Source organism: Bufo gargarizans, chromosome 11, assembly GCF_014858855.1.
Source record: "Bufo gargarizans isolate SCDJY-AF-19 chromosome 11, ASM1485885v1, whole genome shotgun sequence".
NCBI classification, from domain to species: domain Eukaryota; kingdom Metazoa; phylum Chordata; class Amphibia; order Anura; family Bufonidae; genus Bufo; species Bufo gargarizans.
In genome coordinates this window covers 87191527-87335705 of record NC_058090.1, presented here as the reverse complement: position 1 = coordinate 87335705, position 144179 = coordinate 87191527, and the positions used below count along the sequence as shown (strand labels likewise).

The window sequence follows — 144179 nt, the reverse complement described above, 5'->3', positions numbered from 1 at the left end:
GGTCCGGTAAGTTTGGCCGCTTCCCTCCGTCTTCTCCTTGTGTTTTTTGTAAACAGTTTTTTTATTTGGGTATTTTCTCTTCTAGGATCCGACTACAAAATAACATCAGGAACCTCTGGTGAGAATATTCTGTCCCTGGAAATCTGCCAGAGGTGCGACCCCCCGACCTCCTCTCTACAAGTTAGCGGACCTGAATCCAGCCAATTCTGAAGACGGAGCCAAAGCTGCAGAAAATTCATTTAAAACCTTTTATAAATAAACAGTGTTTTTGGTTTTTAAAATTTGTTTTATATCTCCTAATTATCAAATTGCACAAATCGTACTCAGCCCCTATTTTCTATGGGTATATTAAGTAAGCTCAGAGCTGGATCCTGAAGGGGCGAGTTACCAATATTTTAAAGTGTAATATTTAAAGTTACAAATTCTTCCATAAAATTAGCATGTGCTAAAGTTTGTGACTGTTATTATAACCGGAAAACTAGTACAAGTCTCAAAATAAACGATCCCCCCCCAGGTAATACTCCATCCACTAGTGATATCTCCATTAAGGGTAGGTTAATAAAGTACATTCAAGATGGCCGCTCTCATACTAAGCCACCCTTTGTGATGTCATCATTAGAATCCTGGCACGATAAAACTTCTTGTTTCCTTAGAAACACTATCTGTGATGTCATCGGTGGCATGACTCTGGGGCATAGATAGGGGGTCAGCACCCGTCACCTGAGTGGCCCCCAATCCAGATAATGCCGCACTATGACTACTAGTAATACAGCTAAATAGTGACTGAATATTACCACCGTACTGTTACTAACAGACCACTGTAGGAAAATCAGTATTACCCCCATACATTAATAAGGCTGAAAAAAAACACATCCGTCCATCCAGTTCAGCCAGTTATCCTCTAAGTTAATCCAAAGGAAGGCAAAAAAATTCCATGAAGTAGAAACTAATTTTCCTGCTTTTAGGGGTAAAAATGCCTTCCCGACTCCTGGCAATCGCAATAACTCCTTGGATCCCAGACCCTTCTGCCTTCTCCTGTCAATCTGCCGTGCAGAGGGCGCGGCAGTTGCAGAGAGAGCTGAGGCTCTAGGTGTAACAGAAACACCCCCGTTGCTCCTAGAGGCTCATTTGCATATATGAAAACATACAGTTTACTTGTTTCAGGCCAATGCCAGCAACAGGAATGTAATGTATTCCTGATTGACAGACTTCTCCCTGTTACAGGGGGAACCTACATATCATGAATCCTTCCTGTCTGGAATGAATACACTGCAAGTTCTCCATATCTACAGTGCAATCACACTAAAGGCACAGACTGCTTATTTATACTGATATATCGTATAAGATCATCAGATAACCTTCGCTTTAAAGAATGACAATTTATAATTTTTTGCCAAAAAATACAATCTTTTAATGAAAAAATAGATTAGTATAAAAGCTTTACACAATAAGGAGAGGAAACATGAACACAGCACAATGGTTTGAACTTTGAGTCCTATACTATTTAAAGGGGCTGTGTCACAAAACATATTCTACATTATTCAAACCAGCATCTGGTTCTGAATACTTTTGTAGTTGCATGTAATTAAAAATGTAATATATAATTGAAATTTATAATAAAAATATTAAAAAAATATATATATTTAATATAGCCAGTGAGTTATTCAATAAAATGTATCTATATAGCGCCACCTGCTGTTTGTTCTTTTCCTTATTTTTTGTCCGTCTCACTGAGCTGCTGGTCGCACACGCCCAGTTTAAATCTCCAACTGCAACCTGCCATATGTTCTATTAGAAGCTATGGCAGTTACAGGGAGAGAGCTGCAGCGGAAAGGGCACACCCCATTGAGCTGCCAGGCTGAAAAGAATTAGGAACAATTAGAGCAGAGAATGGGGAGATCTCTGGATCCATGTGAGGTACAGGGCTGGTTCTAGCTTTGTTAGAACGAGATTGTCGTGTACTATATGATGTCTAATTTTTTATATATTTTTTTCCTCTTTTTTTTTTGAACATCGTTTTGACTGATCAGGCAAAAGATAAAACCGTAGCATGCTACGGCTTTATCGCCGGCGAAAAAAACTGAAGACATGCCTGCAGGGGCGTAGCTAAAGGCTCATGGGCCCCGATGCAAGAGTTCAGATTGGGCCCCCCTTCCCTCAGTGCTTTGTGGCCAGGGGCATGGAAGCACATAGCCTTCATGCTGCCTGAGGCAAACATTGAAACGGCACCTCCCTCCCCACCATGCCAAATTCCTGACCTAACCCCTTCCCTCCAGCCGGCAACTTGACCAGTATGCATTTGCTATACTGCTATACTGCAGCACAAGGGTCCTTGCGCCCCCCTCAGGCTCCTGGGCCCGGTAGCGACTGCTACCTCTGCACCCCCTATGGCTACGGCCCTGCCTCTGAGTATCTTGCAAGAACATTGTGCCTGCCATTTGTGAAAGCCTGCCTGTAACAACCTGTTTGCATGTGGAACTGAACCCAGACTGTAAATAGTTGACTGTTTCCAGTAAAAGGAAGTTTTGGTTCAACACAACATCGTGTTCCTCAATTATTCCTATCATAAATCGGTGTGCCACCGTTACCGGCACTGGCGTCACGAATCTTAAAGGGATCTTGCCACCGGCACATTAAACAAACCTGCAACATCCAGGGCACCTCACCTACCATCAGGCCTGGTTCCTATACACAGAGAGTGCCCCAGAGGACCCCTATGCCAGCCTCTCCATCACTGCTTTACGCCTGCCCAGGGTCTTTCAAGAAAACTGTGAGTAACCCAGAGCAACCCTCGTTTGCCTAAGTAACCATGACCTCACCATTGCAATACCCTACAGGTTAGCGTACTGCACCCATACAAGTCACAAATCCGCCCCATGGATCCACGTTCCCAATCACTTCAGGTTCTGGTCTTGTACATTTTTGCAGCTAAGGGGTTATTAAGACTCCTATAGTTTGAGGACCAAACACCAGACACTACTGTGTGAATGAGGCCTAAATAACTGGGTCTTTTTCTGATGATACATTCCCTTTAAGTGAGGGATTGAAGAAAAGCAGAGAAGAAAAAAAATTACCACTAAATTGGAACCTAATGAATGTTGGATCACTTACAAATGCACCGGCAGCAAGTACTTCTGGAACACAGATCAAGATACGATAGGACTGCTAATGCAGGACATCAGACAGCAGAACATCAGATAAATCCAGATGACCTAAGCAACTGTAGCAAATCCATAGGTGAATCATCTGCCTGACTGAATAAAGAGCTATATACAAAAGGCAAGGTTTGTGCCACACATATGTTAACCCTTTGGCTATATACAGTGGCGTGCCTAGGGTGTTTGGCACCCGGGGCGGGTCCTTTCTCTGCATCTTCCCCCCCCCCCCCCAATACTTCAAAAAATTGTACCCCCTCACAGTAGTATTGACCACATTGTACAACCTTCACAGTAGTTTTGTACAGATGTGTGACCCCTCACAGTAGTTATGCCCACATTGTGCCCTCTCACAGTAGTTATGCCCCCTGTGCCCCTTTCACAGTTGTAATGCCCTCTTTGTGCCCCTTTCACAGTAATAATCCCCATTGTACCCCCTTTACAGTAATAATCCCCATTGTGCCCCCTTTTTAGTAATGCCCTCTGTGCCCCCTCCACATTAGTAATGCCCTCTGTGCCCCCAGCTGTTTGAAGAGAGGGCAGCGCTCATATGAGAGCTGCTTTCTCTGTTCTGTTCACTTGCTCGCCGTAGCATTTGCACTGATGAGCAGGTAAACAGAGCAGAGAAGGCAGCGCTCATACAAGAAAAAAGAAAAAGCGGACAACCCCTTTAAAGACATACTTGGAAAACATTACATACAGCGCTACAGAACATACAGAGTCATACAGCGCCACATACCTCTTACATTCAGTGACTTCTCTTCTCTGATGTAGATACTCTCTTTCCTCTTCTTCTCCTGTTAGACCAGGCCACCATGGTGACTTCTTTCAGCCACGCCTCGTCTCTGCAGAGTTTAACAAACAGACATCTTACTTTCCTACTTTTCCATCATCCTCCCACCTTCTCAACACCCCATCCTGCCACCCCTAATACTGTGTCCGCTGTGCTGCCCAATACTTTCCTGCAGAAACAGTCCCCCTGAAAATACTGGTACCACACAGATAGTGCGTCAGTACAAAAACACCCCTTTATATTGTGTACTAGTAATAAAAAAAAACACCTTCCTTTCAGATTAGACCCCCATATAAAACCCTAAATAACATCCCCCAATCTCAGACCAAACCCCCTTTAGACCTGTATGTCAGACCCTAGTTTTAAACCTCAAATCAAACCCCCATTAGACCTCCATGTAAGACCCCTACCCAATATCAGACCTCAGATAAGACCTCCCATATAAGACCTCCATTAGACCTCCAGACCCACATATCAGACTTTAGACCAGACCCCCATATCAGACCTCCAGACCCCCCCAGTCAGACCTCCAGACCCCCCCAAGTCAGACCCCCGTTAGACTTCCAGATCCCCCATCAGACCCCGACTAGACCTCCAGATCCCCCCAGTCAGACCTCCTGACCTCCCCAGTCAAACCTCCTGACCCCCCCAGTCAAACCTCCTGACCCCCCGACCCCCCATAGACCCCCATTAGACCTCTCCAGACCCCCATATCAGACTGTAAAATAATAAAGTCACTTACCTCTCCTGTCGCCACTCTCCCTGTTCTGGCTGTCTTCTCAAAATGTTGGGTGCAAATATTCAAATATTAATCGCGAATATCGGCACTTCGAGAATTCACAAATATTTAGAATATAGTGATATACACTCACCTAAAGAATTATTAGGAACACCTGTTCTATTTCTCATTAATGCGATTATCTAGTCAACCAATCACATGGCAGTTTCTTCAATGCATGTAGGGTTGTGGTCCTGGTCAAGATAATCTCCTGAACTCCAAACTGAATGTCAGAATGGGAAAGAAAGGTGGGCTACAGCAGCAGAAGACCCCACCGGGTACCACTCATCTCCACTACAAATAGGAAAAAGAGGCTACAATTTGCACGAGCTCACCAAAATTGGACTGTTGAAGACTGGAAAAATGTTGCCTGGTCTGATGAGTCTCGATTTCTGTTGAGACATTCAAATGGTAAAGTCCGAATTTGGCGTAAACAGAATGAGAACATATATCCATCATGCCTTGTTACCACTGTGCAGGCTGGTGGTGGTGGTGTAATGGTGTGGGGGTGTGTTTTCACTATGGGGCATCTGGTGTCACTATAGGGCATTATTTGGGGGCACTATGGGGAAGTGGGGGCTCTAAAGGGGCCTTTTTTATTGGCACATTATGGGGGCACTATGGCATTTGGTGGCACTAAGGGGGCATTTTTTACTGGCACATTATGGGAGGCACAATAGGGGAGAGCGGCAATATGGGGCACTATGGGGGAGTGAAGCACTATTGGAGCATATGGTGGCACTAAGGGGCATTTTTTACTGGCACATTGTGGGGGAGAGGAGCAGTATAGGTGCAAATGCTGGGGGCACTAAGAAGGGGCATTTTTTTACTGGCATATTATGGGGGACCCTATGGGGAAGGGGGAGAGGAGCACTATGAGAGCATTTACTGGGGCACTATATAGGGGTATTTTATACTGGCATACATTATGGGGACATTAGCTCAACTGCGGGCACTAAGCGGGGGTATTTCATGTACTGTCATATTATAGGGAGAATTATTACTACTAGGGGGTATTATGGGGAGCTTTACTACTACTGGGGGGGCTATGAGGAACATGATTACTAGGGCACTATAGGGGTATTATTACTACTGAGTGTGCTCTGGCAGAGAATTATTTCTATTGGTGGGATTTTGGGGAGCACTGTTACTTTGGGGGCACCCTGGCACAGTATCAGCTTAGCACAATTATTTTTGGGGGACATTATCTTTATACTATTAGTGTGTGGGTGCAGTTATTTTTTAGAGCACTGTGTGCCAATAATTGTTGAAGGGGGCACTATCTGTGTGGTAGTAGTATTTCCAGGGTGACTGTTTCTGCGGTATACTATTGCGGGTGGTAGGAAAGGGTGTTCAGAAGATGTGAAGATGATGGAAATGTAGGAAACTAATGTCTGTTTCTCAATCTTTGCAGAGACGAGAGATGGCAGAAAAATCATCATGGCAGTCTGGTCTGAATAGAGAAGATGAGGAAAGAGAACGTCTACAACAAAGGTGACATCACTGGATGTATGAGGTATGGGGCGCTATGTAGGAGAGGAGAGGCTCCGGCTCCTCCCCCTGCCATTTGCAGAAGGAGGATTCAGAGCTGGGTGAGGACGGCCAAGGCGGACAGCAGGCCACGGGCAGGTGGCAAATGGTGTGGGGAACCACAAGCCTTGAGCAGGGTCTGGGGAGGGAGGAGAGCGAAGGAGCTTCCTGGCTGTAGCCGGCTGTCTATTGTATGATGTGAAGCAGGCAGTGCAGCCAGGGCAGGCCTCCCCTCTCCGTATGATGTGTAGAGACAGGCCTCAACTATAGAATGTCAGCTGTACAGTGTTTGTTGGAGTGGCCTATTATATGTAGGAGGGGCTTTTAATAATGGGCGGGGCTAAAATGGGCCACTTGACTGGATTTGCCCCCAGGACCAAGGCTGCCAGCCCTGCCCTGGTGCACAACCACCTGAATATCTCGGGCCCCCTTATATAGAATCATCAACATATTTTTATTTACTAACCCTCACATTTCAATTTCTAACTTCATATCTGAACTTAAATGATATGGCACATTGTCCAATTTCAAGGCTAATTTTCAGAAATTGGAAGCCCTTTCCATTGACCTTATTTTATCCAATAACATCCACGTTCCAATTTTCGTTTCAAAGGGAACCTGTCATCAACTTTATTCTGACCTCACTGAGGGCAGCACAAATTAGCGACAGAAATGCCAAGAACCAGCATCATAATCATTCCAGCCCAGGCCTTGGAAAGAGTCAAATCTACCTGAGAAGAGTCATGGTTATTCCTAATCTCCTTCTGCTGATGATCGGCAGTTCTCTCCTAGAGAGAAAGGGAGAAAACTAGGTAGAAGACTGTCAGTCATCAGCAGGTGGACATGGAGAGCAGGAATTCATGAATAACCAGGACTCTTCTCAGGTGGAGAAGATCCGGCAAGTCTTCAGTTTTTTTCGCCGGAGATAAAACCGTAGCATACTCTCCATTCAGAATGCATGGGGATATGCCTGATCAGTTCTTTTCTGGTATTGAGCCCCTAGGACGGAACTCTATGCCGGAAAAGAAAAACGCTAGTGTGAAAGTACCCTAAGATAATTGTCTCTTAACACATTGTATCACCTCTTCTCCTCACTACACACACTCCTAAAGCTCTCACTTCCTCTCAGTACAACTTGGTTTCTGACCAGATGCTCTTTGTCTGTGATTTACAGTTGACTCTCCACACCCTAGAAAATTGGTTTCCCCTAAAAACACCACCTATTCTGCTGAGGAAAAGTATTGGCTTCTTTTCCTAGCTCATAAATCATCTCTTGACCTGGTGGTACGAGTTCCAACAATTCTAGGGAAAATATTACCCTTACTCTCTACCCTCTGCTGGAGGTAGAAGGAGGTGCACATTTTATGGTCCTGTTGCATTCTTGTTCCTTTTTGACAAAAGGTATGCTCAATAGCCTCTCAAATTACCGGCCTCCACACTGGATAAGACCTGGTTTTATTGGATGCAGAGCATCCTCTCTTCTATTCTCCTAGTTGCCCAGACCTCACATTTCAGGCTTCAGAACTTTTCTTTTTCCCACTTTGTTCTCTTTTCCTTCACCTTTTCTCCTCTCTTTATCTTTTCTGCTGTTTCAGTTATGATTATAAGAGTCACTCTTTTATTATAGCTTGTATTTTACTATTGTACATCCAAACTACCGTATTTTTGGCTTTATAAGGCGCACCTGATGATAAGACGCACCTAGGTTTTCGAGGAGGAAAATAAGAAAAAAATAAACGGTCTGCGCCGTCTTAATGCTATACTTACGGTACTACAGTAAGTACCGAACAGTGCGTATACATTTAGATATAGATCAGATTGAATGTATTTAACAGTTGCGGGGCCCGCCATGAGTGTCCCCGCCTCCTCCCTCCACACTGATACTTTGCTGGCCGCTCTGTGCAGCATAGCGGCCAGCGAAGTATCCGCTTTATAAGACGCACTGCTTTCCCCCCCCCCACACTTTTGGGGGGGAAAAAGTGCGTCTTATAAAGCGAAAAATACAGTATATTTCTTAGATGGACGTTCTTTAATGTCTACAAACCATCCTAAGACTTTTGTGTGTAACTACTACATCTGTATTGTTTTCTGGGCTCTACCCTGTCTAATGTTGTTTGCAAATGTTTTTGCAACTGCTATGGTTTATTAACTGTTTAACAGAAAAAGAAAAAAAAATCCCAATAAAAATATGAATGCAAAATAAAGCTAATTGATAAGCACGGGATACTGGATACTTCTACACTATAGAAGGAATTTCTCCTTAGGAGCTTTGCTTTTTTCCTCCAACACAATATATTTGAGTTTCAGTTGTGCAATGGGCTTGAGGATTGCACTTGCCACTTTGTGAGTCTGTATATGGGCCTATTTGAAACTGCTCAGAGCTGCGTTATATGTTATATATAGTTATATGCTTATCTCACCCAAATGAGCAGTTTGATATTACCATGCACTATGGATTGCATATTTTTAATCTTCCATAGTATTATACATGGCACATGGTAGAGTAGCCCTGCTGCAGATTTTGCACTGGAGCCCGGGAGCTCTAGAAAAACTAGAAAAAAAAGTTTTGGGTTAATATATAGTTATAATGCACAAAAAATGTAGCAGCCAGTGACAATCACACAGCAGTAGCTGCAACATGAGAGTGCTGCAGTACGACACTTTTGTCACTAGGTGGTGCCCATAGGTCCCATCTGCCCAAGAGGACAAAGAAAGCTGAGGAAGACAGGAGAGAGCTGCCAGCCGTCAGATTATGTGTGGAGAATTACAATAACCATGAGGGACTTTATCTCTATACCTTTGTCTCTATACATTCTGTAGATAGAAAGAACGTGCATTATCCCTTTTATTCCTTTTTAATTGGCAATGGGGGAACCATTTTTGCAGTGATTTTGAATGTATATATCTCCTAACCTGTTTCTCAACCTGCAGTATGTGTACCCCAAGTGCCCTAGCAAACAGCACGATGATATCATCAGTCCAACTCTATCACTGTCCTCAGTTGAAAACTGCGGCAGGACATGGGAGCGGATGGTTCCCTGCTCCGCCGCACACCCTCATAGCGCTCAGCTCTACCAGGCCTATTAGGCATAAGAAGCAGTAAAACGGTGCAGGTGGTCACAAAGCCAAAGATGTGCACTTGGTCACAGACATCGCAATGTCGTGATTGCAACAACCTGCACCGGGACACAATGCAATGATGTCATCGCGACTGGTCGCCTGCACTGGGATGTAGGGGACTCAGGCCATAGATGGGAAGAGGCCTGCATTGCAGATGGCGGCAGTGAATTCTTTTTCTCTGGTCATCTGTGGACATTCCTGGGGGACTGTGAGGGTCATTACTTGGGGGCACTGCAGGGACATTATTGTTACTGGAGAAGCAATAGAAACATAGAATGTGCCGGCAGATAAGAACCATTTGGCCCATCTAGTCTGCCCAATATACTGAATACTATGGATAGCCTCTGGCCCTATCTTATATGAAGGATGACCTTATGCCTATCCCGTGCATGCTTAAACTCCTCCACTGTATTTGCAGCTACCACTTCTGCAGGAAGGCTATTCCATGCATCCACTACTCTCTCAGTAAAGTAATACTTCCTGATATTACTTTTAAACCTTTGCCCCTCTAATAGGGAGCAGTATTATTACTGGGGGCACTATGGGGGCATTATTATTACTGGAGGAACAATAGGAGCATTATTATTGTTGGAGGAACTATAGGGGGCATTATTATTAGTGGGGGCACTGTGGGGGAAATATTGCTGGAGGCACTACTATAGGGGCATTATTATTACTGGGGGCAATATTATTACTAGAGTCATTATAGTAGCCTTATTATTACTGGGGGCATTTCTATTGCTGGAGGCACTATAGGGGAGATTATTTATACTGGGAGCAAAATAGGGTGCATTATTATTACTGGGGGAATTATAGGGGGCACTATAGGGGCATTATTATTACTGGAGGACCTATAAGGAATATTATTACTACTGGGGCACTATTTTGAAGACTAGTCCTAATGGAGAAGATGGGGAAAGAGATGGCCTACAGTGAGGAGACGTCACTGAAAGAAGTTGGTATGGCAGTTTCGTCTGAATGCAGAATATGAGGACAGACAATGTCTCCATCGGAGGAGAAGTCACTGAATGTAATAAGTATGTGATGCTGTATTCTCCTGTGTGTTTGGTAGTGCTGAAAGCCCTTGCAGGATGTTGAACGTAGGGCTGGCTCTGTTCTGTGGCCTGTGTCTCCTTCCTCACCCCCTTCCTCCATTCCTTCATACAACATATATTTTTTTTTTCTTACGTTTTAATACAAAAAAAAAAAAACTTTTGAAAACATTAATTTTTTCTTTGCATCTCCATATTCTGACCCCCATAACTTTTTTTTATAGTTAGTTCTACAGAGATGTGTGAGGGCTCATTTTTTGCTGGATGATCTGTAGTTTTTGTTAATTTTGGGATGTGTAGGATATGTGGTCATAAACTGCTGTATGGGCACACCACAGGGCTCAGAAGGGAAGAAATGCCATATTGGTTTGGGAGGGAATGGATTTTGTGGAATGGTTTTCGGGCACCTTGTTGCATTTGAAGAGACTGTGAGGTACCTCTACATTGGAAACCCCCAAAAAGTGAACAGGTTTTTGCAAACTACAAGGAATTGAGGGATGTAGTGAGTCATTTGACCCCACAGGTATTTCATAGAATTTAGAAACACTTGGCTGTTAAAATGAAAAATTTTATTTCTTCCAATAAAATATTGAATAAACCTCAGATTTTTCTTTTTCACAAGGAGTAACAGGAGAAAAGGGACCCCACAACTTCTTACCCATTTCTTCCTGAATCCAGCAACACCCTATATCTGGTTGTAAACTGCTGTATAGGCACACAGCAGGGTTCAGAAGAGAAAGAGCACCAAGTGCATTTGAGGCCTAGTGTCACGGTCCATCAGGTGACTGATCTGAGGAAATCAAGGAGATTGGCTGAGCGTGGAGGAATCTAACAGCCTCCTTGATTTCTCTTGATTCAGTGTTGATAGGGTTAATGGCCACTTCCTTTTTCTCAGCTGTAGCTTAGTGGTCATCACTTCTACCCTTTATAGTCTGACCCCACCCTTAGTTAGCTTCATTTGGGTTTGGCTGAGCTAGTGTGAGTTTGTCCTAACCTTTTGATGATTTATGCAGTACTGGTCGACAACTGCAGAGGCTCTGAGGTGAAATAAAAAAGAAATTCCCAATAAGTGACCCCATTTTAGAAACCATACCCCTTACAGAATCTACTTAGGGATGTAGTGAGCAACTGCACTGGGTGGAGTGAATATTCATATGATATTTTGACCCCACAGGTGTTGCAACTGCACTGGGTGGAGTGAATATTCATATAATATTTTTATAGAGTTGGTTATTATGGACGCTGCGATTTCGAATATGTCTATTTTTCAAAAATAATTTTTGAAAATAATAAAAAAAATGGTGTCGCCATTTCCTGACAGCCATATTTGCTTTTTAAATTTTCTGGAGATGATCGTGTGAGGACTCATTCTTTTGTGAGATGAGGGAATGTTTTCTTTGGTACCATTTGGGGTACATAGTACTTTTTGATTGCTTGATAGTATGAGGTGAGGTGACAAAAAATGGCTATTTTGGAACCGTTTTAATTTATTTATTTTTTATGGCATTCACTTAATGGGTTAGATTGTGCAATATTTTCATACAGCCAGTCGTTACTGACACAATCTATCTTCTATTTACCATATTTTTTGGACTATAAAACTCACCAGACTATAAAACGCACCTAGGATTTAGAGGAGGAAAGTAAGAAAAAAAATATTTTTTATCAGACCTCAGGTCAGACCCCTAATCTTACTCAGACTCCCATTATTCATCAGACCTCAGATCAGACCCCAAAATCAGACCCCCAAGCTCCATCAGATCTCAAATCAGATCCTCAGACCACCAAGCTCCATCAGCCTCAGCTAAGACCCCCTCAACCTCCATGACCTTCAGATCAGACACCCATCAGACCCCCCCATCCTCTATCAGCCTCAGATCTGACCCCCATTAGCCTCACATCAGACCTCAGATCAGACCCCTATCAGCCTCAGATCAGACTCCCATCAGACCTCAGATCAGACCCCCATCTGCCTCGGATAAATCCCCCATCAGACCTCTGATCAGACAATAAAAATACATAAATAAACTTACCTTGCTTGCTCCAGATAATGCATTTGGACTATAAGATGCATTGCCAATTTTTCCCTCACTTTTAGGGGGGAAAGTGTGTCTTATAGTCTGAAAAACACTATTTATTTTCATTTTTTATTTATTTGCAAATGGTTTTTGTTTTTTACTTGAAACTTTTATTTTTATTTTTATAAAACACTTTTTATTTTATTTTTTTGTCTCACTAGGGGACTTCAACTTTTAAGGGTCTGACCCCTTCTACAATGCATTACATTACATAGTGTATTGTAATGAATTATACTTACAGTTGTCTATGAGACCCAGCCTGGAGACTGGGCTTTATAAGCCTCTGTAGCTGGCAGATCCCGTAGCCTTTGTAAAGCCTCAGGCTACTTTAGCAGCCATCGGCACCCCGCGATCACATCACAGGGAGCCAATGGGTTGAGAGAGGGAGCTCCCTCCCTCTTTAAACCCTATAGATGTGGCGGTCGGCATTGACAGTGGCATCTAGGGGGTTAATCCACCAGCATCTTTGTTTTCACCAAGGCTCCTGTGCCTGCCCAGTCAGTGCACCGTACATGTCATCAGGAAATCATTTTTCAAAGAATCCTGTTCACTTCTACAGGTCTCACTTCTATGGAACCAGAGGAACTGCACAGGCTCACAGAACAGCAGTTTGTAGCACCTATCCCCACAACAGCCAACCAACAATACCCACACAAAAGATACTGTGTCTGTACCAAAAGATGCTTGATTTTATTGCTCATCTCTGCCAGCCCTAAGTCTTGCTAAACTCTTTACAACCAGAATCAAACCCCCAATCTTCATTAGACCTTAGTTCAGACCCCCCCAATCTTAATCAGCCCCCCAATCAGACCCCAATTTTTTATCAGACCCTCAATCTTTATTAAACTTCAGTCCAGACCGCCAATCTTTATCACAATGCAGATCAGATCCGCCCAATCAGACCGCAGATCAGACCCCCCCATCAGACCCCGAATCTTTATCAAACCTGAGATCAGACCCCCTAATTAGACCCCCAATCTTTATCAGACCTTATATTAGACCCCCAATAATACCTCCAGTTTTTATCAGACCTCCAATCTTCATCAAACCTCGGGGAGATCCAGAGCCCTTTTTTTGACCCCTCTTGACTGGTTCCACATTTCATCACACGGTTAGTAGCTTCAGACTTCAGCTCCACAAATCAGCATTATGCCCATGGCTTAGGTGATAGACTCTCTTATATAGCCATATGGGTGTCTGCCTCTAGTATAATGTTCCTAGTGCACCCCAGATATATATCTTCACTGAGTCCACCATTGTGCAGTGTTTAGACCTTGATGATCCCTTTCAATGAGAATAGTCATACCTTATAAACAGGCTCTTTAGCTATTAGTTAGCTTCACTTTAATGGCTTGGTACTACTTTTACAATATATTGTGATTAGAGATGAGCGAACTTCTGTTTTAAGTTCGGCGTCTAAAGTTCGGGGGCGGGTTAGCGGAGAATCCCGATCTGGAACCGGATATGGATTCCGACTTCCGTTGTGGTCCGTGGTAGCGGAATCAATAATGGCCGATTATTGATTCCGCTACCACGGACCACAACGGAAGTCGGAATCCATATCCGGTTCCAGATCGGGATTCTCCGCTAACCCGCCCCCGAACTTTAGACGCCGAACTTAAAACAGAAGTTCGCTCATCTCTAATTGTGATAAGTGATGTAATCATGTTCATACTTTGATTTTCTAATAAAGACTATATAAATTTTAAAACCATATGGGATCCATTGTACTAATTAATTTAAGGTGTTCAAACCTCAGATCAAGCATTAAAATTAATAAAACAACTTACCTCTCCTGCTCTGGACAGGGCTATCATCCTGCTCCCAGGTCTTCTGCCAGCCCCGCACTGCACCGTGACCTGACATCACATAGCGTCAAGTCATAGTGCAGTCATCATACGCAGTCAGGACAAAGCACAGTGGAAGAAGACCAGGGAGCGGTGAGTACAGCCAAGGCTAGCAGTGCTACACTCACCTCCTGTATACTAATTAATGCCTCCATAACTAAACTGCTCATTAGTATATGCTTTATAGGACACACTGCCATTGCCCCCCATCCTTTTGGGGGAAAAACTGTATCTTATAAAGCGAAAAATACAGTAGATGGTATTTTACACCAGATAAACTGGTTAAAATATCCAGACAATATTCAGACTTGTGATGGAGATGCCAAACCCCCAAAGCAGGATTCATGCATATTTGGTAGGACTGTAAAATAATCCATGATATGACTAACTAGAGCTTAAGCCTTATTATCTCTGAATATAAAACATTTCCACTATACACACAAAACGGTTATTATACACGAGATAATAGCGACAAGAATGAAAATTGCAAAATCCTGGAACAACCCAAACCCCTTCTTCTCTCTGAAATAATTACTGCTGTCAACAAAAATTGCTTATACGAAATAATCAGATCTTCAAATTTACATAAACTTCCTTTATTTTATAAAAAATTGAACATATGGTTACAGTCATCTTACTTCTCTTTAACCCCTTAGGGACCCATGACGTACCGGTACGGCATGTTTCCCGAGTCCTTAAGGACCCATGACGTACCGGTACGTCATGAGTTTAAATTGAGATTGTGGCGCCCCAGGGGTTAATCCGCACAGGATGCCGGCTGAAATCATTCAGCCGGCATCCTGTCACAACGCCTGGGGGGGTCATGTGACCCCCCCGTATCGGCGATCGCAGCAAACCGCAGGTCAATTCAGACCTGCGGTTTGTTGCTATTTCTGCTGTTTCTGATCGCCGCGGTCCCTGACCGCGGCGATCATAAACTTTAGTGTGGCACAAATCTATAGTGATCACCCCCCCTGCACCCCTGCATGATTTTAGCCTGGTGGGAGGTGCAGGGGGGGTGTTGCGAGCGGTGCGGGCGGTGCGGGAGGCGGGCGGTGCGGCAGGCGGGATCGCGATCCCCCGACCGCCTCCCGCCGAATAATCGTTGGCTTCTAGTGGGTATACCAGGGTGCCAGCACATTGCTGGCACCCTGGTATAAACGGCTGACATCTGTGAATGGATGTCAGCCGTTTAACCCTTTCCATACAGCGGTCCGTACGGACCGCTGTATGGAAAGAGTTAACAGTAAGATGCGGCTCCCTCCCTCTCCCATCGGGGGGCTGCTGTGCCTTTGCAGCCCCCCGATGGGAGAGGGAGAGAGCCCCCAGACAGCCCCCCGAAGCCCCAGTCCTTACCCTTCCCCGTCTGCGAAGTTGTGGCAGACGGGGAAGGTTCCCATGGCAACAGGACGCCTGCTCAATCGTCCTGCTGTCCATGGTGCTGAACAGATCTGTGCTGAAAGCATAGATCTGTTCAGTGTAAGTAAAATACAGTACAGAAACATATATAGGTTCTGTACTGTATTATGCAGACACCAGACCCACTGGATCTTCAAGAACCAAGTGGGTCTGGGTCAAAAAAAAGTAAGAAAAAGTGAAAAAAAGTGAAAATCAAAAAACACATTTATCACTAATTAAAAATGAAAAAAATAAAATTCCCTACACATGTTTGGTATCGCCGCGTCCGTAACGACCTGATCTATAAAATGGTCATGTTACTTTCCCCGCACGGTGAACGCCATAAAAATTAAAAAATAAAAACTATGAGAAAATTTAAATTTTGCCCACCTTACTTCACAAAAAAGGTAATAAAAGTGATCAAAAAAGTCGCATGTACGCCAAAATAGTGCCAATCAAACCGGCATCTCATCCCGCAAAAAATGAGACCCTACCCAAGATTATCGCCCAAAAACTGAAAAAACTATGGCTCTTAGACTATGGAAACACTAAAACATCATTTTTTTTGTTTAAAAAATTAAATCATTGTGTAAAACTTACATAAATAAAAAAAAGTATACATATTAGGTATCTCCTCGTCCGTATCGACCGTCTCTATAAAAATATCACATGAGTTAACCCCTCAGGTGACCACCGTAAAAAAATAAAAATAAAAACGGTTTAAAAAAAGCAATTTTTTGTCATCTTATGTCACAAAAAGTGCAATAGCAAGCGATCAAAAAGTCATATGCACCCCAAAATAGTGCCAATAAGACAGCCATCTCATCCCGCAAAAAATGAGACCCTACATAAGATAATCGCCCAAAAACTGAAAAAACTATGGCTCTTAGACTATGGAGAAACTAAAACTTTTTTTGTTTTAACAATGAAATCATTGTGTAAAACTTACATAAATAAAAAAAAGTATACATATTAGGTATCGCCGCGTCCGTGAGAACCTGCTCTATAAAATTACCACATTATCTAACCTTTCAGATGAATGTTGTAAATAACAAAAAAAAAAAACGGTGCCAAAAAAGCTATTTCTTGTTACCTTGCCGCACAAAAAGTGTAATATAGAGCAACCAAAAATCATATGTACCCTAAACTAGTACCAAGAAAACTGCCACCTTATCCCGTAGTTTCTAAAATGGGGTCACTTTTTTGGAGTTTCTACTCTAGGGGTGCATCAGGGGGGCTTCAAATGGGACTTTGAAAAACCAGTCCAGCAAAATCTGCCTTCCAAAAACCGTATGGCATTCCTTTCCTTCTGCGCCCTGCCGTGTGCCCGTACAGCAGTTTACGACCACATATGGGGTGTTTCTGTAAACTACAGAATTAGGGCCATAAATAATGAGTTTTGTTTGGCTGTTAACCCTTGCTTTGTTACTTGAAAAAATATATTAAAATGGAAAATCTGCCAAAAAAGTGAAATTTTGAAATTGTATCTCTATTTTCCATTATATCTTGTGCAACACCTAAAGGGTTAACAAAGTTTTTAAAATCAGTTTTGAATACCTTGAGGGGTGTAGTTTCTTAGATGGGGTCACTTTTATGGAGTTTCTACTCTAGGGGTGCATCAGGGGGCTTCAAATGGGACATGGTGTCAAAAAACCAGTCCAGCAAAATTTGGCTTCCAAAAACCAAACGGCGCACCTTTCACTCTACGCCCCGCTGTGTGGCCGTACAGTAGTTTACGGCCACATATGGGGTGTTTCTGTAAACGGCAGAGTCAGGGCAATAAAGATACAGTCTTGTTTGGCTGTTAACCCTTGCTTTGTTAGTGGAAAAAATGGGTTAAAATGGAAAATTAGGCAAAAAAATGAAATTCTCAAATTTCATCCCCATTTGCCAATAACTCTTGTGCAACACCTAAAGGGTTAACAAAGTTTGTAAAATCAGTTTTGAATACCTTGAGGGGTGTAGTTTATAGAATGGGGTCATTTTTGGGTGGTTTCTATTATGTAAGCCTCGCAAAGTGACTTCAGAGCTGTAGTGGTCCCTAAAAATTGGGTTTTTGTAAATTTCTGAAAAATTTCAATATTTGCTTCTAAACTTCTAAGCCTTGTAACATCCCCAAAAAATAAAATATCATTCCCAAAATAATTCCAACCTGAAGTAGACATATGGGGAATGTAAAGTCATCACAATTTTTGGGGGTATTACTATGTATTACAGAAGTAGAGAAACTGAAACTTTGAAATTTGCAAATTTTTCCAAATTTTTTGTAAATTAGGTATTTTTTTATGCAAAAAAAATAATTTTTTTGACTTCATTTTACCAGTGTCATGAAGTACAATATGTGACGAAAAAACAATCTCAGAATGGCCTGGATAAGTCAAAGTGTTTTAAAGTTATGAGCACTTAAAGGGACACTGGTCAGATTTGCAAAAAATGGCCAAGTGCTTAAGGTGAAATAGGGCTGAGTCCTTAAGGGGTTAATACATTGGACATTACTTAATATAATGGAATCTATATTGACATCATTTACAACATAATAAATTGGATCCAGATCTAGAGAAATTCCTTCCCGATCAGACGAGGACGGAGTATAGGCGATACACTGGTACGTAGTCATTTTGAGACTCCGGAAAAAAAAAACACCTGGTTAAGCAATAGAAAGATTGGCACCTTCAAATGTGGCAAATGTAAAGCGTGCCACTTTATTGCGGTGGGAGATACGTTCTCCAACAGTTTGGGAAATAGAACATATAAGGCTCGCAGCTTTGCAAATTGCAACTACTGGAGGGATATATCTTGTGCAATGTGTATGTGGACAAAAATATGTAGGGAAGATTTGTAGGATGTTCAAGAGAAAAATCCTTGAACACATTGGTGACATCCGTAACAAACGGGACAAACCACTTGCTAGACATGCGGGTGACATTAAATCAGTACACTTTTCTATGATTGAAACAATCAGATGTTCTATTAGAGGTGGTGACACGGACAGAATTTTAAAACAAAAAGAATTCAGATGAATCTACACTCTTAATTCCGTAATACCCTTGGGACTCAATGAATGCAATGATTTTGCATGTTTTCTATTACTTACCAGCCATTTATCTACCCAGTGAGGGCCCTATAGTATACAGTCGTGGCTAAATGTTTTGAGAATTACATAAATATCGGAAATTGGAAAAGTTGCTGCTTAAGTTTTTATAATAACAATTTGCATATACTCCAGAATGTTATGAAGAGTGATCAGATGAATTGCATAGTCCTTCTTTGCCATTAAAATTAACTTAATCCCAAAAAAAACATTGCTGTCATTAAAGGACCTGCTGATATCATTTCAGTAATCGTCTTGTTAACTCAGGTGAGAATGTTGACGAGCACAAGGCTGGAGATCATTATGTCAGGCTGATTGGGTTAAAATGGCAGACATGACCTGTTAAAAGGAGGGTGATGCTTGAAATCATTGTTCTTCCATTGTTAACCATGGTGACCTGCAAAGAAACACGTGCAGCCATCATTGCGTTGCATAAAAATGGCTTCACAGGCAAGGATATTGTGGCTACTAAGATTGCACCTCAATCAACAATTTATAGGATCATCAAGAACTTCAAGGAAAGAGCTTCAATTCTTGTTAAGAAGGCTTCAGGGCATCCAAGAAAGTCCAGCAAGCGCCAGGATCGTCTCCTAAAGGCGATTCAGCTGCGGGATCGGTGTGCCACCAGTGCAGAGCTTGCTCAGGAATGGCAGCAGTCAGGTGTGAGCGCATCCGCATGCACAGTGAGGCGAAGACTTTTGGAAGATGGCCTGGTGTCAAGAAGGGCAGCAAAGAAGCCACTTCTCTCCAAAAAAAACATCAGGGACAGATTGATCTTCTGCAGAAAATATGGTGAATGGACTGCTGAGGACTGGGGCAAAGTCATATTCTCCGATGAAGCCTCTTTCCGATTGTTTGGGGCATCAGGAAAAAGGCTTGTCCGGAGAAGAAAAGGTGAGCGCTACCATCAGTCCTGTGTCATGCCAACAGTAAAGCATCTTGAGACCATTCATGTGTGGGGTTGCTTCTCATCCAAGGGAGTGGGCTCACTCACAATTTTGCCCAAAAACACAGCCATGAATAAAGAATGGTACCAAAACACCCTCCAACAGCAACTTCTTCCAACAATCCAACAACAGTTTGGTGAAGAACAATGCATTTTCCAGCATGATGTAGCACCGTTCCATAAGGCAAAAGTGATAACTAAGTGGCTTGGGGACCAAAATGTTGACATTTTGGGTCCATGGCCTGGAAACTCCCCAGATCTTAATCCAATTGAGAACTTGTGGTCAATCCTCAAGAGGCGGGTGGACAAACAAAAACCCACTAACTCTGAAAAACTCCAAGAAGTGATTATGAAAGAATGGGTTGCTATCAGTCAGGAATTGGCCCAGAAGTTGATTGAGAGCATGCCCAGTCGAATTGCAGAGGTCCTGAAAAAGAAGGGCCAACACTGCAAATACTGACTCTTTGCATAAATGTCATGTCATTGTCGATAAAAGCCTTTGAAACGTATGAAGTGCGTGTAATTCTATTTCACTACATCACAGAAACAACTGAAACAAAGATCTAAAAGCAGTTTAGCAGCAAACTTTGTGAAAACTAATATTTGTGTCATTCTCAAAACTTTGGGCCACGACTGTACACTGTCCAATCTGATTGGGTCTTCTGATGTGTGTCAACTAAAACGTTCATGATCCTGTATTATTTATCTCCCTCAGCAAAAAGGGTGGGCGGAGAGGACAGCCCCCTACATTCTGGCTCAGCTCTCAAGGTGGTGCTTCATTACTCATGCCCACCCCACCATGCTCCTCATCCAAATGGCAGATATAGAATATGAACAAAACATGATTTTAAGCCTGCACCGAAGGGGGTGCAGGCACGGGCACACTTCCATAATCCATGTTTCATCATACTGATTGGATAGACACTAAATATGAGTCATGTAGGTCAGATCGATATTAACAACTTCCCGACCGCCCATTGGCTATAAACGTCCTGGTTTTAGAACGTCCATTCAGAGATCGCAGCTGTACGCTAATCATGGGGCCCACTGTCAGTGACATAAAGAAGGCAGGGACTGTTCCCAGCATTGAGGCTGTACAGCATAGTATACTGCTGTACAGCGCCTCTGGGGGGTGCATTTCCACTGTAACTGGGGCTACTATATCAGTCCCAGTTACAGGAGAAATAAATAGTAAAAAAAAAAAAAAGTGAAGTTAAATGTCCCCCAGAGGTCTTGTATGACCTTATGGGGGGCACAAAGTATAAAATAAAAAACAAAAAAATTAAAATAATAAATAGAGATGAGCAAATTTTTTAAAAATTGTATTCGGCTGGTTCGCCAAATTTTTTGAAAAAATGTGATTTGCTCCGAATTCATTTGAGGCGAAATGTGTTAAAAAAAACTGCTATTTCCTGGTTGCAGAGAGCCTTTATAGGGGTGTAGAACACTGTGCCTTGCAGTATCACGCATAGGGAGTGTGCTGGGGTAGTGAAATAATACTGTGAGTCCGTATGACATGCAGATGACAGGCATCGCTCTTAGACTCAATGCACACTTTACTTATTTGGGCAGTCAGGCGGCTAAAACTGACCAAATAACTCAAGTATGAACTCAGCCTTACAGGTCGATGTTAGCGCCAAGAAGAAGCGCCCTCTTTTTACACCATCGTCAGCTGATTCCACATAGATGTCTACAGAACCTGTTCTATTAAACACTTATACAAGTAGAGCCGCCCGAGAGAGTGGAGAGGGTGTCAGCAGTAAGTTTGTGTTGATGTCACTGATTATTTTGCCCTTCCTCTGATCCGTCAGAACAATAACCCCCCCAAAAAACGGATCCAGTCAGTTGAGCATCCGCCTTCACTCAGTCAGCATTTGGTCAGTAATCCATCAGTATTGCTAATGCCAAAAAAAAAACAGGAGTGGATCCAAAACAGAGATGACACGTGAAAGGAATATTTGCAAGTCTTCTGTGTTTTGTACCCACTCCTGCTTTTGGCTACCAAATCACAAGCCAGTTATGATGGGACCATACAGGCCTTACAGCGGTAAAAATAATGATGATGTCAGCCAGGCCGAAAGGCAAAATAGTGACCCAGTCATGATGTGGGGAGGGTGGAAACAGTATGAGAAGTCCACAGAGTGGCCCTATGACATAGTGGTGAGGTGGAAGCAACATGAGGAGACCACAGAGAGGCCCAATGACAGAGTCTGGAGGTGGCGGCAGCATCAGGGGGAGGCCACTGAGTGGCACAATGACAGTGTGGAGATGGCAGCAGCATCAGGAGGCCACAGAGCGGCACAATGACAGAGTGTGGAGGTGGCAGCAGCATCGGGAGGCCACACAAAGGCAAGGTGACATAGTGTGTGGTGCAGCAGCATGAGGAGACTACAGAGTGGCAAGGTGACATAGTGTAGAGGTGGCAGCAGCAGCATCAGGAGGCCACAGAGTGGCACAATGACATAGTGTGGAGGTGGCAGCAGCATCAGAAGACCACAGAGTGGCAAGGTGACATAGTGTGGAGGTGGCAGTAGCATGAGGAGACCACAGAGTGACCAGGTGACACAGTGGGGAGGTGGCAGCAGCATGAGGAGACCACAGAGTGGCAAGGTGACATAGTGTGGAGGTGGCAGCAGCATCATAAGTCCACAGAGTGGCAAGGTGACATAGTGTGGAGGTGGCAGCAGCATGAGGAGACCACAGAGTGACCAGGTGACACAGTGGGGAGGTGGGTGGCAATACAAGTAACAGCTGAAGATGGTGGGTGAAAGAAGTGCAGTGTCCTGAAACACACTGCTTAATGTTGTGATTGTGTTTCATGTAAACTGTGCTTGTAAATCTGTTCTCATAAAGTTGCATAGGGAGGGGGAGGTTCTAACATGCCTCCCAGGGCTAACTCAGCCCTACACTCAGTGTGTGCTCAGTGCAGGAAGAAGAAGGTCTGTGTGTGATGTCTGAGGACAAGCTGAACCTCAGCAGCCATTTTGCAGAGATATAAAAGCTCCATAGTTAGTTCCATGCACCAGCCCATAAAAGGGAAAAGATTACAGTATCTCCAGGCAACCCAGAGAGGGAATGAGGATATTGACAAAGGAAGTTAACTGTCATTCATCAGACTCCAGACTCATTTGCATCAGGTGGAGAGATTCAAAGCTACAAGCTATCCACCATAATTAAAGATAAAAGGGCCATTTGTCTGAGTATAGTATTTCTAGAAGAGGATACAGAAGTACAGCATTATACAGTACAACAGAGACAGGGTCGGTTCTAGGTGAAATGGGTCCCTGGGGCGGAAAACAATAAGGGCCCCCCCCCCCCCACACACACACGACACTTGCTGACTTAACAGAACCAGGGTGGGCTAGTACACTGCTGGCACTGGGATGGATGAGATGGTGCCTGGGATGGATCCGGTCCAGTTTAATCAACCAACCTACCAGTAACTGGCCCCCTCCCCCCCCCATGCACATTTCTCCAGTCCAACTGACTCCAAACAGAACCAAACAGAACCAGGGCGGGCTAGCATACTGGCACGGGTGAGATGGTGGTTGTGATGGATCAGATCCAGTTTAATCAAGCAGTTACTGGTAGGTTGGTTGATTAAACTGGATCGGATCCATCCCAGGCACCATCTCATCCGTCCCAGTGCCAGTATACTATCCAGCTCTGGTTCTGTTTGGACAGTTGGACTGGAGAAATGTGCATTTGGGGGGGGGGGGGGCCAGTTACTGCCTTACTGGTAGTACCAGTAACTGCCCCCCCCCCACCCCCCAAAATGCACATTTCTCCAGTCCAACTGACTCCAAACACAAACAGAACCAGGGCCGCAGGCCGGGCTAGTAGTACACTGGGATGGCCCAGACGGGTGAGATGGTGCCTGGGACTAAGTAAGTGAGTGGGAAACTGGGAATGTATGGATCATGGATCCGATCCAGTTTAATTAACAACAATATAACCCACCTACCAGACAGAACTGGTCTGTGATGACTGACTTCTGTAGACTGGACTTGGATTCTTGGAAGTTGGAACTTCAGTGGAAGTTTGGAACTTGGCTGGGGGCTGGCTGCCTTCTGACTGTGGGCGGCGGGCCGCGGGCCTTCCCTGGCGCTGGCAGTCAGACTGGGCTGTGGCTGGCTGGCTGCCAATGGCGCTTGCTTTGCTTGCTCCTTCTTCAATCAAAGTTCTCTGCTCTGGGCGGGCGGGTGGAGCCTGTGGCAACGTCAGCCAGATGCTAGACGTGCCTGCCTGTGCCGTGCATGCCGCTGCTCCAGTCTCTAATCTCTTAAAGAGACAAGCAGCGCAGGCACAGCGGCCGCCGGCGCCCGGCGGGGGGCCCCTCCACTCCAGACTCCAGTCCAGTTTTAATTACATTACGGCGGCGCCGTCTCCAGACCGGACCGCCAGGGCCACCCGGCGCCACAGGCACACAATAGAATTATAGATATAGTAGTAGTTGCGCCCGGGCCGGTGCTGGGGGCCCCTAAGTAGTCGGGAACCCGGGGGAAATTGCCCCCCTTGCCTCTATGGTAGCGCCGGCCCTGAACAGAAATAGTTCATCCCTCCAACCTGGAGAAATAAGAGAGAAAAAGACTGATTGTCATAGAGGACTATTCCTTATGCAACTTCTGGGCACTAATGTGAATCACTGTGAAAGCTGCCTTTATGTAAATGACTGTTGCATACCTTGATGATCTGTGGAACAGCTTCAGTAAAGTACTGGGAGTTTGTTAAAAGCTCTAGTCTATCTTTATTCTATATCATAATTTTAACTACTACCACCAACATTTGCACCTAATGGTGTTGGCGTCACGAACCAGGGGCCCAGCCGCAAAAACACCTTACAGCAATTACCATCAAGGGCACCTCAACCAACATCTGGCTGGTGTTCCCTGCAACAGAGAGTGCCCCGGAGGATTTTGTGCTGTCTTCCTATCCACTGCACTGCCGGCCCCAAGGGACAACTAAACCGTGAGTACTACTATCCTTGGCACCTTATGACTAGTACGCTCACGCCCGCATCCTCCATAGTGAGCCCCAGCATGCTGCATGAATTGGCGTCACATGAATTGGCGTCGCCTGAGAGACTTTCAATGTGCTTTAATACAGTGCAAACTTTAAACGTTTTTATTGAGCTGCAGAACTGTCCAAATATATTAGTAGTTGCCTGGACGTGCAGTACTAGTCACCTGTTATTCAACTGCAGTGTTAAAACTGGAAAAATCGTATATTTCTGTGTCACTATCACTGCTTGCTCTCAGTAAATGGACTTTTGCATTGAATCTAAAATGGCCGCCTGAAGTCTCTTTATTACTTGTGCTGCGCTATTGCTGTGAGGCCACGCCCCTATAAAGCGGGAAAAGAGAAGCCAATCCTCTTATGCAAAATAACTCATTACAATTGTGCCAATACTAACGCTGCTGCTAATACTTGCAAATCAGCGCCGCCCCTCCTGCCTTGCAAACAGACCTAGGGGGAGGGCCGCGCATGAGAAGGGAGCGTGACGTGTGCACGCACGCTTAAGAGACGCGAGACTACGTGAGGGTGAACGGAAAAAAAATAGGGAGATCAACAGCCCTTCTCCACAGAACAAATATAATAGTGTTCCAATTCCCCTGCAACCTGAGAACCTTCCAGGAATGTCAGAGTGAGTGCCTGGGAAAAATTAACCTTAAGCGTGACTGTTTGGGAGCCTAATCTGCCTTACAGAGCGCCATACTGCTCTATATTAAGTTGTCACAATGACTCTTAAAGGGCTAGACACCTACAAAGTAGCGGTTGCCCATAGCAACGCAACACAAAAATTGTGTAAAACTATATTTAACCTGCATTATATTGAAGGTCTGTCACTGCCATGTCTGAACAAGTAGATAGTGAGCAGCCTGACCTTAACAGGTCCGCTGCAGTAGCCACTGCTGGTCCTAGTGCATCACCAGTCGCTGCAGCACCAAGCATGATGCCTTTAACAATGCCTTATTTCTTTGAAGCACCCTGGTTCCCACGATATGCTGGGGAAGCTCATACTTTAAGGGAATTTAAAGAAAAAATGCTGGCTATATTCAGATTGTACCCTGTGTCAGCAGAACAGCAAATGGAAATCCTCATTGCACAATTGGAAGGAGCTGCCCTCAGAGAAGTGAAATCCTGGCCAAGCTCAGAGAGAAATACATTGAAGCAGATATTTGAACGACTCTACACCACCTTCGAACCCAGGACTGTCAGAGGTCAAGATGAGATTCTTCAGCAAGAGACAGCAGCCGGATGAGTCACTTAGAGACTTTGCATTATCCTTACAGGAAGCCCTGTGAGCTGTTATACTGGTAGACCCTCATGAAGCAGAGGATCAAGATAAAACACTGAAAGAACAATTCATTGAAGGTGTTAGAATTGAAACCTTAAAGAGCCAGTTAAAAATGTTAGCTGCACAGCACCCAAGTTCTACCTTCCTAGACTTCAAAGAGCTAGCAATCAGTATTTTGGAGAACGACCCATAACCAGAACCTTCTAGGCCTGCTGAAATGTCTGTGTATAAGCCAACTACATCTGCAAAATGTCACTCTATAGTCAGTCAGGAAGTCCAAGCTCCGATTCCTGATGCAGTCGCTGCCTTGACAGAGCAAGTTAACTTCCTAACCAAAAGTCTGGAGAAAGTATGCCAAAAACTAGAACAGTGGGAGAAACCCTTATTGCTGGAGGATGAGACACCGTTGCCAAGGAAACATTTCCCTTTTAACTCTGGTAGACGCCCCACTGACCGCTTTAACGAACAGGAGCGACCCATTTGTAGATACTGTCACAAGCCAGGTCATACAGAAATAATGTGCTGGCAGTCAAAAGGTCGACCCCCGAGGCCAAGGATCGCCCTCTCGGGAGGTAGAGCAGTAGGTCCAGAAGATCCTAGCTGGATGCCCAGTTATGTAGGATCCCGTCCAGAAGTGGTTCTACGAATCAATGGGATTCTCTTTGTTGCCTTATTGGACACCGTATCTCAAGTCACAACTATCCAGCAGACTGCATTTCAGAAATACTGGGATCACAACCAGCTTACACAGCCACCATAATCCTGACTGAGCATTAAAGCCAGCAACGGCAAACCTGTGCCAGTGCACGGATACTGGGAGCCAACTCTTCAAGTGGGAGGAACCAAACTACCCCAACAAGGTATCATTGTTGTACAAGTCAGGGAAGATAACAACCCTCCAGTAGTCCTAGGAATGAATGTCCTTAGGAACTGTTATACAGAAATTCTTGAAGCTTTGCCCAAATCTATGCCTACCGCTTCACCTGGCTCCAAAAAGGTGATACAAAAGACCATCCGTGTATTAAGTGCACAACAGAAATTTGCTAATGAGAAAGGAGAGATTTGCTGTGCTCACATCAAAGATGACTAACCACTGATACTGAAACCCAATACTGAAACACTCCTATGGTGCCGAGGCGCTCTTGGAATCCAAGGTCAAGACTACCAAGCCTTAGTAGAACCTATCAACCTACAGGACCATCCTCAAGTCCAAGCTGCAAGAAGCCTAGTGACTTTCTCAAGGTAAAGTGCTAATTCGTCTCCTGAACTTAAGTAGTAGCAGTATAACTTTGACCAAGCACTGCCCTGTTGCTCAGTTGTTACAAGTCACTTTTCAAGATGTTATCAGTGTACCTGCAGCTTCGACTGAACAGTCTACTCAGAAGCTGAATATTCAAGATCATACTTCAAATACATCATGGTGGACAGAACTCAATGTGGGAGATACTTCTACACCTGAGGAACAAATTGAAGGAGTCTTAAAAGTCGCAAAGGAACATCATCAAGCCAATGAGCATTTGTGTCCATGTCGAGGGAGAAGATGACCACACGGAGAGGGTGAGGTGGGGAGGGATTGGGGGGGGGGGGGGGACTGGGAGATTTAATAAAGGTTTATTTGATGCAGTGTTATTGACGTGCTGATTTGGACAAAGTATGATTGATTTTACTGTATTGATATCCTATTGTCATATAATGTATGGTTTATCTGAATAATTGGCTGTATGTAAAACCGTTAATAAAAATGATCTGATTAAAAAAAACAAAAAAAAACATCCTTCAGATTATGTAGAGGTCAGTGTAATCAAGCACACCATCCCTACCGGTTTACACCCTCCAATTAAAGAAAGGTACCGTCCTATACCACCAACTATGACCAATCTGTGAAAAAGATGATCCAGGAGATGAAAGATTCAAAAATCATCAAAGACAGCCAGCCATAGTCCATGGGCTGCACCTCTAGTCCCTGTCAGAAAGAAAGATGGTAACTTTCGGTTCTGTGTGGACTACAGGAAGAATAACCAAATTACCCAAAAGGATGCCTATCCTTTACCAAGAATCGAGGAGTCCTTGACAGCATTAGGATCCTCAGCTTACTTTTATATTCTGGATTTAACCAGCGGATAATGGCAGGAACCCATGGCTCCTGAAGATCGTGAAAAAACATCATTTACTACCCCTATGGGCCTATTTGACTTTAACTATATGCCGTTTTACTTTGCAATGCACCTGGAACTTTCCAAAGATTAAAGGAATGCTGTTTAGGCCACAAGAACTTTGAAACTGTCTTGCTATACCTAGATGATGTCATCATCTACTCTAAATCCTATGAACCTGGCCAATTGCATCGCAGAGAAAAAACCTCCCAGGCTGTGAGCTCTGCGCTGCGATTGGCCAGCGCTACAGCCTAGGAGAAGGAGACGCCCAGCAGAACAAGGGCAGACTCCGCCTACTATAACCAAGTCCCCGAACATACCGGAGGACATAGCCGGAGAACGGAGCAGTGCCCAGGGATAATAGTAAGTGCAGTGAGATCCCTGGGCGCTGCTGTATATGTCATGATACTTAGTTCACAATGTTTGGACCGATGAAAGGTCCTCTTTAACCAGTTAAGTCAAAATTTGCCAGGGGTATGAATAATTATAGGCAGCACTGTAGATATGGTCGTGTGCATGAGCCCTTAAAATAAAGTACAATTTGTCACGAGAAAACAATCTCAGAATGGCCTGGATAAGTAAAAGTGTTCCAACGTTATTACCACATAAAGTGACACATGTCAGATTTGCTAAATTTGGCCTGGTCAAGAAGGGGGCAAATGGCCTGGTCTGGAAGTGGTTAAGTGGGAACACATGTATTAAGGTATGGGGTGTTTGGGCTTCATGCAAAGCCCATGATATAGCAAACACGATAATGAAAATTACTAACATATAGGTCTTAACAAGAATGATTTACAGCATATAAAATATTTACTCATATTCCTATATCGAGCCATGAATGCTTTTAGGACTCCTGCTGAGTGGAGCCTCAGTTTCTGGGCCCTTCACAAGTTCCTATGGGATCAAGTGATTTACACATGTGAGGACCTGTGCATACTTAATTAGCGCCTTGAGCCCCCAGTGATTATACATTTTTGTTTTTCACTACCTGCCTTCCCGGAGCCATAACTTTTTTACTTTTCTGTTCACATAGTTGTATGAAGGCTTGTTTTTTGCAGGACAAGTTGTACTTTTTAATGGCACCATTTACTATTGCATACAACGTAGTGGGTAGCTGGTCAGTAGGATTACACCGATACCATATTTATCTAGTTTTTCTTGTGTTTTAAGGGCTCATGCACACGAACATGTGCTGCCCGTTGCCGTATTGCGGACCGCATTTGTGGATCCGCAATACACGTTCACCATTCCGTGTGCATTCCGCATCAAGGATGCGGACCCATTCACTTGAATGGGTCCACAAATCCAGAGATTTGGAACGGTGCGGAACAGAATCACGGAACGTAACACTACGGAAGCACTATGGAGTGATTTCCATGGGGTTCTGTTCCGTACTTCCGTTCCGCAAAAAGATAGAACTTGCTCTATCTTTTGCGGAACGGACGAATGCAGACCCATTCAGGTTGAATGGGTCTGGATTCATCCCGGCGGCCGTACGAAGGTTGTCCGTGCATTGGGGACCTCAAATTGCGGTCCCCAATGCACGGAATGGCCCACCTACAGCCGTGTGAATGAACCCTAATACTGAAAAAAACTAAAAAAACTTTGGAAGCAAAATTATTTTTTTCTTTTCATATTTCATATTCTGACCCTAATCATTTTTTTATAGTTATGTTTACGGAGCTGTGTGAAGGCTCATTTTTTGTGCGACAATACGTAATTTTTTATTGATTCTGGGATACGTACAACTTTCTGATCGCTTTTTATGACGTTTTTGGGGAGGTCAAGCGACGAAAAAAAGGCAAATCGGCCATTTAGATTTTTTTTTCTGTTACGCCGTTCACTATATGGGATAAATATTTTAATATTTTAATAGTACGGGTGTTTTTGGACTCAGCGATGCCCATTATGTTTATTTTTTTTAAATTTATGTATTTATTTTTTATTCTAAGGTAAAGTAGCTGATTCATTTTTTTATTTTTAAAACTTTTTTTATTTTTTTTTAGGTGACTATAACATGCAATCATTAGATTGCATCTTGTATTCTATAATTCATATATTTTCATTATAGAATACAGGATTCTGTATACTCCAGTGCTGTGCTGCCATTTGTCAGCACTGGAATATACTAGTAATTGACCTGTAAGTCTAGTACAGGCTTAGGCCTAATACAGGCTGCCTTCCCTGATCTCAGCCTGGGGAAGGCTTCCCGAGCTGGGAAGCACGTGGCTCCCAGTTTTAGTGCTCCCAGATACCGTGGTCATATTTGACCACGGCATCTGAGGGGTGAAATGTCCCTGACTGGCATTTCCGCCGATCGCACACATTACCCCTGGGCCTCTGCTTTGTACAACAGCAGAAACCTGGCAGTTATGGTGCCCGCTGCACTCACCAGGGAGCCTCATCTTTAAAGACTAGACACCGTACAAGTATGGCAGGGGTCCGGAAGTTGTTAAACAGTTCAAACAGTGTTGGCATGTGATAGGCAGATATTGATTGGGTTACAAAAGAGAATGCAAGGTAACACAGACTTTGTGGGGCTGAAGGGGCCTACATTACCATTTACATAAGATCAGCTCAATAGGGAATCCCTCCCCAGTAGGATACAGTATTACCATTATATATGCAATGGTACATATGATATAACTCAATAAATAAAATGATACAAGGTGGTCTGCTTGAAAGAGAGAATCCAGCTTCTTGTGGAGTAAAAAATAGTTCTTTATTGGCTCATCATAGAAAATCCACCAAAATCACAGGAAAAAGGTGTTGCAACATGTTTTGGGCTACAGAATCCAGCCCTTCATCAAGACATGGTGGTCTGCTTATCACGCTGAAGGAACATTGGGCCAGATTTATCATTAGCTCAAGTCAGAATAATGGAGTGAAAAAGTCGCAAATTTTTGCGCAATCGCTTAAACTGCGCAAAAATTTGCGACTTTTTTCTGCTCTGCACTATGCTTGCCAGTTTTCTGAAAGTGGGCGTGTTTTCTTATGTAAATAAATCTCTAGACAGATTTACTATTGAGACTATTTAACCACTTAGGGACCACAGGTTTATACCCCCCTAGTGACCAGGCCCTTTTTTTACAAATCGGCACTCCACAACTTTAGCGGTTTATTGCTCGGTCATGCAACTTACCACCCAAATGAATTTTACCTCCTTTTCTTCTCACTAATAGAGCTTTCATTTGGGGGTATTTCATTGCTGCTGACATTTTTACTTTTTTTGTTATGAATCGAAATTTTACGATTTTTTTGCAAAAAAATGACATTTTTCACTTTCAGTTGTAAAATTTTGCAAAAAAAACGACATCCATATATAAATTTTTCGCTAAATTTATTGTTCAACATGTCTTTGATAAAAAAAAAAATGTTTGGGTAAAAAAAAAAATGGTTTGGGTAAAAGTTATAGCGTTTACAAACTATGGTACAAAAATGTGAATTTCCGCTTTTTGAAACAGCTCTGACTTTCTGAGCACCTGTCATGTTTCCTGAGGTTCTACAATGCCCAGTAGAAAAAACTGACAGTAGAAAAAACCCACAAATGACCCCATTTCGGAAAGTAGACACCCTAAGGTATTCGCTGATGGGCATAGTGAGTTCATAGAACTTTTTATTTTTTGTCACAAGCTAGCGGAAAATTATGATTTATTTTATTTTATTTTTTCTTACAAAGTCTCATATTCCACTAACTTGTGACAAAAAACAAAAACTTCCATGAACTCGCTATGCCCATCACAAAATACCTTGGGGTGTCTTCTTTCCAAAATGGGGTCACTTGTGGGGTAGTTATACTGCCCTGGCATTCTAGGGGCCCAGATGCGTGAGAAGTAGTTTGAAATCAAAATCTGTGAAAAATGACCGGTGAAATCCGAAAGGTGCTCTTTGGAATGTGGGCCCCTTTGCCCACCTTGGCTGCAAAAAAGTGTCACACATGTGGTATCACCGTACTCAGGAGAAGTTGGGGAATGTGTTTTGGGGTGTCATTTTACATATACCCATGCTGGGTGAGAGAAATATCTTGGTCAAATGCCAACTTTGTATAAAAAAAATGGGAAAAGTTGTCTTTTGACGAGATATTTATCTCACCCAGCATGGGTATATGTAAAATGACACCCCAAAACACATTGCCCAACTTCTCCTGAGTACGGCGATACCAGATGTGTGACACTTTTTTGCAGCCTAGATGCGCAAATGGGCCCACATTCCAAAGAGCACCTTTAGGATTTACCGGCCATTTTTTACAGATTTTGATTTCAAACTACTTACCACACATTTGGGCCCCTAGAATGCCAGGGCAGTATAACTACCCCACAAGTGACCCCATTTTGGAAAGAAGACACCCCTAAGGTATTCGTGAGAGGTATGGTGAGTTTATGGAATTTTTTATTTTTTGTCACAAGTTAGTGGAATATGAGACTTTGTAAGAAAAATAAATAAATAATCATCAGTTTCCGCTAACTTGGGACAAAAAATAAAAAATTCTAGGAACTCAACATACCCCTCACGGAATACCTTGGGGTGTCTTCTTTCCAAAATGGGGTCACTTGTGGGGTAGTTATACTGCCCTGGCATTCTAGGGGCCCAAATGTGTGGTAAGTAGTTTGAACTCAAAATCTGTAAAAAAATGACCTGTGAAATCCTAAAAGTGCTCTTTGGAATGTGGGCCCCTTTGCCCACCTAGGCTGCAAAAAAGTGTCACACATCTGGTATCGCCGTACTCAGGAGAAGTTGGGGAATGTGTTTTGTGGTGTCATTTTACATATACCAATGCTGGGTGAGAGAAATATTTCTGCAAAAGACAACTTTTCCCATTTTCTTTATACAAAGTTGGCATTTGACCAAGATATTTATCTCACCCAGCATGGGTATATGTAAAATGACACCCCAAAACACATTGCCCAACTTCTCCTGAGTGCGGCGATACCAGATGTGTGACACTTTTTTGCAGCCTAGATGCGCAAAGCGGCCCAAATTCCTTTTAGGAGGGCATTTTTTGACATTTGGATCCCAGACTTCTTCTCACGCTTTCTGGCCCCTAAAAAGCCAGGGCAGTGTAAATACCCCACATGTGACCCCATTTTGGAAAGAAGACACCCCAAGGTATTCAATGAGGGGCATGGCGAGTTCATAGAAAAAAAATTTGGGGCACAAGTTAGCGGAAATTTTTTATTTTTTTGTTTTTTCTCACAAAGTCTCCCTTTCCGCTAACTTGGGACAAAAATGTCAATCTTTCATGGACTTAATATGCCCCTCACAGAATACCTTGGGGTGTCTTCTTTCCGAAATGGGATCACATGTGGGGTATTTATACTGCCCTGGCATTTTAGGGGCCCTAAAGCGTGAGAAGAAGTCTGGAATATAAATGTCTAAAAAATTTTACGCATTTGGATTCCGTGAGGGGTATGGTGAGTTCATGTGAGATTTTATTTTTTGACACAAGTTAGTGGAATATGAGACTTTGTAAGAAAAAATAAAAAAATTAAATATTTCCGCTAACTTGGGCCAAAAAAATGTCTGAATGGAGCCTTACAGGGGGGTGATCAATGACAGGGGGGTGATCAGGGAGTGTATATGGGGTGATCACCCCCCTGTCACTGATCACCCCTCTGTCATTGATCACCCCTCTGAAAGGCTCCATTCAGACGTCCATATGTTTTTTACGGATCCACGGATACATGGATCGGATCCACAAAACACATACGGACGTCTGAATGGAGCCTTACAGGGGGGTGATCAATGACAGGGGGGTGATCAGGAAGTCTATATGGGTGATCACCCCCTTGTCATTGATCACCCACCTGTAAGGCTCCATTCAGACGTCCGTATGCGTTTTGCGGATACGATCCATGGATGCATGGATCCGTAAAACACATACAGGCGTCTGAATGGAGCCTTACAGGGGGGGTGATCAATGACAGGGGGGTGATCAATGACAGGGAAGTGATCAATGACAGGGAAGTGATCAGGGAGTCTATATGGGCTGATAACCCCCCTGTCACTGATCACCCCCCCCTGTAAGGCTCCATTCAGACGTCCGTATGTGTTTTGCAGATCCAATCCATAGATGCGTGGATCCGTAAAACACATACAGACGTCTGAATGGAGCCTTACAGGGGGTGATCATCCCATATAGACTCCCTGATCACCCCCCTGTAAGGCTCCATTCAGACGTCCGTATGCGTTTTGCGGATCCGATCCATGGATGCATGGATCCGCAAAACACATACGGGCGTCTGAATGGAGCCTTACAGGGGGGTGATCAATGACAGGGGGTGATCAGGGAGTGTATATGAGGTGATCACCCCCCTGTCATTGATCACCCCCCTGTAAGGCTCCATTCAGACGTCCGTATGCGTTTTGCGGATCCGATCCATGTATCCATATATCCGTAAAACACATACGGACATCTGAATGGAGCCTTACAGGGGGGTGATCAATGACAGGGGGTGATCAATGACAGGGGGGTGATCAGGGAGTCTATATGGAGTGATCAAGGGTTCATAAGGGGTTAATAAGTGACAGGGGGGGGTGTAGTGTAGTGTAGTGTTGTTTTGTGCTACTTTACTGAGCTGCCTGTGTCCTCTGGTGGTCGATCCAAACAAAAGGGACCACCAGAGGACCAGGTAGCAGGTATATTAGACGCTGTTATCAAAACAGCGTCTAATATACCTGTTAGGGGTTAAAAAAATCACATCTCCAGCCTGCCAGCGAACGATCGCCGCTGGCAGGCTGGAGATCCACTCGCTTACCTTCCGTTCCTGTGAACGCGCGCGCCTGTGTGCGCGCGTTCACAGGAAATCTCGGCTCACGCGAGACGACGCCAATCGGCGTTAGTGTAGCCTGGGAGAGCCGCCGCAATGACGCCTTTCGGCGTTAGCGTGGCGGCAAGCGGTTAAAAAGTCGCAAAAAAGTCGCAATTTCACTCCAGTGAGGACCATGCTTATCTTATGAGACTTTTTAATAGAACATGCGACTTTTTCATAAAAACTTGCAACTTTTTCATAAAAACGTGCGACTTTTGTATAGCTGCTTACTGACGGATAAACTGCTACCGTCAAACCACATTTATTACAGTCTTAAGGCTAGGTCTACACGACGACATTTGTCGCGCGACAAAAAGTTGCGCGACAGATAGGGCGCAACAGTTGTCGCGCGACATTTTGTTGCACCAATGTCGCGCGACAATTTTTATAATGGCAGTCTATGGTGTCGCACTGCAACATGCGACATGTTGCGACTGCGACGCGACAGTCGCAGAAAAATCCATCTTGAATGGATTTCTGCGACTGTCGCGTCGCAGTCGCAGCATGTTGCATGTTGCAGTGCGACACCATAGACTGCCATTATAAAAATTGCCGCGCGACATTGGTGCAACAAAATGTCGCGCGACAAATGTCGTCGTGTAGACCTAGCCTAAAGGGCCGATCATAAATCTGACTTGGCTAAAACTGACTTTAGCCATATGTTAAAGTGGAGTGAGCTGTCAGAGTCGTGATAAATCTGGCCCATAGTCTTTGTGTCACCAAACTTTGCAATACAGTCCAGTCTATGGAAGATGCTAATAAGTTACAAGCTGACTTGGACAAACTTAATGTTTGGGCCTCCACTTGGCAAAAAGCAAAAATCTATTATGCATTGAGACACTATACAGTAAAGCATAATGGAAAATTCTAGGGATCCTCCTTCTTTGGGATAGAAACAGTTAAAATGGACATACGAGGAGGCGACTTCATTAAACATATGTTGAAAAAAGAAACCCAATGGATTTTTAATATGAACACACTGGTCCCGAATGGTTTAAACGCAGAAGTCGTGTTATTTGGTTTCGATTAAAATTACCAAATATATTTTAAATCGTCGAATTTCTGAAGCCGGAGCCAATTAAGACCATGAGCGTGTAGAATAGAATAAAACGAAGCCACTGGAGGCACTGGATTGATTCCCTGACGAAGAGTATCGTAGTACTCGAAACGCGTAGGAAGGTTTCTTGGTGCTTACAGCAGCCCGTAGCTCAATAGATGACGTCACCAGCTCCCCTTGTGAGCGTGAGCGTAGGTACAAGCGGAGTCTCGCTACCGGCCGGGGCGAACTCCACACAGCCTATTCTACCTGCTATTTGCCTCTGTGCAGAAGAAAACGTGCATATTGGAACACCCGAGAAGGTGGCCCCCTGATCCCACACATCAGAACCAAGGTAATCTTGTTATTTCAAACTGAGGTGGACAGGTTTTACACGATCAGAACCAGAGGTTAATAAGGGTCAGGTTTACTAGGCTGAGTGCGGTGTCTCTTTTCTCTTTTACAAATGATTTGTATTAAAAGAGGTATGGACTAGGGGGACAGGGATGTAATATGGCCACTATACAAAGCTTTGGTGCGACCTCAACTGGAATATGCAATTCAGTTCTGGGCATCAGTTCACAAAAATGATGCCCTGGAGTTAGAGAAAGTGCAAAGGGGAGCAACTAAACTCATAAAGGGCCTGGAAGATCTTAGTTATGAGCCAAGATTAAATGAGCTGAAATTGTTTAGCCTTGAAAAAAGACATCTAAGGGGGACATGATAAACCTGTACAAATATATAGACAAACCATATAAAAAAATATCAAGGGAGGCTATTCTGTGTTAAACCCCCTCAAAAAACATGGGGCTACTCCCTACGCCTGGAGAAACAACGATTCAGTCATAAGAGGCGACAAGCATTCTTTACAGTAAGGGCTGAGAATCTCTGGAATAGCCGTAGGAGCCGGTCACAGAAAATATAGGAGATGGCTTCAAAAAAGGTTTAGATGACTTTTTAATTCAAAATAACATTGAGGCTTATGACAATGTATAGAAATCTTGTTCTACACACCCTTTGCCTTTGACTAAACACCTTTTTAAAAGGAAGATGGACATTGATCCAGGGATTTGTTCCATGGAACGACATAGCTGGATTACAGGTTGGACTTGATGGACTTTTATCTTTTTTTTTATGCTCTATATTATTGTTAACTGGAAAATTGTTATATATTAAAAAAATATGTACCAGTTTCATCACTTTTTGATTTAGTTATCTTTTTCTTGACTTGGGTTACCATACAAATGTAGCCACGTAAAGCGACCATCAGGTTTAATGAAAAAAATCCCAATTAACTGGGGAACAAAAAAAATACTTATGAGGTGGCTTCCATTTCAGCTGCCGATCCGCCAATTCCCAGGCTTCATTTGTGTGCATCCAAAATGGCTGCACCACTTCTCAGACTACTTGATGCACACTGTACTTTTGGTAGCCCAAGACACTTTCTGCTGCCGTCAGGGTTCTTGAACCAGAGGATAAAATAACTTTTTTCCTGTAAAACAGCAATATGGAAAATAATAAAAAGCCGTGAAATTTTACACTGAATGTTTTACCCTGGGTTCACACCTGAGCGTTTCTGAGACGCGCGTTTTACGCGCGTATTTGTTGCGCGTTTTTATGCGCGTTTTTTTCAATAGTAAACGCGCGTTTGACGCGCGTTTGTGTGATTGACTGCAGTGTTGTCCAATGAGTCTATGGGCCAAAACGCGCAACAAACGCCCCAAAAAAAGCTCAAGAACTTGTTTATGCGTCGGGCGTTTTACAGCACGTTCAAACGCGCTGTAAAACGCTCAAGTGTGAACCAGGGCCATAGGGAAGCATTGGTTTTCACGTGTTGAGCGTTTTACAGCGTGTTTGAACGCGCTGTAAAACGCTCAGGTGTGAACTTAGGGTTAAGGTGTTCTTTTAGTGATGATTCCTAAGTTTTTGATGCATTTGATCTATGTCTAAAGAGAAAGAGCTTCAAAAATAGAACTTAAAGGGGTTATCCAGGAAAATATATTTATGTGGCTAAAATATAAATATATTTTCCTGGATAACCCCTTTAAGTTCTATTTTTGAAGCTCTTTCTCTTTAGACATAGATCAAATGCATCAAAAACTTAGGAAGAGACTTCCACCCGGCAGTGTGTTATTGTAAACCATAAATCGTGCCCTGCGCAATCTAGTGCAGGGCAAGGGAGTGCATCGGAGCATGAGATGCTCTTTTGCTAACATCAGATGGGCTGCATGAGTGAAAATATGGGCATGTCCGGGTTCAGCCCTTTGATGCGCATTCACGGCGCAGAAAATCATCTTTCCCTCTTCCCTCCCCGCCCTACCTCAATTCCCGTTGCGATGTTCCTTATGGGGTAAGTCGCTGAAATGTTTCTTGAGTGGATATGATGTTATTTATTATACAGTAATTTATATTTGAATGGAAAGTGGATTCATTTAGTGAATAACGAACATTGCCGCCTATGCTATTCCATAGATAAATAAATAAATTCAGATATTAGTGTGTGGTGTCCATTATTCAAGGGACTTTCTGGAACCTGTGGCCACTGTGTCTCACCCAGGAGGTAGTAATGGAAAAAGTGATGTGAGGGCCTTTTTGGTATGAAATCTGCCCCAAATTCTGCTAGGAGAAGAGCCATGTGAACAGCCCCTAATAGTATTTAGAGGGAAATATAGAAACATTTATCAATGAAAATTCTCCTGCATGTGGACAATATAGTTTTTTTCCCCTGTGAGGAAACATATGATATAGCATTTATTATGGCGTTTTTCATCACTTTTTTTTATTTTATTTTTTTGCTGTAATAACGCCAGCTCAAGATGTTAGCTGAAGACCTATGGAAAATATGAAATGCAGGACACAATTTTTTTTCTCCTGGTGTTTTCATCATTAGGTGGTGTTTTTGTCTTTTTTACTGCTTTTGAGGTCTTGGTGCATTTTCAGGTGTCTTCACGTCACCTTCTCTATAGGGGAAAAAACACTATGAAGAAAACGTAAGTGGTAAGATAAACTATGACTATTACAGACCGGCACTGGCCTTTGATATTCTGTACGCTGCTGAAGGAAGGGCTTAAAGGGGTTATCCCGGTATAAATTTACCTGCCAGGCCCTGCAACTTACTAATGCACTCGCGCCACTTTTTCTGTCTTACTCTGGAGACTGGGAGAGTTGTCAATGAGTGCACCCATTGTGAAGACTGGATTTCCTCTGATGTCACGACCAGGCCTCCCATGATCACTTCTGACAGAATCCCCGTCCAAATGGTCGTGATGTCAGACCCATGTGATCTTGGAATAGGCTGGTTGATGCTCTTCATCCACAACCGGGCCGGAGACCACTGCTTCTCATATCGAGGCTGGGTGGAGGAGACATTAGGAGGAAGCAGCAAGGGGATGATGGAGGGTGTAGAGGGCAGAGAAGGGTGAAGTAGGCATTTACATTTCTGGCTGATCTTGCAGTAGACCTATGGGAAGTGTTGTGTCTGCACATCATCTACACCCACAACCTGTAGGTTCAGGCTGTAAACAATGGAGTGCAGTGTGAGCATGGAGAAGTGAAGACTCAGGAAGAGTGAAAACGTCTCAAATGGATGCAAATGTGTATAACTGATGCACAGGATCCTGTTTTTTTCTGTTCTGACGGATCAGAAGAACAGAAAGATCGATCTTGACTGGCCACAGGAGTAGGGGCTGCACGGGAGGAGGGGGTTGCGAAGAAATTGCTGGGACAGGAAGGGGGGGGGGGGCGTAAAATTTTTTTGCTGTGGGGCCCAGTCCTTTCTAGTTATGAAAAAATGCCACCACAAAAAATCCTGCGTTTCATATTAACCATAGACTTCAATGCAACATCTGGAACTGGTGCTGCCTAAGGCTACTTTCACACTTGCGGCAGGACGGATCCGACAGGCTGTTCACCATGTCGGATCAGTCTTTCTGCTGTTTCGCCGTGCCGCCGGACCGCCGCTCCGTCCCCATTGACTATAATGGGGACGGGGGCGGAGCTCCGGCGCAGCACGGCAGTCCTCGGCGAGAGCCGCCGGACTAAAAAGTCGGACATGCAGGACTTTTAGTCCGGCGGCCTTTCGCCATGCACTGCCGTGCTGCGCTGGAGCTCCGCCCCATCCACATTATAGTCAATGGGGACGGAGCGGCGGTCCGGCGGCACGGCAAAATAGCAGAAGGACGGATCCGACATGGTGAACAGCCTGTCGGATCCGTCCTGCCGCAAGTGTGAAAGTAACCTAAGACACATGGCAAAAAATGCCAGAAAAAACAAAACCTGAAACTGGAGATCATTAAAAAATATTTAAAAGAAACCTACTCCAGCCTAAGAGCAGGTTTACACATACGGTTTTAGTGGCTGTTTTTGCACCAGAGGTGGTCTTTGGTGCAATTTTTTAAGTAAAAATGCCAACTCCAGATAATAGCTGATGGTCTATGGAAAATATGAAAAGCAGGACACACAGGTGTTTTTCTTACTACTGGTGTTTTTGTAACTTTTTTGTTAAAAAATAAAACACTGCATGTTGAAGCTTTTGCCTTTTTTTTCCTGCCATTTTGACTTCTTTTCTTTATGAAATAAAATGCCAGAACAAAAAGAAAATAAAACCTTTTTTTTTGTGGTTACAAAATACTACACAAAATGTATATGTTCTTTTATTCCTTTGCATCTTTTTTTTTTTTCAGTGCAAAAGAATAAGACATTTAATAATTTTATTCACATTTGAATACCCAGCTTCTAGGTCTTTTCCCACCAGTAACCAGTATAGCAGTGTACTGGTTTTGTGCCAAATTTAGAAAAAATTTGGTTTAAACCTCTGAGGGAGCTTAAGGCCTCTTTTACACGACCGTATGGCTTTTTCAGGTTTTCGCAGTCCGTTTTTCACTGATCCGTTGTTCCGTTTTTTTTCTCTGTTTCTGTTCTGTTTTTCCGTTCCGTTTTTCCGTATGGCATATACAGTATACACTAATTACATAGAAAAAATTGGGCTGGGCATAACATTTTCAATAGATGGTTTGGCAAAAACGGAACGGATACGGAAGACATACGGATGCATTTTCTCATGCTTTCTGTTTTTTTTTGCGGATCCATTGACTTGAATGGAGCCCCGGAACGTGATTTGCGGGCAATAATAGGACATGTTCTATCTTTCAACGGAACGGAAAAACAGAAATACGGAAACGGAATGCATATGGAGTACATTCCGTTTTTTTTGCGGAACCATTGAAATGAATGGTTCCGTATACGGACAGTATACGGAAAGCAAAAAACGGGCCGTAAACAAACAAAAAAACGGTTGTGTGAAAGAGGCCTTCACAGGTCCGTGTGTGTTTTGCGGATCCGCAAAACACGGACAGCAGCAATGTGCGTTCTGCATTTTGCGGACCGCACATTGCTGGCACTAATAGAATATGCCTATTCTTGTCCGCAATTGCGGACAAGAATAGGACATGTTCTATTTTTTTCGGGAAAGGAATTGCGGACCCGGAAGTACGGGTCCGCAATTCCGTATCAGGGCAGCACATCGTGCTGCCCCATAGAAATAAATGGGTCCGTGTAAATGGACGTGTAAATGGACCCTAAATGGTAGCTATTAGGACGACTTCACACGCGGCAGATTTTGTTGGAGCTGTTTTTGCGGGAAGCACATGGATTTCTGCGCCTCCTTCAGGTGAATGGAAATGATTTGCAGTCAGACATTTTTGGCCAAAAAAATCTGCTGCCCCCTTACTGCTCCTCACTTTCATGTTCCTGCCCTAGCTCGGTGTCTAAATATCCTCACCAAGGTAGAGTGATTTTTGACATCACCCCATGGCACCTAGCACTCATGCCCCTAGCTTTAGTCCTGATCACCCACTTGTGCACACGACCGTATGTATTTTGCGGTCTGCAAAACACAAATCCGTTTTTTGTGAATCCATTGTAACAATATCTGTCCTTGTTTGCAAAACGGACAAGAATTAGACATGTTCTATTTTTTTGCAGAACGGACTTGCAGACATACGTAAACGGAACTCGCACAGAGTAATTTCCGTTTTTTGCGGCCCGAATGAAATGAAACCCAGAACGGACAAAAAATACATTTGAGTATTTGTGTATTCGTAGGTTCAATACCAGAAGTGAATCCAGAAGGAAGGAGACGTTGAGTCTAGTGATGGACGAACATCGGCCGGGACGATTCGTGAACGAGTGTTCGCGATCAAATGTTCGCACACCGTGCGTTCGCGGTGGGCCTCATTCACTTTAATGGCAGGCGAACCTAAAAAAAACCTTCAGGTCATATTTACAGCCAGCAAACACTTACTAGAAGTACACAACATGGACAGTGATACCAGAGGGAGTTTGTGGCGAAAATAACCTCGCTACTGGGTTTTAGATGGGCCTGTTTGCCAGCCTCTTGCCTCAGGATTATGGCCCATACACTAACTTTGAAGGAGAAGGTAGACCGGCCACACAGCCTAAATCTGTGGAACTGTTTTGGGCAGGAAAGCCATGCTTGCAGTTAGTCAAATGTGACTTCCATGGAATTCGGGAACCCCTGCTCGGATCTGGGTGATTTTTGGGATATGTTGTTCAACCAGATCAGAGCTTTCCATGGATGTATACTTTATAGGGATATGTGGGGTTTTGAGGTGTGTTCTGTGTTTTGGGAAAAATTTGTGTTTTCTGCCTGTGAGTGATTAAGTTAATTGTATTTGGTAACTGTATCACAGGCAGAGCCCATTGTATTTTGTTCATTGCGTCAGAGACAATGCCCATTGTATTTTAATTGTGTCACAGGCGATGTCCATTGTATTTGTTGATTGCGTCACAGAAAATGCACATTGTATTTTGTAGATTGCATCACAGACAATGCCCATTGTATTTTCATAATTGTAACATAGGCAGAGGGATGGTCCATTTACCAACCTCAGGTCACCGTCGACCAAAATGCCACCTATTGGTGATTGCACCCCCATTGACACCTTTGTATCTGTAGTTTCCAGTAAGCTAAGTCAGATTGATTCTCATGTACTCAGCAGTGACAATTTGAATGAACAAGAGAGAGGGGCTCTATGGTTGCTCCAACAGGATAAGGATCTGGTTATCAAATCATCAGATAAGTGGGGGAATATAGTGATTCTTGGGCACGAGCAATACCGTAATATGTGTATGAGAGTGCTCAAGGATAAACTCACATATGAACAACTCCCGTCTGATCCCACCCCGGCCTATAGGATGGAATTGTACTGTATCCTGAACCGAGCTCTGGAGAAGAAACTCATTGATAGAACTGAGCTAGCCTTTCTTCTACCTGCACACCTGGTCACTGCGGCCTTTTATTGCCTCCCCAAAGTTCACAAGGGGTATGAACCTCTAAAGGGGAGGCCGATAGTGTCTGGGAACAACTGCCTGACGGCCAATATCAGTACCTATGTGGACACCATCTTGCGTCCCTTTGTTAATAGCTTGCCCTCACATGTTAGGGATACTATGGATGTGCTGGGACGGTTAGATGGTGTCCAATGTGACAAGGGGACTTTTTTGGCCAGTCTGGACGTGGAGGCGCTCTACAGCTCAATTCCTCATGAGCTGGGCTGTAGAGCGATCCTTACGTTCCTCCTACAGAGAGGCGAACAGTGCAGGAACCATAACACCTTTGTTATGGAACTTCTGAGTTTCATCCTCAAACACAATGTGTTTTTGTTTGATGGTCGCATTTTCCACCAGCTCAGGGGGGTCGCAATGGGCAGTCCTTGTGCCCCAACCTTTGCGAACATCTACCTGGGCTGGTGGGAAAGGGAGGTGGTCTTCTGTGAGGATATGGAGCGGTTCACGTGTGTGGTCCCCCTCTGGATCAGATACATCGACGATGTGCTGATCCTGTGGGGGGGGAGACTGTGAGCTGTTCCTAGAGTTTGTTGCAGTCCTGAATAAGAACAGTTTGGGACTTTTTTTCACCTCGGAAATTGATTCTACCACCATCTCCTTCCTGGATCTCGCCATTTCACTTGCTGCTGATGGGCGCATTAGTACTAATGTCTTTAGGAAGCCCACAGCTACCAATAATTTGTTGAAATGGGAGAGTGGACACCCATTGGCCCTTAAAAGAGGAAATCCGAAGGGCCAATATTTAAGGGTGAGGAGGAATTGTTCCCAACTAAATGACTTTAGGGTGGCTGCGAAAGAACTTCAGCAGAGGTTTCAGCGTCGTGGGTATCCGCAGCAATGTTTAAAACAGGCTTACTAGCATTCACTGAGCACCAACAGGGACCTTCTGTTGTCCCCCAAAAAGAGGGATACCAGTGATAACATTGTGAGGATTATTTGGACGTATGACAGTGCCCATGAGACGATACGTCAGGTTCTTGCTGAACATTGGGACATACTTAAATCTGATCCCGATATTGGCAGCATGATTCCATCTAGACCCTCAGTCACATATCGGCGCAGCAACAACTTACGGGATATGTTGACACATAGCTTATATGCTAGTCCCCAATCACAATCATGGTTACGGAACCCACTCACAGGGACATTTCCCTGTGGATCTTGCAAATTCTGTGGTTTCATCAATAAGTCAAAAAGTTTTGCCAACAGCACCTCAGACAAAACCTTTTTTAGTAGGTCTTTTTACAATTGCAAGTCGGTGGGTGTTGTCTATTTAATGACATGCATGTGCAACATCAAATATGTAGGCAAAACCATTAGAGAGCTAAGAAGACGGATTGGGGAACATATTCTGGACATCACGAATCTCAAAGACACCCCGATTGCACGCCATGTACTTGATCATCACAGAGGGAATACGTCATCGGTCAAATTTCAAGTGATCGACTCTGTGAAATTGTCATCTAGGGGTGGCGACTGTGATCGCATGTTGTTGCAAAAAGAGGCAAGATGGATTTTTTCATTAAATACCATCAAACTAGCAGGCCTCAATGATGCGATCTCATTTGTCCCCTTTATAGGATGAATACATTGGCTCATTTTGGACTATGTCTATTTCTATAAGTTAGCAATGAGAGGGTTAATATGAGATTCATGTTCATTTCTTAATGCATGTGATGTTATGTGGTCGCTCGTTCTCATATTCCCTTATTGTTATCTCACCCCACTGTATATGGACGAATAGGTTTTGATGCTGCGGTGACATTATGTTCAAGCCGCCTTTGAATTTTCTTGTTTAATGCGGCGCTTTGCGCTTTCCCTGAGACCTATGTAGTTCCTCCTCTGTTCAGCCATTGGTTTTCCTTGGACCGAGCCTCCTGGCCGGATTGGCTGTGAGACGAGGGCGTGTCTAGCAGGGCGGGGTTTCACCCTGTAAATCTCGGCGTTCTGTGGGCCGCTTCGCGGCCATTACAGCGCCGATCTGTATGCACACTAGCACGCTACGCCTCAACCTAGAGGTGTGTAGCTTAGGCAGGACAGTAGTCTGGTAGTGACAACACCGTACCTCACACTAGAGGAATCCGGTGTTAGGCAGGTTACTCTACTGTTCTGTGTTATCCACTGCCTCTGTCTAACATCACTGTAGAGGCTGTGGGCTTTGTTCAAGTATGGTGCACATAGCTCCTGATGAAGTGCATTGTTAATGCATGGAAACGCGTTGAGCTTATACCATAAAGGAGTATGTCAGGGCAATCCTTGCTCCATATACAACAATTGGAGTGACGGCTAATGCTCTGCTATAGTCCTGCACGATACTATCTTTGTGCAGTGAGAGTATGCGCGCTGACACTCACTGTTAGGAGAGCTGCTTGGTGGTTTTCACAGCACCAGGTATCCTCCTAGATAGTATTTGTCACCCGGGTTGCACACCTTGTACCCTGTGGTGTTTTGAGCCCCCTTATGTGTTGGTGGGTTTAGTTTGTGAGACTGACGTGTGCTCCAGGTGGTTGCCCTGGTTGCAGACGCAGGTCCATTCTCACAAATTCAGTATTAGTCAGTCGCTGACTGTTGCACTGACAGGTGGACACCCTTTATTTTAAACAGAATATATAATAAAGTAATTGTTATTTTGTTTTAGCGCCTATCCTCACATTATTTGGTTTGATGGGATAACTACACTCTTGGTGACTGCTATATCACAATACTCCCCTGAGTATAAGCTCTTGTAAGAGCTTGTTCCTGGTTCCTGCTCTCTGGATTTTGGAGAGGTTCACCCACTGGAAGCTGAAGCCCGGTCTTGGGTCCAGCGTGGTTGGAGAACGGTGAGACCCCAACCAAGCCGCGGCGGTTCGTGGGGTCTGTGGTGGTTATGGTGTCGAGCGGAGTGTTTGGAGCCCTCGGGAAGCACTAGAAGCATCCATCAATGGAGGTACCCAGTCGGGGTGCTAGGAGATCCGTTACAGGGATCATTGGCAAAAATTCCCACAAAAAATATGTATTTTAATTAGGGGCCATTTTTATGTGTCTTAAAGGGAAACTCAAAAATGTAGCCTGCTGGAGCCTAGAAAAATGTTATTTCCTATCGGTTTCATGTATACAAATGTGCAGCACTCCACGTTTTTGTATCCTGCAGAGTCCAATAAAAAAAAAGCGTACGTTAATGTACATTTTTTTTCTACCATGGAACTGTATGGTGAACGGACGCCACTGTACGGCATCAGTCTGAGGCATCTATTAACGCATACATTTTTGGTATGCATTAAATGGATGGCAAAAATAGGATGTGAACCCAGCCCTAGTGTCAGAATAAGCACCAGTATACAGCGAAGCAGCGTGGCGGAGAGGGGAGGCCGCCATGTACTGACAGAGCGCTACCTGGTCCTGGTGGTCAGGGATGAGGACTTTGTTTCCCAAGGATCATTTTCTACTGGGAAATACAGGACACAGTACAATACACTCGAATCTATTAGATATAAAGATATTAGCACTACCCCCGAATAATAATACAATTAGGTGGTCATTTATTATATAGAAATACGTCTATGTTAGGCGTATTTCTGACACAGATTGTGGCGCAAAGGTCCTTAGCACCGCAATCTGCATATTTTTTCCGCTCATGCCAGGTCTAAAAAAGGATGGCGTGTGCAGGGAAAGGGATACAGTTATGGCCATCCAGTTATTGGATACCAACACCATACATTGACTGGATAACACCTCTGTACAATGACCGGATAACACCGTCATGCCGTAACCGGATCAAAAGGTATAAAGAGGGCACAGTACAGGGAATGACTAGGGGCACTGCACAGGGTGTAGTAAGAGGACACAATGCAGGGTATAAGGGGGCACAGTTTGGGGTGAGGGGCACAGTCACATGGCCCTGTGACATAAGAAGGTCCTTATGGTGAATGCGGTTCATGCACCTCCATAATGAGAGGCAGAGGAGTGAGACAGGGGTGTGATTATGTGGCTAGAGATAAAAAAAATTAACTGTCGGCCAGTACAGGCCCCAAAAATTAGCCAATAGGCATTTACCTGACAGCACAGAACTTTGTATTCTGTGGCTGGAGGTGCATTAGGCAGGATAAATATGTAACTGTCGGCCAGTAGAGGCCCCAAAAATTAGGCATTCACCTGACATAAATGGCCTTTTATACCCCTGCATATACATAAGGCAAGGACGATTCTTTGTTCTGGGTGGTGGCGGATATGTGTGGGCTGGCATGAGGAAATTCAATTACATGTGGTCATCACAGATGTTGAATTCCTCCGAGATCCATGCCTCATTCATTTTTGAAAATGTGAGATAGTCCACACTGTCGTGAGCTAGGCAAGTGCGCTTATCGGTCACGTTCCCCCCTGCTGCGCTGAACATTCTTTCGGATAAAACACTCGACGAGGGGCAAGCCAAGTGTTCCAAGGCAAATTGTGCCAGCTCTGGCCACAGGTCAAGCCTGCACACCCAGTAGTCAAGGGGTTCCTAGCTTCTCAGAGCGTCCACATCGGCCGTTAACCCGATGTAGTTGGACACCTGTCCGTCTCGGCGTTCCCTGAGGCTGGATCTGGAGGTCGGCTGTCGATGGGTTGGCTGCAAGAATGATCTCATATCCGAAGTGACCAACACATCTTCAATCCGCCCTCTTTTTTCAGGCGTGCTAGGATTAGTACCCACACCAGTGCCCGCAACAGCAGAATGCAGCATGTCTCGCAGCATGGCCTGGAAATGCTGCATTCTGACTGCCCTCTGTGATGCTGGTAACATGTCCGTCATTTTATGTTTGTACCGGGGGTCTAAGTACGTTGCCAGAATAACGTTTGCTAGACCCCGTGTCTATGGTCAGATGTATCTTGGCACCGACACTGTGTGCCAGAGATATATTAACTTGCCGCTGAACGTGGCCATTTAGTTAAGGGATGCCCTCCTGGGAGAAATATTTCCTTCTAGGGAGCTTCCATTGGGGTGTGCCAATGGCCACAAATTTTCCAAAGGCCTCCGAGTCCATCAATTATTATAATTTTTTATAAACTTTCTTTATTTGGATGTTATATCAGTGTGATCACAATCCATGTAACATATGTCTCATAACATACTTTCTTTATGAAATACATAATACATTTTTGTTGCAGATAGAGATTTCAAATACATATAACAGTTCACCCTCCTCCCTCCCCCCTTGAATCTCCAACAACTTGCTCATGCTGAAGTTCTAGCACATATAAACTTCCATTTTTGTCTCCATTAAATTTCCAACTTTCCTAGTGTACCCTTTTAATTTTGTCTCCAAGTACCATTTGGTTTGTGTGAAGGGAGAAATTAGTTTGCTAATTTCATCTCTTGAAAGTGAGTGTTCAATAAATCTTCTCCATTTTTTTTATAAATTTTGCTATGGCTTTTTCTTTACTTTTACTAGCCTCTAATCTTTCTAGATATAGCAATTGTTTGACTAGCCCCAATATCTCATCTTTTGTTGGTATTATATCAGTCAACCAGTGGCGTAGTAGACCTTTTTTTAACTGACATAAGGATAATATGTATCACAGGTTCCGCTACTCCCTTCCCCTGGGATTCCTCCTGACCTACTGGTATATATTGAAATATACATTGTTGTAGTTCAGCCAAAATCTCGACATGTCCATCAATTTTTATGGCAGTAGTTGGCGGTCTAGCAGTTCCAACAAGCCAGAGGTCAGCCGTTGGGCAAGAGGATTATCCAGCGTCATAATTTTTTTACGCTCGAGCATTTGGGCCACGGAAGCCTGCCTTGTGCCAGATGAACGCGACATCGGCACGGTCGAAGGTGGCGTGAAGGACAAATGGGAGGAGAGAGGAGGAGAAGAGGCAGGACATGGAGTGCAAGGGGTGTGTGGCTTTGTGGATTCTGACGGCGTTGCTCCCACTGGGCTCGGTGATGGGAGGCCAGGTGCCTTCTTAAGGCGGTCGTCCCTAGGTGAGTGTTGGGCTTACCGCAAATTATGCGTTGACAGCAGAGGCTGCAGATGGCAACACTATTATCAGCAGCTGACAGTGCATAGTGGATGGCTCGCTCCAGATACATTTGCAGTCTGCTTTTTGCCTCTTGTGCACTACAAGTTCTGCCTGCTTCTCCTCCCTATCTGCTGCTCTGTCTCTCCCTCTGAACTCCCCTCCTCTTCCTCTCTTGTGGGCACCCACGTGACGTCCATCGACACGTCATCATCGTCATCTTCACCACCACTGACATTAGAGATTTTGGAGTAGGCAGCAACAGCGGGGACCACCCTCCTTGGGCTGATCTGAGTACTGTCGTCAGACTGCTGGGAGGGGGGGCAGCCATTTCTACCTCCTCTTCCTCATCCGATGCCAAGAATGGCTGCGCATCGGTAAGTTCTGGGAATGGATAGGAAAATAATTCCTCTGACTCGAGTGGAGGGGCTATGGTGGTGTCTGTGGGGGTGCAAACAGCAGAGCGTGAGGAGGGTGCAGATACAGAGGATGAGGAGGGTGCAGAAGCAGAAAGCTGAGTGAGCCACTCAACCAACTCTGGTGCACCCTTTTAAGTTATCGCACGCGCTTTCTCCAACTTCCCACTTAGGCTCCGGCCTGGTGCACCTGCCCGACCCCTATCATCCCTGCGGAACGGTCTGCCTCTTCCTCTGCCTGTCATTTTCTAAATGACCCTCTGCCTAAGTCCGTAGACAAGAGCAGTATTTGTGAAAAAGGTATATTGCAGCCCTCAATCAGTATTTGGTGGAAAAAGGTATATAGCAATAGCACCCCTCAATCTGTATTTAGTGGACGAAAGTATATAGCACCCCTCAATCAGTATTTGGAGGAAACAGGTATCTGGCACCCCTCAATCAGTATTTTGTGGAAGCAGGTGTATAGCACCCCTCAATCAGTATTTTGTGGAAGAAGGTATATAGCAATAGCACCCCTCAATCAGTATTTTGTGGAAGAAGGTACGGTATATGGCACCCCTCAATCAGTATTTGGCGGAAACAGGTATATAGCACCCCTCAATCAGTATTTGGCGGAAACAGGTATATAGAACCCCTCAATCAGTATTTTGTGGAAGCAGGTGTATTGCAGTGCTCAATCAGTATTTGGTGGAAGAAGGTATATAGCAATAGCACCCCTCAATCAGTATTTGGTGGAAGTAGGTATATGGTACCCCTTAATCAGTATTTGGCAGAAACAGGTATATAGAACCCCTCAATAAGTATTTGGCAGAAACAGGTATATAGCACCCTTCAATCAGTATTTGGTGGAAACAGGTATATGGCACCCCTCGATCAGTATTTTCTGGAAGTATTTATATGGTACCCCTCAATCAGTATTTGGCAGAAACAGGTATATAGAGCCCCTCAATCAGTATTTGGCGGAAACAGGTATATAGAACCCCTCAATCAGTATTTGGCAGAAACAGGTATATAGCACCCCTCAATCAGTATTTGGCGGAAACAGGTATATGGCACCCCTCAATCAGAATTTTGTGGAAGCAGGTATATAGAACCCCTTAACCAATATTTTGTAGAAGCAGGTATATCCCACCCCTCCATCAGTATTTTGTGGAAACAGGTATATTGCACCCCTCAATTAGTATTTGGCGGAAACAGGTATATGGCACTTCTCAATCTGTATTTTGTTGAAGCAAGCGTATCACAGCCCTCACTCAGAATTTGGTGGAAGAAGGTATATAGCAATAACACCACTCAATCAGTATTTTGTGAAAGAAGGTATATGGCACCCCTCAATCAGTATTTGGCAGAAACAGGTATATAGCACCCCTCAATCAGTATTTGGCGGAAACAGGTATATGGCACCCCTCAATCAGTATTTTGTGGAAGCAGGTGTATCGCAGCCCTCAATCAGTATTCGAAGTACTTAGTGGAAAAAGGTATATAGCAATAGCACCCCTCAATCAGTATTTTGTGGAAGAAGGTATGTGGCACCCCTCAATCAGTATTTGGCGGAAACAGGTATATAGCACCCCTCAATCAGTATTTGGCGGAAACCGGTATATGGCACCCCTAAATCAGTATTTTGTGGAAGCAGGTGTATCGCATCCCTTAATCAGTATTTGGTGGAAGAAGGTATATAGCAATAGCACCCCTCAATCAGTATTTTGTGTAAGAAGGTATATAGCACCTCTCATTCAGTATTTGGCGGAAACAGGTATATGGCACCCCTCAATCAGTATTTTGTGGAAGCAAGTGTATCGCAGCCCTCAATCAGTATTTGGTGGAAGAAGGTATATAGCAATAGCACCCCTCAATCAGTATTTAGTGGAAGAAGGTATATGGCACCCCTTAATCAGTATTTGGCGGCAATAGGTATATAGCACCCCTCAATCAGTATTTGGAGGAAACAGGTATATAGCACCCCTCAATCAGTATTTGGCGGAAACTAGTATATAGCACCCCTCAATCAGTATTTGGTGGAAACAGGTATATAGCACACCTAAATCAGTATTTGGCGAAAAACAGGTATATAGCACCCCTCAATCAGTATTTGGCGGAAACAGGTATATGGCACCCCTCAATCAGTATTTTGTGGAAGCAGGTGTATCGCAGCCCTCAATCAGTATTTGGTGAAAGAAGGTATATAGCAATAGCACCCCTCAATCAGTATTTTGTGGAAGAAGTTATATAGCACCTCTCAATCAGTATTTGGCGGAAACAGGTATATAGCACCCCTTAATCAGGATTTTGTGGAAGAAGGTATATAGCACCTCTCATTCAGTATTTGGCAGAAACAGGTATATGGCACCCCTCAATCAGTATTTGGCGGAAACAGGTATATAGCATCCCTCAATCAGTATTTGGAGGAAACAGGTATATAGTACTTAATTTTTCAAGAGACCCTTTAGACCCGGGATACAACTTATAATTTGGTTCAAATAGCCTAGTGACCTAGGCTAGTAAGCTCCCGTTTCTGGTCAGTTTAAAACATAACGTTTATTTAATTTCATCTGTTGTAAAAATATTAATAAACGGGAGAAAAAGAAATAGTTTAAAATTCTAGGTACGGTAGGACTCTAGTGGCTGAGATAAGGGTTACTTCACCCATATATTCTACCTCCTAGCATTCGTCCATCCCACATTTTTCCTTTTTTATTTTGCGATATACTTTATTCGCTTAGATGGGCATCATGCTGGAGGAACACTTGTTCATTCGCTTTATGTCATTTTGTTTTCAATAACTTTCCCTTTTATGCGAAACTCCACCACTAGTGTCAAGGCATAAATGAGTCTGCAGTTACTCCACGCTATGACACTTAGTCCTACCTGTTCCTAATCTAAAAACTAAGACAAAAGCTCCCCCAACATGTTTCACCACTACATGTGGCTTCTTCAGGGGATGGAGCTACTATCAACAAGAATGCCTTACAGCTCAACCCTTTTAACCACCGTGGGAGGGTCCTTGAATATACTGCGGCCAAACGCTGCTAAGCATTCTTGTATGACAGCCCAGTAACCCAATCAAATACCGTCATGATGTATTTTCGTCATTTCGTCACTTCCTTGATTCGTGTAGTGGCTTTGCGCATGCGTGGAAACTTTAACTTTCAGTTCGGAAGAAACGTAAGAGTATGCTGATGCGTAGGAACTTTGACTTTACTAGTATGATGACATTGCGCATGCGTAGGGACTTTGACTTTCGAGTCAAAGGAATAACATCACGGCGCATGCGTCTGAACTTCGATTTTAGTATGATAGCGATCATACAGTGGCATTGCGCGTGCGTGGGGACTTTGACTTTCAGATCGAGAGGGTAGCATAACAGCGCATGCGTCTGAACTTAATTTATTTGTATGATGGCATTCGTATGCTAGTATTGCGCATGCGTGAAGACTTTAACTTTTAGATCATGAAAAATGACATCACCGTGCATGCGTCTAGACTTAAATTTTCTCAGGTACCATTATGATGTATTTTCATCATCTCATTACATCCTCCATTCTCATAGTGATATTGAACATACATAGGGATTCTAGACTTTTAAATTGGGGCCCTAAGATCCCTACATTTACATCTAAGCTTAGGGTGATATAACATTATCTGCATTTCTACCCTTGATTCACTTATTGTTACGTTATCAGGAGATCTTATATGCATATATATTTCTTCTTGAATTTTACACCCATCTATGGGTCCCTTTTGTTTTTATATTTTCCTATGTGTTCAGAGACTAGATAATCCCATGCACTATGAAATGCTTGGATTTGCCTTATATCATTACTAATTGTATTTTTATTTCAGAGTTCACTATTATTTTCATCTTTTTGTCCCTATACTTCAAGTCAAGAGTCCAGTTTCATGCAATTCAACGGATTGAGGGTTACTGTCCTTCTTCTTCTTCCAGGTAATTAATATTTTTATATTTTTTTCTTTCATAATAATACTATTTTCTTTTTAAGGTGTACCTCCTAATATCTAAATAAAGGCTGTGAAGGAAAATCCTTCATTGAGGCCCTGTGGACTCATTGTACCCAGCCTATGTATCCAGCGAGCCTCACTCTGTAACAGTTTTTTATCAAGATTTCCCCCCCCTTGGTCCTAAAGTTATTTTCTCTATGCCCCAGAATCGTAAAACGGAGCTCTTGTTATTATGGAAATATTTAATATGTCTGGCAATTGATGTATCTTTACCGGTTTCAATGGTGCTGATATGCCCTGAGATACGACGTCTCAGCTCCTGTACAGTTTTACCCACATACAGCTTGGGGCATGGGCAGGATGCCAGATATACGACCCCCTGCGTTTTACATGTAATAAGTTGTTTTATTTCATATTCCTTCTTGTCTGTAGGATTAATATACTTTTTTATACGGGGGACATATCTGCAAAAGGAGCACTCTCCACATGGTGAGGACCCCCGGTATCTTTCAACCGATTTCCCTGGATTTTCCCCTTTTCCCATTAGATGGCTATGGACCAGCTGATCTTTAAGATTCTTCCCCCTTCTATATGTTACTGATGGATTTGGGGTAAGTACCATATTTAGGTCTCTGTCAGATTTTATTATGTGCCAGTGTTTCCTTAATATTCCATATATTTCTTTGTTGTACCCATCATAGGTACCTATACATCTGATGACATCATTTTTCTTAGGGGGGGGGTTTTTTAGAGGATTTTTGGGGTAACCTCTTTTTCTAAATCTCTGAAGGAGTTGTCCACTCTCTTTAGAGAAAGAGGCCTCATCTGAGCAATTCCGGCGTGCCCTCAAATACTGGCCTATAGGAATCCCCTTCTTCAAAGATGTGGGGTGCCAGCTGTTCCAATGCAGGTAGCTATTTGTTGATGTTGCTTTCTAAAAACCTCTGTTACCAAATGACCACTTTCTGTCTTCTTTATTTTCAAGTCAAGGAACACAATCTCATTTTCCTGAATCTCATGGGTATATTTCATACCTATGCTGTTGCTATTTAGTTTCTGAGTAAATTCATAAAACAAAGAGTGACCCCCATCCCATAGGATAAGAATGTCGTCTATATATCTGCCCCAAAAAATGATGTGGCAGATATATGACGACATTCCCTCCGTAAATACGTGATCATTTCCCCACCACCCTAAAAATAAATTTGCATAAGTGGGGGCACATGACGTCCCCATCGCGGTGCCGTTAATCTGTTTATAAAATTGTCCCTGAAAGACAAAATAATTGTGCTCCAAAACAAACCTTAGTGATGATAAAACAAATTGATTGTGCCTATTAAAGTTCTGACTTCTAGTGTTTAAATAAGACTCTACCGCGTGCATTCCTAATGGGTGTTGGATATTACTGTAGAGTGACTCTACATCCAAACTTGCTAAAATTGTGTCCGGTGTTATTGTGATATCATTAATCTTTGAAAGAAGGTCTTTGGTATCCCTGATATACGAGGGTAGGGTGGTCACAAAAGGTCTCAGTACCTGATCAATATATTCGCTAACAGATTGTGTGAGATTGTCATTTCCCGACACAATTGGTCTTCCTGGGATTGGTCGCTTGTCCTTATGCACTTTCGGAAGGGCATAGAAAGTGGAGATCATTGGATTTTTGTTATAGAGGTATGTAAATTCCTCTTTTGTTATCAGGTTCTCCTGAAGTGCTCCATCTAGCAATTTTTTAAGGTCATTCAGAAATTCTTTTGTGGGGTCACTCGCTAGGGGTTGATAAATCTGTTTATCTTTAAGGAGTCTCAACACCATATCAACATTGTCACTTGGTTTTATTATAATATCCTCATTTTTCCTGAGGATTTCCAGGGCTTTTTGTTCCTCATTGCTGAGATTTTGCACTATGTGATCTTTCCTCATTTGCAAGGATTTAATATCCTGAGTAACCAGCTGTACAAAGGCCTCTATTTCTTGGAAATGTGTAAACTGTGGGGTCATTTTTGATTTTGGTCTTAATGTTGAGAAAGGAGGATCAAGATTAATTTGATAGCCCTCACTCTCTTTCTGTAATGACTCTAGAATCTCCACACATCTCCTCTCTTTGTCATATAGCCTCCATGAATCATTTTCTTCTTGTTTGTGTACCTTATGCAGAGCCAACTTTCGTGCAAAAAGGTTCACGTCCTTGATCCATAGGAACTTGTCGCATTGTGGGACCGGAGTAAAGGTAAGACCCTTACTTAAAAGTATTTTTTCAGACGGTTTTAATACATATTTTGACAGATTAATGATCTGTTTATCGTCTGGATCTATTTGATCTTCAAAATATGTCCCAACGGTTATTTGCTGTAGCCCCACCTCTCTTGGTCCCTCAACTGGACCCCTGTTTGACCTAAAAAAAGGGGGGCAATAGTTGTTGTCTTTTCTCCTTGCCCCATATTCGTCTGTGATGGGTATGCCTGATTTGAAGGTTGTGATGTTTGCGGTTGGAACATTGCTTGTCCCTGACTCGCATTCCCTCCCTGAGATGGACCAAAGGAGAAGGATTGTGTAGGTTGTATAGATTGTATAGATGGAGGAGGATAGGATGGTGTGGATATCCCACTTGTTGTAGTAAAATTTGCATTTGATGTGCTTTGTTTTCCTATTACACCTCTCACAAATGATTGAAGAGATTCCCGTCTCTCTAGGGATGATTTCCTTGGGGGGTACTGTCTTTTCTTGGTCTTACGTTTAGTTCCCTTGGAGCGGCTCCCTTGTCCCGTGGAGCTATATCCTGACCCCTCTGTTCCTGATGTTTCAGTCTCTGAATTCTCCCTATATGCTCTTTGTGGGTTTCTATTATTCCCTCTATTCCTCCAAATATATACTCTATTACTCTCAAAATCAGACCGATCTCTAAGGTATTTGGCGTGTTTCCTATCTCAGCCACTAGAGTCCTACCGTACCTAGAATTTTAAACTATTTCTTTTTCTCCCGTTTATTAATATTTTTACAACAGATGAAATTAAATAAACGTTATGTTTTAAACTGACCAGAAACGGGAGCTTACTAGCCTAGGTCACTAGGCTATTTGAACCAAGGTATATAGTACCCCTCAATCAGTATTTGGCAGAAACTGGTATATAGCACCCCTCAATCAGTATTTGGCGGTAACAGGTATATAGCACCCCTCAATCAGTATTTGGCGGAAACAGGTTGTAATGGATCTCCTAGCACCCCGACCGGGTACCTCCGTTGATGGATGCTCCCAGTGCTTCCCGAGGACTCCAAGCACTCCGCTCTACACCAAAACCACCACAGGAGCCAGGAACAGCTCTTACAAGAGCTAGTAGTTATAGCCAGGGGAGTATAGCAAATCTTCAGCATATAGCAATCCCCACACACATGAGACGGGGCTCTATGTTGAATGTAAAACAGCAACTCTTTAATGGGTTATTTTTCAGCCTTTTATGCAGGTCTCCTAGCAAGGGACACTCCCCCTGGGGCCCTTGTAGAAGACTGTGACAGTTTATATTTTTGCCAATCACATGCATTTACAGTATTGAAACCTTTCCAGCAATTGTACACAAAACCCCCTTCCCTCTGTCTGTAACGCAATCAACAAATTACAATGAGCATTGTCTTTGACGCAATTAACTAACACACTGGCATTGTCTGAGAAGCAATTAACTAACACGCTGGAATTGTCTGAGACGCAATAAACAAAATACAATTACAAATAACACAAAGGCTACAACCCACATAAAATCCTCCCCTCTGCCTGTGATATAATCATGGTACACCATGGTTAACATAATCATCACAGGCAGGAGAATACACAATGTCCTCTGTCCTGGAGACAACCGAGTTGTAATTCAATTATCTCTCAAGACAGAGGGCAATCGCCAATATACACAGAGAGACAATGGAACAGACCTCTCTACTCAACGTATACAATGTCCCACCCTTTACAATACACATAGACATTTAACATCCCAACATAGCACGAATTAGTTGTAAAAGTCTCTTGGGCCTGGCTGTACTCATGGCTTTTCTGTCCAAAACAGTTCCACGGATTTAAGCTGTGCGGCCGGTCTGTCTTCTCCTTCAAAGTTAGTATGGGCCATAATCCTGGGGCAAGACAACCAGGCCCCTCCAAAACCCAGTGGCGAGGTTGGTTTTGCCACACAGGTATTTAGCACCCCTCAATCAGTTTTTTGCAGAAACAGGTATATAGCACCCCTCAATCAGGATTTTGTGGAAGAAGGTATATCGCAGCCCTCAAGCATTGTTTGGGGGGGGGCAACAGTTATATCACACCCGTTGCAATTAGTTACTCCAATAGTGTTTGTCCCTCTAGCTGCGGTATCTCAGCAGAACCACACACAACTGCTGCACAATTCTATGTTAGAAAGTATATTATAAGTATATCACACCCCTCTATATCACACTTATCGATAACACACCTAGACCAGTCCTTAAAAGGACTTTTGTGGCCCTATTAGCTAGCGTTTGGTGTCCCTAACTGTCCATGCTCCAAAATGCAACCTCTCCCTACACTGGCAAAACACATAATGTAAAATGGCTACCAGATCCGGTTCTGTCATAGGGTTGGCGGTGTGTCCATAAGCCCGGTCCACTAACGGGATTATATAGGGTAAGAAACCAACCCGCAGTAGCGTATAACTAGGCAGAAACACGTACGTGGGGATTGTTGATCGAGATACAAGACACCGCAAGATTAAATTATATATTTAATTGCCTTAAGGGTTCACTAGAAATAACACTATACACACAAGGAATATATACAGTGGTCTGAGGTTACAAATACAGGTGCTATGGTGCAAACAGGGTTAAGCAGAACAAAAGTAAGTTTACCAGATGGATGAGTCCTTTTGGGTTGTGATGAGTTCTTAGCTGTATTCACATGGAGGGCATTGATGTCAGCAGGTTGCAGGTCCCTCTAAACACATGGCACGATGTGACCCTCCTTCAGAAAAAAGACACGCCCGCTTGCGGGCACAAGCCTTTTAAACTGTAGCCGGCCCCTCCTCTTCCCGCCTCTGGGAAGGGTCCCTGCTGATCCTGGAAGCTCAATGACCCACAAAACCCTTTAGGGTTCATAGCTCCAGACCAGAATGTCACAGGGAGATGGTTCTGGGACCAACAGACCGGCCTGGGTTCCGGCTACAAGTAGAGTCCAAGCATGGTACCGTTATTTAGTTTCTGTGGGGAGATATGTATATCTCCCTTCCCTGGCATCCCACCACCAAACCATGACCACGGGCCTGTTCATTGTGACCACAGGAACACAAATATGTATCCGGTTTGTGCCTGTGATGGCTGGGCGATTCATAATTCCTTATGAACTGCCGGCCCCAGAAAAGTCTGATAATTTCAATTGAACTGGGGAATGAACTAGACCTCCTACAGAGAGGTCTTTCCTGTTCCATTAGCTAGGTTTCTGGCTGGCTGAATGGAAGTGTGAAAAGTTGTAAACACTGGTGGAGCTCACTACCTCTGCTACCTTTCAGCAAATGGTGGATGTGCGGACATGGGTGACAGTAAATATTAATCCATATTCCTCACAGGCGATATGCCAAAAAATATGGCGTGTGCGAATATCGCCATATGTTCGCAAGTTTGGCAAATCGCGAACGGGCAAAGTTCACCACGAAACGACCGCCGTGCGAACTGCAAGGCCATCTCTAGTTGAGTCCTTCTTTTAAATTTCCGATTCCTTTCGAACCCACTTCTGGCTTTGAATGAGAAACCTGCAGGAAAATCTGCCTCAAAACCTCCTACAATACCTACGCTTATTGATGTTCTTTTATGCAAATAACTGAAAAATGACGTGGCATATCTGCCAATTTTCTGGACCAAATGCTGCATTTATGAAGCGCCATTCCGCACCATGCACTAGTGTTGATAAGCCTGCGTTTACACCGCATTCAATGAATGCAGTTAGCGTATGTAGCCGTAGGCCTGTATTCACCTGATGCTTCCTCATGGCTTCCGTGGCAATTTATTACCTCATAAAAAAACGTGTCGGGTTGCGTGGTGTTGATAAGCATGCGTTCCCACTGCATTCAATGGACGCAGTTAGCGTATGTATTAGGCCTCATGCACACGACAGTGTTTTTTCACTGTCAGTGATTTAGCTTCAGTGGTCCGTGCCCAATTATGCTTCAGTTGTGTTTCCTTGTGTCTTCCTTTTTTTTTGTCTGACAGGGGAAAAAAAAGGAAGGTTAATGAAAAGTGTAATTTTATTGCACCATGGTCTTGTAGAAAAAAACAGCCACGGATGACATACCAGTTGTGCATCCATTTTTTTTGATGGACCCATTGACTTGAATGGGTCCGTCCTCCGTTTTCCACTGACAAGAATAGAACAGGTTATATTTTTTGGACTGACTGGAATCACGAATCACGGACGCGGAGAAAAAAGGGAGGACTATCATTTTTTTTTCACAGCTCCATAGAAATGAATGGGACCTCCGCTAAACTGTGAAAAATGACGGAACGGACGCGGATGCACACAACGGTCGTGTGCATGAGGCCTAAACCTGATGGAGGCCAAAAAAGCTTCCTCTTGGCTTCCATGGCAATTTTTTACCTCCTAAAAAAGCATGTCGGGCTGCCTATTCCTATACAGTTGGTCATAGCGTGGTGTTGATAAGCCTGCGTTCACACTGCATTCAATGGACGCAGTTAGCGTATGTATTAACCCGATGGAGGCCCAAAAAAGCTTCCTCTTGGCTTCCATGGCAATTTTTTACCTCATAAAAAGCGCCGGACTGCGTGGTGTTGATAGGCCTGCGTTCACACCGCATTCAATGGACGCAGTTAGCGTATGTATTAACCTGAGGGAGGCCAAAAAAAGCTTCCTCTTGGCTTCCATGGCAATTTTTTACCTCATAAAAAGCGTCGGTGTTGACCGCATTCAATGGACGCAGTTAGCGTATGTATTAACCTGAGGGAGGCCAAAAAAAGCTTCCTCTTGGCTTCCATGGCAATTTTTTACCTCATAAAAAGCGTCGGTGTTGATAGGCCTGCGTTCACACCGCATTCAATGGACGCAGTTAGCGTATGTATTAACCTGAGGGAGGCCAAAAAAAGCTTCCTCTTGGCTTCCATGGCAACTTTTTACCTCATAAAAAAACGTGTCGGGCTGCCTATTCCTATACAGTTGGTCATAGCGTGGTGTTGATAGGCCTGCGTTCACACTGCATTCAATGGACGCAGTTAGCGTATGTATTAACCCGATGGAGGCCCAAAAAAGCTTCCTCTTGGCTTCCATGGCAATTTTTTACCTCATAAAAAGCGTCGGACTGCGTGGTGTTGATAAGCCTGCGTTCACACCGCATTCAATGGACGCAGTTAGCGTATGTATTAACCTGATGGAGGCTAAAAAAGCTTCCTCTTGGCTTCCATGGCAATTTTTTACCTCATAAAAAGCGTCGGACTGCGTGGTGTTGATAGGCCTGCGTTCACACCGCATTCAATGGACGCAGTTAGCGTATGTATTAACCTGATGGAGGCCAAAAAAGCTTCCTCTTGGCTTCCATGGCAATTTTTTACCTCATAAAAGAGCGCGTTGGGCTGCCTATAAACAGTAGGTCATAGCGTGGTATATGTAATAATGGCGTATGCCATTGTATACCTATGTATTGTGTACTATACCATCGATATCGACTGAACACCATTTGAACTCGTCAGCCATGTTGATTTTTTGCCGCAGTAGTCGCCATAACCTGAAATTTATGGTAAAATGGCCCCTATATCCTGCATTCATGTGGTAAGACGTGTGAATATTTTCTTAACTTTTATGACTGGCTGCTGACAACTTGATGTTTTGGAGGTGGTTTGTTGTCAGGACAGCTCCTGGACTCCCTTTGGTGTTTTATTTGCATTTCTTGCAGACATTTTCCCTCACACATTTGACAATGAGCCCCCCTGGTGATGAAACGTGACGGAAGACATGGGCACGGAGGGCTGGAGGAAGCGGGATGATGGCGGGGGGAGGGAAGAGGCTCGTAGTCAGTGACTGCTTCCTCCCCGGCCTCCTCCTCCTCCTCGCTCAGGACTCTGTTGATATTGCTGTTTCTTCTCGTCTCTGCTTCCTTCAAGCACATTGCCATCAGGAGGCAAGCACTGCCCCTTTAAATGCATCCTTTTCCCCTCCTCCTCCGCTGATCGATCCACCATTTTCCCCCCAAAGCTTGTAATCCCACCTGGAGGAAAAAAAAAAAAAAAGAAGGCGGATATTTATTTATTTATTTTTTTGGGGGAAGAATTGATCGTGGATTTTGGAGCTGAAGAGAAAGGGGCGCCCGGACTTGGAGTATAAAGTCGCCGGAGGTGGTGGGGGGGAGTCCTCTTCCTCCCTCCCTGCCTGCCAGCCAGCTATGGCTGCGAACATGTACAGGGTCGGAGGTAAGAGGAGCGGGATGCTGGGGAGGGAGTGCGGGGCCTGCGGGATGGCGCGCTCGGGAACTAGGTGCTGGCATCCACACTGCCCCTGCTGGAAGCAATTAGGCGCTGCTGCAGAACCTCTTGCCCCATTGTCACGTGGTTTATTACTAGGAATACATTGATTTATCATGGGCTCGGACAAATAGAGCCATCACGGGGGCTAATGTATGATGTAATGTAGGAGGGAGGCGGCTGTGTGAGGCCCGCAGCCTCCATAGTACATAGCTCCCCTCACATGTGGCGCACGCTGCGGCGCTATTAGTCGCAGCCCCGCCGTGTGGTGCGCCCTTTGTGGCAGCCTGTGCGCTGAGGGGAGGCGGCGGCGGCTCCTCTGCCCTCCCCGCCGTCTGCCCGCATCCCAGTCACGTCTGACAGCTCTGCCAAGGGGCTGCAAAAAACCGCTCCATGTTTATGCGTTTTTCCCCCTCTGTCTCGCTACTGGCTTATGGGGGAGGTAATGAGGCTGCAGTCAACATGGCGAGGGAAGGGGCTGTGTGACACAAAAGAGCCTGGAAGACACCACAGGCGGTGGGCAGAATGGGGGCTGTGGTGGCGTCCATGGTGGGCATACTAGGAGCTGTGGTGGTGGGCATATTGGGAGCTGCGGTGGCGTCTATGGTGGGCAGACTGGGAGCTGTGGTGGTGGGCATATTGAGAGCTGCGGTGGCGTCTATAGTGGGCAGACTGGGAGCTGCGGTGGCGTGGTCCATGGTGGGCATACTAGAAGCTGTGGTGGTGGGCATATTGGGAGCTGCGGTGGCGTCCATGGCGGGCAGACTGGGAGCTGCGGTGGCGTGGTCCATGGTGGGCATACTAGAAGCTGTGGTGGTGGGCATATTGGGAGCTGCGGTGGCGTCCATGGCGGGCAGACTGGGAGCTGCGGTGGTGGGCATATTGAGAGCTGCGGTGGCGTCCATGGCGGGCAGACTGGGAGCTGCGGTGGCGTGGTCCATGGTGGGCATACTAAGAGCTGTGGTGGTGGGCATATTGGGAGCTGCGGTGGCGTTCATGGCGGGCAGACTGGGAGCTGCGGTGGCGTGGTCCATGGTGGGCATACTAGGAGCTGTGGTGGTGGGCATATTGGGAGCTGCGGTGGCGTTCATGGTGGGCAGACCGCGGGAGCCCTGCTGGGGGTCCTCCATGGTGCAGACCGCGGGAGCTCTGCTGGGGGTCCTCCCATGGAGCAGACCGCGGGGGCTCTGCTGGGGGTCCTCCATGGGGCAGACCGCGGGGGCTCTGCTGGGGGTCCTCCCATGGAGCAGACCGCGGGGGCTCTGCTGGGGGTCCTCCCATGGAGCAGACCGCGGGGGCTCTGCTGGGGGTCCTCCCATGGAGCAGACCGCGGGGGCTCTGCTGGGGGTCCTCCCATGGAGCAGACCGCGGGGGCTCTGCTGGGGGTCCTCCCATGGAGCAGACCGCGGGGGCTCTGCTGGGGGTCCTCCCATGGAGCAGACCGCGGGGGCTCTGCTGGGGGTCCTCCCATGGAGCAGACCGCGGGGGCTCTGCTGGGGGTCCTCCCATGGGGCAGACCGCGGGGGCTCTGCTGGGGGTCCTCCCATGGGGCAGACCGCGGGGGCTCTGCTGGGGGTCCTCCCATGGGGCAGACCGCGGGGGCTCTGCTGGGGGTCCTCCCATGGGGCAGACCGCGGGGGCTCTGCTGGGGGTCCTCCCATGGGGCAGACCGCGGGGGCTCTGCTGGGGGTCCTCCCATGGGGCAGACCGCGGGGGCTCTGCTGGGGGTCCTCCCATGGGGCAGACCGCGGGGGCCCTGCTGGGGGTCCTCCATGGGCAGACCGCGGGGGCCCTGCTGGGGGTCCTCCATGGGGCAGACCGCGGGGGCCCTGCTGGGGGTCCTCCATGGGGCAGACCACGGGGGCCCTGCTGGGGGTCCTCCATGGGGCAGACCGCGGGGGCCCTGCTGGGGGTCCTCCATGGGGCAGACCGCGGGGGCCCTGCTGGGGGTCCTCCATGGGGCAGACCGCGGGGGCCCTGCTGGGGGTCCTCCATGGGGCAGACCGCGGGGGCCCTGCTGGGGGTCCTCCATGGGGCAGACCGCGGGGGCCCTGCTGGGGGTCCTCCATGGGGCAGACCGCGGGGGCCCTGCTGGGGGTCCTCCATGGGGCAGACCGCGGGGGCCCTGCTGGGGGTCCTCCATGGGGCAGACCGCGGGGGCCCTGCTGGGGGTCCTCCATGGGGCAGACCGCGGGGGCCCTGCTGGGGGTCCTCCATGGGGCAGACCGCGGGGGCCCTGCTGGGGGTCCTCCATGGGGCAGACCGCGGGGGCCCTGCTGGGGGTCCTCCATGGGGCAGACCGCGGGGGCCCTGCTGGGGGTCCTCCATGGGGCAGACCGCGGGAGCAGATGCAGTGTGAAGCTGTGATGATGTATGTGGGAGCAGACATGGTGTTGTGTTGATGTCCATGGGGAAGATACAATGTTGCGGTATGGAGCTGTTCGTGAGGGCAGAAGGTCAGAAGGACTTTCCTCCTTACCACTTGCTTGCAGATGCTTGTTTGGGCTTTCAGGCTGAAAAATGGCAGAGGAGTGCCCCAGTTTCTGCATTGGTTGTTTGAGGACCTACAAATTTTCTGTGCAGGATATCCTCAGTCTACTGGTCCGGGAGAGCGTCATTATTGGCAAGCACACCTGGTGATGAGAACAATGGAGAAAAATGTGGAAAGTTCATTGTATGTGCACCATGTGTTGTGATTCCAGGAGTCCTCCATGTTGTGCTGGTAGACCTTCATCCTGGATGGTGTATGGGGCAGGTCCTGTGTCGGTATGGTCAGACGAAAACCTCTAGACAGCATCCTCCCTGCAGATGACCCTATCCACAGCACTTCAGTATGGCTGTGTCCATGTTAGGGGGTGCTCTACATCAGGGTTCCTCAGCTCCAGTCCTCAGGGCCCACCTGCCGGTCATGTTTTTGGGATTCCCTTACTATTGATAAGAACTTGCCTCAGGTAATTGTGGGATATTCTTAAATCATGACCGGCAGGTGGGCCATGAGGGCTGGAGTTGCTCTACAATAGTGGGCACAATTCTAGACAGCACCCCGACAAAGTCTCTGGGAGTGACTTCTGTCCGTATCCACACGTCCATTCCACGGCCCTGCAAAAAAGGGCCGCAGGTTGGGCATTCCTGCCGTAGACAGAGGACAAAAGCCACCTGAACCTGCCAATTTTGGCAGGATCGGACACCAGTATTGTGTATGGGGGAACTTCAACCATTCTCAGAAAAGTTGCTCCCAGATAATACTTGCATTTTCCATGGAATTTACTACGACAGATATAACCAAGAGAGGTGACCGGTCCTCTTTTCTTACACCGGATAATGATATAAATGCAACGCGTTTCAGTCCCCATTCGGGATCTTCATCAGACACTGGAAGGTCCCAGCCTAGGATTGATGTGGAGTTGCTTCTGTGGCATAAAGTAAATTTTAGCAATTTATTAGCAGTTGATACTATTTGGATTTAAAAAGAACTGCATACCAGTAGTTCTGTCTCCACTCATGGAAGAAGAGCCGAGATGAACATTATGAGCGATATGCCATCAATGTCAGAGGTGCGGGTCTCGCGTCTGAGATCAACTGTTATCTCCAGAATAGGACCCCCGAAGTGAACAGAGATGAGGCGTGCATTTGCAGAGGTCTGCTTTTTGTGTCAGTCCCATAACAGTGTGCTCTCCTTCACTTCGGGGGCTCTGTCCTCTAGATAGGTGCGGGTCCCACCTCTGGGACCCGCTCCTATCTGACATTGATGGGCCAACTCCTATTGGGCTAATATTGATCAAGCTCACCCTATCCTTGTACCTATGTGCGTCACAGCTCCTGGTGAGCCCTAAAACAGACTTTTTTTTTCTCGGCCTCCCATTCTCGGCAGTGATTGCGCCCGGTAGATCTGACGTCAGTCACGCCGAGCCCTATTCTACATATGTTGTTCAGTGTTTGGCGGCAGAATTTGTAATGGGATCATTTGGTTTACTTGATTTGCTGAATGTAATCAAGCGGCTCCTAATTCCTGCATATTGTTTGCGGCACAAAATCTCTGCATAATTACCTGAAGCTTTTATACGTTTTTGTGAAATTTGCATTGTTTAGCCGCGAGGCGAGGAAAGGCCGGGTATGTTGTGTGCATTAGAATTTCAATGTTGTTTAAATCATCCCATTGTGCGGTGGGTGATGTCCTACATCGCAGGGAGGCGGCACACTTTTATCCGGCATGATTGTGATAATCACACAACTGCTTGATTGCATCGGCACGTGGATAAATACCGTCTGAAAAGCGGGATTACGGCTATTTTCTAATCGTTAGTAGTTACTTGGTCGCATCTTCCGTCCAGCAGAAAGGATATCTGCATTTGATCAACTGAAGTAACGAGTTACCGGCACGTGACCAAAATAGAGATGGCTTCCACGTGCGCAACGCGATTTTCTCGCTCAATCTCTAGAGATGGCTATTCTTGCCCAGGATACGGACAAGAATAGGACATGTTCTATAAATTGCAGAATGGACATATACAGTTGCAATAAAAAGTATGTGAACCCTTTGGAATGATATGGATTTCTGCACAAATTGGTCATAAAATGTGATCTGATCTTCATCTAAGGGCTCTTTCACACTTGCGTTCTTGTCTTCCGGCATAGAGTTCCGTCGTCGGGGCTCTATGCCGGAAGAATCCTGATCAGTTTTATCCTAATGCATTCTGAATGGAGTGAAATCCGTTCAGGATGCATCAGGATGTCTTCAGTTCAGGACCGGAACGTTTTTTGGCCGGAGAAAATACCGCAGCATGCTGCGCTTTTTGCTCCGGCCAAAAATCCTGAAGACTTGCCGCAAGGCCGGATCTGGAATGAATGCCCATTGAAAGGCATTGATCCGAATCCGGCCTTAAGCTAAACGTCGTTTCGGCGCATTGCCGGATCCGACGTTTAGCTTTTTCTCAATGGTTACCATGGCTGCCGGGACGCTAAAGTCCTGACAGCCATGGTAAAGTGTAGTGGGGAGTGGGGGAGCAGTATACTTACCGTCCGTGCGGCTCCAGAGTGACGTCAGGGCGCCCCAAGCGCATGGATCATGTGATCGCATGGGGCGCTCTGACGTCACTCTGGAGCGCCCCGGGAGCTGCACGGGCGGTAAGTATACTGCTCCCCCGCTCCTACTATGGCAACCAGGACTTTAATAGCGTCCTGGCTGCCATAGTAACACTGAAAGCATTTTGAAGACGGATCCGTCTTCAAATGCTTTCAGTACACTTGCGTTTTTCCGGATCCGGCGTGTAATTCCGGCAAGTGGAGTACACGCCGGATCCGGACAACGCAAGTGTGAAAGAGGCCTAAGTCACAACAATAGACAATCAGTCTGCTTAAACTAATAACACACAAAGAATTAGGCTCCTTTCACACCTGCGTTCAGGTGTCCGCTCGTGAGCTCCGTTTGAAGGGGCTCACGAGCGGCCCTGAACGCAGCCGTCTGGCCCTAATGCATTCTCAGTGGAGGCAGATCCACTGAGAATGCATCCGTCTGCCAGCGCTCAGCCTCCGCTCAGTGAGCGGACACCTGAACGCTGCAAGCAGCGTTCGGGTGTCCGCCTGGCCGTGCGGAAGCGAGCGGATCCGTTCCGACTTACAATGTAAGTCAATGGGGACGGATCCGCTTGAAGATGACACCATATGGCTCAATCTTCAAGCGGATCCGTCCCCCATTGACTTTCAATGTAAAGTCGGAACGGATCCGCTCAGGCTACTTTCAGACTTAGAAAATTTTTCTAAGTTCTAATGCAGACGGATCCGTTCTGAACGGAGCCACCGTCTGCATTAATATGAGCGGATCCGTTCAGAACGGATCCGATCGAACGCAAGTGTGAAAGTAGCCTAACATGTTACCATGTTTTTATTGAACACACCATGTAAACATTCACAGTGCAGGTGGAAAAAGTATGTGAACCCTTGGATTTAATAACTGGTTGAACCTCCTTTGGCAGCAATAACTTCCACCAAACGTTTCCTGTAGTTGCCGATCAGACGTGCACAACGGTCAGGAGTAATTCTTGACCATTCCTCTTTACAGAACTGTTTCAGTTCAGCAATATTCTTGGGATGTCTGGTGTGAATCGCTTTCTTGAGGTCATGCCACAGCATCTCAATCTGGTTGAGGTCAGGACTCTGACTGGGCCACTCCAGAAGGCGTATTTTCTTCTGTTTAAGACATTCTGTTGTTGATTTACTTCTATGCTTTGGGTCGTTGTCCTGTTGCAGCACCCATCTTCTGTTGAGCTTCAGCTGGTGGACAGATGGCCTTAAGTTCTGCTGCAAAATGTCTTGATAAACTTGGGAATTCATTTTTCCTTCGATGATGGCAATCCGTCCAGGCCCTGACGCAGCAAAGCAGCCCCAAACCATGATGCCCCCACCACCATACTTCACAGTTGGGATGAGGTTTTGATGTTGGTGTGCTGTGCCTCTTTTTATCCACACATAGTGTTGTGTGTTTCTTCCAAACAACTCAACTTTGGTTTCATCTGTCCACAGAATATTTTGCCAGTACTGCTGTGGAACATCCAGGTGCTCTTGTGCAAACTGTAAACGTGCAGCAATGTTATTTTTTTTTTGGGACAGCAGTGGCTTCCTCTGTGGTATCCTCCCATGAAATCCATTCTTGTTTAGTGTTTTACGTATCGTAGATTCGCTAACAGGGATGTTAGCATATGCCAGAGACTTTTGTAAGTCTTTAGCTGACACTCTAGGATTCTTCCTCACCTCATTGAGCAGTCTGCGCTGTGCTCTTGCAGTCATCTTTACAGGACGGCCTCTCCTAGGGAGAGTAGCAGCAGTGCGGAACTTTCTCCATTTATAGACAACTTGTCTTACCGTGGACTGATGAACAGCAAGGCTTTTGGAGATACTTTTATAACCCTTTCCAGCTTCATGCAAGTCAACAATTCTTAATCGTAGGTCTTCTGAGAACTCTTTTGTGCGAGGCATCATTCACATCAGGCAATGCTTCTTGTGAAAAGCAAACCCAGAACTGGTGTGTGTTTTTTATAGGGCAGGACAGCTGTAACCAACACCTCCAATCTCATCTCATTGATTGGACTCCAGTTGGTTGACACCTCACTCCAATTAGCTCTTGGAGATGTCATTAGTCTAGGGGTTCACATACTTTTTCCACCTGCACTGTGAATGTTTACATGGTGTGTTCAATAAAAACATGGTAACATGTAATTCTTTGTGTGTTATTAGTTTAAGCAGACTGTGATTGTCTATTGTTGTGACTTAGATGATCAGATCACATTTTACATTTTGCAACTGTAGGTGACGTCCGTGTGCAGTTTTTTTGCAGGCTGTACTGTCCCTAAAAAATGCCGATCGGACACAAAGGCGGAATACAGTTGTGTGTTGGAGGCCTAACGTGCTGGAGTTTTCAGCCTGCTGCTGGTTGCAGTGTGGAGGGTATATTTGGCTGATGTGAGGCCTAACCTGATGAATCGTCAGTTTGTCTGGGCATGGTCCTGTGTAATTATGTCGGACAGAAATACATTTTGAAACCTGATTGGTTTACCTCTTGCCTGTGGCTTCTGGGATCTACTGGTGCTTGCTTATCGTTATGACCATCTTTCTAAAATATTAATGTTTCGGTATATGCTGAATAAAACCATAGCTTTAACCCCTTTTTGACTGCCTAATGTAAAAATAAGTCGGCGATCAGGTGTTTGAAGATGGCGCCAGCTCATGGGTTACATAACCGCTGGGAGGCAACAGCAGACACCTGGGGATAATGTATGCGATCGGCGATAACAATAATCGCACACATTTAACCCCTCAGATGACCATGACATCTGTGAGCTCAAAAACCAAACGTGTGCACCGGCTCCCCCTAGGGAGGATGGGGGGCGCAGGATGGTGTGTGCTGCAGCCTCGGAGGCTGCCGCACATAGGTTCTATGGCAGAGCTCCATAGGAACACATTGTTTCTCTCAGACGCTAATGCATTAGCATTGGAGCCTATGAGCATTTCAATCTAATGATTATTCAAGTTCCCTAGGGGAACCATTAAAAACTATAAACATTCAAGTCACCCCCTTTTCCCAAAATAAAAATACATAAACAATAAAAAAATAAAGCCAATGGGTATCGCCATGTGTGAAAATGCCGTACTTTTAAAATATAAAATTATCCCATACTGTGAAACGAAAGTCAAAATGACCTATTCACTGGTTTTATTGGTCACTTCACCCCCACAATTTTTTTTTTTGAAAAAGTGATCAAAAAGTTGCACATACTCTAAAACGTTATCAATAAAAATTACAGATCATCCCACGAGCAATGAGCCCTCACACAGCACAAAGGTTATGGGGGGTTTTGATATGGCGACGCAAAGTAAAAATTTTGGGGGAAAAAATATTTTTTTTCAGTATTAAAACGTAGGAAAAACTATACATATGTGGCATCGTTGTAATCATACTGACTCAGAGAATGAACGTAACAACAGGACAGTTTTACTGCATAGAAAACGGTGTAAGGATAAAACCCATAAAACTGTGGTGGAGTATATATATATATTTGAAGAAGGCTCATGTTTAGAGCCGAAACGTTGCACCACCTGGGTGAATAAAAGGTTCACTTGCTTTTATCCATTGGAGTGCCGTTCTTTTTTCTGGATCCGTTTATTGGGGTAAGAAGTCTATTCCCCGGGGACGTGCACCCAAACCTTGTTTCTTGAGCCAGTGCCGCCATTTTTCTTCAAAAAAAAAATAAAAAAATATATATATACACATATACAGTACAGACCAAAAGTTTGGACACACCTTCTCATTCAAAGAGTTTTCTTTATTTTCATGACTATGAAAATTGTAGATTCACACTGAAGGCATCAAAACTATGAATTAACACATGTGGAATTATATACATAACAAAAAAGTGTGAAACAACTGAAAATATCTCATATTCTAGGTTCTTCAAAGTAGCCACCTTTTGCTTTGATTACTGCTTTGCACACTCTTGGCATTCTCTTGATGAGCTTCAAGAGGTAGTCACCTGAAATGGTTTTCACTTCACAGGTGTGCCCTGTCAGGTTTAATAAGTGGGATTTCTTGCCTTATAAATGGGGTTGGGACCATCAGTTGCGTTGTGGAGAAGTCAGGTGGATACACAGCTGATAGTCCTACTGAATAGACTGTTAGCTGCTTTGTATTCTTGCCAAGAATAAAGCAGCTAAGTAAAGAAAAACGAGTGGCCATCATTACTTTAAGAAATGAAGGTCAGTCAGTCCGAAAAAATTGGGAAAACTTTGAAAGTGTCCCCAAGTGCAGTCACAAAAACCATCAAGCGCTACAAAGAAACTGGCTCACATGCGGACCGCCCCAGGAAAGGAAGACCAAGAGTCACCTCTGCTGCGGAGGATAAGTTCATCCGAGTCACCAGCCTCAGAAATCGCAGGTTAACAGCAGCTCAGATTAGAGACCAGGTCAATGCCACACAGAGTTCTAGCAGCAGACACATCTCTAGAACAACTGTTAAGAGGAGACTGTGTGAATCAGGCCTTCATGGTAGAATATCTGCTAGGAAACCACTGCTAAGGACAGGCAACAAGCAGAAGAGACTTGTTTGGGCTAAAGAACACAAGGAATGGACATTAGACCAGTGGAAATCTGTGCTTTGGTCTGATGAGTCCAAATTTGAGATCTTTGGCTCCAACCACCGTGTCTTTGTGCGACGCAGAAAAGGTGAACGGATGGACTCTACATGCCTGGTTCCCACCGTGAAGCATGGAGGAGGAGGTGTGATGGTGTGGGGGTGCTTTGCTGGTGACACTGTTGGGGATTTATTCAAAATTGAAGGCATACTGAACCAGCATGGCTACCACAGCATCTTGCAGCGGCATGCTATTCCATCCGGTTTGCGTTTAGTGAGACCATCATTTATTTTTCAACAGGATAATGACCCCAAACACACCTCCAGGCTGTGTAAGGGCTATTTGACCATGAAGGAGAGTGATGGGGTGCTGCGCCAGATGACCTGGCCTCCAAAGTCACTGGACCTGAACCCAATCGAGATGGTTTGGGGTGAGCTGGACCGCAGAGTGAAGGCAAAAGGGCCAACAAGTGCTAAGCATCTCTGGGAACTCCTTCAAGACTGTTGGAAGACCATTTCAGGTGACTACCTCTTGAAGCTCATCAAGAGAATGCCAAGAGTGTGCAAAGCAGTAATAAAAGCAAAAGGTGGCTACTTTGAAGAACCTAGATATGACATATTTTCAGTTGTTTCACACTTTTTTGTTATGTATATAATTCCACATGTGTTAATTCAAAGTTTTGATGCCTTCAGTGCGAATCTACAATTTTCATAGTCATGAAAATAAAGAAAACTCTTTGAATGAGAAGGTGTGTCCAAACTTTTGGTCTGTACTGTATGTATATATATATATATATAATTTTTTTATTTAATCCACCCCATTTGGAATTTTTATTCCCGCTTCCCACTACATTGTATGCAACTGTAAATGTTGACATTAGGAAGTACAACTTGTCTCGCAAAAAACAACGGCTATGTGAATGGAAAAATAAAGAAGGCAGGGAGTGGAAAATGGCTTTGTCCTGAAGGGGTTATCTAACCCCTAAAATGCCCGGGCCCCTCACAGATTAATGCATGAATCATGCCTCTGTATGTGGACACGTGGTTGCTCTTCTCCATACAGATTCATTGTTTCTGGGCCCATGTAAAGGGTTCTTTTGGGTATCCTGGTAGGATATTGGTGGCTGACAGTCCACGTATCTATCTTGAAGCTTCTGTGCTGTATCTACCGGGATCACTGTAAAAGCTGATGCCGGCGGATTAACCCCTTCTATGCCGCGGTCCGTGCTGACTGCGACATATAAGGGGTTTGTGTCGGGTGAGTGATCGCATTGAGTCCCCGCGCTGCTGTGGCAGGGACCTGATGCGTCACAAGGCAGCCCGATGCCATGCAGAGGCTGCCCATTGCCCTGCACGGCATTGGGAAGTGCCTTCTACGGGTGCCCAGGAGATCCAGCCCCAGGCCCGTCTCCCAGGCAACCTGTTAGTGTATGACTCAGTGTCATACACAACAGGCAATGCATTACAATACAGATGTGATATAATGCATTGCAGAGGGGATCAGACCCCCAAAAGTGAATGTCATAAATAAAGAAAAAAAAATTGTGTTTTTAATAAAATTAATAAAGTAAAAAAACTGCACATATTTGGTATCGCCGCGTCCGCAATGACCGGCTCTATAAATTTATCACATGATCCACCCTGTCTGATAAACACCATAAAAAAAAAAGTGCTAAAAAAGACTTTTTTTCACCTTACATCACAAAAAGTGCAACACCAAGCGATCAAAAAGGTGTATGTCCCACAAAATGGTATTAAAAAAACCGTCACCTCATCCTGCAAAAAATGAGCCCCTACCTAAGAGAATCAGTCAAAAACTAAAAAAGCTATGGCTCTCAGAACATGGAGACACTAGTACAATAGCAGTTTTGAAAAAAAATTATGTTTTTAAAGTGAAATGCATAAAAAATATACATACAGATGAAACTTGAATTTTTTTATATTGTGCAAAGTTCATTTATTTCAGTAATGCAACTTAAAAGGTGAAACTAATGTGAGAGACTCATTACATGCAAAGTGAGATATTTCAAGTCTTTGTTATAATTTGGATGATTATGGCTTACAGCTTATGAAAACCCAAAGTCACAATTTTGAGGTACCCTTTGCTCAGGTGTTATGGATTAATTAGCTGACTAGTGTGACACTTTGAGCCTAGAATATTGAACCTTTTCACAAAACTCTAATTTTAAGCTGCATTAAAGGGGTTTTTGCAACACACAGTTTTATACTTACCTGCTCCCGACGCGCCGTCCACTTCCTGGTTTCGGCAATCGGCAGGGGGCGGGCTCCATCTTGATGTCTTCTCCTGGCCGCGCCGCGCGCTGTACCGAACGCGCACGCAGAGTCCGCTATTTTTGTCACATTACATCACAAAAATTGCAGCAGTAAGTGATCAAAAAGGCATATGTCCCCCCAAAATAGTACCAATTAGACAGTCAACTCATCCCGCAAAAAATGAGACCCTACCTAAGAGAATTGGTCAAAAAATTAAAAAGCTATGGATACACTAAAATATCATTATTTCGGTTTCAAAAAGGCTATTGTGTAAAACTTAAATAAGAAAAAGTAGACATATTAGGTATTGCCACGTCCGTAACGATCTGCGCTAGATAAGTCACATGACCTAATTCCTCCGGTAAACGCTGAAAAATAAAAAAATTAAAACTGTGCCAAAACATATTTTTTTATTTATGTTTTTTGGTTACCTTGCCTCACAAAAAACTTAATATAGAGCAATTAAAAATCATATATACCCCAAAATAGTAGCAATAAAACTGGCACCTTATCCCCTAGTTTCCAAAATGTGGTCACTTTTTAGAGTTTCTACTGTAGGGGTGCATCAGGGGGCTTCAAATGGGACATGGCATCTAAAAACCAGTTCAGCGAAACCTGCCTTCCAAAAACCATATGGTGTTACTTTCCTTCTGCGCCCTGCTGTGTGCCCGTACAGCAGTTTACGATCACATGTGGGGTGTTTCTGTAAACCGCAGAATCAGTATTCAAATATTGAGTTATATTTGACTGTTAACCCTTGCTTTGCTACTGGAAAAAATGGATTAAAATATAAAATCTGGCAAAAAAGTGAAATTCTGAAATTCCATCTCCATTTTCCATAAATTCTTGTGAAACATCTAAAGGGTTAACTAAGTTTGCAAAATCAGTTTTGTATACCTTGAGTGGTGTAGTTTCTAAAATTGGGTCATTTTTGGGTGGATTCTATTATGTAAGCCTCACAAAGTGACTTCAGACTTTAACTGGTGCTTAAAAAGTGCGTTTTGGTAATTTTCTGAAAAATGTCAAGATTTGCTTCTAAACTTCTAAAGCCTTCTAACGTCCCCCAAAAAATAAAATGTCATTTTTAAAATGATCCAAACATGAAGTAGACATATGGGGAATGTAAAGTAATTACTATTTTTGGAGGTATTACTATCTATTATAAGAGTAGAGAAATTTAAATTTGGAAATTTGCTAATTTTTCAAAATTTTTGCTAAAGTATATATTTTTTTTAAATGAATAAAAATGATTTTTTTAAACTCTTTTTTTGTCACTGTCATGAAGTACGATATGTGAGGAGAAAACAGTCTCAGAATGGCCTGTATTAGTAAAAGCGTTTTATAGTTCTTACCACAAAGTGACACTGGTCTGATTTGCAAAAAATGGTCTGGGCAGGAAGGTGAAAACAGGCCCGGGGTAGAAGGGGTTAACTTCTCATCCAGCTCGGGTGCGGTGGAGCCTTCCTCACCCCCATGTTGTACTTACATCTGATGTGTATGATAGTTGGATTGACTTCTTAAACTTGTTTGCATTTGCAGCAGTTTTTGTATTCTTGGACCACATTTGGGGGCGCCTCCCATGCATCCCCTACTACTGTATATCTCTCACCCTGAGAAATAATCTGCAGTTTAGTGTGCACAGCACCTATGCAGTAGTGTGTCGCCATGGTTACGCTCTATAAACCATGTGCATGTCCTGCAGTCCTTACTATCTGACCTCCTGAATGTTTGTGAAAAGTAGGGACTGGTAGAAAGGAACACAACTGCAGGATTGTGGTGCACAGGGGCACATCGGTCTGCATGGGAGCTGTAGACACGATACTGTATTAATCAAGATCATTAGCCAAGTAGCTTAATTTCATTTTGATGCTTTAGAGAAGTAAGATGTGTAAATAAGCTTTAAAATATAAGGGGGACGTAACTTTTTTTTTTTTTTAAATGATTGGTGCATTTATTCAATTTTGACCTAGACGTTTTATACAACTTTTGTACTTTCTAGACTATTTAAAGGGCTACAAAAAGATGGCTGCCCGGAGCCCACAATGAATACATCAAGCATTTCCTCAGATGGTTTCATGATAGATTCCTCTGACGGAAAAGTCTTACCTGTGCTGTAAAGTGGAAAATATAAATAAATAAATAAATATATACAGATATATATATATATATATATATATATATATATATATATATATATATGTATATGTGTATATGGTACTGGAAAATACTGCCTTTTGCGCTTTACTATACCGTAAGAAAAACTGTATACCACTATGTATGACCAGCCAGTAGATCTACAAGAGGAGGGGTTCATCATGTGCAAATTATTTTTTTTTTTTTTTTTTTTTTTTTTTTTTTTTTTTTTTTTTTACAATTATATTTAACTCATTTTGGGCTAAACATCATTTTTTCAATTGGTCTTTATTAAAACTATTGAGCCGTTTTGTCACAAAGCGTTAACTGTCTAGCTTTGTGATTATTATTTTTTTTTTTCACTTTCTGCCTGTCCTCTAATAACCCATATCTCTAATTATCTCTAATTTACTAAGTGGTGATAATGCTTAGGCCTGTATGACACCAGCAGATTATCTGAAAGACTTTCTGACCAATCACACACACACAGATCTTTTGTTATAGACAACAACTATTGGTCTGATAATCTGGTAGTGTAATACAGTCCTTATTGAAGCCATGTGTCTTTCAGTAACTGAGCTATAATGAGTGTTTATACGGTCAGAGAGCAGAGATAAGAAGCCGTCAGCTGAGCTGCCTGACAGAACAGAGAGAAAATTCAGATCCCTTTTTATTAGATCATCTCAGCTCTGTACAGGAAAAGGGCTCTGTATTTGTAATAAAGACCATTCCCAAAAATTATTTTTAGCTCAAAATAAGTACAATGCAATAATTAAAAAAAATAAAAATGCCCCCAAAGGTATACATAGCCTGTATTTTGTTGAGATTTATGTGATAGACCAACACAAAGTAGCAAATATGTGTGACGTGAAAAAAAAACCATAATCGTGGTTTTCCAAAATGTTAATAAATAAAAATGTGAAAAGTGTGGCGTGCATTTGTATTCAGTCCCCCTGTACTCTAATACCATAAAATCCAGTGTGACCAATTGTCTTCAGAAGTCGCCTAAATAGTAAATGGGTTTCTCCTGTGGGTAATATATTCTCAGTATACATACATTTGTTCTGTGAGGGCCTTAGTGCTTCCTTACTGAACATTAGTGATCAAACGGCATCATGAAAACCAAGGAGCACACCAGGCAGGTCAGGGATAAAGTTGTAGAGAAGTGTAAAGTGGGGTTAGATTATAAAAATAACTAGCTCTGAACATCTCATGGAGCACTGTTCAGTCCATCATCCGAAAATGGAAGGAGTATGGCACAACTACAAACCTACCAATACATGGCCGTCCATCAAAACTGACAGCCCAGGTAAGGAGAAGACTTTGGAGAAACAGCCAAGAGGCCCATGGTCACTCTGGAGGAGCTGCAGAGATGCACAACTCAGGTGGGAGAATCTGTCCACAGGACAACCATTAGTTGAGTGCCAAGAAGAAAGCTATTTTTGAAAGCAAACCATAAGAAGTCCTATTTCCCACAGGCCATGTAGAGGACACCGCAAACATCTGGAAAAAGGTGCTCTGGTCTGATGAGAACAACGTTGAACTTTTTGACCTAAATCCAAAAATGCTATGTGTGGGGGGAAACTAACACTGCACATCACCCTGAACACACCATCCCCACTGTGAAACATGGTGGCACCATCATGCTGTGGGGATGTTTTTCTTCAACAGGTACAGGGAAGCTGGTCAGAGTGGATGGGTAGATGGATCTAAATACAGAGCAATCCTGGAGGAAAACCTGGTAGAGGCTGCAGAAGACATCATACTGGGGCGAGGTTCACCCTACAGCCAGAGCTACAATGGAATGGTTTACATCAATACATATTCATGTTTTAGAATGGCCCAGTCACAGTCCAGACCTAAATGCCGTTGGGAATATGTGGCAAGACTTAAAAATTGCTGTTCACAGCCGCTCTCCAGCCAATCTGACTGAGCTTCAGTTATTTTGCAAAGAGGAATGGGCAAAAATGTCAGCCTCTAGATGTACAAAGCTGATGGAGACATGCCCCAAGACTTGCAGCTGTAATTGCTGCGGAAGGTGGTCCTACAAAGTACAGACTCTGGGGACTGAATATAAATGCACGCCACACTTTCCAGATTTTTATTTATTAAATATTTTGAACACCAAGTATCTTCTTTTCACCTCATACATACATGCCACTTTGTGTTGGTCTATCACATAAAATCCCGATAAAATACATTTAACTTTGTGGATGTAACGTGGAAAAGAGCAAGGGGTATGAAGACTTTTTCATGGCACTGTACATAACCTTATTCTTAAATTGGTTATGCAGCTTAGGAGCCAACAACCTTAATAACCCCAATCTGTGCCCAATAAAAAAAATATATTACCTGTCCACCATCCCACTGTGCCGACATACCGTTAAGGAGCCACTTGGACCACTCCAGAAGCAAGGTTTTGCAAAACCTATCAAAAATGTTGGTGCAAGCAGCAGAAGTCTTCATGGATTTATCGGGAGCTGATTTATGGGATTAATATACACTCGCCTACTAAAAAAAATACGGTTCCAAGAAGTAGTTGAAATTGAATAAAAAAAAAATTGTGTTTAATGTAACGATGATATATGTATGTGATTTACAATATTAGAGGGAAAGGATGAGTTTATTGGGAAACTCTACAATAGAAAGCAGGCTCTAGTGTCCTGTGGGGCCTCCTCTAGCCTGGATACAGGATGAGATATGGTTGGACATAGAGGCATACAGTTTCTGTAAGTATCCGGCAGCACACTTACCCACAGATGATGCAGCTGGGCCTGTAGATCCTGCACACTGGTAGGTTGCAGAAGCTGGAGTCCCAGCTGGTCTCATAAATGCTTGATTTGGCGATAAATCTGGAGACCGGAGAGGACAGACATTACTGGGAAACCCTTGCTGTGTGTGGTGAGCCTTATCCTGCTGAAAAATGCCAGTTGGAAGCCTACCATGAAAGGGAACACATGAGGCTGCAGGATGTCCCAAAATATCACTGAGCTGTTAGGGTCCCTTGTATCACTACTAGGGGGTGACTGACTGTCATGTGTGATGGCTCCCCGTGATCATTTGGAGGAGTCGCTCAACAGCAAAAACAGGATTGAAGCTCTCACCATGAGGCCTCCATACTGGAACCCGATCATTGTGGGATCCCAAACAGAACCTGGATTTGGGGTTAAAGACAGTATGGTTCCAGTCTATAGCGGTCCAGGTTTCTAGTTCACAACACCAGTACAAATGAAGAAAATGGGGGCAGGCTGTCAATGGCAGACATGTAATGGATGCCTTGACACCAAATTTCCTTCTGCCAAGCGCCTTGAAATGGTCCAGGCAGAGACTGGTGTGTAATGAAATGAAGTGTTTGGATGGTGGACAATGAAATTGTGGGAGCTGCTTGTGCTTGTCGGTGGATCAAACAATCCAATCTACTCGTGGTCTGGCTGGGCCGTCCAGACCCTGTTTGCTGTGTGTGTCCATGTCCTAACGTAACCACTGCTCCCAACAGATAGGTCTGAGTGACCCTATATGGCAGTAAATTCCCCCAAATGACAGCCATGCTTCTCTGTCTAATGATGGAAGTCTGTCAACAGGGCAACACAGTTAGCAGTCAGTGATCTCTCACCAAGAGGTACACTACTCAAAAGTAGCCTCTGAGAGCCTTTTAATAGGGGGTGGGGAGAGGAACACTTTGACGCCCTCTTGTGGTGAGACCCAGTGTCTAATCCGACTAGACCTGTAATCTGTTACACATCTGCCTGAGACAGAAATGCATGCAGAGATTTGAAGCAATCCAATATTTCTATCTGGTGTTATTTTTTTGTCAATGGGTGCATTATAGGACGTTGTTTTGTGTGAAGCAGTGTGTTGTGTATTCTTTGATACTGCAGTGTTTTCCCCTTTTAGTTACGACTATTTTGTTACTTGCCGGAGTAAATGTTATTTAAACTTTGGGTCTCCTCCAATCTTTCTAATATAATAGGCTTTTCCAGTATGAAATCGATAGCATCCTTAAAGGGATTGTCACCTACACACTATGTCTGTGTGTCCCACCACTGGCTCCCTATACCCCCAGGGACCCCCTAGAACGGGTTTCCTGAGCCCCCCGTTTCTCCATGAGGAGTCTGAATAATCTGGCAATTTGAGCATTGTCTACCATATGATGGAGACAGCAGAGGACATTGCAGGAACGGGGGTCCAGCGTTCAAGTGATCACCGGGGGTTCTTATCTCATAGCTAGATGATAAATGTCCATTGCCGCTCCCTCTGCACTTTGATTCACCGAGCCATTGGTGATATGAGATTTTCACTGCCTGGCCTTGTCAATCAAAGTGGAGAGGGCGTGACAGAGCAGTGCCTCTAGGTGTAATGGCAACGCCCCCGAGGATCCCCAAGGCTCATTTGCATATATTAAAACATCATTTTTCTCAGTAATGTGGGCAAATGTGAAGATGGGACCAACGCAGATGCCTTCAGCTGCCAAGTGCACACGTACCAGGTCAGCCAGTGTCATAGGTACAAATCTGCTGACAGATGCCCTTTAAAGTGTCCGTAAACCTACCATAGCTGTCAGTGAGTCCTCCCTCCCCCCCATGTGTCAGGGTGACTTTGTTATTTAGTATGTGGGCTCCTGGATGAGGGGGGAGCCAGTCATACATTTAGCCTGCAGCGACCCCTAGTTGGAAAATTATAGTAGTGCGCATTGACCCGGTGATCATATATCATAGATGATTTCTGTTTGTAGATGGAGTCTCTCATGTTTCCAAAATGTGCAACATTTACCTGCATCTTCCGTCCTCCATTATGATACGTATCGTTCTTGTGTATTTTTCAGATTATGTTTACTTTGAAAACTCTTCAAGCAACCCTTTCTTGATAAGAAGAATAGAGGAACTTAACAAGGTAAGTGGTACCTACCTTATGATGCTGCATGTATTCCCTACTAGAAATCTGTTACGTCTCCCTGTATAAGGAGGACAGGCCTTGGAGCAGGAGTCTAAGGCCCCTTGCAGATGAACGTGTCCGAATGCGTTCAGTGAAAACTGCGCGATTTCGCAAGCAAGTCCATTCAGTTTTGTTTGTGATATCGTTCAGTTTTTATCGCGCGCACAATGCGTTTTGCACGCGCGTGATAAAAAAACGGAATGTTTACAAACAACTTCTCTTAGCAACCACCAGTGAAAAACGCATCTGCACTTGCTTGCGGATGCGATGTGATTTTCACGCAGCCCCATTTACTTCTATGGGGCCAGCGTTGCGTGAAAATCACAGAATATAGAACCTGCGGCTTTTTTTTTTTTTTTTTTTTTTCACGCAACGCACAAGTGATGCGTCAAAACCAACGCTCATGTACACAGACCCGTTGAAATGAATGGCTCAAGATTCCTTGCAGGCGCATTGCGTTCGCATCACGCATTGCACCCAGCGGAATACTTGCTCGTGGCCTAAGAGTGCAGCCAGACGTAGTGGATTCTCTCCTGCAGGTCTTACTGCAGATTTAGGGCTCGTTCACACTAATGTATTTTGCGTTCCGTATACGGACCGTTTTCTGCGTTCCATATACGGAACCATTCATTTCAATGGGTTTGCAAAAGATGTGGACAGCACTCTGTTGCTCCGTTCCGTGGCCCCGCTAAAATTATCCTGTCCTATTCTTGTCTGTTTTGCGGACAAGAATAGGCATTTCTATAATGGCCTCCTGTTCCGTTACGCAAATTGTGGAAGGCACATGGGTGGCATTCGTTTTTTGCGGATCCGCAATTTGTGGACCGCAAAAAAAAACTACACTGTCATGTCAACGATCGCTTACTGTGGATTTTACCCTATGAGTTGTAGAGGGTGGAAATCCGCCACCTAAATTGACTGGCTGTAGATTTATTATTTTTTTCCCCCCAGTTTTCTTAATTTCATCCACTTTGCTGGTACTGTAAAACGAGGCGGATCTGCATGTGGCACAGGTCCCTTGTGGCTGTGCCCTAAAGGGATCTTCAAATGCAGATCTGTTGCACACATTTCTCCAACTATCAGTTCATCCTTCCACATTGTCCCATTTTGACTGCAGGTATGTGGATTTAATGGGGAGTAAAATTCTGCATCAGATCTCCGCTGTGTGAATTCACTCTTAGGCCTCTTTCACACTGGCGTGTGCGCCCCGTGGTTATGCTGCGGGCCGCAATGCACGAGTACAGTCCGTAGGGCAGTACTTGAATGGGTCCGCGATCCGGCCGTTCCGCAAAAAGATAGGAACGGAAGTACGGGACGAAACCCCACGGAAGCACTCCGTAGTGCTTCCGCAGGGTTCCGTTCCGCACCATTCCGCATCTCAGGATTTGCAGACCCATTCAAGTGAATAGGTCCGCATCTATGCCCACGGAACGGCACCCGTGTATTGCGGATCCACAAATGCGGTCCGCAATACGGCAACGGGGCGCACATGCCAGTGTGAAAGAGGCCTTGGGCCAATGTGTATTTTCTGTGCAGATTTTGCCATGGTAAAGCCGAAGGGTAATGCAGTACCAGCTAATTAGATGATATTTTTAAATTCTCCTGTAGACGGTCTGGAAATTCTCTGTGTAAATTGACCTGTGGAATCTGCAGCAGGTCAGCTGTGTGTGCGGATTTTCAGTGCGGATCTCGCGCTTTGTAATGATCTTGGGGAAATCCACATTGAAATCGGCATGTTAACATGTGGACGCAGACAAATCTGCATAAACTACGCTGGGGTGTGCATGTACCCTTAGGCAGTAGGTGCCTATGAGGTGTATTTTTATATATATTTTTTTTCATCAGATCTGAGTTGGTGAACAAATCCAGACCTTTTTTTTTTTGTGGCCTTCGCCTCTCTACATTGAAAAAGGATGACGCCCCCTATGAATATTTCTTGGATGTGCATCTGCACTGCAGGTCGACTTCCACTGCACGGGGATAGATTTGATAAACGGGGCCCCCTGTTTGCTGCGTTCACATCTGCACACTGACCTAATTCACCATCAAAAAGATTCACCCAAAGTAAAAGGCGTACGTGCCTATAGCAACCAATTACATTGCTGCTTTTATTTTAAATTTTTTTCTACAAAAGGCATAAGGCAGAGGAGAGAGGGATTCTGATTGGCTGCTGTTAGTTTGATAAATTGTGCAAATCTGAATTGTTGAATGATAATGTGTTCATGTGCACTTTGGATATGATTATTAATATGTGATGAGCAGTCTGTGACTTCCATAGAGCGCAGTAGCTGGATGGTGCCTGCTAGGTATTAATGTATGGCAGGGGGTCATGGTCCTGATCATGCCTTTGTCTGCTTCGCATGCCCATGTAATAGGAGAAGATGTGAGATTAGCGCTGCGGGGGCTTCTGTAGATTGACCTGATGTGCCCTGGTAACTGGTTCATAGATATGTGTGAACTATGGTTCATCTTTAAAGTGGCTCTCTGGGGCTCTAGCTAAAATCAGTTTCAGCTAACATGTGGAAGGAAAAGAATTTCGGCAGTACTTACCCTTCTGAGCGGATCCTTTTCCATTCAGAATTCATTAGGGCAAAACTGATCTGTTTTGGACCGCTTGTGAGGGCCCTGAACAGATCTCGCAAACGGAAAGCCAAAACGCGAGTGTGAAAGCAGTCTTAAAGGGAATGTGTGACCAAACATTTTTTTTTTCTGCCAGTTAAAACCAGATAGTGACACAGATCTGTTTTCTAATCAGTTTTTTTTTTCTCTGATATTATTATTATTATTATTATTATTATTATTATTATTATTATTTATTATTTGGTGTCCTAAACATGGTTGTGGGGCACCCATCTTGCCTGAGCTTTATGCTATACAGCAGTCACCATGGGCCATAGACTCAGTAAACTGGAGAGGACTCACTGACTTCTATGGGGGAGTTTTCTAGGCACGCTCTGTGACCTGTGCAGAGGTCATTGTAAAAACAAGCAATGCAACTGCACTCTGCAAAGCACAAATAATAAATTAATACAATCGTGCCATACTCTGTTTTAGAAAATGTGCTAATGCTATGTTATAAATGTGCGATTCTTGACAAATACATTTTGTACAAAATTATTTGTGCCTGTCCACCAACGACAATGTGACCTTGCCGGTGGTGGAAAGGTGCAAAATGTATTTGCTAAGAATCTCACGTTTATAACCTAGCGTTAGCATTAGTACATTTTCTATAGCGAGTATTGCACTATTGTATTTACTTTATTATTTGTGTTTGCAGACTGCTGTTGCATTGTTTGTTTTTGATTTTGTGCTTTCAGACATGGTAACGTGCACCTGTGCATTGGCATGTGCTGACTAACCACCATTTCTTGCAGAGGTCATTGTGCAGGGAAGTGGAGTAGATAAGCTGTGATATCACTTAAGCCTCTTTCACACGAGCGTGACGGATTGGCTCTGGATGCGTTCAGGGTGCGTTCAGTGAAACTCGGACCATTTTGCAAGCAAGTTCAGTCAGTTATGTCTGAAATTGCAATTTTTCCGTGTGGGTGCAATGCGTTTTTCACGTGCGTCATAAAAAACTGAAGGTTTATAAACAACCTCTTAGCAACCATCCGTTTCTCGCTCGTATCATTGGGGGACACAGGACCGTGGGTATAGCTGCTGCTGCCGCCACTGGGAGGCGACACTAGGCTGAAAAGTGATAGCTCCCCTGCCGGCTATACCCCCTCCAGCCCGGAAAGAGTATATCAGTTTTTAGCTTAGTGTCGTAGGAGGCAGACCTCCCTGCTTGCAGGGCGGCTTCCTTTTTGTTTTTTCCTTTTAGGATGGGAAACAGTCGCCTAGCCTCTCTGTTTACCCGGGGAGCAAGACCGGTGTCTGTTTCCCTCACTGCCCGACCTCCCCAAGAAGTAAAGGTGGAGCAGGGCAGCCTAGCTCATCTGCCTCCCGCCAGCCAAAGGGTCACCTGGATCCGGCAAGACCCTCCCACCATACCAGACTGCTGAACAGGGTGACCCTGCTGGTCCACTGAGGGAGGGTGAAGAGACGATGGAGTGAGTAATCGGAATAGGTGAGTATTTTACCCCAACCTCTTCTCACTTCGGGTCCCGACCATCCGACTTAGTCCACAGGGCAGCCTTTATAGAGACTACCGGCTTTTCCCCTTGCGCATCCGGCCGGCCACTGCGCTTCCTTAGACCCCGGCTTTGTTTCGGGCTTCCCCCTGGTTCGGGTTGCGGCTACTCCCCGCTTTTCCGCCGGGGGGCTCCGGGTCCTTTCGTCCTCCAGCCAACCGGAAGTGCATCGCGGTCGGCCGTGAGTAGCTAATTTAGGACGCGGCTTCGTCGGCTATATAGGCCGCAATTCGGCGCCTCCCTCCGTGACTTAAGGGGAGGGGCTCTGCTTCCCGCCGCGCTCTGTGAGAGGACCCTTATGGCATTCCCCACGCTGATTCTCATCTCAGATGTGTGGACGCTCGAAGTTGTAACCTCAGATTACAAGATCGCGTTTGCTTCTCCTCCTCCGGAACGTTTCTTTCTGTCCCAGCCACCCAGAGATTCAGTTCGGGCGGTCGCCTTTTTACAGGCAATTCGGTCCCTCCTCGCTCGAGGTGTGATCTCCCCGGTTCTCCTGGAGGAACAATTCACAGGGTTTTATTCAAACCTATTTGTTGTCCCCAAGAAAGAAGGATCTGTTCGCCCGGTTCTGGACCTCAAGTTGCTGAACCGGTTCCTCCGGATTGAACACTTCAAAATGTAGTCCCTTTGCTTCACTGGAGCGGGGCGAATTCCTCTCCAATAGACATTCGGGACGCGTACTTACACGTCCCCATTGCATCGGCACATCTGCGCTTCCTCCTCTTTGCAGTAGGGCCCCATCACTACCAGTTCATCGCCCTTCCCTTTGGCTTGGCAACGGCACCTCGAGTCTTCACGAAAGTGCTTGCTCCTCTCCTTACCCTTCTTCGTACCAGGGGCATCACCCGGATTCCCTATCTGGGCGACATCCTGGTCAAAGCAGCGACCTTCAGTCAGAATGAGGACAGTCTACGCATCACTCTGGATACCCTGGCATGCTTTGACTGGCTGGTGAGCTTCCAGAAGTCTTCCCTATGTCCCACCAGACGGATCACTTTCCTGGGCATGATCCTCGACACAGTCGTGGCGTTAGTTCGCCTCCCCTCCGGACAACCGGCTAGCCCTTCTGCGGTCGGTTCGTCTTATCCGGCGCAGGTACCCATCAATCCGAATTTGCATGCAGGTCTTGGGTGCAATGGTCGCTTCCTTCGAGGTGGTTCCGTTTGCACAATTTCATACCCGTTCCTTTCAACGGGCAATTTTATCGTCTTGGGACAAGAATCCAGAGTCCTTGGACCGTCACATTGTCCTGTCCCCAAGAGTTCGTTCTGCACTCAGGTGGTGGCTCTCTGCCCCAACTGTGGAGTCGGGAAAATCCTTTCTCCCGGTCTTATGGACGGTCATTACCACCGATGCCAGTCTTTAGGGTTGGGGCGGAGTCTTCCCACCCCGGATGGTCAAAGGCGAATAGTCTCAGTTGGAGTCCAAACTGCCCATCAACATCCTAGAACTCCATGCCATTCATCTATCCCTTCTCCATTGAATTACTCTCCTGAGGGGCCGGCTGATTCGGATCCAGTCAGACAACGCCACAGCGGTGGCTTACATCAATCAACAAGGGGGAACCCGCAGTCAAGCGGTGATGGAGGAGTCTGACAAAATCCTGCAGTGGGCGGAGACACATGTACCAGCTCTATCGGTGGTCTACATTCTGGGAGTGGAGAATTGGACGGCAGATTTCCTCAGTCAGACAACCGTAGACCCGGGAGAGTAGTCTCTGCACCCGGAGGTGTTCGACTCTATTTGTCTCCGTTGAGGCCAACCGGAGATGGACGTGATGGCATCCAGACTCAACCACAAACTTCCCGCCTTTTTCTCTCAAGCAAGAGATCCCCAGGCATGTGCTGTAGACGCACTGGTGGCACCATGGGACGGGTTCTCTCTACTGTACGTATTGCCTCCTCTTCCCCTCCTGCCCGAGTCCTGCACAGAATCAGGATGGAGGGCATCCAGACGATTCTCATCGCTCCGGATTGGCCCCGTTGCGCGAGCTACACAGATATCATCCTCCTTCTAGGAGACACTCTCTCAGGGACCTGTCTTCCACCAGCATTTAGAGTCGCTACGTTTGATGGCGTGGCTGTTGAAACCGCCATTCTGAAGCGGTTTCCCTGACAAGGTCATTCACACCATGATTAAGGCCAGGAAACCAGCGTCATCCAAAATTTATTATAGAACATGGAGGTCTTTTCTGCGCTTCTTTGCAGAACGTAACCTCCCTCCACTGCGCTTCTCACTTCCCACTATCCTTTCCTTTCTGCAATCAGGTCTGGATTTGGGTCTTGCTCTTAGTTCCTTAAAGGGACAGGTGTCGGCGCTGTAAAATTATTTCCAGCATCCTTTAGCAAAATAGTCCCCGGTTAAGACCTTTCTCCAAGGGGTGGCTCACACTGTCCCTCCTTATCGCCACCCTTTGCCCTCTTGGGACTTGAACCTTGTCCTTGGTTCCCTCCAATCTGCTCCTTTTGAGCCTCTAGACGCAGTTTCCCTCCGTATTATTTCCTGGAAGGTTGCATTCCTGGTGGCAATCACATCCATCAGGCGCGTTTTGGAATTAGCAGCACTTTCTTGTAAGGAGCCCTTTGTTATGCTGCACCAAGATAAGGCAGTGCTCCGCCCGATACCTTCTTTTCAGCCGAAGGTAGTGTCCGCCTTCCATGTCAACGAAGACGTTGTTCTCCCTTGTTCTGCCCCTCTCCCTTACATCCTAAGGAGCGAGCTCTCCATCAGCTGGATGTGGTTCGGGCTCTGAGGATTTACATATCCATTTCTAGTTCGTTCCGCCGTATGGACTCTCTATTCTTTATTCCTGAAGGTCCTCACAAAGGCTTGACAGCCTCCAAGGTGACGATTGTCAGGTAGATTCGTTTGGCAATTGCTGAGGCATACCGCTCCCTGGGCAAGGCACCGATGCTCGGTATCACAGGCCCACTCGACCAGGGCGGTGGGCGCTTCTTAGGCTCGTTTTCCACCATGCTTCCGCTTCACAGCTGCGACTTGGTCTTCCTTGTACACGTTCACCAAGTTTTACTAAGTGCATACTTTTGCATCAGCGGACGCTGCTCTGTCCGCAAGGTCTTGCAGGCAGCAGTGTCTTAAGCCTCCGCAAGGACATTTTCCATGGGCCTGTGGTTCTTCCCTCACCGTGGACTGCTTTGGAACGTCCCACGGTCCTTCGTCCCCCAATGACACGAGCGAGAAAACGAGATTTTTGTGGACTCGACTGTAAAATCTCTTTCTTGCTTAGTTCATTGGGGGACACAGCTCCCACCCATTGATTTCTCTTATTGCCGCAGGTGACGGCGGTTGGTTTGCTGGTACGGCCTTTAGTTTTGGTTCGGTCCTACTGGCATTAATTGGGTTATGGTTTGTTTCCTGTATGGTTTTTCTCCTACTGCTTGGGCACAAACTGATATGCTCTCTCCAGGCTAGAGGGGGTATAGCCGGCAGAGGAGGAGTTAACACTTTTCAGCCTAGTGTCGCCTCCTAGTGGCGGCAGCAGCTATACCCACGGTCCTGTCCCCCCCAATGAACTAAGCGAAAAAAGATTTTATGGGTGAGTCCACAAAAATCTTGTTTTTCCACTGAAGCCCCATTCACTTCTATGGGGCCAGGGCTGCGTGAAAAAACACTGAATATAGAACATGCTGTGTTTTTCACGCAACGCAGAACTGATGCTTGAAAAGAAACCGCTCATGTACACAGACCCATTGACATGAATGGAAGGAGTTGCTGGTTTGTGTGCGAATGCACACAGTAGGGTATTTTGTTTGGCGCACAAAAGGACGACCTCAGACAGTGGACTTTGGTGAAATAGCTGTTTTTATTCAGTAGACAACGCGTTTCGGAGTTTATAACTCCTTTATCAAGTCTTAATCGGGCGTCAGCAGAGAGACTGGCCAGATGGCTGGAGCGTCTGGTTGTGCTGGAAAACGCCGCTCTCCATGTGCCTGAGCGCGCGCTTTTTAAGTTCGGGGGGCAGGGGGCGGGGTTGTGACGTCAGACGGGGGCGTGGTGGTGACGTCAGGCGGGAAGGCTACTGATGTTGCTGCGCCGATCAGCTGGTGTGCTAGGGGGCGGGGGAGCGGCGTCCTTGGTTGTTGTAGCGATCAGCTGGTGTGCTGGGGGCGGGGTTGTGACGTCCTTGAGTGCTGCTCGGCAGGCGCTGGGCAGTAGGGGAATGTGGAAAGTGTAGTGTGTTATGTTGGCGGCACAGGGGGGAGAGGGGAAATGAGGGGGCTGGTGCTGTGTAATGTTATGTGTTGATGGGGTGGCTGTGATGGGGTGTTTTGATGGGATGTGATGAAGGGGCTGGTGTGTTGTGGCTGATTTGATTCATATGAAATAGGGTGGGGTGTACACTGGGGTGGCTGGTTTGGGGCATGTATATGACCTAGAATGGCGCGGTGGTTGGCAGGTGGGCAGACGGGATGTGGTTGTAAAGAGAAGGGGGGGGGGATTATTGGGATGGATGGTGGTAAGGTGGGTGGGAAAGGAGAGGTGGGAACGTGAGTACTGTGGGTGTTGGAGGTGGTGGGCACGGCGGGGGGTTTAGGACATGGTGGGGTAAGATGATAGAAGATGGGGGAGTGGATGGGGGTGGAGGGGGGGCAGTGAAGGAAAGGGCAGTGGTGTGTGTGAAACGATATGGAGTGGTGCGTGGCAGAGTGTGTGGTGTGATTTGAAGGGCAGGGATCCGGGTTTATTTAGATGCAGTTGGTTTTTAACAGTTTGTTTGGGCAATCTGGGTTTTAGAAGCAGTTGGTTTCTAGCGATTCGTTTAGGCCGTATGGTTCTATGGTTTGTAGTTTGAATATCCAGTACATTTCTTTTCTCCTCAATTTCTGGTAGCGGTTACCATGGGTGGCTGGGATTTCTTCAATGGGTAGTAGGGAGAGGTCTCCTGCATCCTTGTTGTGTGCCTGCAGGAAATGTCGGGATACTCCATGTTTGAGGAAGCCGTTCGTGATGTTCCAACGGTGTTTGTTCATCCTCTCTCTCAGAGTGAGGGTGGTCCGGCCAACGTATTGTAATCCACAGCTGCATTCCAATAAATAAATGATGTATGTTGATGAACAGTTTAGGAAGTGCTTTATTTCAAAAATTTCTCCTGTTACATTACTGGAGAACTTGGTGGTCCGATTTGAGATGTTCAGACAACACTTACATCTTTGGTGTCCGCATTTATAACTTCCCAGCATTTTGGGAAAAAGGCTCAAAATGGCTGGGGGATGTTTTTTCTGAGTGCGCAGGCGACTAAGGGCGATGAGATTTTTGATTTGTTTGGGCTCTTCTGAACGTTATGTGTGGTTCTGGTCGTATATGTTTTGTTAGGAAGGGATCCGCTTGTAGTATCTGCCAGTGTTTCTTCAGTATATTTCTCAAGGTCGTGTGGTTGGTATTGAATGTGGTTATGAAGGATGTCTTGTATTTTTTGGTGGTATCTGGATCACTTGGTTTGGTGATTGGTGGTTTTGTTTCTGATGGTAGGCAGTCCTCCTGGGTGTATTTCTGTGCCTGCCGTAGTGCTGCTTTGACGACGCCGCATGGGTATCCTTTGTTGCGGAATCTTTTTTCAATTACCTGGCTTTGTAGTTTGAAGTCTTCATCCTTTGTGCAGTTTCGACGGATCCGCTTGAATTGGCTGAATGGGATGTTATTTTTCCACTTTTTGTGGTGTGCGCTCCTGTAGTCCAGATAACTGTTTCCATCTACTTTTTTTTAAAAAAGGTCTTTGTTTCGATGATATTTTCCTTAGTGGATAGGACTAGATCCAGGTATTCTATAGATGTTTCGGAATAGTTGGCTGTAAAGGTGAGGTTGAAGTTATTTTTGTTTAGGTGGGTGGTGAAATTGTTGGCCTCTTCTAGGCTGCCATCCCAGATCAAAAGCAAGTCATCGATATAGCGTTTGTAGAAGACTAGTTTGTCTTGCCAAGGGTGTTTGTTGTAGATGAATTGGTTTTCAAAGATTCCCATGTACAGGTTCGCGAAGCTGGGCGCGAATCGCGTCCCCATAGCGGTCCCTCTGGTCTGCTTGTAGATTTTGTTCTCAAAATTGAAGGTGTTGTGTTTGAGAATGAAGTCGATGCCGTCCAGAATGAATTGTCCCTGTGAGGTTGGCAGGTTCGTGTCTTGTTGTAGGTACTGCCGTATGGCGTCTATCCCTGTATTATGTGGGATGTTGGAATATAATGAGGCTACGTCAAGTGTGGCCCAAATGTATGATTTTTTTTCCAATGTACCCTTTTGAGCAAGGTGATTAGAGTGGCGGAGTCCTTCAGGTAGGAGGGTAGTTGGATGACATATTTCTGTAGAAAAATGTCGATGTAGTGTGATAAATTGCATGTGAGTGAGGAGATGCCAGATATGATCGGTCTCCCTGGCGGATTGTGGGTGGATTTATGTACTTTTGGTAGATGGTAAAAAAGTGCCAGGTTAGGGTAGTCTATGGTAATGTATTCTTTTTCCTTTTTGGTTAATATTCCCTGTGATTCTGCATTTTCCAGAAGACCCAATAGTTTTTTGGTGTCTTCCTTTATCGGGTTGTGGGATAGGATTTCATAGTAGTTTTTGTCTCCTAGGATTTTTTTTGCTTCAGCCAAATAATCCTCGCGGTCCTGGATCACGATGCCGCCTCCTTTATCAGCATTTCTGATGATGATGCTGTTATTATCCATTAGCTCTTTGAGGGCGATTTTTTTTCTTTTTTTGTTTAGGTTATTTGTTGTATTAAGATCTTTATTAATGGTTCTAAGGTCCTTTGTTACGAGTGCAGAGAAGGTTTCGATGTGGCTTCCCCTATGGTATATCGGGTTGAAAGTGGATTTGGGTTTCAGTCCTGTGGCGATGGCTCTTATGATTTCGTCAGGTTGTGCATTATCGGTGCTACTTGGTTTGGCGATTTTTGGTTTTGCGGACTGGATTTCGAAGTGCCTAGCTAATGTTAATTTCCGAATATAGGAATTGAGGTCAACGAATAGATCAAATTCATTGAATTTGCCGCTTGGGCAAAATGACAACCCTTTTTGTAGCAGGCTTATTTCCGCTTCATTGGGTTTGTGCGATGAGAGGTTGAAGATCCTCACTGATGTTTCGTTTTGTTCCGTTTGGGACTTAGCTGATTTGGGGTCTGTTTCTGGATTGCCCCAGTTTTCTTTTCTTTCTGTTGTTGTTCTGCCTCTTCCTCCTCGTCGTCCTCTTCTAGGTTTATTTGTCTTTTTATTCCTCTGTTTGGGACTGGTCTGAAGAAATCGGTGATCATGGTTGTCCCTGACGGATGCCGCAAGGCATATGTTGCTTCCGGGGTCAGGGCCCCAGGGAGGGGTAAAAAAGATGATGAATGTTGGTGGACTGATGCAGTGATATCCTGGTTGCTGGTGTTGTGGACAGTGATTGAGGAGCAGTTCTGTTGGTGGTCCGGGGGTTCCATAGTACCAAGATTGCTGTGGTTATGGATGGTGATAAGGGAATCTTCAAAGAGAGCAGAGTGGTCGAGTGTTGTGGTGGCGTGTTCGGGAGTCCGTGGTAGGAGGTCGGTGGTGGGCATAGGGCTGGGAGTGGGGGGTAAGGTGGGGGGAGGACAAAATGTGGTGGGGGGGAACTGTAGGCGATTTTTGGATAGGTGATGAAGGTCCGGAGGCGGGGTTGGGCCGTGGTCATTGGGAATGAACCATTTTATGGAGGTGGGTTTCTGGCTCGGGTCTGTGGGGCCTTTTGGTGTGTGTTTGGAGGGGTGGGCTGTAGTGCTGTGGGGTGACTGGTCTGGTAGATCAATGGTGGTGTGGAGTGTTTGGTGGATGTGGGGTTTGGAGCCGGTGAGGGTGATGTCTTGGGGGGGGTTTTGTGGGCCTCCCTAGCTTCATGATTGGGTTTGTTGTGTGTGATGGGAGGTTTGAACCTGTGGCTGTTGTGGAACGTGTTCCTTTGATACCGTTTGTTGGTGGGGTGGTGTTTATAGTGTTTACTGGAGGGGTAGGGGGAGTGGTTTCTGGAATGTGTAGCTCTTGGGGATCTGGTGTGTTGTGGATGTTTGCGGGGGTGACCGTCACTGGTCTTGTCTGTGGTGGTTCTCGGCGGTTGCATTGTTGGGGCATGTTGGTTGTGTGCGGTGGGCAGTGGGTGGTTGTCTGATCCATTGAGCCAAAAATGGATATTGTTGGTGCTAAAATCAGTTCTATCGCGATCAAGTTTTGAGAGTTTGCTATCTAGTGTTTCTTTCTCGTATTGGAGTACTCTTGTGGTGATGGATCGGTCGTATTTGGTGAAATCTATGTGGGTTGCATACTGAGTTAGGGTGGCTGCTGATTCTTCAATTTGTGCCTTAAGGATTTCAGAGTTTTTTTTCTTTTTGTCAATAGCATGATGAGCATGCCGCGTGCGCATTTCAGTAGGTATTCATCCCATTCTTTAGAAAAAAAAGGGGTCGTTTGCGAAACTGCTTCTGAACCTCAGTCTGAGACCTCTCGGGACGAGGTTCTCTTTGAGGTAGATTTCGAGGAGTAACCAGTCTAAATGGTGCTGGATTTCCTCTTTTAGTAATTTTTCCAAACCAAAGAATAAGTGGAGAAGGTCTCTACTTTCAATCTTTGGCGTCGTCTTTGTTGGAGTCTCTACGCACTGTGTGTGTTCAGTAGTTGCTCCATTATTTGTCCAGATCGATATCAATTTGGTTCGTTGTTGGATTCTCTTAGAGCAGTAGTCCATGGTGGGCGTTCAAGTTTGTCAAGGTGGGTGAATGCCACGGGGAACCTAGAGCCGCCGTACTCCCAGGCCAAAGGTATTTGAGGTCTTGGTCCTGACGGAGTCAGGAATATACAGCAATTTGGCGAGAGAGAAAAGAGAGGGGAGAGGCGCTCATAGGGTGGTGGGTAGCGGTTGTGTTGTTTTGCGTAATGGTCGAAGTGTGCTCACCTTTTGGTGTTGTGCTGGTTGGAGCTCAACGTCCGTGGAGGTAGGTACACGTGGAGAAATAAGGGGGCGTTGTTTTTTTTGGAAGGGTCGGTGCTGCCAATACCCGTTCGGTCCCTTAGGGTGGAGTTGCCAAGGACTCCTAGGGACTGTGAAGGAAGGAGTTGCTGGTTTGTGTGCGAATGCACACAGTAGGGTATTTTGTTTGGCGCACAAAAGGACGACCTCAGACAGTGGACTTTGGTGAAATAGCTGTTTTTATTGTTCAGTAGACAACGTGTTTCGGAGTTTATAACTCCTTTATCAAGTCTTAATCGGGCGTCAGCAGAGAGACTGGCCAGATGGCTGGAGCGTCTGGTTGTGCTGGAAAACGCCGCTCTCCATGTGCCTGAGCGCGCGCTTTTTAAGTTCGGGGGCGGGGTTGTGACGTCAGGCGGGAAGGCTACTGATGTTGCTGCGCCGATCAGCTGGTGTGCTAGGGGGCGGGGGAGCGGCGTCCTTGGTTGTTGTGGCGATCAGCTGGTGTGCTGGGGGCGGGGTTGTGACGTCCTTGAGTGCTGCTCGGCAGGCGCTGGGCAGTAGGGGAATGTGGAAAGTGTAGTGTGTTATGTTGGCGGCACAGGGGGGAGAGGGGAAATGAGGGGGCTGGTGCTGTGTAATGTTATGTGTTGATGGGGTGGCTGTGATGGGGTGTTTTGATGGGATGTGATGAAGGGGCTGTGATGAAGAAATCCCAGCCACCCATGGTAACCGCTACCAGAAATTGAGGAGAAAAGAAATGTACTGGATATTCAAACTACAAACCATAGAACCATACGGCCTAAACGAATCGCTAGAAACCAACTGCTTCTAAAACCCAGATTGCCCAAACAAACTGTTAAAAACCAACTGCATCTAAATAAACCCGGATCCCTGCCCTTCAAATCACACCACACACTCTGCCACGCACCACTCCATATCATTTCACACACACCACTGCCCTTTCCTTCACTGCCCCCCCCTCCAGCCCCATCTTCTATCATCTTACCCCACCATGTCCTAAACCCCCCCCCCCCCCGCCGTGCCCACCACCTCCAACACCCACAGTACTCACGTTCCCACCTCTCCTTTCCCACCCACCTTACCACCATCCATCCCAATAATCCCCCCCCCCCTTCTCTTTACAACCACATCCCGTCTGCCCACCTGCCAACCACCGCGCCATTCTAGGTCATATACATGCCCCAAACCAGCCACCCCAGTACACTCCCCACCCTATTTCATATGAATCAAATCAGCCACAACACACCAGCCCCTTCATCACATCCCATCAAAACACCCCATCACAGCCACCCCATTAAAACACCCCATCAACACATAACATTACACAGCACCAGCCCCCTCATTTCCCCTCTCCCCCCTGTGCCGCCAACATAACACACTACACTTTCCACATTCCCCTACTGCCCAGCGCCTGCCGAGCAGCACTCAAGGACGTCACAACCCCGCCCCCAGCACACCAGCTAATCGCCACAACAACCAAGGACGCCGCTCCCCCGCCCCCTAGCACACCAGCTGATCGGCGCAGCAACATCAGTAGCCTTCCCGCCTGACGTCACCACCACGCCCCCGTCTGACGTCACAACCCCGCCCCCGCCACCCGAACTTAAAAAGCGCGCGCTCAGGCACATGGAGAGCGGCGTTTTCCAGCACAACCAGACGCTCCAGCCATCTGGACAGTCTCTCTGCTGACGCCCGATTAAGACTTGATAAAGGAGTTATAAACTCCGAAACGCGTTGTCTACTGAAAAATAAAAACAGCTATTTCACCAAAGTCCACTGTCTGAGGTCGTCCTTTTGTGCGCCAAACAAAATACCCTACTGTGTGCATTCGCACACAAACCAGCAACTCCTTCCTTCACAGTCCCTGGGAGTCCTTGGCAACTCCACCCTAAGGGACCGAACGGGTATTGGCAGCACCGACCCTTCCAAAAAAAACAACGCCCCCTTATTTCTCCACGTGTACCTACCTCCACTGACGTTGAGCTCCAACCAGCACAACACCAAAAGGTGAGCACACTTCGACCATTACGCAAAACAACACAACCGCTACCCACCACCCTATGAGCGCCTCTCCCCTCTCTTTTCTCTCTCGCCAAATTGCTATTGAAATGAATGGGTCAGGATTCAGTGCGGGTGGAAAGGGGGAGTGCCTTCGTATGGAAATGACCCAGGGGCCTGGGCACCGGCCGTTGTAACGCCGCCCCTGGGCACCTTCACAGCCTCATTTGCATACGGATTAAAAGTGTTTTTCTGCACAACGATGCTAGCAGGGAAATAACGGTAAACACCGTCTTAATAAGGGGGGATGCCGTGGACATAACACTGTTATTAGGTTAATAGGGTGAAACTGCGTGAAAGACTCCCTTTAAACAATAGGTCATAGGTTACATTCCCTTTTAAGAACTGGTGCAGTTGCATTGCTTGTTTTTACAATGACCTCTGCACAGGTCACAGAGCGTGCCTAGAAAACTCCCCCATAGAAGTCAGTGAGTCCTCTCCAGTTTACTGAGTCTATGGCCCATGGTGGCTGCTGTATAGCATAAAGCTCGGGAAAGATGGGTGCCCCACAACCATGTTTAGGACACCAAATAATAAAAAAAAAATATCAGAAAAAAAAAACTGATTAGAAAACAGATCTGTGTCACTATCTGGTTTTAACTGGCAGAAAAAAAAATGTTTGGTCACACATTCCCTTTAAGACTGCTTTCACACTCGCGTTTTGGCTTTCCGTTTCTCAGATCTGTTCAGGGCTCTCACACGCGGTCCAAAACAGATCAGTTTTGCCCTAATGCGTTCTGAATGGAAAAGGATCCGCTCAGAATGCATCAGTTTGCATCAGTTCAGTCTCCATTCCGCTCTGGAAGTGGACACCAAAACACTGCCTGTAGCGTTTTTCTGTCCGTCCTGGCATGCGGAGCGAGACGTTCTCTGACACAATAGAAAACTGATCCGTCTCCCATTGACTTTCACTGGAGTTCATGATGGATCCGTCATGGTTATAGAAGACGTAATACAACTGGATCTGTTCATGACGGACCCGCAAAAAACGCTAGTGTGAAAGTAGCCTTAGGAAATGATGCCTGCTGTAGGGTGAGGTGATGAAATGTTCACATCCAGACATGTCAGTGGAGGTTGAAGACCCCACTGACCGCTAGATGATGGGACTCCAGCGCTCTGCGGAGGTTTGCGTACCGCCAGCTTTACCTGGAGAACATACGTATGGGCTATGTCTATGTATTGTGGGGGGCTGCATGCAATCAGTTGAGGTCCCCCTACTACTAGCCTCTGTGTCACATCAGAAGTGATTAGCGATGAGGAGCCATTTCATTTTGGCGGGTACTATTGCTTGCTGGGTTGATTTGCAGTTATGGAATATGGATCACGCTGATAAAGGAAAATGTCTTTTTAAGCGGATTTGACGCCACCTGACAAAACAAAATAATGAGTATATTCTTTAGGAGTTTATGAATATAATTTCTTTTTACAGACTGCGAATGGAAATGTTGAAGCGAAGGTTGTGTGTTTCTATAGGAGGAGGGATATCTCCAGCACTCTCATTTCTTTGGCAGACAAGCATGCAAGTAAGTACCCTGTACAGCCTCACCTCCTACCTATACTCTTGATTTTGTTTCTGCTATTCTCGCACGTTTTGGGAAAACCTCCTGAATGCTTCATTCTTCTCTGAAGTGATCGGGATGCGGTGCAGTGTTGCATCATGTGACACGGGACAGAAGTGCTGTGGTGAAATCTGCACTGAAATCCTGACTGTGCTTGTGAGAATTTTGGCGCAGATTTCACCCTCTGCATCACTAGAATCAATATGAAAAAATCCATAGCAAAGAAGTCCCATCCAAAAGAGGTCACCTTGCCGTGGTGGATGGGCACAAATTATTTTGATCAAAATGTATTTGCAAAGTTCCTCATATTAAATTATATAGTGATGGGGTTGCACTGTGTTGCAATACTTAGATGCCGGGATTACGTATTTTTCGATACTTTCGATAGAAGCTTCGCATCCGTCCCTTTCAGAACATGGCATACACACAGCTCGTTCTTATCGGCGTTTGCACAGTGGAGAACGAGGGAGTCCGGGCATCCGTCCCTCCCCACTGGGGCACGGCCAGCCACTGCCACCAATGAAAATGCTGAGTGGCTTGATGTCGGGGAGGGAGAATAGGAGTGCAGGGGACATACACACAACGATATATACAGGGGGGTCCGCAATCCTTGCGATGCTGGTAGGAAAAGGACCTGTTATGACATCATCACCCTGTGACAAGGACCATCCATATGTTACTCGTCACATAGTGATAAAGTCATCACAGGTCCTTTATCCCACAGCATTCAGGAGGAGTCTTAGAAGTGTTATCAGGTGGAGATGACCTCATGAGCAGGCAACCGGTATGTGCTTCATGGAGACACTGCTTTATGCCTATATTAATGGGAGGCACATTTTGTTATTACTTTTAGTAGCTCCACATGCCTCATATTATTAGTGATCCCATCATGTACTTTCTCACATAATGGGCAACATGAGGTTAATGTGAGGGGCACGATGGGCCCCCCGTGTCAGCAATCGCCGCAAACCGCAGGTCAATTCAGACCTGCGGTTTGTGGCTTTTACATGCGGTTGCGGTCTGCGGTGCCTTTGTGTCCCCATGCGGCTGTAGGGGGGACCCGATGGCATGGAAGGCAGCGCGATGCCTTCCTGAGGCATCTGCGCTGCCTTCCGGTGACGAGCCTGTGAGATCCAGCCCCCTGGATCTCACAGGCCAGAAGCTGTATGAGTAATACAGACAGTATTGGGCCTCATGCACACGACAGTATTTTTTCACGGTCCGCAAAAACGGGGTCCGTAGGTCCGTGATCCGTGACCGTTTTTTCGTCCGTGGGTCTTCCTTGATTTTTGGAGGATCCACGGACATGAAAAAAAAGTCGTTTTGGTGTCCGCCTGGCCGTGCGGAGCCAAACGGATCCGTCCTGAATTACAATGCAAGTCAATGGGGACGGATCCGTTTGACGTTGACACAATATGGTGCCATTTCAAACGGATCCGTCCCCATTGACTTTCAATGTAAAGTCTGGAGTTCTTTTATACCATCGGATTGGAGTTTTCTCCAATCCGATGGTATATTTTAACTTGAAGCGTCCCCATCACCATGGGAACGCCTCTATGTTAGAATATACTGTCGGATATGAGCTACATCGTGAAACTCAGATCCGACAGTATATTCTAACACAGAGGCGTTCCCATGGTGATGGGGACGCTTCAGGTTAGAATATACAAAAAAACTGTGTACATGACTGCCCCCTGCCCCCGGCAGCCCCCCCCCCCATCCTGTTTTTAACTCATTGGTGGCCAGTGCGGCCGCCCCCCCTCCCTCCCCTGTAGTTATCTCATTGGTGTCCAGTGTGGCCGCCCCCCCCCTCCCTCCCCTGTAGTTAACTCATTGGTGTCCAGTGGGCCCCCCCCTCCCTCCCCTGTAGTTAACTTGTTGGTGTCCAGTGGGCCCCCCCTCCCTCCCCTGTAGTTAACTCGTTGGTGGCCAGTGGGCCCTCTCCCCTCCCTCCCCCTCCTAATTAAAATCGCCCCCCCCCCCCATCATTGGTGGCAGTGGAGAGTACCGATCGGAGTCCCAGTGTAATCGCTGGGGCTCCGATCGGTAACCATGGCAACCGGGACGCTACTGCAGTCCCGGTTGCCATGGTTGCTTAGCAATTTGTAGAAGCTTCATACTTACCTGAAGAGCTGCGATGTCTGTGACCGGCCGGGAGCTCCTCCTACTGGTAAGTGAAAGGTCTGTGCGGCGCATTGCCTATAGCACAGACCTGTCACTTACCAGTAGGAGGAGCTCCCGGCTGGTCACAGACATCGCTGCTCGCAGGTAAGTATGAAGCTTCTACAAATTGCTAAGCTACCATGGCAACCGGGACTGCAGTAGCGTTCCGGTTGCCATGGTTACCGATCGGAGCCCCAGCGATTACACTGGGACTCCGATCGGTACTCACCACTGCCACCAATGATAGGGGGGGGCGATTTTAATTAGGAGGGGGAGGGGGGGGGAGAGGGCCCACTGGCCACCAATGAGTTATCTACAGCAGAGGGAGGGGGGCCCACTGGACACCAACGAGTTATCTACAGCGGAGGGAGGGGGGGGCCCACTAGACACCAACGAGTTAACTACAGGGGAGGGAGGGGGGGGCCCACTGGACACCAATGAGTTAACTACAGGGGAGGGAGGGGGGGCCCACTGGACACCAATGAGTTAACTACAGGGGAGGGAGGGGGGCCCACTGGACACCAATGAGTTAACTACAGGGGAGGGACGGGGGGCTGGCTACCAACAAGTTAACTACAGGGGAGGGAGGGGGGGGCCCACTGGCCACCAATGAGTTAACTACAGGGGAGAGGGGGGGGGGGCCCACTGGCTACGAACAAGTTAACTACAGGGGAGGGAGGGGGGGGCCCACTGGCCACCAATGAGTTAACTACAGGGGAGAGGGGGGGGGGGCCCACTGGCTACGAACAAGTTAACTACAGGGGAGAGAGGGGGGCCCACTGGCCACCAATGAGTTAACTACGGGGGGGGGGGGGGGGGGGGTCTGCCCCCTGCTGCCTGGCAGCAGCGGGCAGTCATGTACACAGTTTTTCAGTATATTCTAACCTGAAGCGTCCCCATCACCATGGGAACGCCTCTGTGTTAGAATATACTGTTGGATCTGAGTTTTCACTTCGTGAAAACTCACCTCTGAAAAAGCTTTTATGCAGACGGATCTTCGGATCAGTCTGTATGAAAGCAACCTATGGCCACGGATCACGGACACGGATGCCAATCTTGTGTGCATCCGTGTTCTTTCACGGACCCATTGACTTGAATGGGTCCGTGAACCGTTGTCCGTCAAAAAAATAGGACAGGTCATATTTTTTTGACGGACAGGAAACACGGATCACGGTCTCGGCTGCAAAACGGTGCATTTTCCGATTTTTCCACGGACCCATTGAAAGTCAATGGGTCAGCGAAAAAAAACGGAAAACGGCACAACGGCCACGGATGCACACAACGGTCGTGTGCATGAGGCCTTACTCATACAGCCAATGCATTCCAATACAGAAGTATTGGAATGCATTGTAAAGGGGATTATACCCCCAAAGGTTGAAGTCCCAAAGTGGGACAAAAAAATTAAGTGAAAAAAAAGTTGAAAAAATTAAGTCCCCCCCCCCCCCCCAAAAAAAATTCAGTTTCAAGTAAAAATAAACAAAAACGTAATTTTCCCCAAATAAAGTACAAAAAAATTGGTTAAAAAAAAGTATACATATCGGGTATCGCCGCATCCGTATCGACCGGCTCTATAAACATATGACATGACCTAACCCCTCAGATAAACACCATAAAAAAGAAAAACTATGCTAAATAAACAATTTTTTGTCACCCTGCATCACAAAAAGTACAACAGCAAGCGATCAAAAAGGCGTTTGCCCACCAAAATAGTACCAATGTAACAGTCACCTCATCCCGCAAAAAATGAGCCCCTACCTTAGACAATCACCCAAAAAATAAAAAAAACTATGGCTCAGAATATGGAGACACTAAAACATCATTTTTTTTGTTTTAAAAAAGCTGTTATTGTGTAAATCTTAAATAAATAAAAAACTATACATATTAGGTATCGCCGCGTCCGTATCGACCAGCTCTATAAAAATATCACATACCGTAAAAAAAGCCTTTTTGTCACCTTACATCACAAAAAGTGTAATAGCAAGCGATCAAAAGGTCACACGCACCCCAAAATAGTGCCAATCAAACCGTCATCTCATCCTGCAAAAATCATACCCTACCCAAGATGATCGCCCAAAAACTGAAAAAATGATGGCTCTCAGACTATGGAAACACTAAAACATGATTTTTTATTTATTTTTTTCAAAAAAAGAAATCGTTGTGTAAAACTTACTTAAAAAAAAAAGTATACATATTAGGTATCGCCGCATCCGTGACAACCTGGTCTATAAAAATGCCACATGATCTAACCTGTCAGATGAATGTTGTAAATAACAAAAAATAAAAACTGTGCCAACACCGCTATTGCCTCACAAAAAGTGTAATATAGAGCAACCAAAAATCATATGTGCCCTAAACTAGTACCAACAAAACTGCCACCTTATTCTGTAATTTCTAAAATGGGATCACTTTTTTGGAGATTCTACTCTAGGGGTGCATCAGGGGGGCTTCAAATGGGACATGGTATCAAAAAACCAGTCCAGCAAAATCTGCCTTCCAAAAACCGTATGGCATTCCTTTCCTTCTGCGCCCTGCCGTGTGCCCGTACAGCAGTTTACGACCACATATGGGGTGTTTCTGTAAACTACAGATTCGGGGCCATAAATATTGATTTTGGTTTGGCTGTTAACCCTTGCTTTGTAACTGGAAAAAAATTATTAAAATGGAAAATCTGACCAAAAAGTTAAATTTTGAAATTGTATCTCTATTTTCCATTAATTCTTGTGGAACACCTAAAGGGTTAACAAAGTTTGTAAAATCAGTTTTGAATACCTTGAGGGGTGTAGTTTCTCGAATGGGGTCACTTTTGGGTGGTTTCTTTTATGTAAGCCTCACAAAGTGACTTCAGACCTGAGCTGGTCCTTTTAAAAAGTGGGTTTTTAAAAATTTATGAAAAATTTCAAGATTTGCTTATAAGCCTTCTAACGTCCCCAAAAAAATAAAATTTCCAAAATGATCCAAACATGAGGTAGACATATGGGGAATGTAAAGTAATAACTATTTTTGTAGGTATTACTATGTATTATAGAAGTAGAGAAATTGAAACTTTTGGGCAAATTTTGTATTTTTATTTTTTTTATAAATAAAAATGATTTTTTTTTTTTACTCCATTTTACCAGTGTCATGAAGTACAACATGTGACGAAAAAACTATCTCAGAATGGCCTGGATAAGTCAAAGCGTTTTAAAGTTATCACCACATAAAGTGACACTGGTCAGATTTGCAAAAAATGGCCTGGTCCTTAACCCCTTAAGGACACATGACGTACCGGTACGGCATGTTTCCCGAGTCCTTAAGGACACATGACGTACCGGTACGTCATGGCTTTAAATAGCGATGCCGGCGCCGCGGGGGTTAATCGGAACGGGATGCCGGCTGAAATCATTCAGCCGGCATCCTGTAACAATGCAGGGGGGGGTCATTTGACCCCCCCGCATCGACGATCGCAGAAAACCGCAGGTCAATTCAGACCTGCGGTTTGCTGCGCTTTTTGCAGTTTCTGATCCCCGCGGTCCCTGACCGCGGGGATCAGAAACTTTAGAGTGCCTAAAATCAATATAGTACACCCCCCCCCTGCACCCCTGCATGATTTGATGGCGGCGGGTGGTGCAGGGGGGGTGTCGCAGGCGATGGGGGCGTTGCGGGAGGCGGGCGGTGCGGCAGGCGGGATCGCGATCCCCCGCCCGCCTCCTATTGCGTAATCGTTGGTGTACAGTGGGTATACCAGGGTGCCAGCACATTGCTGGCACCCTGGTATAAACGGCTGACATCGTTGATGCGATGTCAGCCGTTTAACCCTTTCCATACAGCGGTCCGTACGGACCGCTGTATGGAAAAGGTTAACAGTAAGAGGGAGCTCCCTCCCTCTCCGATCGGGGGGCTGCTGTGCCTTTGCAGCCCCCCGATGGAGAGGGAGAGAGCCCCCAGAGAGCCCCCCGAAGCCCCGTCCTCACCCTTCCCCGTCTGCGAAGTTCTGACCATAACTGAGCAGACGGGGAAGGTTCCCATGGCAACAGGACGCCTGCTCAGGCGTCCTGCTGTCCATGGTGCTGAACAGATCTGTGCTGAAAGCATAGATCTGTTCAGTGTAAGTAAAATACAGCACAGAAACCTATATAGTTTCTGTACTGTATTTTACAGACATCAGACCCACTGGATCTTCAAGAACCAAGTGGGTCTGGGTCAAAAAATAAAAAGAATAAGTGAAAAAAGTTAAGATAAAAAAAAAAAAACATTTATCACTGAATAAAAATTAAAAAAATAAAATAAACTACACATATTAGGTATCGCCGCGTCCGTAACGACCTGATCTATAAAACGGCCATGTTACTTTCCCCGCACAGTGAACGCCAAAAAAATAAAAACTATGAGAAAATTGAAATTTTGCCCACCTTACTTCCCAAAAAAGGTAATAAAAGTGATCAAAAAAGTCGCATGTACGCCAAAATAGTACCAATCAAACCGTCATCTCATCCCGCAAAAAATGAGACCCTACTCAAGATAATCGCCCAAAAACTGAAAAAACTATGGCTCTTAGACTATGGAAACACTAAAACATCATTTTTTTTGTTTCAAAAATAAAATCATTGTGTAAAACCTACATAAATAAAAATAAAGTATACATATTAGGTATTGCCGCGTCCGTATCGACCGGCTCTATATAAATATCACATGACCTAACCCCTCAGGTGACCACCGTAAAAAAAAAAAAAAAACGGTGTAAAAAAAGCTATTTTTTGCCATCTTACGTCACAAAAAGTGTAATAGCAAGCGATCAAAAAGTCATATGCACCCCAAAATAGTGCCAATCAAACTGTCATCTCATCCCGCAAAAAATTAGACCCTACTCAAGATAATCGCCCAAAAACTGAAAAAACTATGGCTCTTAGACTATGGAGACACTAAACAATTTTTGGTTTTAAAAATGAAGTTATTGTATAAAACTTACATAAATAAAAAAAAATTGTATACATATTAGGTATCGCCGCGTCCGTGACAACCTGCTCTATAAAATTACCACATGATCTAACCTGTCAGATGAATGTTGTAAATAACAAAAAAAAAACGTGCCAAAAAAGCTATTTCTTGTTACCTTGCCGCACAAAAAGTGTAATATAGAGCAACCAAAAATCATATCTACCCTGAACTAGTACCAACAATACTGCCACCCTATTCCGTACTTTCTAAAATGGGGTCACTTTTTTGGAGTTTCTACTCTAGGGGTGCATCAGGGGGGCTTCAAATGAGACATGGTGTCAAAAAACACAGTCCAGCAAAATCTGCCTTCCAAAAACCGTATGGCATTCCTTTCCTTCTGCGCCCTGCCGTGTGACCGTACAGCGGTTTACGACCACATATGGGGTGTTTCTGTAAACTACAGAATCAGGGCCATAAATATTGAGTTTTGTTTAGCTGTTAACCCTTGCTTTGTAACTGGAAAAAAAATATTAAAATGGAAAATCTGCCAAAAAAGTGAAATTTTGAAATTGTATCTCTATTTTCCATTAAATCTTGTGCAACACCTAAAGGGTTAACAAAGTTTGTAAAATCAGTTTTGAATACCTTGAGGGGTGTAGTTTCTTAGATGGGGTCCCTTTTATGGAGTTTCTACTCTAGGGGTGCATCAGGGGGCTTCAAATGGGACATGGTGTCAAAAAAACAGTCCAGCAAAATCTGGCTTCCAAAAACCATCCGGCGCACCTTTCACTCTACGCCCCGCTGTGTGGCCGTACAGTAGTTTACGGCCACATATGGGGTGTTTCTGTAAACGGCAGAGTCAGGGCAATAAAGATACAGTCTTGTTTGGCTGTTAACCCTTGCTTTGTTGGTGGAAAAAATGGGTTAAAATGGAAAATTAGGCAAAAAAATGAAATTCTCAAATTTCATCCCCATTTGCCAATAACTCTTGTGCAACACCTAAAGGGTTAACGGAGTTTGTAAAATCAGTTTTGAATACCTTGAGGGGTGTAGTTTATAGAATGGGGTCATTTTTGGGCGGTTTCTATTATGTAAGCCTCGCAAAGTGACTTCAGAGCTGTAGTGGTCCCTAAAAATTGGGTTTTTGTAAATTTCTGAAAAATTTCAAGATTTGCTTCTAAACTTCTAAGCCTTGTAACATCCCCAAAAAATAAAATATCATTCCCAAAATAATTCAAACATGAAGTAGACATATGGGGAATGTTAAGTCATCACAATTTTTGGGGGTATTACTATGTATTACAGAAGTAGAGAAACTGAAACTTTGAAATTTGCTAATTTTTCCAAATTTTTGGTAAATTAGGTATTTTATTATGGAAAAAAATTAATTTTTTTGACTTTATTTTACCAGTGTCATGAAGTACAATATGTGACGAAAAAACAATCTCAGAATGGCCTGTATAAGTAAAAGCGTTTTAAAGTTATCAGCACTTAAAGTGACACTGGTCAGATTTGCAAAAAATGGCCTGGTCCTTAAGGTGAAAATGAGCCTGGTCTTTAAGGGGTTAAGGTGAAAATGAACCTGGTCCATAAGGGGTTAAGAGCCCTGACAACCCTTTACTAGTAACCCCATCAAGTACCTCCTCACATCTAATGGACAACCGGTGATTAATGTGAGGTACATGATGGGGTTATTTATTATTAATGTGAGGCACATGAAGGTTCAAATTGATGAAACCATGTGCCTCATGTTAATATCAAGTAACTCCATCATGTACCTCACACGTTAACCTCATGTTGTCCATGAGGCACATGGCTTCATCAATTTAGACTTCCATGCACTTCACAATATTAGTAAGTGACCCCATCAAGCAAGTACCTCCTCACATAATGAGCAATCGATACTTTGTCAAAAAAAAAACATACTCGCAAATTAACCCCATGTTGCCAGGCTACATTGAGTTAATGTGTGGGTCTATTGCTTGGTATTGAGTGTCACAATACTTTTCTTGGCATTGAAATCAAATTAAAATTCCGGACAACTCTATATCTTGATTATAGCATTAGTTTATGTATGTTGTGTATTCTGTTGCACTGTGATTGAAGCGTGGCCTAATGCCAGATTCTTTTTTGAAACTTTTTACGATTGAACAGTTTTTCTTTTCCCTTTGTACCAAAGTAGATTGTCTCCTTCTAGATTGTATATGAGAGTTTGTGGTTTTTTGTCTTCTGCCCCGTCGTTGTGTATCATGTTCTGTAGCTGATAGATGTTTTATCGCCGCACATCACATTGGATAGCTGAGTGTGTATGGCCGTCTTTTGGGTTGTGGGGTCGAACATCTGCTTTCTAGAAGATAACTAGATCTACACCGCTCCACAAAGACATTATTGATGTCTGTATAACTGTATGGAGATATGAACAGACTAATGTCCATGAGTAACTAGAGTTTTTTGTGTGTTTTTTTTTTTTATGGCTTCAGGTTCTGTTAGTCTGCCTAAATCAGAGCGACACAGAACTTTCCTTTTCCTGCTGTTTCTTTCCTCTTCATACTTGACAGAAACAATGATTGTTGGGATGACCGGGTTCAGAGCTAATCCTGGACATAAGCGCCCCTTCACACATTTACCCTGTATGAGTGGGGCATCCAAGCATTTCTAGCTCCAATGCTCCCCATTGCCCTGCGCAGCATCATGCAGGACAAGGGCTTTTTCTCAGTATGCTAGGCGCAGGCTTCCGCCTAGCAGTGATCCTGGTGATGTTACCGGCACTAATATGTCGTCGTAAGCGCAGCCCGGCCTGTAAAACAGCCTAGGGCAGCGCTAAAACTGCCCATTTCTTCCGATGACGTCACCAGGCTAACTGCTAGGTGGAAGTTTTCGCCTAGCATACACATGAGAAGCACGATACATCACCGATAGTGAAGAAAAAGGGGAGCATTGGAGCTTGAAATGCTCCGATGCTCCACTCATACATGGTAAATAAGTGAAGGGGAGCTCATGTCTGGGTTCAGCTTTGAACCCGGACAACCCCTTGAATACAAAGCACTTACTAATGTACTGTGATTGTCCACATTGCTTCCTTTTCTGGTTAGATTCACATTATATGCTGCACCACCCTGCAATCCAGCAGCACTTATGCGCACTCCGGCAGTCGACTGGGATAGTGCACATAGGCTGGCGCATTTTCCCATTTCATCAGACGCAGCATCTGGCAGTGCGCTTTGTTGTCTCAGCCCACGATAAATCTGTCCCATAGTCATGCACTATGTCCCAAACGTAGGCGCCAATGCACTTTCTAAGCTGCTCTCGCCAATTTCCAAAAAGGAGGCATGGTATGGGTGGAGACATTGACCCCCGCATATTTACCATCATTTACTCCAGTTTAGACCGGGTTCACATCACCGTTTCCAATCTTACCACAGTTGCTTTCATTTATACACTGAGCAGACGGCAGATCTCCCCTCCCTGGTCTGCGCTGCTCCAACTCTGCATCCTCCAGCTCTGCTGAGTGAGGGAGCGTCTGCCAAGCGCAGGGACAGGGAGAAGTGCACACAGCCCAGGCACTGTTATCAGCTGCTGGGGAGGACCTGGCTCTAATCATTTACTTACAGTCCCTGGCTGTCAGTAATCTGACCTTGCAGGCTGCCTGCTTCTGCGTCCTCCGTCCTTCAACACATAGACGGACCTGCATAGCAACCTGATTTTAAGCACAGGTAAAAGTAGGCAGTACAGGGAGCAAAACTGCGGAATTAAGGGGTAATTGAATACACAGTGAAAAGTTTAAATAGGACCACTAAGGAGATATTAATCACCACAATCCAATACTCCAAAAAAAATATTTAAAAAAATATGACTGTTATACTTTAAAGGGAGTCTTTCACCTAAAATGACCATTATACACTACAAACATCATGATATCCATTACATTCCCCATATTATAATCTTACCTTTCATATTGCTGTCCGTCGCCTATTCTCTCTTAAAAACGCTTTTATTCCATATGCTAATCAGGTTCTGAAGGTGCCCAGGGGCGGCGTTTATGCGGCCGGTGCCCAGGCTCCACGGCGCTGTTCAAATCAAACCCCTCCCCTTTCACCCCTCTGGCCCGCCCTCTGTTCTTCAGATACCATCCTCCAGTCAATGACAAATCCGGCGCCTGCGCCTGTGCACTTATTACCCACTAGGGCAGAGGCAGCAGAGCGTTTAATCCGCATGCGCCGGCCCGTACATCCCGATCTAGCCGGCGGAAGTAAACTGCCAAAATATCGGGATGTACGGGCCGGCGCATGCGCATTAAACGCTCTGCTGCCTCTGCCCTAGTGGGTAATAAGTGCGCAGGCGCAGGCGCCGGATTTGTCATTGACTGGAGGATGGTATCTGAAGAACAGAGGGCGGGCCAGAGGGGTGAAAGGGGAGGGGTTTGATTTGAACAGCGCCGTGGAGCCTGGGCACCGGCCGCATAAACGCCGCCCCGGGCACCTTCAGAACCTAATTAGCATATGGATTAAAAGCGTTTTTATGAGAGAATAGGCGACGGACAGCAATATGAAAGGTAAGATTATAATATGGGGAATGTAATGGATATCATGATGTTTGTGGTGTATAATGGTCATTTTAGGTGAAAGACTCCCTTTAAAGGTATTTTTTAAAGGCTTTACCTAATGTGGGATTAGTTGTGCTGCCAAACCTCTGTGTATATATCACTAGAATATGCCACCAATGTCAGATAGGTGAGGGTCGAACCTCTGAGACCTGTTCCTATCTAGAGAACGGTACCCGCGAAGTGAAGGAACGCAGAACTTTCCTTTTCCTGCTGTTTCTTTCCTCTGTCAGAAATTGCCCAGCGAGTTCTCGCCTATTTTTGTAACTCCAGTAGAAATGAATGGAGGGTGGCCACACTTGCGCTCTCCTTCCCTTTAGGGGGCCCATTCTGAGGAAAGGTGCGGGTTCCATATCCCAGCGATATACCACCAAAGTCTGAGGCTGGCAACCTGAGCTAGCCGGAAAAGATTGAAAAATGCGATTCTTCGTTTTGACTTTGACCTGTTTTTAGCGATTGGATTGAAGTTTGTATGTTTGGAGCCTTTGGCAATTTGGAAAAAGGATATTCACCCTCTAAGTAAGGATATAGAAGGGGATAAAATTCTAGATTGGCGCCACCATCATAAAGTACATATAATCTTCTGAAAACTGATTTCTTCTTCTATCCTCAACGCGCTTTACAGAAACCCATTGACGAGAATACATTAATCACTCTTCCTATTATGTGGAGTAAGACATTGGAGGCAGGGGATTGTCAGAAATACGGTAAACTATAAAAAATGAACACGGCAAAGACGTGAGACGGACCTTGAGAGATATCAACGTGAGCACACTAGCTGTAATGCTGCAATGTTCAGTTTAAAGCGACAGTCCAGAATTTAGGAGCTTGCCTCCTTGGAGACATATTTTTTATCTCCTTTTCATGTAAATTCATACCAGCATCTATAGGGCTTTATTTATTGCTTATAAGAGAGCGACAGCCTCCCGCCCAAGCCTCCCTCCCCCCCAGTGCAGACGGGCCCTGCAGCCTCTTCCTCGGCCTGTGATGTTGCGCTCATTGATTATATGTTATTATATGCAGCCAATAGCAGCCCACAACGGTGACCAGCCTCGTGGGACTCTGTGTTTTTCCAGGATCTTGATACTGATGACATATCTGATTGATGAAGGTCCAACACTTTGCACCCTCCCATGATCCGTTAGACCTAGCACTGTGAATGGAACTGGAAACACAGCGTCGTTCAAAGTGTAGTGGTCATGCTGGGTTACTGCAGCTATGCTCTCGTTCACTTGAATGCTGCAGTAACCCTGCATGGCCACTACACTTAGTAGAGAGCTGTGCTTTCCGCTCCATTCACAATGCTAGCTCCAGCCCCAGAGGGTAGAGGGAACAGCTGATCGTAGAAGTGTCAAACCCTCACTGGATATTAATGACCTATTCTGTGGACAGGTCATCAATGTCAGGAGCCTGGAAACTCCTTTAAAGACTGGGCTCGTTTTAGATTTTTCTCCCCACATTCCAATATTTTTTTATTTTCTGTTCACATAGCTATATAAGGGGTTATTTTTTGCGGGAAAAGATAACTAGACGTCCTTATTCTGTGGGTCAATACAATTACGGCAATACCAACTTTGTATGGTTTTTATTTTGTTACTTTAAAAAAAGTCATAACTTTTTTTTTTTTTTTCATTTATGGAGCGGTATGAACTGTAGTTTTTATTATTATTTTATTTGCTAAAGGGGGTGAATTTTTATATATAATTTTTTACTCAGTAACTTCTAGTCCCCTCGGTGGACTGGAACTTGCGATCTCCTGATCACTTGTCCCAGATACCATAATAAAGAACTATTATGGTCTATGTGATTTTCATTGCCTGCCTGTGAATCTGTGCCTTGTGCTCAGCTTCGCAGACAGTTTACCATGACAAGCCTTAGGAACCTTTAGCGGGCCCCAGGATTTCACTGCGGGGGCTCCGATTGGAAGGCAGATGAAGCTCCCTCCCTCTGCCTAACTTTACAGATGCTGCGATCACAATTGAACACTGCATCTGAGGGGTTAAATGCCCGATTTCTACGTCATTGCTGATTCTGGTCATTGCGGCCGGCTGCCTTCTGTATTATACAGCTGAGCCTGCTCATGTACGGCATTGGGCATTATGGGATTAAAGAGGTTGTGGACCTTTGTGGTGGAGCGGAGTGAGGGGTTGGGCAGACCTGCGAAGGGAAGCATACTTATCTGCTTCCCAGCCCCGGCTACCCGCTCCTATCCTCCCTGGCCTCGGCTGCTCCTCTGAGCTCTCAGGATGTCAGTCTCTGTTTTGACACCGCTGTCTGCGGTGGTGACCTGCTCCCCTTGTGTCCTGTCAAATGGTCACCTCCCCAAAGGTACACGACTCGGGTTTTGAAGAAATTGCTAAAACTGGACAAGTCAGTGCTTGGGGTTCTGGGTGGTGATTCAACATGGATCACTCTTGGCTCGGTTACTTAGATCTGTAATTGGATCCCTCCATTTGTCTGGATAAGAAAGCATATCTGATAAAGGCTAGACATATGGACAACCCATTTTTTTTTTAAAAGGTGGATTTTCTTTATTACTGAGGTGTGCATATTTTGGCCTAAAATATTTTTTTTCCAATAGGTTTTTTTCCAATACTGCAGTCTGCCTTTCCATCCCCATCTGTACTAAACAAAAAAGCTCAGCGGTAGAGATGCCTTTTTGGAAAAATTATCATCATGTATTTCTCCCTTTTTTAAAAGCTCTGAAAATTATCTTGCCGCCAGGCTGCTTGTGCTCCGGATAAGTCCTGAGCTCTCTTGTCCTCGTGTCATGATACGTGAGTGATAAGACGACCTCCAGTGTGTTTTTTCTTCAGAATTTGACGTTTTCTTCTCGCACAATCATTATGAATGTCATTGCCATCGTCCGCTGACAGACCATATGAGATTTCTGCTCTAAATTCGCAATCCTAAAATGTAATTATTTTTTATTTATTTATTAGGGGAAATGGAAGAAGAAATGGAGAACCCTGAGATGGTGGATTTACCTGAAAAATCAAAGCACCAGTTAAGGCATAGAGAGCTGTTTCTGTCTAGACAGCTGGAGTCTTTACCAGCCACACACATAAGGTGAGCAAGATGCAGGTGAGGGAGGAAGGACATCCGCAGCATAAAATGGCAGAAATATGGATGTGGTAGGGCCTAGAAGTCATGATGGCATAGATAAAAATGACTATTCCCGTCCACAATGCGGACCAGAATAGTACACGTTCTATAATTTACAGATCTACAAAAATTACACGTGTGTGCATGACCCCATAGAAATGAATGCACACACAAATGTGGCTAGCACACTGACGGGGAAATACGGTCGTGTGCGTGAAGCCGTGGAGAAGACCGCTTGGTAACACATGGAACCACTTGTTGAAAACTTAATAAATGCTTCAATCCTTAGTTCCTTACAAGATTTTGACCGTTTAGTTCAGGGATCAGCAACCTCCAGCTCTGGTGAAACTACAACTCCTAGCATGCTCCCTTCACTTGTATGGAAGTTCTTAAAAAGACTAAGCAGGTGTGCATGCTGGGAGTCGTACTTTCACACCACAGCTGGAGTGCCAAAGGCTGCTGTCAGGTAGAGCAGCAGTATAAAGTATGAAGGCTACAAGAGGTAGATGTCGGATTATTCACATGCAGACTTACTGTACCTGTACAGAGCAGATGTGTGACCACTGCGACCACCCTCCCATCCATGTATGACCTTGTCCTCTATGTGCCACCATGTGGTGTAGACTTTACTTAGTTTCTTATAAATGTATATTCTTTGTAAAAGAATGTCATGATTTTTTAAATTTTTAGGGGCAAATGCAGCGTTACACTGCTAAATGAAACCGAGTCCTTAAAATCCTACTTGGAAAGAGAGGTGAGTAGTGCAATAAGTTTATTTTACAGGTTTCACTTCCTTCTTTTAGTGTGGATGGCTTTTATATATTTTTACACTCTGTTCTGTGCCCCCTCTAATGGTAAACCACAACCACCCCTGCCCCTTCCTATGTACACCTGGCCGCCCCTTCCTTAACCACTTCAGCCCCGCTAGCTGATACCCCCTTCATGACCAGAGCACTTTTTACACTTCGGCACTACACTCCTTTCACCGTTTATCGCTCGGTCATGCAACTTACCACCCAAATGAATTTTACCTCCTTTTCTTCTCACTAATGGAGCTTTCATTTGGTGGTATTTCATTGCTGCTGACATTTTTACTTTTTTTTGTTATTAATCAAAATGTAACGATTTTTTTGCAAAAAAATGACATTTTTCACTTTCAGCTGTAAAATTTTGCAAAAAAAACGACATCCATATATAAATTTTTCGCCAAATTTATTGTTCTACATGTCTTTGATAAAAATAAAATGTTTGGGCAAAAAAAAATGGTTTGGGTAAAAGTTATAGCGTTTACAAACTATGGTACAAAAATGTGAATTTCCGCTTTTTGAAACAGCTCTGATTTTCTGAGCACCTGTCATGATTCCTGAGGTTCTACAATGCCCAAACAGTAGAAAAACCCCACAAATGACCCCATTTCGGAAAGTAGACCCCCTAAGGTATTCGCTGATGGGCATAGTGAGTTCATAGAACTTTTTATTTTTTGTCACAAGTTAGCGGAAAATGATGATTTTTATTTTTTTTTCTCTTTTTTCCTTACAAAGTCTCATATTCCACTAACTTGCGACAAAAAATAAAAAATTCTAGGAACTCGCCATGCCCCTCACGGAATACCTTGGGGTGTCTTCTTTCCAAAATGGGGTCACTTGTGGCGTAGTTATACTGCCCTGGCAATTTAGGGGCCCATATGTGTGAGAAGTACTTTGCAATCAAAATGTGTAAAAAATGACCGGTGAAATCCGAAAGGTGCACTTTGGAATATGTGCCCCTTTGCCCACCTTGGCATCAAAAAAGTGTCACACATCTGGTATCGCCGTACTCAGGAGAAGTTGGGGAATGTGTTTTGGGGTGTCATTTTACATATACCCATGCTGGGTGAGAGAAATATCTTGGCAAAAGACAACTTTTCCCATTTTTCTATACAAAGTTGGCATTTGATCAAGATGTTTATCTCACCCAGCATGGGTATATGTAAAATGACACCCCAAAACACATTCCCCAGCTTCTCCTGAGTACGGCGATACCAGATGTGTGACACCTTTTTTGCAGCCTAGATGCGCAAAGGTGCCCAAATTCCTTTTAGGAGGGCATTTTTAGACATTTGGATCCCAGACTTCTTCTCACGCTTTAGGGCCCCTAAAAAGCCAGGGCAGTATAAATACCCCACATGTGACCCCACTTTGGAAAGAAGACACCCCAAGGTATCCAATGAGGGGCCTGGCAAGTTCATAGAATTTTTTATTTTTTTTCGCATAAGTTAGCGGAAATTGATTTATTTTTTTTTTTTTTTCCTCACAAAGTCTCACTTTCCGCTAACTTAGGACAAAAATTTAAATCTTTCATGGACTTAATATGCCCCTCAGCAAATTCCTTGGGGTGTCTTCTTTCCAAAATGGGGTCAGTTGTGGGGTGTTTGTACTGCCCTGGCATTTGAGGGTCTCCGCAATCATTACATGTATGGCCAGCATTAGGAGTTTCTGCTATTCTCCTTATATTGAGCATACAGGTAATGAGATTTTTTTTTTCCGTTCAGCCTCTGGGCTGAAAGAAAAAAATGAACGGCACAGATTTCTTCATTCGCATCGATCAATGTGGATGAAAAAATCTCTGCCCAAAAAAAAAATGGAGGGGAAAGGCGTCTGCCAGGACATAGGAGCTCCGCCCTACATCCATACCCACTTAGCTCGTATGCCCTGGCAAACCAGATTTCTCCATTCGCATCAATCGATGTGGATGAATAAATCATTGCCGGGATTTATTTTTTATTTTTTATATATATATACAAAGTGTTTGCCAAAGCATAGGAACGCCGCCTCCTCCTCAGCTCGTATGCCTTGGCAAACGTATCTGTCACTGCAGAGGAGAAAATCCCGTCTTGCAGCGCCGCATACACCGACTTGCGTGTAATCTGACAGCAGCGCAATGCTTCTGTCAGAATGCACATCGGTGCTGCAGCTAGTAGATCGGTTGGTCCACCTGGAAGGTAAAAAAGAAAAAAAAAAAAAAAAAAGAAAAAACCAGGCCACAACGCAATAATTTTATTAACTTTGGAACAGAACATGTAAACTTTAACTTTTTGAACTAAACATTAACAGTGTTTGCTTACTGGTGTTTTTTTTTTTTTTGTTTTTTTACCTTTATAGAACAAACCTCTCCTTCCCCATGGGTCAATGTGCAAAGCGCAAATCGCCCAAAGATGTGGCGAAGTGCGTTATGCACTTTGTCCCATGTGAAAGGAGACGTTTGCAGCAGCTGTGAGTGAATGGGCCCTAATAGCCCTGTGTGCCTGTCCTGGTGAGATGATCCCTATTCTAATAGTGTACCTGTGAGTGGTACTTCCGGAAACACTCTCCAAAGCATAGGGCAGGGTGGTCAGGACAGTCAGGACAGAAATAGCGGGTGTCACGCCTTATTCCACTCCTGCTACAGACACGACATTTTTTTCGGGGTGGCGGTCGGTTTGAGGTACCAGGAACGACACTGGGGAAATGTCGCTCGTGTAGACGGCTAACTACACTGGTGGATGGGGCCACGGAACCTCCTGGGTACAGGAGGTTCGCGATGATCTCTTCCTGAAATTTGAGGAAGGATCCAGTTCTCCCAGCCTTACTGTAGAGAACAAAACTATTGTACAGAGCCAATTGAATTAAATATACAGACACCTTCTTATACCAGCGTCTGGTTCTGCGGGACACTAAATACAGAGCCAACATCTGGTCATTGAAGTCCACCCCTCCCATGTGAAGGTTATAGTCGTGGACTGAGAGGGGCTTTTCAATGACACGGGTTGCTCGCTCAATTTGGATTGTCGTGTCTGCGTGAATGGAGGAGAGCATGTAAACGTCACGCTTGTCTCTCCATTTCACCGCGAGCAGTTCTTCGTTACACAGTGCGGCCCTCTGCCCCCTTGCAAGACGGGTGGTAACGAGCCGTTGGGGGAAGCCCGCGCGACTAGTTCGCGCGGTACCACAGGCGCCAATCCGTTCTAGAAACAAATGCCTAAAGAGGGCCACACTTGTGTAAAAATTGTCCACATAAAGATGGTACCCCTTGCCGAATAAGGGTGACACCAAGTCCCAAACTGTCTTCCCACTGCTCCCCAGGTAGTCAGGGCAACCGACCGGGTCCAGGGTCTGATCTTTTCCCTCATAGATCCGAAATTTGTGGGTATAGCCTGTGGCCCTTTCACAGAGCTTATACAATTTGACCCCATACCGGGCGCGCTTGCTTGGGATGTATTGTTTGAAGCCAAGGCGCCCGGTAAAATGTATCAGGGACTCGTCTACGCAGATGTTTTGCTCTGGGGTATAAATATCTGCAAATTTCTGGTTGAAATGGTCTATGAGGGGCCGAATTTTGTGGAGCCGGTCAAAAGCAGGGTGGCCTCTGGGACGGGAGGTGCTGTTATCACTAAAGTGCAGGAAACGCAGGATGGTCTCAAATAGTGTCCTGGACATAGCAGCAGAGAACATGGGCATGTGATGAATCGGGTTCGTGGACCAATATGACCGCAATTCATGCTTTTTTGTCAGGCCCATGTTGAGGAGGAGGCCCAGAAAAGTTTTAATTTCGGAAACTTGGACTGGTTTCCACCGGAAAGACTGGGCATAAGGGCTTCCCGGGTTAGCGGTTATAAATTGTGTGGCATATCTGTTTGTTTCGGCCACAACTAAGTCTAAGAGCTCCGCAGTCAAGAACAGCTCAAAAAATCCCAGGGCCGAACCGATCTGAGCTGTCTCAACCCGAACTCCAGACTGGGCGGTGAAAGGGGGAACTACAGGTGCGGCTGAAGTTGGGGACTGCCAATCAGGGTTTGCCAGCACCTCAGGGATTCTAGGGTCTCTACGGGCACGTCTTTGCGGTGGCTGCGACGGGGTCACTACTGCACGTGCCACCGTACCAGCTTCAACTGCCCTTCTGGTGCTCGCTACTTCACCATGTTGTACGGCAGTGCTGGTACTAGGTCCAGGGAGGGCTGGGCTGCTGGTGTATGCCTCACCACGTAATCCGACAGCGCCAGCCCCACTCTGCTGCTCTTGAAGCGGATCCTGCGCAACCTGCGGTCTAGCGACACGGGGCCGGGTACGCCTGGTGGTATCAGGGACCTCAGCCTCCTCGTCCGAACTTTGGGTCAGACTGCCACTGCTTTCTACAGGTTCGTATTCTGACCCGCTGGATTCATCAGATGAGGGTTCCCACTCCTCATCCGACTGGGTCAGAAGCCTGTAGGCCTCTTCAGAAGAATACCCCCTGTTAGACATTTGGGCAACTAAATTTAGGGGTATTCCCTGAGACTACCCAAGAAAAAAAAAGCAAGCCTGTCTTACAAAGGGGAGGCTAGCGAAGTACCGGAGGCCGCTGCGGTTGATAAAAAATATCAAAACTGATTTTTTTATCGCCGCAGTGCGTGTAAAGTGAATGTGCAGTGATCAAAAAAAAATAATTTTTTTGTCACTGCGGTGGGGCGGGTGTGGGCGAACGCACGTGTGGGCGACCGATCAGGCCTGATCGGGCAAACACTGCGTTTTGGGTGGAGGGCGAACTAAAGTGACACTAATACAATTATAGATCTGACCGTGATCAGTTTTGATCACTTTCAGATACTATAAAAGTACAAATGCTGATTAGCGATACGCTAATCAGCGAATAACGGAGTGCGGTGCGGTGGGCTGGGCGCTAACTGATCGCTAACTACCTAACCAAGGGACCTAAACTATACCTAAAACCTAACGGTCAATACCAGTGGAAAAAAAAAGTGACAGTTTGCACTGATCACTTTTTTCCTTTTCACTAGTGATTGACAGGGGCAAGAAGGGGTGATCAAAGGGTTAATTGGGGTGATCTGGGGGCTAAGTGTACTGTAGTGGGTACTCACAGTGATGTGTGCTCCTCTGCTGGAACCAACCGACCAAAAGAAGGAGCAGAGGAGCACAGCAGCCATATAACCCCATCATATTTACTAATATGTGGGGTTAAATGGCTGCTGATTGGATTTTTTGAAAATCATCAACCTGCCAGCCAATGATCGTGGCCGGCAGGTTGATGACGAACTTCTTCTTTGAATTTTGCCGGCCCGCGATGCGCATGCGCGGGCCGGCATACCCGGAAATCTCGCGTCTCGCGAGAGGACGCACCGGCGCGTCCACCCAGAAGAGCACGGCCGCCGAGAAGACGCAATCCTGCGTACGGCGGTCGTGAGGAGGTTAATGCCGGCAGCACGATCTGCCACCGACAAACGATGATTATTAAACCTGCTGACAGATTCCAATTACCTAATGAATGAGCGTTTGCTCGTCCATCGGGTAATCGGCGTCAGTATTACACTGCCTGCTCATCACTATATTGACCCAGGTATACTGTATCGTATGGTTCCTACTGATTAAAATGACACACGTCTTGTGAAAATTGACAGCAATAGACTTTTATTCTTTATGCAAATGAGGGCTATGCACTTTGGCTCCTCAACTTCCTAGTGCTGTATTTAATTTTTTCTCTCAAATGCCACAACCGATTTTGACAATCAGCAGGATCAACCTTTTCAAGAAGTATGTCAGGTTTAGGCTACTTTCACGTCTGTGCCACAGAGATCCAGCCGCCTAATCCGGTAAAAATGGTGAGAATCGGACCGGACACAAGCCACAGCATGCACAGGATTCTTGCTGGAGTGCAGCCGATCTTAATGTGGGCATTCCCATTGCATCCGGAGAATTCTGGCAGGTTGTTCTCTGCTGGAATTGCTGCCGCAGATGTGAAAGTAGCCTAAATAGGGCTGATCAGGACCGGACTATTTATCCCCTTCCTTACCAGATGCATTTTCATTCATTCATTCATTCATTCATTCATTTATTTATTTATTTATATTTTTTATATATATTTTTTTATTATATTTATGTCCCCTTTCCATTGTGATCTTTTTGCCAATATGGAGATATTTAGCTTATGATCATCGAGGATAGAAGCTGCGTGTGGTGGTATATTGCTTTCTTCACACTGTGCACCCCCATAAGTTCTTACAAGACCTCTGGGGGACATTTAACTTGACCTTTTTATTTTGTACATTGCTGGTTACTCCTGTAGCTGGAGCAGACATACAGGTATCAGTCCCAGTTCTTGGAGGGAATACAGAAGCTCTTGTAGATACCCGACCCTCGGCGACCATATGATCACTAGGACTGTAGCTGGCAGTGGCATTGCTGACCGCTGCCTTCTCTATGGGGAGCCCAGCTGTCAATGACGGCCTGCACCCCGCTCCCACAGCTGTACAATTGGCGTTGACTGTTGCTAACAGGAACGCCGTTGCAGAGATAAGTGCCCACAACTGGGACCCTTACGGTCTATGGGTGGTCTGCAAGTGCTTTATATGTTCTTTGTTTTTCTCGCCTCTTACAACACTTTTTTTTTTCTTTTGCAGGATTTTTTCTTTTACTCCTTAGTGTATGATCCTCAGCAGAAAACATTGTTGGCAGATAAAGGAGAAATACGTGTGGGCAACAGATACCAAGCTGACATTACAGATCTGCTAGAAGAAGGTAATAATCGCTTCTGTATGACAATGTGTCCGGCCTAAATTCTCCCTCTGATGTCTAGACTGTAATGCTGGGTATTCTGCAGCTGAGCAGTTTTAGGTTTTACAGTAACATAGCTCGATTGACAAAGTTAGGGCTCATTCACACGACCGTTGGTTGTTTTGCCGTCCTGCCAAACACAGGTGCTGGCCATGTGCATTCCTCATTTTGTGGAAAGTAACAGCCAGCCCCTAATAGAACTGTCCTATCATTGTCCGAAAAAAGTGCTGCCCGCATCTTTTATGGCCCCATCAAAGTGAATGGGTCTGCATTCAACCCGAAGAGAAAAAATGTGGATCAGCCTACTGGCGGCTCTCACGAAAACTGTACATTAGCCGGCAATAGTTATTGTGACTATATGGATACAGATATAACATTGTCAGATACGATGACGGCGATCATCCTGGTGGACAACGATAACCAACATTACAGGAATGTTTTCATATATAATACTTATTTTTTTCCGTCACAGGCGTAGAAGATGGTAGAGACCAAGCTTTCCTTGAGACAAAAGTTTGGGAGGCAAGCAACCCCCTTACAGATAAACAGATAGACCAGTTTTTAGTAGTAGCACGGTAAGAAGGCAATGAAATATATATATATTTACACAATTTGTCCTGTGATATACTTCTATTAATCTCTATTAATTTGGTCGTGATAGTGACATATTTGATAGGTGGAGTGTCCTAGTCCTAGATTGATGGGTACCATGAGGAGAATGAAGCACTCGCACTGAGCGCTCTCTCCTTGCTGCAGGAGATGGACTGGAGACTGTCTCCTAGACTCTGAGTGCTTCTTTCTTCTCGTTCTAGTGATCACAGAGTCTCCGCACTCGGATCGCCCCGATCAGTTCCTTTTGAAATATATCACTATGAAATAAGAATTTTTTTATTATTATTTTTTAAAGCACAGGGATGCTTTTAAGGGTTTGTTCAACCTGTAGGGACTTTTTCTGCCAGACCCATGGTGGGAATCGTAGTTGCATGATCCTTGCTGCTGGGTTCTGGCTCAGTCGCTCCACCTCAGGCCACACAAGCTGAAATCAAAGGATGTTAGACAAGACGCCGTGCGGGGTATGCCTGCAGCAACCCTCTTGGGGTACAGTGCCATTTCTTCCCTCGCCCCCAGCTGTTTGCTGTGTTCACGATTTTTCTGACTAATACATTCCTCAATAATCAAGTGATTCCCATTATTTTTATATGGTTATGTAATAACGTAATAGTACGTCATGGCGGCATGTGACTTGCCGCCATGTTAAGTAATACATATTTTATGAGGTATCACTTTCTGTTTTAAAAGCAGAGAAATTGAATTTTAGAAAATTGACACATTTTTCAAAATTTATGGTAAATTTGGGATTTTTTCATAAATGAAAGGTGAAATACATTGACTCAAATTTATGACTAGCATGAAGTACAATGTGTCACGAGAAAACAATCTCAGAATGGCCTGGATAGGTAAAAGCGTTCCAAAGTTATTACACCATAAAGTGACACGTCAGATTTGCCAAAAAATGGCCTGGAGAGGAGGGCACACACTGGCCCGGGGTAGAAGGGGTTAATTTCATGTCAGTTATTTTTATGTATTTTTTTTTGTTCCAGATCCGTAGGTACTTTTGCCCGTGCGTTAGACTGCAGTAGCTCTGTGCGGCAACCAAGTCTACACATGAGTGCAGCTGCGGCATCTAGAGACATCACGTTGGTAAGGAAGAATGGTTGATGACAACTTTATAATTAAAAACTAAATAAATAAAAGATGCCTCTGAACTGGACCGTATGAGGCCGATTTACCAAGATTGAAGGGGTTGTGTCACTTCAGCAGATGGTATTTATCATGTAGAGAAAGGTAATACTGGGCACTTACTAATGTATTGTGATTGTCCATATTGTCTCCTTTGCTGGCTGGGTTAATTTTTCTAGCACATTATATTCTGCTAATTTCCATGGTTACGACCACCCTGCAATCCATCCGTGGTGGTCGTGCATGCACACTATAAGAAAAGGCGCTGGCTTCTCTGGTAGCCGGGATTGTGGGAAGGCACACATGCGCAGCATATTCCATCCTGGCCACTTTGTATCTGCACTGCAGTAGTGGTCTTAACCCCTGGATACGAGTGGTTATAATGTGATGGAAAAATGAATCCAGCCAGCAAAGGAAGCAACATGGACAATCACAATACATTAGTAAGTGGCTTGTATTAACCTTCTCTACATGAAGAAAGAAAATACTCAGTCAGGTTGCCTATCTATAGTGCTGCAGGTCCCAAAGTAAGTGGGTTTATTTCACAACAATCCGTAAATAAGTCTCAGTGTAGGACCGCGCTGCTCCCAATTTGCAGAGGATCTCCCTCACTGGATTAAGTCAGCGACCACTTTTTCAAATAGGCGAACATCGATGGTCCACGGGAAACTCACAGTTCACGGGTCAGTTTTTCTGTGGATGCCAAGAGTGGCACCACTGACCCGTGAACTGTGAGTTTCCCGTGGACCATCGATGTTCGCCTATTTGAAAAAGTGGTCGCTGACTTAATCCAGTGAGGGAGATCCTCTGCAAATTGGGAGCAGCGCGGTCTTACATTGAACCTTCTCTACATGAGATGCCATTTACTAAAGTGACTTTAATGTCACTTTTATGGTGTAAAAATAGGGGGTAACTATAAGATCAGTGGAGGTCCTACTGCTGGGACCCCAGCGATCATGAGAATGAGGACCCCCTGCTGCTTCCCTAAAATGACCGGAGCGGCCTGTTGCACATGCGTGCATCCTCTTTTAGTTTCTATGGGAGTTCCAGAGATGCTGAGTACAGTGTTCTGATCTCGTGATCAGTGGGGGGATACCAGCGGTAGGATCCCAACAATCTGATAGTTATCCCCTATCCTGTGGATTACTGATGGTTCTGCGGCTCAGGAAATGCTCTCGTACAGAAGGATGGTCTCTAACTACATTTTCTCTGATTCTAGTTCCACGCTATGGACACATTACACAAAAACTATTACGATATATCTAAAGCCATTTCTGCCCTGGTACCACAAGGAGGTCCTGTGCTCTGCAGAGATGAAATGGAGGAGTGGTCCGCTTCAGAGGCAAATCTGTTTGAAGAGGCTTTGGAGAAGTATGGCAAGGATTTTACAGACATTCAGCAGGACTTTGTAAGTAAAGCGTTTTATGTGGAAATTACCTGCAGATTATGGCCGGGCATCACCTCTGCTGTTTACTCAGTGTAGCTCTACCTACAGAGGGATTTATAGAGTAAACTGCAAGACGTTTCTGGGACTCGGCAGTCCATTATTGTGCCAGGTTTTATGATCTACCCAGGCGCTGCAAATCATTGACCCCAGACAGCACTAAGAATAATGATGGAACCCTAATGCATGCACCTCAGATCGGCTAAGCATGCATGTTTATTTCAATACATATATGGGGTAGACCGCTACCAGATACCTGTCGGAAACATTGTGTGGTTTTGATTTTTGTTCCGTTATGGCATTTACCGCACAGGGATTTTTTAAAAATATTTTAAGACTTCAGACATTTTTAAACGGGGCAATACCTGATTTATTTGATTAATATATTTTTATATGTTAAATTGGAAAATGGGGGTGATTTAAACTTTGAATATTTTAATTTTTTTCCCCATTATTTTATTTATATTTATTTTTTTTAAAACTTTTTTAGTAATAACTTTTAACCCCCTTAGGGGGATAGAACCTGTGGTATTTTGGTCCTATTCACCCTAATAAAGATCTATTTGGGTTATTGGCATCCTGACACTCTCCTTGCTGAGCTGTGCCTCGTGCACAGCGCAGCAGGGAGGTTACCATGACGGGCCTGGGAAGCTTCAGAAGCATGCTACCATGGTAACTGATCAGAGCCCTGCATTTTCACTTAGGGGCTCTGATTAGAAGGCAGAGGGAGTGCATCCTGCTGCCTTACCTCACAGATCGCAGCATCTGAGGGGCTTAATGACAGGGTTCAGCATGATCACCATTCTCCAATGTTGCAGCCTGGTGTAGTATACAGCCGACCCCCGCCATGTATTGAGCGGGCTCACAACGCCATGACGTCACAGTGGTTGAAGGGGTTAATGCAGTTTCCTGACTTTCAAACAGGAAATGCTGTGTGAATGAGGCCTTACCCCGTACCCCAGCTCGGTGCTATAGGCTTGTGTGACGTGTCATTGAGTAATAACCTCCATCTTGTGCTGTTTCATTTATATTTCTTTTCTTTCCTTTAGTTACCATGGAAATCGCTGACCAGCATAATAGAATATTACTATATGTGGAAAACAACGGACAGATACGTGCAACAGGTATTATCATGTGTAACACTGTAGTAGTAGTAGTAACTGCTTGCTGTCAGTGAAAATCATTCTTCACGAATCAACCCCCTGCCATGTATACCCGATTTTGGAGGGGAAGGAAAACATTTTTTTTCTCTTTTTTTCCTTTTATTTTATTTTCTGTTCTGGTCAACGTCTGTACCTGGTCTAATGGGCAATTTAGTGATCACAATGAAAACCAGGAACTATTGCAATTTGTCTGTGGGTGAGATATGATCTCTCTCGTTGAGTGGGTTGTAGCTTTCTATTTGTGAGCTCTTATTACGGGATATATTGCTGGGAAATGACTAGTTCATACTGTAGGAGGCCTATTAGAAGAAACATTCAAAAAGCCCTGTATTATCCTCTATATGGGAGAGACAAGATTACGAGAACCTGTCAGCTTTCCTGACGTGTCTGTCTTACTAATTGTGTCATTGCTCTGTTATTCCTCCTGAGGATCTTATGCTGTGTAACCGGTGCTCGCAGTGTAGGCACACACCATTTTTTCCATACATATATTTTGTGGAGGAGGAACAGAAGACCAGCACCACACCTTCTCTAGACCTGCAGGGGCTCAGGCTGGATTATATATTCGGTGCAGGGATAGATGCTTTTGCCTATCCCTATGCCAACTATGTGTTAGCGTAACTTTAGGGTGCAAAACACCACATCTTAGGCGGTCACTTTCTTGCAAAGCATTTCCTCTTTTTAGTTAAAGGGGTTGTCCACTTTTCTGGTTACTGTGGATCAATGTGTTTGTAGGATGAGTATATGGCACTTACTAATATAGCCTTTGTTGAAATGATGTGCCATTTTCTGTATTTCAGAAAATATGCCCCCGTGTTTGCCAGGTTTGTTCTGCTCTCCACACAGAGGTCCTGTCCATTAGATGGCCACTGATGGGGGGTCATGTGACCAGGCAGATCACCTCCATGTCATGTCTCCTCCATTCAAACACATTGCACCTGCCATCTGCAGTTGTGCTGTTGGGTTTAGTGCAGGTGCACTGCAGTGTTTGCCTCGTCACATGACCCTCCATCAGCAGCCGTTTTATGGACAGGAACTCCATGTGGGCAGCACAAAAGATTTGGCAAACAAGTGGGCATGCCTTATGAAATATAGAAAATGGCGCAGAATTTCAACCAAGGCTGTATTAGTACTTGCCATACAATCATCTCACCATTGGCCACCCTCTAAGCACAGATTCTTGGGCAACATTTATGATGTCACCGAAGTGCACTCACATTAGTAAAAGAAAAGATGCTCCAGAATGATGTCATAGGAAGTACGAGTATTTAGTAAGAAATGTCAGGTGGATGACAGGACCTCATTACTTATGATTTGAATCTCTCACATTTTTGAGACACTGCCACTTATAGAGACAAGGTGTAGGTCATGAAAAATAAAACCAAGGGAGACATTTCTCTTGGGGTCCATTCACACGTCTGTAGTGTATAGTAGATCCGCAATACACCCGGCCAGAACCCCCTAAAGAACTGCCTATTCTTGTCAGCGCTTGTGGACAAGAATAGAACATGTTCTATTTTTTTTGAGAGTCGCGAACTGGAAGATCGGGGCCGCGCTCCGGAAATGCAGATACGGAGAGCACATAGTGTGCTGTCCGCATCTCTTCCAGGCCCATAGAAAATGAATGGGTCCGCAACGTTGCGGAACGGATCTGGACCCATTCTACGGACGTGTGGACCCTTAGTCTTTGTTTAGTCTGCTTCACCAGTTTTGTGGCATAAAAATGTTGTAAGTGATTCCCTTGTGTCACATTTGGCACATATTACTGCAGCAGTAGGTAACATTTTTAGAATGTTGTGAGCCTTGCCACTTTCAGAAGTGGAGTGAAAAGCAGGTCAGGATTACAGATGAGAGCACCTTTAAGTCTCATTTATGTTGTGCAACATCTTGAAAAGTCGCAACCTGTTGGTAAGTGTACACCATGTTTCACTTGCACCAAATATATTTACTGTGCGCTATTTCATAAATTTGACGCAACCTCATAGAGCAAAAACCGATACCAAAACCATTGCACATGATAAATTCAGCCCCAAAAGGTGAAGATGAGAGAGGACTGTGCCCTTTACAGTTTATACTTCAAAGGGGACGGGGGACAGTGTCAGGTTGAAGTGCCAATGCCACTGGACGTCAATCCATGTGGTGTGTGGTAAGACACTTAATAAGACGACGTAACGTTGATTACTTAGACCGAGTGCTGTCACCAGTATCAGATCAGTAACGGCCACTACACAGTGTATGGAGTAGCGCTGGAGCTTGGCAAAATGGCTGGCCAGTGGGGGTGACGATATGTTGGTGACCTGTCCTAAGGAGTAAGTCCTAGATACATCCTTTTAATAGAAGCCTTGTTTTTGGTGTATTGCTTGATCTTTAGAAATGATTCTATTTTTTTTCTTTTCTTTCAGAAACGGTTGAAAGCAGCTGAAGCCGAAAGCAAACTAAAACAAGTATATATACCCAACTAGTAAGTATTTCATACTGGTCGTTATTCTGTTGCATACATTATATAATTGGGCAAAATGTACGAGGAAGCAAAAAAAGTGAATGTAAAGAATTATCTCAAACTCTCAAATTTATTGCAAATTGTTTTGCTGGAAAAAAACAACAACCTGCTATGGAATCTGCATTTGTGATTTGTGGTGCAGGTTTCCTAGTGGGTTTTGATTTGTATTCGGTCTTTCTGAAAAATCCACACCTCTGCCCGAAATGAGCATTGAATTCTGCAGCTCGTTGCAGCTTTTGATGCAGAGAGTGTCTGCACAGAAGCTTTTTCTTTAGTGGTGTGTGGTTCTAGCTCCAAGCACCGACTTATTGGGTTGCTGCAAGGCTGTCATGGCCATAGAGACCCAGAAACGGCCACATATAGATTTGGGAAGCAGCCTAATCTTTTATTCAGTTACTGACTAAAAGTTGAGAGGGATCGGCACTTTGCAGCTAAATTAGAGTAGAGTAATGCCCTGCACTAGATTTACTAAAGCAGCAGCTAATTGGCATCTAGGCTTAACTTAGCCCTTATGGAACAGCCTAGGCCTCCCACCCTCTGGTTAGGGTAGCGGTAGAGGCTGCTAATTAGCCTCTGGATGGAATTGCTTCCCTCCCTCACGTCCAGGGTAGTGGTGTAACCAGTTTCCACCATCCATTTTCAAGATAGTGCGTGTTTTTTTTTTTTTGTATACAAATGCCGGCATTGATAGGCCCTTTATTTGCTTTGTTCTTCAGTGTGGAAGCCTTCTAGGATTTTGTCTTATGCCTCCACCATTTATTTCTACTTTCTAGTAACAAACCGAACCCAAACCAGATAAGTGCAAATAGTATCAAACCTGCCGTGGTCAATGGAACTGTGGTACAAACCCCGAACATGAGTGGACGAGCCTGTGAGAGCTGCTACAGTAAGTGCGAGGGGGGGCTTTTATTTATTTTTTTGCTGGGTCTCCTCCGTCCATGTGTTGACCACTGCTGAACCTCCTAGTGGTAATGAGATCAAGAAGTCTGCAGATACCTGTATTACACATGTAAATTTTTTGGTTTATAGAATTGCTTGTTAGCGATCATCTTGTGATGTAATACTGCCACTGATTGCCCGATGAACGAGCAAACAATCATCTAGCAATCCAAATCTTTTGAGAGGTTAAAAAATTATCGTTTGCAGGCGGCAGATCGTTGTGTCTAATGGCGATCTGCCGCCGGCAAACCACTGTACAGCATGGGGATGAGCAATGGCATAGTGATCCCTCCTCTCCCTGCTGCAGAGGAGATCGCTGCATGTAATAGCAGCAGTCTGTGCCGCTAGTGAGCAGGTGATTGCCGGGAGGGAACGCCCCCACCCCCCTCTCCTGACAATTGTCTGCCACATCGGGCTGTGTAATACAGCCTTCAGTGTTCACAAGTTGAAATTGGTTACCGAGTTGTATAAAACTAGATGTTCCCTAGAGACACGTGAGAAGTTTTCACTGGTAAGAGTCCCAGCTCAGAGACCCCTTACCACACATGCAAGAACTGTTCTAAAGTGCTATTTCGAGGAGAAGTTTGGTCAGTAGGTCATGACGGAGCTGCAGCTGCTGTGCACTCTTACCAGCTCATTAGATGCTTTGTTTTAGTAAATGGTAACATTGCAATAACTGCGGGTATGCTTTAAAGGGGTTCCCCCATCATAGACATTGATGAAGTATTTACAAAATATTAGATAAATATCTGATAGGTGCAGGTCCCATCTCGGGGATCCTCACCTGTTACCCTCAACCCCCGCACCACAGCCACTGAATGGCTAGGGGGTCGCGCATGTGCGTCCCTCTGCCCTTAAAAACAGCTAAGAATGTGTACTTGGCTGTTTTTGGAAGAGAGAGCCTTACATGCATCCAACCATACCTCTCCATTCACCACAGCCATAAACTGGGAGAGGGGAACACCCATTCTGGAGATAACCGACTCGCACCCATCAGATGTTTATGGCGTATCCTGTGGATATGCCGTAAATGTCTGGGATGGGAAACCCCTTAAGTTAGTGGTCTGTGGGAAGTAGTCTACTAGACCAGAAGCTTATTTGCCCTTCATGGGTATATCTTGGTGACTATCATAGTTGGCTCTGTAGGGAAGTACCAGTCCTATTACTTTCCATTCGGTCTTCTTTTAAATCTAGCAGTTTGGCATAGAAAGACAATATACCAATGAGCAATAAAACATCAAATCAGAATGTGGCTGTACAACACAAATAGAACGCAAGTGTCAAAAATGAATAGCTCCTAGATGGGACAAACCCAGACACTCGGCATATACACAGATATAATACAAAAATGTATCATTATTGAAATCGATAAAACAAATAAATAGATGCATAAATTGGCAAAGACAACACAACCACATGGAGAGTGCACACAATACGTCGGGAACATCAAGTTATAGCATTACAAGTAATGGAGAAGGTGGGATGGAAAAACAAGTCTAAATAAATACAAAATCAAACCATGTGGCTCCCCACCTAGATAAAACCATCATCACATATACACAATACAGACCCAGCTAGTGGCTACCTCCTAGAGACCCCGACACGTGTTTCGCGACTAGCTTCCTCAGGGGGAGTAGGTACTAGGAGCTATAAAACGCCAATACAAAATTGTGTACAGTTTTTAGTATGAGACTATTTCATGCTGTGTATGCTTTGAGCAGTCATTGATATTTCATAGACATCTCAAGATTTGACACTAACTTTCCAAATGTTGTAATTCTACAAAAAAAAGTAATTTACTTTCTACATAGCAACGCAATCTTACCAGTGGTATTCCTGGGGTCCTCCAAATATGCAGTGTCGTCTATGTGCATTGTGCTGGGCATACTGGAAAAAGTATGGTGGATTGAAGATGCCAACCAGATTGGATGGGGAGAGGCCAGGTCCAAATCGTAACAACATGGTATGTTTCCAGGAACGTGAAACTGATTAAATGCAGTGAAACCTTTTGAGACGATCATCAAGATCCTAGGAAAAAGAAAATTGTGTTTTTAGATTAGGAGGTCTTAGTTTCTTTTAAAGAAGAGGGCCAGCATTCTAAGAATGGACGCCTACATTTTGCCAATTATTTCTTAAGTATGGTAGGCGACATATATACAATGGAGTAAGATTGTAGAATCAGACTACATGTGGTTTGTTTGTAGTCTGTTACCAAGGAAACCACCTGAAGCAAAACATGTTTGTTTATACTAAAATAAAGCATTACATATTACTTACACAGCCCTTTAACCAAATATACATTAGGGTCAGCTGTTCTAAACTTGGGTGCAGATAGGGTTACATGTACTTTATTTTTATTTTTTTACATTACCCTATTGAAAAAAGCGTATGTTTTCCTTACATGGAAGAGTCCACATAGCTTGTCTATGAGAGCCGGTGGAAGCCCAAAATTTGCCATGAAAACGCGTCAAGCATTTTATCTGCACACTACAAAGTTGACCAGGATTGCGAGGCGACTATGTCGGGATATTTTCCGTCCACGTTATGCTGCAAGACATCCTTACATGCCTATCAACAGTGCTGCAATCAAAGCCGAGTGTAGGTATTCCGGTTATCGCTGGTATGTTTGCACAGTATGTTTGTTTTATGTATTTGTTCTCTGATGATTAATTCCATCTAAGCGTTATTAGTATTAAGATGTCTCTCCTCAGACATTAGGGGGACATCGCTAGCCTCAGGCTATCTTTAGAATGGAGCCCGCACTGTGCCCTGCTATTTCCATTAGCACCATAGAAGTGAATGGAGCAATGGCTGTGCTTGAGCGGTGCACTTCTCATTCATTTCAGTGGAACTGCTGAAAATAGCCCAGCGTGGTGCGCTCTCCTTCATTTTACGGGCTCCATTCTAAAGATAGGCGCAGCTCTTAGCTGTTTTTGGCGTTCCCGTAGGAATGAATGGAGGGCGCATGCGCAGTGCACCCTACTTCACTTGGTGTGCTTCGGGTGGGACCCGCACCTATCGGTTGTTTTTGGGCATATCCTAGAGACAACCCCTTTAAGCTGCTGTAGGTATTTTTTGGGGGGAGGGTGGTTTATTACTATAGTGGTATCTGTATTTTACATAGAATGGTTGCACATATTGCCAGGCTGAAATCACCAGTTTGGTTCTCAGAGAGGTAGTCATTATATACATTATTTCAGCTGCATAAAATATCTGTGGGTGTTTGGTGTATACTTCATCCATGCTCCCTGATTTGACACCATGGCAAGCAGCTTGTTAGGCCTCTTTCACACGGGCGTCATGTTTTTGGGCCGGATAAGATGCGGGTGCATCGCGGGAATTTTCCGCGCGAGTGCAAAACCTTTTTAATGCGTTTTGTACGTGCGTGAGAAAAATTGGCATGTTTGGTACCCGAACTTCTTCACTGAATTTCGGGTTTGGGTTAGGTGTTGTGTAGATTGTATTATTTTCCCTTATAACATGGTTTATAAGGGAAAATAATAGCATAGTTAATACAGAATGCATAGTATAATAGGGCTCACTTAACTCACCTTTAATCCACTTGTTCGCGCAGCCGGCATCTCTTCTGGTAAAGGACCTTTGACATCACTGCGTTCATCACATGGTCCATCATTATGGTGATGGATCGTGTGACGGACCATGTGATGAGCGCAGTGATGTCACCACAGGTCCTTTTCCTACTGCACAGCAAAGAAGAAGACAGAAGAGAAGCGGGGCTGCAGGATTGTAGTTTTTTTCTACTCCTGTTTGTTTAAGGGAAAATAATAATGATCGGGTCCCCATCCTGATAGTCTCCTAGCAACCGTGCGTGAAAATCGCACCGCATCCGCACTTGCTTGCAGATGCTTGCGATTTTCACGCAGCCCCATTCACTTCTATGGGGCCTGTGTTGCGTGAAAAACTCACAAAGTAGAGCATGCTGCGATTTTCACCCAACGCACAAGTGATGTGTTAAAATCACTGCTCGTGTGCACAGCCCCATAGAAATGAATGGGTCCGGATTCAGTGCGGGTGCAATGCGTTCACCTCATGCATTGCACCCGCGTGGAAATCTCGCCCGTGTGAAAGAGGCCTTGCATTAACCACTTCAGGACACAAACAGTTTTGAAAACTTTCATCCTCGCCTTTCAAGGACCATAACAAAAATTTTTTTTTCTTTGTTTTTTGTGGGATGAGTTGTGCTTAAATTTTGTGAGGTGAAAATAGAAAACCTTCAATCCTGCAATTGTTGTGTGGGTTGTATTTTTGATATTTAGGGCTCATTCACACGACCGTTGGTGTCCCGTTCCCATATTGCGAACCACATTTGCGGATCCGCAATACACGGGCACCGTTCCGTTGTCATTCCGCATCACTACTGCGGACCCATTCATTTCAATGGGTCCGCAAATCCGTAGATGCGTAACGTAAGCACTACGGAGTGCTTTCTGGGGTTCCATTCCGTGCCTCCGCACCGCAAAAAGATAGAGCATCAAGTGAATGGGTCTGCGATCCCTATGCACCTGTCCCACGGAAGGTGCCCTTGCATTGCGGACCGCAAATTGCGGTCCACAGCACAGGCACTGGCTTCACACGCTCGTGTGAACGAGCCTTTACTTTGCTGGAAAAATGACATGACAACCTTGTCCTCCAACACCAAATTTATATTATGTTTTACTATAAAAAAAATAAAATGAAAAAACTTTTTCTAAAATTAAAATTGTCGCTGTATTTTGACACCCATAACTTTTTTTATTCTTCATATTGACTTTTTATTTCAAGAATGGTAGCACAGCGAGCTACGTCTTAGACCCCTACACAAGGGGAAGCATTGTTCTATAGCAATCAAGGGAGCCGTTACTTGGGTTTTGCTTTGAGCCTTAGGAAGGATTCGAGGCTACCACAGCAATACATTCCTATGGAGTGGCAGGGCTCCACAGGAACATTAACAACTCCCATAGGCTGCAATTGTTATTCACTGCGGTCTATGGGAGAAGCAGCCATAGGATCTCATGTTCAGCTCCCCTAAGGGGCTTAAAAAAAAACCTGGAAAAAAAAGTATAAAAATTCAAATCGCACCCCTTCCGCTACTTTAAAAAATAAACATAAAAAAAAGTATAGAGTGAGCACAACCTGAGAGCTTTCTACATACACTTCTTGTGCACCTGGAGCATACAGTTATATGGTATGAAGTGCTGTATTTCTGGCTTGTCTTCACGTGTCTTGTAATTGGTATATCTTTTATTGACTTGTTTCAGGTACAACAAGGCTTCCAGAAGCTTCTAAATCTCCACTGATGCTAAAACAGATTGTCCGAAAACCTCTAGAACAAGTCGTGAGATACATAGGTACTTTCTATCATTTTGTATCACTTGCATGTATTTTTCTAAGGGTACTTTCACACTTGCGTTGCTGGATTCCGGCAGGCAGTTCCGTCGCCGGAACTGCCTGCCGGATCCGGAAATCTGTATGCAAACGGATATCATTTGTAGACTGATACGGATGCTGATCCGTCTCACAAATGCATTGCAATACCGGATCCGTCTCTCCGGTGTCACACGGAAAAACGGATCCGGTATTTATTTATTTTTTACATTTTTAAAGGTCTGCTCATGCGCAGACCAGAAGACCGGATCCGTCATTGCGGCAATTTTAAAGCTGGATCTGGCACTAATACAATGGAAAAAAAAAATCCGGGTCCAGCATTCCGGCAAGTGTTCAGGATTTTTAGCCGGAGAGAAAAATGCGTCCAAATACTGTAAAAGGATTCAACTGAAGACATCCTGATCCATCCTGAACGGATTGCTCTCCATTCAGAATGCATTAGGATAAAACTGATCAGTTTTTTTCCAGTATTGAGCCCCTAGGACGGAAACTCCAATACCGGAAAAGTTTTGACATAGAAATGCTGCATTTGTACAGGTATTTTTTTTTTTTAACCAAATAGAAATGCTGCATTTGTACAGGTTTTTTTTTTTTTTTTTTTTTTTAACGTACTTAGTTTCCTCTTGGCCAGCATGTCACATCTGGCCCTGGCGTTTTTTGCTCCGAAGGAAAACTCTTAGGCTGTTTTCACATCTCTGCTTTTACATTTCCGTTCTTCTGCTCTGTCATCCGAGCAGAAGAATGAAAAAAAACAAAGTGCCACTTGACTGAGGCGAACGGAGCCTACGGACCCCATTGACTATAATGGAATCTGTTAGCTTTCTGTTCAGGATGCATGCAGGACTTTTGTCTCGGCTCCAAAAAGCTTCTCCGGAGTCAGTGGGGTCCGCAGATTCCGTTCCCTTCTGGCTAAGTGTCGAATCTCGCACTTCCGTTAGTTTCGTTCTTCTGCCTACATGTAAAAGCAGCCTTACACACAAACGCACACACATCTTTAGGGAAAACAAACATAGTGTAAAACCACCCTAAAATACATTGAGCTAATTGAAATCCTCTAATTTACCAGAGGCGCATCCCTGCACTCCCAAGCCAGAGTCCATCAAGAATATTTCCACAAGCATCAACAACGCCCTGACTCCATCGAAATCTTCTCCCGTCATCAACAACGGATCTCCAACAATCCTGGGCAAGCGCAGCTACGAGCAGCATAATGGTATGGACGGTATGTGTCTCGTATTTGTCTTCTTCCTGTCTGTTAGCTTCTCTGTAACCTGAGCTTTGATCACAATAGTTTCCGCATCCAAAAATTGGACGGTGGACCGCACTGGACTAACTGTCTAATTTCTCTTTTGATTCGGATGCACAGTGCCAAATTCTAATTGCTAACATTTAAGTAGCCAAATCTCAATTTTCTCATTTCGGTGCGCACAGTTTTTTTTTGTTTTGTTTTGTTGCTCCATGTCACGGGTTTGTAACTTCAAACTGTGTTGCAGACTATTTTAAGGACAGATCAGCAAGAAAAGATGTCCGCCTAAGCCCAATGGATGGAAAGAGAGCGCTGTCCTACCTTGCATGTAGAAAGGAGAAAATAATGAAGGAGATTAAACAGGACGGGGAGAGAAAATGGAGCACCTTTTAATATGGACTGAAGCTGTGAGGAGTTCTTGAATCAACATTTTTATTTCCCATAGGTGTTAACTTTTCTCTCCCCTCACAATGCGTTATTCCCTCCATATACACATCCATGATCTGGAACTGACTATCACTGCAGCCTGGAGTTATACAGAGGCAACAGAGTCTTCATGTGTCAATCATGTCCATTTCATCATCCAGTGTCCTTGAGACCAGACTTTACCAAAAAAATCATAATATTCAGGATTTCTCTCACATGTCCAAGAGAAACCCAAGACTTTTTTAATCTTTTTTTTTTTTTTTGTGGAGCTTTTCGTTACCACAGCTCAAAAGATATGCAAAGTACCGTACTCCTGGAATCATCACCCTGGTAGTTTATGTGCCATATTGAGGCTTATTTTATTTTATATATAGACGTGTATATATATTTTTTGTTATTACAGTGTTCGTTTTACACATTGATTCATCCTGTTTCCATCTTCACTGTTTCCATCTTCACTTTATTTGCACACATTTTATAGGACATTGTTGTTTACAGCTAATTTTAGGGCATCGACCAGTCAGATTTCCAATAACTGGATACCAGGCCCTTCACCCAGCCACATTAATCTGTACTTTTCTCAGCTTGCTTACCCTGGATTTTTAGCTTTGCTACAGCTGATATGTCTCCTCAGTTTTATTCATAGGTTATCCTTCTGTCTTAATAGAAAATCTATATTTCCCACAAAAATGTAATAGTTTTAAAATGACTATTTCAAAAGGGACTTCCATGAATTGCTTTCATGATAAATCAGTCAGACAGGCCATAAAAGAGTACCCCAAGGTTTTAGTATTAATGACCTATCCTCTGGATAGGCTTTCAATATCTGGTAGAAGTGAAAGGGCGCAGCGCTGCAATAACCAGCTCTGTCCACTGCGCAACAGACGGCGCTGTCTAGTTCCTACATCGGGAAAAGGCGATCGTGTGTGATGTTAGACTCCCGCAATCAGTTATTGATGGCCTGCGGCTCTCCAGCTGTTGTAAAACTACAACTCCCAGTATGCCTAGTCTGTCTACAGCTATAAGCCTACAGCAGGGCATGATGGGATTTGTAGTTTTACAACAGCTGGAAAGCCGCAGTTTGCCCATCACTGAATTAAAACCTTGGAAGACCCCCTTGAGAGCCATATTAGTGAATGTCTAGAAACTGGGAGATCACACAGACGTGGAAGACCCCCAACATTTTTACAGAAGGCACGGAATTCTCTAAAACCAGAAACATAAGGTGTACTCGCCTGCTCAGTCCCTGGCTAATCCTGTTCCGGTTAGGGTACTTTCAAACTTGCTGCAGAGTGATCCGGCAAAACGTATGCCAACTGATGGCATTTGTAAGACTTATCAGGATCCTGATCCGTCTTACAAATGCATTGAAATGCCGGATCCATCTTTCCGGTGTCATCTGGAAAAAACTGATCCGGCATTTATTTTTTTTCCACCTTTTTTTTGGTCTGAATGCCGGATCCGGCATTAATACATTCCTATGGGGAAAAAAATGCCGGATCCGGCATTCAGACAAGTGTTCCGGATTTTGGGCCGGAGATAAAACCGTAGCATGCTGCGGTATTATCTCCCTTCTGATCAGTCAAAAAGACTGAACTGAAGACATCCTGATGCATCCTGAACGGATTTCTCTCCATTCAGAATGCATTAGGATAAAACTGATCAGTTCTTTTCCGGTATAGAGCCCCTAGGACGGAACTCAGTGCCGGAAAAGAAGAACGCTAGTGTGAAAGTACCGTAAATCCATTCGCTGGCCTCAGCGGTCCCTCGAGGTAGTTGGGTGCATGAACGCTGTAGCATCTATGCTGCAGTGGTATGCCCGATTACCTGGAGTAGTCAATGACCTCATCTCTGCAGTGCTGGGATTAAGGCTTTTAAAAAAAAAAAAAATATCTAAATTAGAGCATTCCTAACAGTCTTGCAGAAATTCCACATGAATTTCCGTACATTTCACCAAATTCTATTCAAATTTTGGATGTCTTGTAGATTTAGGCTAGAGCTACACAACGACATTTGTCACAGTAATGTCGCACAACATTTTTTATCAGAGTCTATGGTGTCGCACTGCAACATGACAGTCACACAACAACCCTTCCAAGTCCCAGCATGTCGCAGTGCGACACCATAGACTGTCATTATAAAGAAATGCTGCGTGACATAAATGTCAGGCGACACATGTGGCAGTGTAGTTGTACCCTTTTGTTGCGCGACTTATTGTCGTTGTGTAGTCGTTCCCTTAATGAGATTTTGCAGCAGATTTCACCCTTCCTTGGAAAAGGGTGAAGTCTCCGCCAAAAATTTCACAAACGCTTGACACGCTACGGATTTCAAAATCCTGACGGCAGGTCAATTTCCAGAAAAAAAGCTAAGTGTACATGGGATTTGTCTAATCATACACTTTTCTGATCCCGAAAATCGTGCGCAAGTGGCCTAAAGGGGCCGTCCAGAAACACAGGTGTGTACCAGCTATCTGACCCCACCAATATGGCTTCTGTGACATGTCTGATTGATATCATGAGGTATTCAGTGGAAACTTCCATTGAACAAACCCCTCGACTTTACCCCGTGAACACTATGGAAGGAATTTTTACTGTTCCAATGTGTGAAACCTATTTCTAAAGGGTTATTACAGTGTCATATTTACTATCGCAAAAATCTAATTTATTTTTTTAAGCCTTTCATACAATAAACCTTTGTTCGGACTGTGTTATATATACGTAACCCTTTCCTGTCGCTAAACGGCTTGCTAAAAATTAAAGATGGACGACCTGATCTGAAAGCTGTCCTCGTCGGACATAACCATCTTGCTCTGCCAAAATACAGTGTAAAACGTTAAACTGCCTTAAATTATTGTATTATTTATATGTAGATTTGTTATGAAAAGATTTTCCGTATGTTGATCATGTATCTGACATGACCTCCCTTACTTGGTTCCTAAATTATCAGTATTTCTGATCATCTGAATACCATGGTCCATATTATCCCAAAAACGGTTTCCATGTAAGAATGTGGCCAGTTTTGGCCTCCTGGGGCTTTGGGGCTCTGAATTGATTCTGAGGTTATTCTTCACTCTTCTGGGTTGATCGCTGTTCTAAACCATTTAAGAGGTCAAATAAAATGTGTTTTTTTCCAAAGATTATGAGTGGTTGGTGTGACATGTTCATGATATAAAAAGTAAATATTTGCTTCCCCCCCCCCTCTACTTTAGCCTTCAGGGGCTGTTCACACAGTGGGTTTTGCCACAGAATTATGGCATGGACAGGCCTGCCGCCTTTCATTTATTTCGATGGGTGGATATATCCCTACTCGCCATGGCTTAAGGGTCCATTCACACGTCCGTTGTTTCTTTCCTGATCTGTTCTGTTTTTTGCGGACCAGATCGGGACCCATTCATTTTCAATGGGTCCTGAAAAAAATCGGTCAGCACAATGTCTGTTTTTTTTTTTTTTCAGGACCCATTGAAAATGAATGGGTCCCGATCTGGTCCAGATCTGTTCCGCAAAAAACGGAACAGATCAGGAAAGAAACAACGGACGTGTGAATGGACCCTTAAGCTGTTGGTTCACGATCCTCAGCGCTGACTCCCATTGAAATAAAGCAAAGGCAGAAACCACGTGGCCGCAGGCAAAACTTCAGCACGTGTCCCTGCCAAAGTTCCACGACAAAAGGCGCTGTTTAAACAGATCTATATACAAACTACAAAAAATGGTGTGGTGCTGAACCCCATGTGCAGTATTGCATCTATACCCAGGGGGGCAGATCCTGCACTTGTGGCCCGTTGCTAATGGCGATCCCCAGCAAAAATGCATACAGTGGAGGATGCCTGCGGCGGACCACAAGTACCACAAGAAGACATCCTACACAAGATAGAAAGATGTGTGGATGTAAATAGCTATATGAAATAAACATTAATAAGGAAGGTGCACTACGGTGGATGCAAACAAACAAGTCTGACTTAACCCTCAAACTGGTGTTAAAATTGAGAATTTAGCCAATATAGGCTAAACATTTAGGTGCACCTGTGAGGCCTGGGCCTGATCAGCCAGTCATGGCTGCATGCTGGAGGTAACTGGGAGTCTGCTGTGAGTCGGACCTTACGCTCCTGTAATTTGCCCACTGGCTCCTGGTATTGCCCACACGGCACAGGTAGGTTAGCGTTGGGTCCCGAGCTACTTGAGATATCTTGGCGCGGTGCTCGGGCTCAGATATGTCCTTAATATAAGGATATATTGGCTAAATTCTCAATTTTAACACCAGTTTGAGGGTTTAGTCAGACTTGTTTGTTTGCATCCACAGTAGTGCACCTTCCTTATTGCTGTGTGAACATACCCTTAAGAGGACCGGTCACCTCGCCTGACATGTCTGTTTTAGTAACTACTTACATTCCCCATGGTATAGCTATACTGGAGCATCTGTTCTTATGGCTCTGTGTTGTGCCAATCCTTATTATTCCTGCTAGAAGTTATGAATGAATTGCTAGCAGTCTGCAATGAAGGTCCAGATGGGTGTTACCAGTTAGGGGGGTGTCCCTGCACAGTCTGACACTGGCCGCACTGATTGGATAATATCACGCTGTGCAGGGAGACGCCACAAACTTGTAACACTCATCTCTGTCTTCAATGCAAACTGCTAGTAATTTATTCAAAACTTCTAGTAGGAGTACTAAAGGGCAGATACTCCAGAATTATTACTAAAGAAATGAAAGTAGTTGCTAAAAGAAACATGTCAGGAGAGGTTACAGGTGCTCTTTAAATGCCTGTACCATGGGTCTATTAGGTCCATACAAGTCCATACCGTCATAGTAATAGAAACCACTGCTGCGTAGTCAAGAGAGGTCAGCAGTGGTTAGCAATTCCCCCATCAGTGCTCTGCCACTATTGGCCGCAGCTACTAGGAGAGGACTCCATCATAACAGAAACCGGACCTTCTATAATGACGGAATAAATAACAGAATGCCTCTAAAGGCATTCAGTCATAGAATTGTGCTATGGTCCGTGGTAACGGAATCCATAACGCAATTCAAAAAAAATACCACAACACGAACCCGCACATGAACTTCAAACTATGAAATTCGCTCATCCCTAATGACTACATACACACTGCACTGGGAGAGCAATCAGTAATCAAAATTATATATATTAGTGAGTCAAAAGTCTCAGGACACCCTTTTATTTCAGAAATGGAAAATTTATAGATCTGAATTCCACTGCAAGTAATTGACGAGGGGCCTATCTTTTAGGCTATTCCGGGAACATACGCAAAACAGGACTAAGTTGAGCTCACACAGTGCGGTATAAGTTCTTAAAGGGAGTCTGTCACCTCCATATGGCCATATACAGTGCTTACATGGCTCTGTAGCACACCTATACAGGATTGTAACGGTACCTTTTGTTCTTTTCTTTAGACTTGCACCAGCAGGAAAAACAAAGTTTATATCATATGCAAATGAGCGCGTCGCAAGTGCCCAGGGGAGGAGTTCGTGTGTAGGGGGCCCAGGGGAGGAGTTCAGTGTGTAGGGGCCCAGGGGAGGATTCAGGTGTAGGTGCCCAGGGGGCGCTGTTCAGTGGTAAGGTGCCTAGTGGGCAGCTTTCAGTGTGTAGTGCCCAGGCTGCTCTGCCTTTTCACTTTACTCCTCCCCAGCCGCTGCCTTTGCCCGCCCTCCAATGTCTCTTGCCTCATCGATAGGTCCGGACTTGGAGGGCGGGCAAAGGAAGAGCTGGGGAGGAGTAAAGTGAAAGGCAAAGCAGCCTGGGCACTTACACACTGAACGCCGCCCTGGGCACTTGACACACTGAACGCCGCCCCTGGGCACTTACACACTGAACGCCGCCCCTGGGCACTTACACACTGAACGCCGCCCCTGGGCACTTACACACTGAACGCCGCCCTGGGCACTTACAAACTGAAGCCCCTGGGCACTTACCCTGAACGCCGCCCTGGGCACTTACCACCATCCTGAACGCCGCCCCTGGGCACTTACACACTGAACGCCGCCCCGGGCACTTACACAATGACGCCGCCCCTGGCACTTTACACACTGAACGCCGCCCCTGGGCACTTACACACTGAACGCCGCCCCTGGGCACTTACACACTGAACGCCGCCCCTGGGCACTTACACACTGACGCCGCCCTGGGCACTTACACACTGAACGCCGCCCCTGGCACTTACACACTGAACGCAGCCCCTGGGCACTTACACACTGAACGCCGCCCCTGGGCACTTACACACTGAACGCCGCCCCTGGCACTTACCCACTGAACGCCGCCCCTGGGGCACTTACACACTGAACGCCGCCCCTGTGCACTTACACACTGAACGCCGCCCCTGGGCACTTACACACTGAACGCCGCCCCTGGGCACTTACACACTGAACGCCGCCCCTGGGCACTTACACACTGAACGCCGCCCCTGGGCACTTACACACTGAACGCCGCCCCTGGGCACTTACACACTGAACGCCGCCCCTGGGCACTTACACACTGAACGCCGCCCCTGGGCACTTACACACTGAACGCCGCCCCTGGGCACTTACACACTGAACGCCGCCCCTGGGCACTTACACACTGAACGCCGCCCCTGGGCACTTACACACTGAACGCGCCCCTGGGCACTTACACACTGAACGCCGCCCCTGGGCACTTACACACTGAACGCCGCCCCTGGGCACTTACACACTGAACGCCGCCCCTGGGCACTTACACACTGAACGCCGCCCTGGGCACTTACACACTGAACGCCGCCCCTGGGCACTTACACACTGAACGCCGCCCCTGGGCACTTACACACTGAACGCCGCCCCTGGGCACTTACACACTGAACGCCGCCCCTGGGCACTTACACACTGAACGCCGCCCTGGGCACTTACACACTGAACGCCGCCCTGGCACTTACACACTGAACGCCGCCCCTGGGCACTTACACACTGAACGCCGCCCCTGGGCACTTACACACTGAACGCCGCCCCTGGGCACTTACACACTGAACGCCGCCCCTGGCACTTACACACTGAACGCCGCCCCTGGGCACTTACCACACTGAACGCCGCCCCTGGGCACTTACACACTGAACGCCGCCCCTGGGCACTTACACACTGAACGCCGCCCCTGGGCACTTACACACTGAACGCCGCCCCTGGGCACTTACACACTGAACGCCGCCCCTGGGCACTTACACACTGAACGCCGCCCTGGGCACTTACACACTGAACGCCGCCCCCCCCCCCCCCCCCCCCCCCCAACCACCCATGGGCACTTACACACTGAACGCCGCCCCTGGGCACTTACACACTGAACGCCGCCCCTGGGCACTTACACACTGAACGCCGCCCCTGGGCACTTACACACTGAACGCCGCCCCTGGGCACTTACACACTGAACGCCGCCCCTGGGCACTTACACACTGAACGCCGCCCCTGGGCACTTACACACTGAACGCCGCCCCTGGCACTTACACACTGAACGCCGCCCCTGGGCACTTACACACTGAACGCCGCCCCTGGGCACTTACACACTGAACGCCGCCCTGGGCACTTACACACTGAACGCCGCCGCCTGGGCACTTACACACTGAACGCCGCCCCTGGGCACTTACACACTGAACGCCGCCCCTGGGCACTTACACACTGAACGCCGCCCCTGGGCACTTACACACTGAACGCCGCCCCTGGGCACTTACACACTGAACGCCGCCCCTGGGCACCTACACTGAACGCCGCCCCTGGGCACCTACACACTGAACGCCGCCCCTGGGCACCTACACACTGAACGCCGCCCCTGTTCTACAGAGCCATGTAAGCACTGTATATGGCCATATGGAGGTGACAGACTCTCTTTAATACCCAATGTCAATTGGTAGTTCACCACTAGATGTATTAATATTAATCACCCTGTCGGTTCCATTAGTATTGAACTGTTCAACATGATAGTATGACTATACTATACTAACTCTAACTCTCATGTTAATAGTTCAATACTAATGGAACCGACAGGGTGATGAATATTAATACATCTAGTGGTGTATTAAGAACTTTTATAGTGCACTGTGTGAGCTCAACTTAGTCCTGTTTTGCGTGAGCTCCGCAATCGGGTATATAAAATTGGACCAAGACTGTGAATATTGTCTGCATGAACTACATATCTGATTTTAGATGTGTGTGTGTCTATACATACATGTACAGGTGAAACTCGAAAAATTTGAATATCGTGCAAACGTCCATTTATTTCAGTAATGCAAATTAAAAGGAATTGCAATAATGCAGCTTAAAATTAGAATTTTGTTAAAAGGTTTAATATTCTAGGCTCAAAGTGTCACAATCTAGTCAGCCAATTAACCTTTGGGGTTTCATAAGCTGTAAGCCATAATCATCCAAATTATAACCAATAAAGGCTTGAAATATCTCGCTTTGCCTGTAATGAGTCTCATATATTAGTTTCACCTTTTAAGTTGCATTACGGAAATACTTGAACTTTGCACGATATTCTAATTTTTCGAGTTTCATCTGTGTGTATGTGTATATATATATATATATATATATATATATATATATATATATATATATATATATATATATATATATATATATTATATATATAATAAATATATATATATATATATATATATATATATATATATATATAATTTTTTTTATTTATTTTTTTGATAGGAATTATTGAAATGTTTTAATAAATTAAATTGTATTGTTTTATTTCTATTGAGAGCCAGCCATTGTGTGGATTATATTGAGAATAGCTACCGTAAGTGGTTATAGCCGGCTGAGCTCCACTCTATTGAGCCCTCCACAATTGTTGTATATGTCCGGAACATGGCCGCCATATTGAATCAATGGCAAATTTTTCCAATGGGAATGGGGTCATGTAGCATATCAAAAAAGACCCGAATTTTCTCAGAAATCAATTACTGCTATCAGATTTGCAATATCTTGTGTGGTTCAGAATTTATCAACGTAGAAAGTCCAACACTTTTCAGCCTTCCGCACCGTCGAATAGCCGTGCATCACATGGAACGTTCACGGTGGTTGTTGCAA

The 144179-nt window shown here is 45.0% G+C and overlaps 1 protein-coding gene across 2 annotated transcripts; it reads left to right on the top strand.

Moving 5' to 3' along the window:
- Positions 1–61881: 61881 nt before the first annotated feature.
- On the top strand, positions 61882–135555 carry LOC122921613 (metastasis-associated protein MTA1-like). Of its 2 annotated transcripts, none has more exons than XM_044271729.1 (17): positions 61882–62232; positions 81133–81200; positions 97817–97910; positions 112566–112692; positions 113419–113482; positions 120137–120254; positions 120763–120865; positions 121892–121991; positions 123250–123438; positions 124524–124598; positions 127040–127098; positions 127911–128023; positions 129888–130039; positions 130485–130674; positions 133335–133424; positions 134528–134674; positions 134955–135555. In XM_044271729.1, the coding sequence occupies exons 1-17, from the start codon at positions 62205–62207 to the stop codon at positions 135098–135100; spliced, it is 1863 nt and encodes a 620-aa protein (XP_044127664.1). In that variant the 5' UTR covers positions 61882–62204; the 3' UTR covers positions 135101–135555. The 2 variants fall into 2 exon arrangements, with proteins under 2 accessions (XP_044127664.1, XP_044127663.1); XM_044271728.1 differs by having other exon boundaries at positions 134528–134683.
- The last annotated feature ends 8624 nt before the right edge of the window (positions 135556–144179 follow it).

What these genes read in the sequence shown, in the direction of transcription:
- LOC122921613 (XM_044271728.1), top strand. Translation starts at nt 62,205, where the DNA reads ATGGCTGCGAACATGTACAGGGTCGGAG. An exon ending in AATCCTACTTGGAAAGAGAG is followed by an intron (nt 113,483 to 120,136) that starts GTGAGTAGTGCA and finishes TTTCTTTTGCAG; the next exon opens with GATTTTTTCTTTTACTCCTT. An exon ending in AGCCTGTGAGAGCTGCTACA is followed by an intron (nt 128,024 to 129,887) that starts GTAAGTGCGAGG and finishes CTTTCTACATAG; the next exon opens with CAACGCAATCTTACCAGTGG.